A 136,516-nucleotide genomic window follows, 5' to 3' on the forward strand; every position below is an offset into this window, starting at 1 on the left:
AAATGCACCTTATTTCTATCCTGCATTTACTCCATATTCCAATCACTACATGAAGTAATGGAATGATTTAGAAGCTCTGGTGTTGCTGCACACTTACAGCTGTGGCTGCAGCTCCAGAAGACAGGATGCACTCAGGAACACTTGGGAAGACAGGTAACACTTCTCTTATCAGTCAGAGACCAATGGAAGAGGGACTCTATACCACTCTCATCTTTTTATGCTTCCCATTCCTTTATATTTTTTATATTCATGAATTCTCCATAATCCAAGACTGCATTTTATGAATGCTTATAAATGACACAAATATTTCCCAGTAATGTGAAGAATCTGGACAGGCTAACAGGAAGTAGAAGATATCCATCTTCCAGAGGATGAAATGGAGTTTCCATCTCCAGATGGTTCAGTGGCACTTGGATACCTGCCAGCTCCTTTTTGGCAATAAGAGGAGCAGAAAGAATCAAGGAAGCTTTAGGAGCACTAGTGTACATCTCCTTACTCCATTATCTTTGGCAAGGACAGGTCCAAAACTCTCAAGAAATGCCCTTTCAGATCTCAGTTCACTAACACAGAGCACTTCAGCCATCATTTCCACAACACAGGCATGGTCAGGTCTTGAACATCACACTGACACATTCACTGGTGACCAGGGAAGGATGTTCCCTTTGGCTCAAAACCCACCCTGGACCCATTGAAACAGATCCAGGATATGCATCTACTGAACCATTTCAGCCAATGCTGGCTAAAAGACAATGCATGTTTGGTCAGCTGGAACAGACTGTCACCACCTCCTTACAGCCTCCTGCTGCACTGCACAGCCCCCCAGCCCTCCCACAGGGCAGCAGAGTCACCAGGGATCCCACCCAGCTCCCACTGTCCAGGGTTATCCAACTGCATCCCTGTGGAGTTTGGTGTTAGCACACATGGGAGATGGAAGGAAAAAATGAAGCATATTTTGCTTTGCACCCCATTCTGTCTGGGGGGTCCTGGCAAACCTCTACACACGTGGCAGAGTTGGACTTGTCCATGGTTAAACCACGGCAGCTCCGTGACAAGGGCTGTCACAACGATACAGGGCATGGAAACCAACACCACAACAGACAGGAAAAGGGGAAAGTGCTCTCAAAGATTTTGCTCTGAAAGCAATTTCCCACTGATTACTCAACAGCAACATTTGAATTGACTGATTTGGTTTTAGCCAGGCTCCTTTTCTGGCAGGGTATGTTACCTTGTTTTCTCCTCTAGTTCTCTCATAGCACTGTGAGATACCAGCTGCAGGTTCTGTATCACCTCGTGCAAGAGATCTGTATCTCCTACAGTTAGTCCTGTTGTCAAGGGACACACAGTTCTAGGAGACCATTCATTTTAGGATAAAACTCATGCCCTTTCAGACTCATGCCTAGACACTTCTCCCCGCTGACTGTACAGATACTGAGGTGACCAGCTCTGCAGGGCACAGAGCCACAGTAGATGTCAACACTCACTCCCTCTCAGGGACTTCTCACCCCCCTTAATCCAAAAATATAGTGCCAGGTCGCACTCCAGGCAGTGGGAAGAGATGCAGGACTCAGGGCACCACTGAACTCACCAGGGAGGCCCATAAGCACTGAAGTTCTCCTGGACGGGAACACCCAGGAGAGGGGTCATTCAAAACAGGACCCAAAAGAGATTAAAAAACCAACGAAACACCACAGCACACACACAGCACAACAGCAGGAGGCTAATAATGAAATATGTGAATGTTGTCTGGGCACACCACTAGTTGATCCCAAGCTATTTTCCAGTCTAGAAAAGGCATAAATCATTACAGACCAGACTTACAGAACCCCAACAACAGCACTGTAATGTCCTTGTAATTTGAAATTGCTCATAATTTTAAAAAGCTTTATCTGGATGGATATTTCCTTGATGGAAATTGCAGACTAAATTACTTGAGAAAATTCCTTCATAAGCATTTCCTCCATTTCTGAAACACGTATGTTTTCCGCACCCAGATGTAGCTTTGCCATTCTCATTAAAATCTCTGCAAATCAGGCCACGTTGAGAGCCCAGAAAAACCTTCATTTGCAAATGCTCAGTGAAGAACAGCTAGAAGGACAAACTTAAAATTCTTTAAGAGTCCTAAATTTCTCTTGCAGCCATGACTATTGCTGTCACAAGGTACTACTGACCAGGAGATTTCCTTCCTCTCAGTTCTGCAGTGTATGCCAAAATGCCCAAATGCAGCATCAAATATTGACCATGGGGTGACATTTGAAGGTCATTCCTGTCCTCAGCAGCTACCACAGAACACTGCTGCACTCATCATAAAACCTGAACATAGGTCAGGGCAGAGAATCTAAATCCTTGCTCCTTCTGCCACCCTGCTCTCTTTGGTGATTGAGCACCAGGTTCTCAGTCTCCAGCTGAGACCTCAGCCAAGGGGTGGCAGATCACATGTGACCCAACTCCCTCCCTCTGTTGCACAAAGCAGAACTGCACCAGCACCTCCTCTGCAGAGCCTGGCACACTAACGTGGCCAGTCTTCTCCTCCCATTACTAATAAACCGTGCTTTTAGTAATATTTCCTTTGAGGAGATGCTTCCAAGTAACCCAGATTCCCTTGCTCCTGAGCATCTCTGATTCTGTTGGGCACTCTGTGCAGCTACCCATGAAGGAAGTGCCAAAAATAATCTCCAAAACCAACTCGAATTCTCGTCCAAGTTCTTTCTCATTTTGATGACCATCTTCTGGTTTCACCTCTGAGTTCAACCTAAACAAAGTCACGTGTGCCCCTGACACACTGTCATCCAGCATCACCAAAACCCACAAGATCCTTCTGGAGCATCCCCTTGCCTCAATGTTACAACCCATAGAATTGTTAAGGTGGGAAAAGAACCTTTGAGCCTGTTCCAATGCTTGACAATCCTTCCCATGAAAAACTTTTTCCTAATACCCAATGTAAATCTCCCCTGGCACAACTTGAGTTTCCCCTTGTCCTGTCACTTGTTACCTGGGAGAAGAGACTGACCCCCACCTGGCTCCACCCTCTTTGCAAGGAGTTGTAGAGAGCAGTAAGAGACAAGCAAAGCCTTGTCTCCATCCTGTTTTCAGCACTTCACACAGTCACGCTAAGGAGATGATGGCCAACTTTAGCCAGGAATGATCAGCCTTCTGGAGCATCTGAAGTTTCTTCCCACACTCTGCAGGATTCTAGAATTTCTTGTGGTACATAAAGGCCACAGACTTTGCCTCAATAATGGGCTCCTCTAACCTCATCCCACTGTTCCTGTTTCATTCAGTTCTACCAGTGATGGAAAAGCTGGGAACTAGAAAGCAGACAAAATTAGACCCACCCCAATTTTCATTCCCACATAAGCATGTTTTCACACAGAAGACAAGGAGCGAATATGCTCCATGTCAGAACTCCCATTAACTTCTTCCTGCTGTGATAAATGGTTCAATTCCACAGACAGAATCAAAACAGAAGGCAGAATTTTACCTGCTCCATGCAAAAAGGTGGGGGCCACTGGCTGACTCAGGAGACAGAGGTGGCTACTCCTTCATGCCACTTACCCCTTCGCCAACACTTTTATCTATCTCAAGTTTACAAGTGACTAAATCAACAGATAACACATGTCCTCAAACCTGACTGCTTCAGCTTCAAGTGTGAAATGAAAACCACCCGTGAGCAGGCCATCTGTGCAAGGCAGCCTATAAGAAATGGAGCTGACACAGATGGGACATATCACACGCTCCCTCATGTCATATCAGCACACCAGCTCTGCAAATCTGCCCTAAATAAACCAAAATTGACAACGCATTCTGTCTGAGGCCAGCAGGGCTGCGTAAGCCTAGCATGTACTTGGCAGGGTCTGGATTGTTCTCTCCACTTTTAACAAGCAACTCACTCATAAATGGAAAACTTGCGAGCGTTCAAGTCTTGTGCTGTGTTCAAATGTCTGGAGGACTGTATTCAGTGAAGTCTCCTTCAGAAGGGATCAACTAATTGGCCTTCAAATTCATAGACATGAAGTTGTAGGTTACTTAAAAACTAGCAGGACACAACGCAGCTTTACAATCCACAGTGGGGACAAACACTGGTCTGAAACATTTTCTAGTTCCATTAACTCTTCACCAACACATAAAAATAACACTTTAAAGATGTTTATTTTTACAAGTTACATTAGGTGAAGAATATAGCTGAACAATATGGCTGAACACATATGGAAATGCTTAAGCAGCAGCTCTGTTTTCCATCCAAGAAGTCTACAGAGAAACACAATAAACTGAAGTTACACACATGACAACTCAATGTACTACACAAAAAAAAAAAAAAATACAAAAAAAGTGTGTTTTGAGAAGAAACAAACTTTGGGGTTTTTTTGTAGGAGAAGCATCTGATAGAGGAGGGAGTAGCTGGAACAGGCAAGCACAGAAATAGCAAAATACAATTCAAGGGAATAAGGCCCCAAAGACGAGCATTGCCAAGTCCGATCACACCTTGTCCTGGCCAGTGCCCAGCAGTCAGGGGCCAGTGCCCAGAACTGAGCAGCTCTATCCCCAACAGTTCCCTGACTCTACAACAACCTGCAGTTTAAGATTTCCAAATGCCAGGTCTCCTGTATAGGTAAGAAATAGACTTTGTTATCTTTCTTCCAAGAATGCATCCAACCACTTTCCTGAAAACTCTCAGCCCGAGTCTTGTTGCACCAGCTGCCACATTGTAATCCGCAGGCAAAGTAGTGTTTCCTTTTTACTGAACATCCTATGTCCTTTTGACATCCCTACTTTTTGTAAAGGGAAATGGGGAATGACTGCTTATCTTCTATCCCACTCCTTTCTTCAGGCCCAGATGTTCTACATTTGCAAACGGTTCCAGAATCTGTTACTGGGGGAGGCAGTACCTGCTTCAGCCCACGTTACTGCGCATTTACTAATATAAAGTTTAACCTGCTGGTTTATTTTCCACTCACACAGGACCAAAAAGTAGGTACTTTTGCAGCCTTAGAGTTGACTATGCCAAAGTGCTTTGAATTCTCTTGGACTTTGTTATTTCTCCATCCATTGCCTCCCTCAGGTCACCGGTCTCCTAAGGCTCCCGTGTCACTCTCATGGTAACCACTTTCTGTTATAACAACCATCACTGTTACACATATTCTCACCCTTTAACCTGTCCCTGGTTTACTAGAGAACATTCTCTTATCCTCAGGAAGATCAGCCCCTCTAAGATGCTGCAACAAAGGACCATGTCAGAAGCTGTTTGAAAATCTGAGGATACCACACACACCAGAACACCTGAACCCAGATGCTCGTCCTTGAAGACTCCTCAAGTGCAAGTCCTTTCACAAAAGACATGCAGACTGCTCCACACTCACATAAAATCATGTGCCAACTAATTCTAATCTATATTATTCTTTTGATGATGCTGCACAACACAAAGTCAGATTTCTGTCTGCTGCTCCCCAGGCTCCTGGAATTCTCTTGCAAGTTGGCATCGTATCAGCCCCATCTGTTCTCTAATAGGAGTGAGGAGGTTTTAATTGAAAGGTGATACAAGTGTTAATTATTCAACAGTTTCTCTCTTGAATCAGAATCATAGAATGTTAAGGGTTGGAAGGGACTTTAAAGATCATCTAGTCTCAACCTGCCCTGCCATGGGCAAAGACAACTTCCAACTGACCAAGCTGCTCAAGGTCTTATCCAATCTGGCCTCGAACACTGCCAGCGTTGGGGCATCCACAACCTCCTTGTGCCAGTGTCTGACCATCCTCACAGTAAAGAATTCTTCCTAATACCTAACCTAAATTTCCCCTCTTTCAGTTTGTACCCATTACTCCTTGTCCTACCACTACAGTTCCTGATGAAGAGCCCCTCCCTGGCTTCCCTGTAAGCCACTTCAGATACCAGAAGGTTGCTAATCCCTCCTGGGCTCCAACGTCCTGGTCCCTGCAGGCAGGTATTGCTCCCTGCATTCTTAAATTCTTCAGTTAACAGTTGGGTTTGACATGGGTTCTGGTAAGGAAACCAGGAGGAGTGTAGATGCCTCAGAAATTCAATGTTTCTTTCTGCTTCACCTTCTGCAAGTGATTTTTCACACCCTGGTATTTCAAGGGCTTTTGCAAACTTTTACACAAGCTTCTTAATCCCAACCTATTTGGAAAAGAAGTGTTACTTTTTATACTTTCTGAAAGCTGTTCCTCTAAGTTTTTTGCCTTTGACAGTGTTTGTTCTTTTCTATCTTCCTGGCTTGGTCATGACTTCAGCTTTTGGAAGGATGCCCCTGCCTCTCCAGCCTTCCTTCCCTATTGCTTCACATCAGAACTCTGCTCTCTCAACACTGCCTTTGATAGAGTCGGGGCACCTCCTCTGCAGCACAGTGCCTTTAAATCCGCTTCAACTACCTACAAACCCCTGTCACTGCTCCTTTCAGTTTCTTTTTAACCTGCTGCCTCATTCTGATGTACTTGCCCTTTGGAAACCAAGGGATCTGGCTTCACTGAAGCTTTTGGCTTGGCTTCCTTCTGTGGGATCTGTAAGTGCACTTGTGGTCACACTGACAGAGCAATTCCCAGGAGCAAGCCAAAAGTATCTTCCCCTCTCTGGATTCCTTCACCAGATGTTTCCCAAGGATGTCATTCTTGGACTGGGGTGCCAGTTTTCTCCCACAGTGTTTCCTACATTACAGCTCCATACCCAGCATTATTCTATACTTTTCCTATCTACAAGTCCCAAGAATTTCTAATCTGAAGGATTCTGTTACTAATACAGTTATTTTCCTGATATGATGTTCAGCTTTACCACACCACACTACTCCCCTGTGGGTACGAACCACTCTCTCATTTTTATGTAACCTTTAACTCAGTACATGGGTTTTCCAATTGAAGTTTACTTTCCACCAACTTTCTTACAGCCCTATTCAAGTGTCACAAACTCCCCAGGTCATCTACCTTAAGATTTCAGAGTCTGTCTAGAAATAGACACGATTGGTCCAATTTGCTTCCTTTTTTCATGTTCTGTCAGTGCCAATCCAAGGGGAAAACCTGTGTGTTGTACAATGAAAATTCTCAATGACAAAGTGAACATGGTGGGTTTAAGTCTCAGAGACAGACCAAAACATCTCTGTTATCTAATAAATTCTTGCATTGAGCATTTCAGTGTCTCCTGGATTTCTACAGTTTTTCTGCTATTATTTGCCAAAAATAGAAGAAAAAGAACCAGCAAGAGTATTTTCCACTAGTCACTAGAGATGGGAGACTAAACCTCTACTAATCAAGCCAGCAACCCCCGTGGGAGGAGGGAAATCTTCTAGTGTCTTGATTTTGGGGTTAAACAATGTACTCTGAACTTTTTCCATATTTATTATAATTTCAATGTGCACAAGAACAGGCCTGACTGTCAGTGCTTCTTAAGTCTCTTAGAAGGAAAAGAAACCAAGAAGATCCAATTTATGCTACAGAGTTGGATGGAAAACTCAGGGGGCAAACAGCCAGAGAAATCACTAGAGAGAGGCTGCATCTGTTGAACTGAACAACTTATTTGGATACTGAGAAAGAGAGGAGCCAATGTAGTTACAAATTGCTGTTGCATTTTGTTTCCTATCACCCAAAATCTGCCATTGAAAAGCAGGTATTTCAGCTTATTCCTTGGTTTATCATGTTGAGTTTTCTCTGTTTGTTCTACAGAAAATGTGAAAGTTAATTATGCTTCAAGAAAGGTAATTCGTATTTAGCTATTATTCATCATGTAAGTACAGAATAATTGCATTGCTTCTGTTATGTTCGCATTAATACATGCATAAACATCCAGGAAGATGAATCCATAGGACAGATACAGTTCTGCTCATACCAAGAAATTGAAAATAATTGCTCTCTTTGGAAGTTCAGAATCAAATACATCACCGAACCAAACATTTTCTTTAGAACCTCAAAGAAAACCAAGAAATGACAGGACCTTGCAAGTGGTTTATTTTCATTGCTCACTGAAAAATAACTATGACAGTTTTTTAACCCTCGCTCAGCTCTTCCTGTTGGTATTGATGCTGATCATGTTTGACACCTCGAACTAGCATGTCACTAAGAAAATAAGCTATAGCTGAAAGCTTCTCATTAAGTACAATTTTGCTTTTCAAACACCTGTTATCTGAATAACACTGTCTTTTACTGAAGTGTGAAATGAGCAAGGGAAAGAAATTGCTGAGGAATTGAATGCTGGCCAGAATGGTACCGCCCACATTTTTAGGTCAAAGGCTAAAGCCTCACAGAAGGAAAGACAAAGTTACTGGAGAGAGAATAAAAAGCATCAGCCCTAATATTGCACACACTGATTTAACATGTCAGATGACTGTAGAGAGAGGTATGAAATGGCATTCAGGCATCAATCAGTATTTCAGTGCTCCTTCAGCTGAGCTCCATTTCTCAGCCTCTGTTCCTGAAGCTGCTGAGGCAAAGACCCCATTATCAAACTGTATTTTTAAATTGTCGTGAGTCAGAACTACTACCTGCTCCTCTAAATCACCACCAGAGAAGCCACAGAACCTGCCAGGCAGTTGTTCAGCATTGACTCAGCACCAGGAGGAAAACTCTGGGGCCTGCAGTTACACATTTTTCAGGGTTTGAGAGTACAATATGCAGCCATGAGAACACAGAAAGGCAGGATCCCAGCAACCCAGACCCACCACTTTCTATGGCCTCTGTTCCTCAGAGGAGTAACAGTAATTCCACAGACTTTCCATCACAGCTCTGAGCCGGGGCTGCAGGGACAGGGCAGGACCCACCCCACACACTCCCAACAGAGCTGTCCTGCTCAGGAGGGAGCTGCATGTTTGGGCTCACACTGTCACTCAGCAGGGATCATCAGACCTACCAGGAGGATAACAAATACCCAAGGCAGCAAATGAACATCAAAATAGAACAACATCCGAGACACCGTGAGAACAGGTTTGAGGGGGAGGGGAAACGTTTTACATCATCTTCCAGAGCAAGCTGAAGGAATTCCCGATGCTTGGGACAACATGGCCCAAGGGAGATGGTAACGGGAGAGAAATAAATTCTTTCACCTCTGAGTTGAAATCCAAGTCAGGCTGGTAGTAGCCAAGAACCATTAGCTGAACATCTGCGAGCTGTTTGGCAGCCCATGTGAAGTGAGTTATATTCCTCCGTGTCCGCAGCCCAGTCCCACTAATTGGCACCACGTTGGCAATCCAAACACAGGGGTTAAGGTCTGAGCACACAGCAGGCACCAACTACGAGATTAGGCAGCTTCAGTTTTGAGGACATATGTGATAAATTAAGCATTTGGTATATGTAACTCTATTTAATTGCCCCGCCATCCTTTCCCGCCCTCAGAATAAAACCATAAATCCAAGCAAGCCAGCACACTGCCAGCATTCCCTTGTCCAGCACACAGTTCCTGAAGCAGTAAGACACATTATTAAGTCCATTACTAGTCAAAGCGACTTAAACAACTGCTTACATTTTAAGTTTATGCTGTACAGTATTTTGCTTAAGTATGAGCTAAAGTGTTTGGTTAATAGGTACCAATATGCATAAAAACAGTATCTTCCTCTTAACTCCAGTTTTTAACTCAAAAATGCAACACTCCCCCAAAAGGCAGTAATGATATAGTCTTATAAACCCCAAATAACTAGGCTCTTTTCTCTTTGTGTTTCCTTCTTCTGCAGCTTCCCAACAAAGAGTACACAGGACCAAAGCTGACCCAGGAACAAGACCCATTACTTTTAGAGAATTATCCTTTGTGTTGCCTCATGGTAAAATGTTTCTGTCTGAGGACAAAAAAAAAAGTTGTTAGCTCTCAATATATATCAATAAAGGAAAATTGATTTTTCATATCATCTGAATATGGCAGAATAAAAAAAGTCTAAACTATGAAGGAAGGAAACTTACGTCACAGTTTAGAAACTGTTTACACATCATTTCAGTTTAAAGAACTGCTTATGATGGGAACATGATGAAAGCTGTTGAGCACAAGGGGAGATAGAAATGAAGCCAAAAGAAGCATCTTTGCCATAAGTCTACCAGAAAACAGAATCACAGAGTCAGTTAGTTTGGGAGGTACCACTGGAGGTTTCCAATCCAATCAGCTGCTCAAAGAATGGCCAACTTCAAAGTGGGATGAGGTTGCCCGAGGATATTTTAGATGAAAGAGCAACATAGTGCAGTGCCCTACAAAATCCACCTATAAAGAAATTGTTCCTGCAAGCCAAATCCCCCCTTCATTTACCACTGCTCTGGAAATGATTCAGTTCCAAGCTGTTTTGAGAAGCAATATGGCCAGCTGCCACCAAGAACAGTGAGACTGAAAAGGAAACAAACCTAATCTAAGTATGCATTAGGACCAGGGTTTGGAGAACTTCAACTGGTAGAATTCAGACCTGAGCACAGGAGACTGCCTGGGAGAGCTTGGAAAGTCCAATCCTCCCAAGATCCATGTTTTATCTCCCATTGGAAAGGTATGCTCAGCCCGTGAGAAAAAGGCAGCACTGACATGAGGCCAGTCTGCATGAAAACAAACCCAACCCACAGCACGTCTGCATTCCACAGCTGTGCTCAAAGGGCTGCGTTCTTCCTCCTTGTGCAAGGAACATTTGCAGAGTTATCATCCAGGGGGGTTGATGCCTCCACATGAACAGCCTGCACACACTGGCAGCACTGCCTGGCCTGCCCTCTGCCAGCCCTGCCTTGCCTCACCTGGCCACTGACAAAGCCAGGCCAGTTTGACTTCTGCAAAAAGGTGCTGCCAGTTCCCAGGGCCTGCACACACCATTGAGGATTCTTGTCTCCTTTTTGCCTTTTTTTTTTCCCCCTTCTGTTCTGCCCTTGTGAGATCTCACCTGCAGTGCTGTGTCCAGCTTTGAGAGCCCCAGCATAGGAAAGATGTGGAGCTGTTGGAGCGAGTCCAGAGGCCACGGAGATACTCCAAGGGCTGGAGCCCCTCTGCTCTGGAGCCAGGCTGGGAGAGCTGGGGAGGTTCACCTGGAGAAGAGAAGGCTCCAGGGAGACCTGAGAGACCCTGGCAGTGCCTAAAGGGGCTTGTAAAAGGAGGGAGAGGGACTTTTTATACAGGCAGAGATGGACGAGGGAATGGCTTCCCACTGACAGAGGACAGGGTTAAATACTGGGAAGAAATCATTTCTTGTGAGGGGGGTGAGACACTGACACAGGTTGCCCAGAGAAGCTGTGGCTGCCCCATCCCTGGAAGTGTTCAAGACCAGGTTGGAGCAATTTGGTCTGGTGGAAGGTGTCCCTGCCCATGGCAGGGGGTGGGACAGGATGAACTTTAAGGTCCCTTCCAACTCAAGCCAGTCTGGGATTCTGTGATTCAAGAGCTTGGTGGATCAAGGGATAGAGGAAGATCCCTCCTTCCCCAGAGCTCCAATATCCCTGCCAGGCTATCCCTGCACCTGCCTCAGGCAGCAAGGACACAACCTTCTTTTTCCCACCACTATTTAAGCCTTTAAGGTGAATCTTTTCTTACTCTCTTCTGTAACTTTGAGAAGTAGAATAGGATCATGCCCATTTTTTAAATGTCAGACAAATTCCTGCTGCTTGAAGACAGGTTATTAGCAGCTTCTTTTAATATCACACCACTGAAAATAATTATATTGACACTTGAGGTGGGAACTGCTGTGCTGACATCTGAAAGAGAATTACAGGAGGCTGTGATGAGTGGCCAGGAGTCCAGCAAAAGCTGCAAGAAACCAGGCTGGCACCAAAGACATCAACAGGGCAACTGTTCTGCCCTTGGCTGCATTCAGCCCCCTGAGCTGCCCGTTCAGGAGGTGCTGAGGTAACTCTTGAGCACTAATTCTTGATGCTGCAGGAGTCAGTGGGGTCATAAGGGCCAAGAAAAGGTTATAATCCAATGATGTAGTGAGTTGCTTTATTGAGCAGCTCTCACATGCGCTTCTGAACCCTCATGCAGGTATCAAGTAAGCATTTATACTCAAAATAAATGTTTTCTCACAAAACCAAGTGTAGAAATAATACCACACTCATGAGTTTCCTGAGAGTAATTCCTCTCCATTTAGAAAACAGGAGGGGTCCAAGAAAGAACTCCTTCTCTGCAGGGGAGGAAGGCAGGAAGGAAGGAAATGTGAATTACATACACCTCTGGATAAGTTCTCCTTAAAAAAAACAAAAAAGGAAGGAAATTAGAGTTAACTAAAAAGAGCACGTTTAGCATCACTGCACAAGCTGGGGGGAAAAAAACTCGGAAATCCTGGCTAAAGAAAATGCTGCCTCCTCTTTTCACTGCTGGGCTTCCACAGTCCCTGCCCAGGGAGAAGGGAGAGGGCCATTTTTCACCCTTTTATAAGCAGCATCACTTTGAAGTTACTTACAAATCAGAGTCACCAGTTGATGGTCTCCTCTCCCTATGTCATCCCATGTTTCTTTGTAATACAGCTGTAAAAAACATGTGTTTTCACTTTTTTTTAATATTATTATTAAAAAAGGATAACTCATAACTGAGCAGAGACAAAGGCTCTGTTGATACAACAACATGTGGATTAAATCTGAAAGGAGAAAGAAGGCTGTTCTAGTAAACTGACAATCCTGCTCAGAGGGCTTATATCTATATTAGTGTAATAAATCACGAGGAAAGATTTCTCTTTGGCTGAAATCACCATTTATTTAGGCATGGCAAAAGAGCATTTTAAAATCACTCCGGACACTGTACACCAAAGACTTTCTTTGGTTTTGTTCTTTTGTTTTTGTTTTCTTTTGTGTTTTAAGCATATCCCCAAAGTTTTGCCTTTGCACTACATAAAAATATATACTTTCTGATGCTTAAACCTATGACAAGTCAGCCAGACAGCACCACTGGGCTCTTAGCTAAACTGCTCCTGCTGAAACAAGAGAAAAAAAGGAAGGAAAAAATGGTGCTTGTTCCATTACATCATCACATCAGGCAGAAGACTGCCCTCAATTTAAGCTTTCCCCATTATGCTCCTCTCCTGTGTTTTTATAAACACAGTTGTACTTCTTCCCTTAACCTCTGTTAGCAGTGGCTTTTTCACTGTTTTTTTTAAGCAGGAAACACTCTGCAGCTCTTGCTGCCTACTGCCATCACACAGCAATTTGTGCCAGCACAAGAACCTGCCCCGTGAGAACGTCAGTCTGAGGGTAAGTGAACAGCAGGAACGGGCTCAAGAAAGCTCAGTCACATCACCAGCCTCAAAACAACTGCCCAGAACCAGCACTGGGCCCCCAGATCCCCACAGACACTGTGCTGCTGAGGGGGAAAATCAGCACTGGGCAGAAACCTTTAAAGTGCAACACTGATTGTAACCAGAGATGGGACCAAGAACTGCAACCAGCTTCTTTAATAAAGATTAGATTGTACCTGGGACCGATTTCAGAGCTAAAGCAGAGATGACACCAGCACATCACTTATTACACCCTTCAGTACACTGTGCTGGGGAGATGGCGTTGGCTAACCCAGGCAAACTCGTCCCCACAGAACACCAGCTGCTCTTCAAACAATGACAAAGACCGAAACATCATCAAATGAAACTTTCAGTTCCACAGAAATGTTCTGTGAGAAAATATTTCTAGGAGATGTTACTCAAAACTGAAGGAAAGTGTTTTATACAAGCAGGCTGGAGCTCCTCTTAAGTATGTTCTGTAATGTCACTAGCTCCTGGATTTCCAGCCTTTTTTAGAACACCCAGACTGTGGTAAAACATGAGAGGGATCTGAATATGGGATGGAGAACAACACCAAGGGGGTGAAGACTTTGGCTTGAAGCCTCTGTCATTCACAGTGTGAATCCCAGTGTCATTAACTTAAATCACAAGAGTACAAGAAACACTCTTGAAAACCATGAAAAACACAATCCCCAGTCCCACAGACGAAATGCTTTAAGCTCAGTAACTGTTTTTTCTCTGCCAGAGGAGTCCCTGTATATTCCATTCCACCTTAAAATCCATTTGCCAGGCAGACAAATAAAAGGTTCCTCAGAAACTCCAGATGATGCAGTCACTGGGAAGCCATCCCAGCCTGCCTTGTTCGCTGCCGTATTCCCAACTCCCTGAAACAATCCAGGGGCCACACAACAGCCCCGGGTCAGGTCTGGGCTGCTCCCTCTCCCTGGCCCGCTCCCTTTGCCCAGAGAAGCTGTTGCCACCCTCCCAGGAGAGTGGTGGGAGCTGGGAATCACACAAGTGCCTGCATTTATCCCAAGGGCTGGTTTGCCAGGATACCTCCCCCAGATGTGACTGTAAGGGCTGTTCCCCCTGTGCCATCAGGTGCCTCCTAGACTGCAGGAGCGTCTCCACAGCGCTGCTTCCCACACACCTGCAGCCACCCACATGGCTCCACTCAGCTCAGCTGCTGCTGCCTCCTCCTGCCTCTCCAGCTGGGACAGACGCTGGAGAACCTCGGAGCGGGAACATCTCAGCTTTCCTTCTACTGCAGGCAACCCCTCTTTGCCAAAAAGCTAAGGAGCTGTTCTAGTGGGACAGAAAGGGAAGGTGCAAGAGGAGATTAAAAACTAGGAGAGGAAAAAGATGGCCTGACCAGTACTTTTTCTTATTATTCTGCTTTGATTGTGGAGAATGGAGTCTCGTGGCCAACAGAGTTCATGGAAGCCCTACAGAGTGATTCAGAAATCCAAGCAAAGTGCTGTCTCCTGGCTGGAGCACAGAACCTCCTATTATCAGTGTTTATTGTCCTTACCCCATGGATAACAAAGCTGCATCTTGGAGTAAAGCTCCCTGGCAAGGCAGATGTGCCAGTCCCAGCTGGAAGGAATCCTTCCCAGGAAGGAGCTGGTCAGTCAGCTGGCCCTGGCTGGCCCTGCCACACCATGGCCCCTCGTTGTGCCTCCTCTCCCACCTTAGAGAGCCACACGAGCACCCCAAGGAGCGGTGACGCAGAACCCAGCTCATACCTGAACTGCTCTCACAGAGGGGGAATTCACAGGCTGAATAAAGCCGTACCTTAAAGCTGAGGTTTATGCTCTGTAGGGATGGCTCCAGCCTAGGAAACATGCCCTGGGGTTTGCCAAGCCTCCCCAGTGTGGCTATGAGTCAGTGCTAATTGCTCAGAAATTGTTTCGGGTCCCACCAGTTTGGTTTGGTTTTGTGAAAGCAAAACAAGGTATGTTTGGACAAAGGTAAGATTGTGTTTATGTTTACAGACAATCTGACTCCTCCATATGAAAAATGCTTCTGCTTGGACAAAAAACTAAAAACATCAAGAAATCAAAAGTAATGCAAATGATCTGGCTCTATAATCTTGCCAGAACAGAAGCACCACCAAAGCAGTTGAGCAATAATCATGGTCTTAAATTTGACTTCTCTGACTCCTGCTTTGTTCAATATTTTAATTATATTTTTAAAAAATTCTAAAACACTTCAGATTTCAAAGCACATTTATAAACTCGATTAATTATTCCAACTTAAAAATCATTATCCTCTTTTTTCAGAAGGAAAGTGAAAGGAGACATGACAAAGGCACAGACGGAACTGATATAAGGGCTGGTATTAAAAACCAAGAGTTTCTGAAGCAACTTATTTTTTATAACAGACTGACTTTTTTGAACTTGATAGCAACCCAAAGAAATTCCAAAATGGATATACATTTAAGATCAGGGCAGTTTATGGGTAAAGGCGACAAGAAAAGCAAGTTACTCTAATTAATTCACCTTTGGAAAACTACAGTGAATTCTCTAATAGATTGTTGCCAGGTTCCACACAGAGCACAAGCATGAAATCAGCCCACAGCACAGGTAATCTTGCCTTGGATCATTAGTACCCAGGGCAATCCAGCTCGGGCTTCTCTCACTGCTCTGGGGGGTAAAGAACATTTGCATCAGGATTTTTCCCCAGAGAGCTGGTTTGGGAATGTGGCTGCTCAGCCTCCCCGTGGGTGAGGCCAGAGTGCCCTCTAACGAGGCTGTGGCTGCATTTCACACACACAGGACAGCAGAAAAACCCAAAATGAGCCTTTCCAGAAATTTCTCGTTAAACACCAAGCTTTGTTTCCATTTGAAAAGGGAAAAGCAGATGATACACAGTAACTGGAGACTGCTCCTGCACAGACATTTCATAGTGCCCTGTATTATGTAAATCATCACCAAGGAATATCAGTACTAAAGATAGGAAAATTCACAGTTCTCCCACTCCATGAGAAGAAATGACACTGAATCAGACAACAGTTAACCCACTACAACTTTTTAAATTAAACTGAGCTCTACACAATCCGCTTTATCTGTAAGGAACTTCTGGGTAACTTTTCAACATAGAATGTAGTTAAATCAATCTTTACAAAAATAAGTGAATATCACGAATGAAGTTCACAAATCAAAATGGAATCCTCATAAATCTATTCCCTAATACACCACTGTACCATAAAATATTGATTATTTGAAGGATGTCTGCACCTAAGAGTGGTCACACAAGCTACAGTGATGAAACAGGACTAGTTATGTTTGTATGACAGGCACTTGGTTTATTGTCCACTCCTTGGTTTATAGTCCAGTTCCCTTTCACCCATCTATGTGAACCATCGTGCAAACCAAGGAAGTTCATAGTACTTTGAGAAACAAACTCCACATTGATCCTCAGAATAGACATTCATTTTAATAATCTCAACATCACACTGTCAGAATAGGACCATTCCTTCCCCCTAAAGATCTACCCATTGATATGCCATGAGAGCACAGCAGCTCAGTGTGGGTTCAGAACAGCCAGAGCAGTCTGTGCAGCTCCTGCCCCCTCCCTCCTGCTCTGTCCTGCACCAAGGACACTCTCAGCTGTCCCCAACACCCAAGCTGGGAGCACAAGGTGAAAACGATCCTTTCCCAAGCTCCTGCAAGACAGACTGGAAAGGGGCAGGAGTTCCTGAAGCTGTGCTGCCCCAATCCCACCAGATGTGGGGTGTGCCCCCAGACCAGCAAGCTCACCCCAAAGGACGGTGAAGGCATTAACTGCTGAGGGATGCCTGGGGGGTCCCACTGCCACCACGGAGCTGCAGGGAAGCAAAGAGGCCTCTGAGCACATTGTTTGTGCACCTGACCACACAACCCCTCAGCCCCATGGCCCCAACCAGCACCTGGGTCAGTGTAAACTTGAGAAGGCAGACTGGTAGGCAGCAAATGCTTCCTTGAACCTGTCTTACACACTTGAAAACTTTTTACATCTTGCTAAACACCTTTACAGTAAAGTTAAGATCATGAGGTGCTTTGAAGGGAGACCCCAGAGCAGTTTACAACTCTCTGCTCTCTGTGAGCAGGGACAGGACCCAAAGGAACGGCTGGAGCTGTGTCAGGGCAGGCTCAGGTTGGATCTCAGGAAAAGGTTCCTCCCCCAGAGGGTGGTTGGGCACTGACCAGGCTCCCCAGGGCAGTGGGCACGGCCCCAAGGCTGCCAGAGCTCCAGGAGGGTTTGGACAACACTCTGAGGGATAGGGTGGGATTGCTGGGGTGTCTGTGCAGGGCCAGGAGTTGGACTGGATGGTCTCTGTGGGTCTCTTCCAACTCAAGTTGTTCTGTGATTTTATGTGGGTAAGAGTCACTAAAGACTAGGCAGAACACTGTGCTGATGTGATGAACCATTCACAGAACCAGTTGTCCTGAGCCACACAGGTTCTCCACCTCTACAAACACAGCCCCACCAGGACACCTCCCCTCCCTCCATCCACTGACCCAGTGGCCACCACTGCTCACAAAGAAGCCCCAGACAGTGACACTCTTGGCTGACAAAACCTGCCCTGCCCCGGCTGACACAGAAGCTTTGGCCTGTCCAGCACAGCTGCACTGCCCTCCTCAAACACCCAAACCCATCTCCCTTAAGTTTGTAACAGTGGGAGATTTTAGTTCCCAAGGAGTATTTTCCAAAAATGTACAGGCAATTGTATAACCCAAGAAAAGCCACGTGGAGCAGTTTGGTATAGCCAGGATTTCCCAGCAGTGCAGATCCCCTCCTGTGCTCACGTGTTCAAACACTCCTCACAGCACTGCCACGTTCCAGCCAACTCTTTTCCTGACACAACAGCTTATTCCTTGAGGAGGTTCAGGCAGAGTTTAACATTACAAAGATTAGCAGTGGACAGACAGTGTCCTGGCCATTTTGAAAATGAGACTTTTCCTCCATGAACATGTAACCCAAACAAGGCTCAATGAATTCCTGTGAAAATCAAAAATTACCAGAAAGTGTCTTTTGAACCATAGAACAGGAAGTTTCAGCGCAGATTAAAAAGTGCAGAAAAATGCAAGAGCAAACTAACTTCTGAAATGAGTAACTGAAGTGCAGTTATGTGCAGAGCTTTAAGGGTGAGCCCTTGCAAGTTATTCTGCTTTTGAAGGCAAGATAAGCAACGGCCAAGAATAAATCACATTGTGTGGGTACCAATAGCCATGGAATGAGGAAAAAAAAGTTTTATATTAATCAAAGGAGTCTAAAATGACAGCAGCCACACGTTTAGACCTAACAAGAAGTGTGACTGTATCCTTGGCAGAGCTGGAGATGTAATAAAGAGGAAATTATTGAAATGCATGAAATCCATGTAGAGCCCGAGTCTCTCCTGTTCTCACAGACAGACTTGGAGGGATGAAGCACTGGGCAGACAATCTGACTGCTCCACTACAACAGAAAAAACAGGCTTTGATGCACTTTTTATGTCAGTACCACCAGGAGTAAGGGCAGGTAAGGCTGCAGGAACAGCAGCTCCTGCCCAGGACACCAACACCAACCACTCCTGATAGGGCAGTTTAAGACTGGTTCCAGTGCTGTTACTGTTCAAATGTTTATACAATATAAATCAGAACTTTATTCCTTTGCTTAATTCTTCCATTATTTATATATACTTTTTCTTTATTGGCAACTTCCTTCTTCAAGATCCACAATGTGGTAAGTACAGGGAATACACAACCTTGTCCAGTGGGATATTGGTCAGTGAAGGAACAGGACTCTCAGCTTTTACAGGTGATCAGACAGAAGTTGAAGAATTTTTAACTGTTCCTGGTCTGATCAGATTCCAAAACACTTCATCTTTCTTTAGCTTCATCAGGCCACCTACTCCTTGGAGAAGACACTGCAAGGAGGATTATTCTGTAAAAATTAGCAACACGAGTTTTTTCTGCCATAGAAATGTCTTTGGCAGTAGCAATTGCCTCAACCCTCAAACAGGCCTATCCCTCCTTAGAGCCAGCACCACGGGCTGTGCCCAGAGCAACAGCCCAAGTGAGTGGCAACGCTGAGACTAAATAAGCTGTAAATGACAGAAGCAGGGTTTATTGCTTGATTTTGACCTGCAGTCCACCAAGCACTATTTGCCATGAATCACCCAGCAGGCAGTGAGAACAGCTGGAAAAGGACTCCCTACTCCTGAGCTAAAACACCTGGACAAGACTCTCACCTTCCAGGCCCAAGTTAAGCCATTTGGTCACAGTGCAACTAAACCTCCACATGGATTCCAAAAGAATGAATACTTTTATCCTCTGGGAAAACAGCCTTCCAGAGTTCTGACATCCCACATATACAGACTCCCCTGTTTCATTTTTCTGCAAGATTTTTTCAGACTTTTATCACTGACATCTACCATAGTTCCTCCAACACTCTATCAATTGATTACACATTCATTCAATTAAGAGGTGAAAATGTGGACCAGCAGGATGTTCAGCCCCCAGCACATGCCCTGTTTCTGTTCATGTATTTCTGTTCCTCACACACTGCTCAGTTCCTCTGTGGCCAGCCAGTGTCCCTGGTTACCAAGGGAGCTGCTGAGGAGGCTGCCAAAGCACCATGAATCCTCAGAGAGCTACAAAAAAATTTTTACCTAGAGGTATATTATACATACAAACCCAGTAATTAGCTTTTCAATCAAATTATTAAAACTTGGTTCAGAAGGACACCCTCAATTCCAACAAAATGTCTCTGTCATTAGACCAGAGGTGGCTGTGCCCCTTCATTCCCTCTCCTCCCAGGCTATATCACACATCAGCAAGTTATTTAGTGCATGTTTGGATAAATTATTTATTCACAGGAGCAACTACTTTGGTTGTCTGAGTGCACAGACCTGACCCTCTGTGAACTGGGATCTCCCTGTGCATGAGGACCCCAGCTGTCCCACCACGGGGCTGAGAACTCACAACACAGGGCCCACTCCCTGCTGGCCCTCACCTCTCTCCAAGCTGCCTTTGGAGAACAACAGGAATTACCCTTGTTCCAGCTCTGCCAATTCGTGTTTGCCATGGAAAGGAGCAATTTGTAGTGTTCAGTTGAGCCCCGACCCTTTGCACGTGCCCCAGGCACTGATCTGATGTGGTTTCAGATGAGCAGCATGTTCAACACTACAAAGAAAGATGAGAAGTTTCATGCAACTGCTGAACTGTCACCACCCCAAAACTGTGCAGGGGAGTGTCAGGATTTCTCCCAGAGAGCACTTCTGCCTTAAAAACTCCAGACAGCTTTTCTGAAGGAGCATTTACATTCCAGAAGATGCATTTTGCTGGCTCTGCTCCACATGCTAAAATTTGATTATTGCTGCTCTATTGCTTGCAGATACCATGAGAAAAACCATGATATCAGAAGTCCTGGCTATCAGTGATGGCTGTGCCAAAAGGCTGCCCCCAGCCACGGGCAGGTGCCTGTTTCCATGTAAAACCAGGGAGGCAGCAAGCCCTCAGAGAGCACCAAAGTGCACAGTGCTGTGTAACAGGCAGTTTCACTGCCCATGGGAGCACAGGGAGATTTATTGATTTATTTTAACCAAAAAGTAATAATTTCAGAGTGAGTCAGTGGATCCTCTACCTGACCCTGTCATCCAACACCTTTTATAAATCCTCCTGCCCTCAAAGCACCCTTGTCCTACTGAAGTACATGGAGCCTGATCCAGCTGAAGATGTCCTTGCTCACTGCAGAGGGTTAGAACAGATGGGCTTTAAAGGTCCTTCCCACTCAAACCATTCCAAGTTTGAGACAAACTCCCAAAATCCCTTTACAAGAACCTGATGAGGTAAACAATAACAGCAGAATGTCCCATCAGGAAAACTCTGCTTTTGCTAAGCATGAAACACTTGTATGTGACTTAAAAAGCAGCCATTGCTGGGAATCCCTTCCTGATCTCCCACCTGGATCAACTGCAAACAGATGGGGAAAAGAGAATAAATGTGGGAGGGGATTCCCTGCACTGGGGTAGCACAGCTCTCTGCTGTGCCCAACCTCTGATTTAAACAGTGGAGAAGAAACACTCCTTAATCTCACTTTCCTCTGGAAGAACAGCCTGTGGAATTCCCCCCTGAAGAGCTTCATCCAAAAGCCTGAGATTGCTTAAACCTGTCTTTAGACCACCAGCCCTTCAGCAACATCAAAAATACCCCCCTGCTATTCCTGCAGCCCAGCAGCCCGAGCAGAGCCCAGGAGGTGCCTCAGTGAGGATCCCCCCGAGTTCCCCAGAGCCCTGGCCCAGCCTGGCCCCAGGGACTTGCCCAAGGTTCTGCTTTAAACATCCTCAACACTGTTATGGTTGAGCTGAAGAGCCCCAGACACTGACAGGCCTTTAACCTCCCCCTGAACTATTCCTGTAATGAACCACCAGCACTGCTGGGAAATTGGGTCACATTTAAAAGAATTTGTGCAGCTTTGCCTCTCAGTTACTGGATCCCACTGTTGGAAAGGCTGACAGGACCCAGCTCTGGGATAACTTTCCCATAGGCATAGATTTCCAGAGTGGCTGAGTCACTCCTGAACTCCCTTCTCTTGGATGTGCCTGAATAAACTGAGCTCATTAAGGGTTTGTTTTCCAGAACTGGAGCATTTTTGTGGCCTCCTCTGAGCTCTCCAGTATTTTCCTATCTCACTGGAGAGCTCCTGTAACTGGAGATGCTCTGGCAGCCTGATCTAACAACCACATGCACACACATGATCACTGTAGCTCCATTTTCTCTAGAAAAAGAAAAAAACACACAACAGTGAACTTCCAACTGTGTCACTGGTGCACGTCCACCCTGCCAGTCCCCTCTGTCTGTGGTGGAAGCTGTTGCGGGCTGGAGACTTTATGTGGCACCAAGACCCCTCTGCCACTTGGAACCACCCAGGCACAGCATGAACATCTCTCACTGCCCACCTGCCTCTGTGTCAGCAGAGGTGACAAACCTGCTCTGGGCTCAGGCCCCACCTGAACATGGATCTGGGAAGTGAAGGAGCTGAATCCCACTCATTTATGGCTCACAATTAACAAATGATGTGGGATTTGCTCTTAAGGTAATATTTAACTTCGCCTTGCCACACCACCTTTATTTAATTAAACTGTCAGGTCACATTAGAGTACAATTCCTCAGAAAATTCCAAGTATGTGACACTAAGTGTGTCATCAGCTGACTCAGCCAGATGCTGCAAACCCCTCTCAAGAAGGAACACTGGGGGAATCTCTTTGCCAAGCACATGTTGTTCAGCTTTTAATCTCTACATTTGTTGTATTTGAAGCATCTAATTATTTGCAAGGCTTCACCTGCTCATTTTATTTTATTCCTGCTACTGACATAAGGTCAACAAACTGTATTTTCCTAAAACACGTTATCTTTCCAGGTGTGGATTTCCAGCCCCTCAAGGACAAGAGGGCACAGTCTTGAGCTGCACCAGGGGAGGTTTAGGTTGGACTTTCCAGAGAGAGTGATGAGACATTGGAATGGGCTGCCCAGGGAGGTGGTGGAGTCCCCGTCCCTGGAGGTGTTTAAGGACAGACTGGAGGTGGCATCAGTGCCATGGTCTGGGTGACAAGGTGGTGCTGGGTCACAGATTGGACTCGATGGCCTCAGAGGTCTTTTCCAACCTTGCCGATTCTGTGATTCTGACTTTACTTTCCCGTTTTCCACAACATTTAAAAATTGCCGACGGGGAGCTCAACCCATTTGTCTAAATCTGAGCTGTCTGAAAGCCCCCACTCACAGGACAGCGGGGATTCCTTTGGCTCCCCTGACATCTGTCACTAACTCACTGTGACCTGCCAGGCCGCTCTGGGGCTGCAAGGTGTGTAATTAACTACTGTAACTGTGATTCTGCACACACGGGCTCCCTGCTCCCTCCCAGCCCCCTCCGACCCCGGCACGGCCCCGGGAGGACCAGGGACACTTGGAGGCTTTTGTCGAGCGAACCCCCCGGCGTGACCCCGTGCGAGGCTCCCCGTGCGGGGCCGCTCCCCCGCTCCCCCGCTCCCAGCGCGGTGCCCGGCCCGGCCCTGCCCGGGCCCTGCCGAGGCCGCCCCGGGACTCACCTGCGCCGCCCGGAAGCGCCCTCAGCCAACGGGCCGCCGCTCAAACCCTTCCCCCTGTCCCCCCCTCCGCGCGGGAAACCCGAGCGGCCCCGGAACTCCCCGTGCGCAGCCCTCGCGTCCCCACCGGTCTCCTTTTCCGGCGGCGCCGATGTGCAGCGCCGGCAGGGGGCGCTGTAGCCCGCGGCAGCGCGAGGGCGAGGGGCGGGGCAGGGGAGCTACCGTATTTACCTGAGCGCCTACCGTGCTTACTGTAGTTGACGCGCACAGCTACGTGGCCGTAACATTTAGTCTAAACAGCCCCAAACCGGCGCTCTGGCCGCGGCAGGGCGGGGACACGGGCCAGGATCGCTTCTGCTGGCTCTTCAGGTGCCCTCCGCTGCCCTCAGCGAGCAGCATCCCACCGCTGCCCGCTCAGGTGTAGCCGCCGCCCTCGCCGCTCTACCCCGACGGCTCGCGGGGTCCGTGTCCCATCCCTGTGTCCGCGTCCCCTACTGGAGTCCGTGTCCCATCCCTGTGTCCGTGTCCTCTCCCGGGGTCCGTGTGTCCCTCCCAGAGTCGGTGTCCCTTCCCGGGGTTCTGTGTCCGCTCCTGGAGTCCATGACTCATTCCGGGGGCCGTTGTCCTTCACGAGGTCCTGTGTCCCCTCCCGGGGTCCGTGTCCCATCCCTGGGTCCGTTTCCCTTCCCAGGGTCCGTGACCACTCCCCGGGTCCCTGTGCCCCCACGCGATCCGTGTCCCCCCAAGGGGTCCGTGTCCCATCCCCGTGTCCTTTTCCCCTCCGTGTCCGTGTCCCCGGGCACGGGCGGGCTCCGCCGCCCGGGGGAGGAGCGGAGGGGGCGGAGGGGCCGCCCGTCCCCGCCCCGCCCGGCAGGTGAGCCCCAGGTGGGGTTCAGGTGAGGGAGGCTCAGGTGAGCCCCGTCCATGGCGTACCGGGAGCTGGTGCGGCGCTGGCACGAGGGGGTGCGGGCGGCGGACCGCGGGCACTGGGACGCGGCCCTGGAGAGCTTCGGCGCCATCCCCGACCCTCCGGCGCGGATCTGCTTCAACATGGGCTGCGTACAGCTGCTTGCCCGGCGGCCAGAGGCGGCTCTGAGGGTGAGGGACCGGGACGAGGGATCCCAGGGGTCGGAGGGCACGGGCAGGGGGACAGGCGGTCACAGCGATGTGCAGCGCGGCTCCCCCAGGTCCATCTTTGAGGGGACGATGCTGCAACTCGAGTTAATCCAGCATTCCATGTCCTGCGTGCCCGGCAGGAATGTGGACAGCGAGGGTTTAAGGTTTGAGACGAGTGATTTAAGGAAAAGATTTTGCAGAGTGAATCGTAGAAAACTTAGAAAGATTGAAGTTAAAGAGGTTGTGGTACTTTGGGATGTGGATTAGTTGTGAGTCCATGGTGCTGGGTTAATGGTTGGACTTGATGAGCTTTGAGGTCTTTTCCAGCCTTAATGATTCTGTGATTCCATGGTTCTATAGATATTATGAAAACCCAGGTAAATGGGAAATTTCAAGGTGTTGCAGAATAGTTTTGGAAGTGAAGAGATAATAGGAACACAGAAACCTTAAATTAGATACTAGAAACCACATTTGGCAATGTACCTAAAGTTTTACTAAAGCTAAATCAGCTTTAGATGAGCTTAGCTCATTATAATGTGAAAACCACACCTCTACTGCATTGTAGCTTTAAATCAAAGCAGGCAGAAGGTGTCCAATAGCTGTTACATAGGCACGGATTTAGAAATGAGATAGGTGTATTTTGAAAAAATAAGTGTGCTGCTTTGCAGTGGAGACTGACAAAATGAAGCTGCTGTGCTGGAAAACTGCTACCTTTGGGAAGCAAGAGCAGCTGCCCTGAGGAAAAGCCTTTTTGTGACAGCACCTGGCATGTCTGCACATCCATCTGTCTGTGTGTCTGTCTGTCAGGGCCCAGTAAGGAGGTACAGATAAGCCTTTCCTTAAACAGCAGAAAGAGGAGCTAAGTCTGTGCTGTAGGAGCTGGGGCAGAGCCGTGGGGCCCCGGGCAGGGCAGTTGCTACTGGGGACACACTGAGCATGTCATAGGAATGCCCAAGAGAGACTTTTCAGCCCCAATCAATGGGCACTGCCTGGGAAAAAGCTCAGCTCTACTTCCGTGTAGCTCAATGGTTGGTTGTTGGTTATTTCATTTATAGCACAGTCAGGCAGACAGTGCCAGTAAGGTGTGCTCTGGAGTCACGGAAACCAGGCACCACCTCATCAGGAGACACGGTCACTCTCTGACCTCCTGCTGCATATCTTCATCCTGCAGTGCTATCCCTGTCCAGGCAGTGTCAGGGAAGTCTGGGTTTCAGGAGCTGTTATCTCCATGCAGTCTCTGCAGTGATAAGGGAAGGAGGACACCTCCTCAGTGTCTCAGGATGACACACAGCTTTCCCAGCTCAGAGTTACTCTGAACCAGCAGCCACGAGCTGCTGCCAGCTCTGCTAGTGCTTGCCTGTATTTAGACATGGAACTGAACCAGAAATACTGACTTAGAGGCCATTGTGTGCAGCCCTGCAGCTCCGTCCCTTTCGTGTGCTCCCATCGTGTGCTTCACGCAGCCTTCCCCAGCCTGACCCATCCCACTGCTCCCCCTGTCCCAGCAAACTGCTCCGGGCTACACAGTCTTCCCATTACAAGATGCCAAGTGGCCAGTGTAGCTCATGAATGTCCAGTCCATCGTAGCAAGGAGGGATAAAAACCTGAGGCTCAGCTCGTAGGGAGCCAAGACCTGAAAGATGGCCGTGTGCGGCCCCTGGGAGCTGGACACAGGGACTGCCTCTGCCAGGGCAGCCGGGGCAGGGCTGGCTGAGTGTGTGTGCCCAGGCACGGACAGGGGAGATCCCAGCTGAGCCTGGGGATGTGCCTGTGTTTTCCTCCTTAGGCCTTCGATCAGACCGTGGCGAAGGACAATTCCCTGGCTGTGGGCTACTTCCAGAGAGGGTTGGTCCACCTGCAGCTGGAAATGTGAGTGAGGTGCACAGCCAGGGCAGTCTTTGGTTCTCTCCTTCCAGCCGTGCTTTATTACTAAACCTAAATGATCTATGATTCTAAAATTCACTTCTTCCAGCAATCTTAAATAGTTCACAGGGTCTGCTTTGGCCTTGCAAACCGTGTCACAGCAAGTCCTATCTCTGGTAAGAGCTGCACAACTCTGGGGCCCCAGGGGTGGCTAACACATGACGTTGCTGTCCTGTACACACAGAGACTCCTGGGGCTGCCAGGTTGTTATGTTGCCATTCAGATTTTCTTTAGGAATTAAAAAAATATAATTGGGCTGCTTGGTGTGTCTTCACATGACACACATGAGTCTGGCCTTCCTAAAAATGTAGTCTGCCCACAGTGTCTGATTGCCACTCTCTGCTGACAGCTGATAAAAGATTGAGATTGCTCCAGTAGTGTCATGGGATTGATTACTCATTGTTTCCGTGGTTAAATCACAGTGGCATCCTGCTCAGAGAAGTGGGTGAAGTATTTTCTTCAGGTTTGAAGATCTCTTCTTACCTTTGAGCTTCAGTTATTCTCTTTCCTGCTATTTCCCCTGTATTTTCCAGACCTTAATTTCTGGGAGGGAGTTAAAGTGAGCAGTTCTGCACTCACAGCTGTGCTGTCAGGCAGCTCCAGGCTCTGTGCCTCTGCCCACAGAGCCCCAGTCCAGGCTGGTGGAGCCCTGTCTGGCTCACTGGAGCTGCTCTACAGCCAGAAGAAGCAGAGCATTGTGCCCCAAGGACACACACACTGCAGGGGCAGCACAGCTGGCAGACCTGCCTCCTGCCCAAAGAGCTGGTGGCCACCAGCACCCCGTGGCTCCTTCCCTCACCAGATGCTGCTCCCACCCCCCCACTCACCTGGGCACCTTCTCCTGTCTGTGCTCCCTGGCCCTTGGTCAGGTACCCACTGCACAGCCCTTCCTGGACCCTTCCTTTCCCCACCTGCAGCCTCAGTGGGAACCTGTTTGGATTTCAGACGTGTGGCTGGTGTAAATGCAGACTAATTCCCTCCTTATCCTTGGAGTTGTTCTAAATTTCTGCTCTTACTTCTCTGGCCATGCCCTCACTGCTCACCATCAGTGGGGTTCCCACAGCATTCCCACAGCCCTCACTCCTCCCAGACACGTGCTGGGACAGCACTGCCTGGGCAAGGAGCTCACAGCAGTGGTTAGTCTTTGTTCTTTACATTTTCTCCTCCTTGGAATTGTGACTGTTCCAGGGATCGAAGCCTCCTGTTCATCCCAGTGAGTAAAGCAGTGCAGGTAATCCCAGAGGAGAGACACACCATGTTCATTGTGTGCTGTCTACCAACAGGGAGAGGACTGGTCACAAGATGATACAGCTCTGGTGCAGCTCTCCCCACCCAGGCTTACAGAGCAGAAGACGTTATCTGCTTTATTTTTGAACTCCTTAAACAGTCTTCAGCTTTTTTAGCCTCAGTTTCTTCTGTCACCTCTGCGCTGCAGGTTTGAAGATGCTCTCTCTGATTATCACATGGCCTTCGGTCACTTAAGACAGAATCCCTTCATCGATTACAAGCAGCTGGGGCTGAGGCACATCCTCTATGCCTGGGAGGTAAGAGTCAGCCTGTCTCAGCAATCCTGCCCTTCTGCTGGAGGATTCAGCAGTAGGCATTACTAACCCAAGAGTTTTTTAAGACCATACCTAAGAACAGTAAAAAATTTCTGCTTGCACTTTTTGTTTAAGTAACTTAATCATAAAAGTCATAAAACAATGTCATCTTTGGAGATTTTGGCAAAATTACACAGTTTGGAAAATGAAATTGTTCAGAGCAAGTGCACAAGAATTTGTATACTGAGGGTTTTTATCTTCTCTACACATGGAAAAAAGTAGTGGCTGCCCCATCCCCAGAAGTGTCCAAGGCCAGGTTGGACAGGGTTTGGAGCATCCTGGGATAGTGGAAGGTGTCCCTGCCCATGGCAGGGGGATGGGAGCTGGATGAGCTTTAAGGTCCCTCCCAAGCCAAACCAGTCTGGATTCTGTGTAATATTTACAGTCAGTTTGGTGAACTCCTCAACCCTAAGAGCTGAAATAGGTTAAAATACAGACAGATGAGAACAAAACTTGTCATAATGCAGAGTCTAGGAAATCCAGGTGCATGAAAGCCTGACTTTCCAACTGCAGCAACTGATCTTAATATTCCATCTGTGCCTGGACTTACCCCCTGGGCTGCAGGCTGAGTTTGCTTCTGTGACACTTCACCCTGCAGCTCTTACTGTTACACAGAGTCAACCTGCCCCATCCTGTTTCAGAGAGCTCTAAGTCTGAATTGATTGTAAATATTTGTAATATTTGGAAAGTAAAAGACTCCTAGAAAGTGTCCTTTACTGCGAGAGCTCATTCTGTCTTCTTCTGTCCTGAGTCCACACACAGAGGTTGAAAAGCAGATACAGGAAAGAGTATTTAACTCCTTAATTCCGTGGGAGTGAGGAGTTATTGTGTAACTCCAGTCAAGCATATCAGCAATTTTCATGCACCTTATACCTGGCAGGAAGAAGCTCTCCTTGGCATCTGTGAGATTACCCAAACCCCCCTGGTTTTAACAGTTTCAATGCCAGCGCTGCCTTCTCCGAGCTAACTTAGAGGTGACAGGTTGCCTTTGAAAGGGCCAGGGCTGCAGGAGTGCCCTGAGGCCATCCAGGGCAGGCTTGTGCCCTTCATGATGTGAACACACAGTCCCTCACTCCAGACATCACCAGGACATGTGCTGGCCCTCCAGACTCAGGATTAGCGTCCTGATTTAACTGTATCTGGCTCCTACATCTACCTGCAGCTCATTTTTCAAACTACACAAACATAATCCTCCAGCAGAACTGTGCCATCAACTTTCCCCGTGCCTGGCCTCTCACGCTGCAGCCGCTCTTCTCGTGGGAGATACATGTATGCTGTGAAAATCCAGAAATATTTGCCTCTTGCAAGGCTGTGACACTTCTGACTGAGTGAGAACTGCTGCCTTGCCTCTCCAAGAGGGAGCACCTCTGCAGTTCTTGTGCATGCTCAGGATTGTCATTCCCCACACCCCCAAACAGTGCCTGCTGTCATGATTAAGGAGTGAAGAAAAGCATCCCGTTGGCTGCAGCTCTGTCCCGAGCAGGGCTTGCAGCCAGACACACAGAGCAGCTCACAGGCTGATAACCTTATCTCAGACAATAACGAGCTGTGGCTCCTGGGCCTCTCTTCTGCCTGTAGCCCAGCAAGTTTCCCACACACTGACTGCTGGCCAGTGACAAGGAGAGATCTCCCACTCCTAATTCAGCACACAGACCAAGGCCCCCAACACCTTGTCTGCAAGACTCCCACACCCTGCACTTCAGCACTGAACAGACTGACATGCTGCTGAAGGGTAACGAGTGACAATTTGCACATTCACAGCCCACTACAACATGAAATAGTGTCAGTTAAGTTATTTTGCAATGACAGGCAGTCAGAATTACAAAAAAATATCACCTAGTTGCATGCAGAAGGAAACACAAGAAAAGCTTTCTGACCTTTCAGATGCAGGAAGGATCATATTTAAACTGTGTGGCACCAGACTCTTTACCTGGTGCCCCCGTGTCTCTCCTTGCTTTGGCCAGAGCCAGCAGCTCCAGCACACCCACACCTCTATCTTTTTCCACTCTGATTATGACGTTTTTTCAGCTGTGCTGCTCAGAGTGCCTTTCTCGTTGCTGTTTTTGTGGTGTTTCAGTGCCTGGTCCCTATTTCTTGGCTGAGTTCAGTAGGTCATGTTGGGGGTGTCGTGCTCCCAGCCCTCTGAGCCCTCCCCCTGTGCCCACTCCAGGTGCTGTACAGCACTGCAGCAGTGCAGTGCTGCCTGCAGCAGTGGCAGGAGGCCAGAGTCACCCTAGAGAAGGCTGTTGTGTGGAGACCTGAGAGAAGAACAGCAATCTTGGACCTGGCCCTTGAGCGGGTGCAGGTAAGACCACTTCTGAGTTCCTGGGTATGTGCTTTGGGCTTCAGCAAAGAACTGTGAGATGGGAGTGTGCTGATCCTTGTACATTTGGATGTTCTTGTCTATCCACCTGCTAACCCAGTCCCAGCCTTTTGCTGGTGATGCTCTGCCAGACCAGTGCTAATCGAAGAACTCCATCACCCCCAGGTGCTTCATGGCCCAGAAACACCACAGTGGAGACTTCTAGGGTGACTTGTCAGGCTGTGGAAGTTTCTTCCTGGTCTCTCCTGTTCAGGCACTTAGTTGCCTTGTGCAGTGTTTTAAGTGCAGAACCCCTACAAGTGCAGATCTGGAGAGTCTCCCTTCAGGTGACAGTGGCTGACTCCTTTCAGTCCCTTTGGCCTCAGGAACAGCTGCCTCAGGTGGCAGCTCAGATATTAATGCCAATCTCATGTAGAGCTTAAGGAGGGTGTGAAAGGGTTTCTAGGGCTGCTTCTAAGTAATAGTTTCCTGTTAGACTCCTTTATGATCAGGAAACATTTGCAGATCTCTGATTTAACTCTTCCTGGGCAGTTCATTAGTTTGCTACCTTCATACTTCCTTATTTGCATACTTTTCAAGAGATGATCACTTTGTTTTTAATCTAGTCATCTCTTTAGCATCATATTTGTACTTTACAACAGCGTATTATTTATATTTGCTATTAGCATGCTACTCAGTGGCTGAACAGAGAAAACATTTGAAGTCAAATAAAAAAACTGTCTAGAAAATTGTTCAATAAACCTTCCTGCACTGCCTCCCTTCCCACCCATCCCATGGACATGTTAGCCCTTGACTCCACACTGGGGAGTGGCTGCTGAGCTCTCAGTTTGCATGTGCTTGTTGACCCTGAGTGCCTTTGGCAAGTTCATAGCCGTAATTTTTGCCCCAATGTCTTCCTGGAGCTGCTCTTGCACACCTGGGGAAGCTGGATTTGCTTTTCACTGCTCTGAAGTTTCATTTAATATCAATTGATGATGGCTTTTCCCTTATCTGCTTTCCCTGCCCTAGGACCGCCTGTTTTTAGAGCCCATGCAGGTTCCTCTTGGGGAACTTTTCAGACCACGGAAGAAGGAAGTTGAACAGTTGGATTCCAAAGATTTCCTGGGTAAACCCAAGGTAACAGGCACATAATCATTAAGATTAACAGCAGCAGATTAAAATCCCACCTCTGCCAACTCCAGAGCGCAGTGCTACTGGCCACTGTGCTGGGGGTGACCCCGGAGCAGGGTGGTCAGTGCTTGCAGCCAGTCCAGGCACCTGGGACACAGAAGCCAAAATTCGTTAGAATTGCCACCTCTTCTATCAAAAATGCATTTTGGGACTAAAAACCCTTCCCAATTTTGGTCACTTTAAAGTCTGAAAGGGCCAAGCAGGTACTCAGGGAACCCATGGTTCCCTTCTTGCTGACAATGACGTTTTGAAGACGAGCACATTTTTCCAGCTCAGTCCTGCATTCCCAGTGTGACAGGTGGGCACTTAGGAGACAAATGCTTTGTCACATCCCTTAACACAAGCCAGCAGAGAATTTCTCTGATCCCTTCTGTGACCAGTGCAGTCAGCAGAAGTGTCACAGGCCAAGGAGCTCTAACAGGAATCAAGAAAAGGGAAAGTAATTCATTCAATGTGCTTTTAAAGAAAGCTTGAAAAGACTTTAAAAAAATGTGGTCTGATTTGGGAATCCAGCTCTGCCTTTTCCACTGTGTACATTGCTCTATTAACCTTTGGATGCCAGAAGGAAATGAGTCTGAGTAGATAATCTTGGATGAAGTTTGAGAGTCTCTTCATCCAGCCTCGACTCACTCGTTACTTTGTCCTCCAACAGGTGATCTCGTCCATCATTCCCAATGATGAGTACATTGGCTTTGAGCCTCTCAGGCCTCAGGTGAGCAGGACATAGCTGTGAAAGGAGGAATGGAGCTTGTCATGGAGCTCCAGGCAGGGGCTCAGTCCCTAACACATCAGGGGAAGAGTGTATTGTTGAAAGAACCAGCGCACTGTCAGCCTGGCTCCATGGGGATGTTCAGAGCCAAGCAGTGGGCTCAGTACTAGCTGGAAGGGACTCAGTGATGGGAGTCTCCAGCCCCATGAAGATACATTTTTGACTCTTCACCAGCAGTGGAGACTTTGCTGGGCTCAACATGCCTTTGCCCAGCACTTCATTAAATCTGTGAGCATGAGCTCAGAGAGGCTGCTTTGCACTGTGACAGGAGTTCCTCGAACCAAGGGAGGGGGAGGAGATTTTGTTACTTGCTTCCTGATGAGGTAAAGAGGGAGGGGAAGAAACAGAAGGTACATCCTGCTAAGGTGTGGAGCAGCAGACTTCTGGGTCTGGGTGGTGTGGAGTGACAAAAGGGGTCAAGAGTAAAGACAAAATACCTCAGTGTGGTGTTCAGAGGGACAGGAGATAAGGTGGCACTGCTGCTGGACGAGGCACTGTTATAAACAGGTACTGTTGTTTCTCCCACAGAAACAGGGCTTTTATGAACCCAGTGCTGATGCTCTGCGGTGAGTGTTGTCCACCTTGGTCTAACTCTTCTCTCACTATTTCTGTTCAGAAAGTCATGCTTTGTTCTCTGGTGTCTTTGGGTGAAGACTGAGAGATCCACACCCACTTCTCACCAAGGGTGGGGTGAATGACAAGCATGCAAAGACTTGTGTGGATGTAAAGGACACTGTGGGTCCCTGGAATCCTTCATGCAAGAATCTCTGGGCAATTTGCAGGGGTTGATTCAGCAGTCTTGGGAGGCAGGCATGGATCATGCTATGGCTGAGGAATGAAAGAGCAGGTTGTGGGACATGCCCAGGTCTGTGACAGAGGATGCTCAGCTGTCCCATCCTGGTTCCCAGGACAAGGCTTCCAAATACTCCCAGCCCTGCTGTGCTGTGCCAAAATCAGGTTCAAAACCCATGAAAGTAATTTGTTTTGGTGATATTGTACCAGCAGTACTTCGGGCCTGAGTTTAATAATTGTTTTGATCTGGAGAATGTTTATCAGTACAATGAAAATGCAGCTACATTTGGGAAATCAGTGTTTTCCAAGCTCCTTTTGTTCACAGTTGGACCAAAGCGTAGCAATGGAAATCATGATTTCCCAACCCCTGAAACTTCTGGCACATGGCAGTTGGGATTGGTGCAGTGTTCTGGACCAGCACTCTGGGGTTAGTAAGGGTGCTCCCACTCTTTCTCCACAGGGACAGTGAGGCAGGATACCATCGAGTCCTGTCCCAGTATTGCCCCGAGCAGTCGGAGGAGCCGGTGGTGAAGGGCGGCAGTTTGGTGTTTGTGCTGAGCAGGGGAGCAGAGGGCTGGGCCACAGCCATCCACGATGGACAGGTGAGAGAAAGGGGGCTGCACAGCCCAGCCCCCAGCAGAGCCCACGGCCCTCTGAGCACAGCCCTCGGGGTCACCTGCAGCCCTGCAGAGCAGGAGGTGAGTTCAGGAGCTCATTTCCACATACCAGAGATTTCCTGACACTTGGCTCCCACCAGCCTCTGCCATTCACCTCTGCAGTTCCATGTGGGCACCTTTTGGGCTCTCGTGCTCTCCGTCATCCAGGATCCTACTGCTGAATCATGTGGGACATCAGACCTCACCAAGGACCACCAACTAGAGCAGTTTTTGTCACCTGAGAGCTCTAAGGGAGCTGAGGAGATGGGTCATTCTTTACCCTGATGCCTCTGTTAAATTAACTTTGGGGAGGTTTGGGGAGGGTTTCAGCTATGCAGGCAGGTTTTATAAAGGGCTCTAGAAAAGAACTAAGGAATTAAAGCCCAGAAAATCTGACATCTTCCTGCAGACTGGGGAACTGTAGGGTAAACAGACTGAATAGAAGTAGATAAACACAGCAACATGAAAAATCTTTTGTTGGCAGAAGCCTTTTCTCACATGTCTACTTCAGTTCTTTGAAAGAGCCATTGCATACCTGGATTAGGTTCAGCCAGTGAATGTATTACCTGCCTGTCTTTCCAAAACAGTCAAAAGATTCTTCACAAGACTACTGTAAATCAGTGAGGTGCCTGAGCAAGGGACGCAGCGTTCTGAGGACTGGTAACAGGTTAAAATACAGAATAAATAGTGGGTATAAATGAACAGGGTTGGTTTTTTTCTTTTTTTTTTTTCAAAGTAATTATGTACCCACAGTGAATCTGCTGTGACATAAACTTTTAGCAAATTCCTAAGTGCTACAGTAACAGGTGTGGTAATATGGTGCTTCTTAAGCTGGCCATGTTCCATGACAGACAATCAAACCATTCAGCAGAGCCTGAGGCATCTGCAGCTAAGAGTGAAGAGTCATACAAGTATTTGGATGTGCTGGTTGACCACTCAGTGAAGTGTCAGGTGAAATTCAAAGTCAAGAAAAGTAAAATAATAGACTCTGGACCAAAAAAAAAAGCATTGTAAGCAAACAATTACTCACAATGATCAGTTGAAATCAATAGCAGCGATTGTCAGAAGACACAGATATGCTGCTGGACTGGTGTCCCTGGGTGTCCTTGGCTCCAGGACAGATGCTCTGCCTAAGCATCTGTCCTGGGAGCAGGGGCTGTGGATTGGTGAGTGTCTGATGTGTTACAGGCACTCCATCAGCAGTGGGAAAGGTGCAAAAGGACCCTTGGATTTTGTTCAGCAGTGTCTGAGCACAAGGCACATGGGGGGCTGTGTGTCACCCCAGGCCCCCCAGGCACATTTGTGTGGCTGTAGGGGGACAGGCAGTGACAGGGACTGGAGGGGTTGGGGCTGTGGCTGCCACAGCAGCAGCTCCTGTTTCACTTTGCTCTGCTCTGTGTCCCACAGAAGCTGCACATCCCAAGCTCTCTCCTGGAGCCTGTCTCAAGGATGGATAAATGGGTGAGCTGGCAACCTTGCAGTAGGGGTGAGGGGGGGGACCAAGAGATGCATTTGGGACATTTATTTGTAAGATAATCACAGGATGGAACAACTGTGTAAGAGAAACGTAGGGTGTGAAGCACTGAGACCCTTGACTGAAGACCAAGTTTTCTTAAACAAGAAAAACAGAACAGTCAAGAGCAAGGGACTTTTTTTTTTTTTTTTAGTGCACTGGATCTCTTTACAGCAAAATCTGTGGGCTTGGACATGTAGCCAAGCTTGTATCACAACCTGGTCTAGGTGTTGTTCTCCCTTACCTGCCATGGGCTGACAGAACACACAAAAGGAGCTGCCCCAGCTCTCCTGCCCCACTGTAATTAGTTGAGCCACTGGAATAGGCTGAGGAATTTGAGGGCCTGAGGCACAGGTTTATCCAGCCTGCTCCCAAGATGGCTACAGCCACCAGAGGCAGCAGGGAAGAGGGTGGTGAGTGCTCACATGTTCCAGTTCACCAGCACAGTGGGAGCAGGTGAATCTCCTGCAGTGGGACAGGAATGCCTTAAGCAAGCCCTGCTTTCTGCCCTGAGATCATGCACCTCACCTTTGACTTTGGAAAACTTCATCTCCCATCTCCACCACAGGCACATCCACACATTATCCCAATCGTTTTCCGTCTGAACCCAGGGTGGAAAGGTGCGATTCAGACCCCTGTTTCCTGTGAGGGATTTTTGAAGCACGTTGTTGTTCAGATGTTGCTATGGGTTTTTTTACTATTATTTTTTCCCCTCCAAGTGAATCCCTGAGCATAGCACACTCTTGGGCATTTGCTCCATGGATGACTCACTGTGAACCAGCCCAAGCTGGGGAGAGCCCTCAGCACAGTGTGAGCAGCCTCCCCACGCTCCAGCACCAACCCAGGCAGGGCCAGGGGGCCAAGGAAGTGTCCCACAAACCTCTCCTCACTCCTGCTGCCCACAAGAGCCTGAGTGATCCACATCATCCAACCATTTAGTGAACTGGTCTCCCTGGGGTTACACCCACAAATTGTAACTGGCTGCAGCCGTCACGCATCAACCTTGTCCAGGCTCCAGTGTCTTCTCACTCCTCTCTGGTGTTGTTCTGTTGCAGAAGATCAGCAATGGGATCCCCCTTCCTCCTGCCCAGGTGCCTCCCAGCCGCCTGCATGTGAAGCAGAAGCCAGGTAGTCCCTGGGCCACCTTAGTGGGTGAAACTGTGCCCAAACCCACCCTTCAGGGGGTCGTGGGGAGGCTGAGGATCCCCTGTCTGTGTGCTGAAGCTTCCAGCAGCCTCTGCTGACTGCAGGGCTGTTCCTCTGCTCTTGTTCTGTTCTGCAGAGCCTCCTGGGGGAGAAAATGCCTTTGCCAGTGATGCTGGTGCCCAGATGGACTCCAAGGTGAGTTGTTCCACCAGCTTGCAGCCTCAAGACACTACGGCTGCAAAAAGGGCAAGATTCCTGCCCAGACCCTCCAAAATTCCTGAGCTGCTCCAAAATCATGGAAAAAATGTCCTTCCTCTGACCTCTTTCTCATTCGAAAAAGAGGCTCCCATGTGGTCTTTGCTCCTCCACTCCCAAGTTTGTGACCATCCTACTTTGTGAGGCAGTCCAGGGCTGAGGTTTACAAGGCACTGACCTGTTGCCACCCTCCAAGGTGCCAAGAGCCCCAGACACATTGCTGTTGTCATACACACTCTTTGCAAGGGAGAGCTGTCTTTGAACTCCCTGCTGTCTCTTCCCCTTCTGCCGTGTGCCATTCTCTGTCCCTGTCAGTCTGGGTACCACAGTTCATTCATATTTGCATTCTGGGATGATGTTCTCTGAGGCACCTCCATGTCATTGCCAACTTCTGTGTGTGATGGCCCTGGAATCGCTCCTCTGTCTACCTGGGGGCAGAACCTCTGTCCCCCAGCTGCAGGTCAGCTCTGCCACCCCTCTTTGAAGGGCATTTGGAGTAGCTTTGTCAGCTGTACTTCAGCCAGAAGGCAGCACAAAGTGGGAATGTGGCTGCTTCTCTCCAGCTGACTGGAGGAATTTGGATCCTACTCATATAATTTTTGGGTTGGGAGATACCTGTGCAATCAGACCCAGAAACAGGTTTCCTGAGTCATTGGAGGAACATTTGATTCCAGGCTTTGAATCCATAGTTACCTCTCTGAAATTCAGATCTGCCTTTTAATGATGCTCTACCATGACATGGCAGCACAGAGACGAGAGGTTGTGTCTGTGTCACCTCTTGGATATGAGAGCCGACACAGTCAGTCGAGGTTCTTGGTCCATGGACTTCAGTCAGTCCAGGCTCTTCCAGAGGGTGGTTGGGCACTGAACAGGCTCCCCAGGGCAGTGGGCACGGCCCCAAGGCTTCCAGAGCTCCAGGAGCATTTGGACAACGCTCTGAGGGACAGGGTGGGATTGTTGGGGTGTCTGTGCAGGGCCAGGGGTTGGACTGGATGGTCCTTGTGGGTCCCTTCCAGCTCAGGACATTCTGTGATTCTGCAGTCTGACTGACCAGCCTGACTACAGTGCCACATCTCTCAGCAGATCCCCCAGAGCCACGGAGAGGCCTCCCCGGGCTCAGCCAGGCCGGTGGTGCTGCGGGCGCGCTGCGAGTGCTCGGTGGTGCTGCAGGCGGGCGAGGCACCGGCCCTGCCGGCCCTGCGGGCACTGCTGTGGGAGCGCTTCGGGCAGCAGGCACAGCGGGGCACCCTGAGGTATGGGGGGGTGAGAGGTGGGGCAGCAGGCACAGCGGGGCACCCTGAGGTATGGGGGGGTGAGAGGTGGGGCAGCAGGCACAGCGGGGCACCCTGAGGTACGGGGGGGTGTGAGAGATGGGGCAGCAGGCACAGCGGGGCACCCCGAGGTACAGGGGGTGTGAGACAGAGATGGGGCAGCAGGCACCCATCCCCCTGAGGACACAGCCACGCTGTGTCTGGCCTCCCGGGGACATTTATCCAGGGCTGAGGCATTCCAGCAGGGATCCAGGAAAGGCGTGAGCACAGTCTGCCTTGCACGCAAACCTTACCATGGCTCTTGCTCCATGGAGGATAACACACTGTTCCTACTGTAAGCCACCTTCCAGGACATAAAGGGGCTCCAAGAGAGCTGGAAAGGGACTTTGGACAAGGGCCTCGATGGACAGGACAGGGGGGGAATGGCCTTAAGATGAAGGAGGGCAGGGTTAGATTAGATATTAGGAATAAATTCTTTACTATAAGGGTGGTGAGGTCCTGGCACAGGTTGCCCAGAAAAGCTGTGAACTCCTCAGCCCTGGAAGTGTCCAAGGCCAGGTTGGATGGGGCTTGGAGCAACCTGGGATAGTGAAAGATTCCCTGCCCATGGCAGGGGGGTTGGAAGTGAATGGTCTTTAAGGTCCCTTCCAACCCAAACCATTCTATGACTCTGTGATATATGGGCTTTGTACGCCCAAAAGGATCTTTCCCAGAAAACAGTACATGTCAAGAGAAAGGGGGGACAGAAGGAAAAACTGTGTAGATGCAGTTACTGTATATCGGATTTTCTCCTGCTCGGCTCAGCCTTTGCAGTAACTGGGATCAGTGCAGAGCAATCTGGGAGTCAGGTCCTGGAGTGAAATCTCCCTGACTGTGACACCCCTGGGACACAGTCAGTGGAGCCAGGAGAGTTTAGGATCTTTCCCTCAAGTCAGTGTGTGAGGAGGTGACAGTGTCACTCCCCACAGTGCCATTTCTGCTGAGCATGTGGGGTGGCCCCATGTCACTGTGCAAGGTGATAAGCTCTGAGCTGGCCTGCAAAGGGGACTGTGAAGGCTGAGGGTGGCAGAGGGCTGGGCTTTTCTCAAAGGCTGGATTTAAGTGAGATGATTTGTGCCACATTAACAAACGCTTGCAGCTACAGGCACCCGGATGGCACGGAGCTGGGGACAGTCTTGGGAGAGGAGGATCTGGGGAGGATGTGGCAGCAGCTGACAGATGGCAGGGTGACACTCTACTGCCAGGTACAGGGACTGTGACAAGTGTCTCTGCTGTGCTGGGCTCCAGTCTCTGCTTTGCCTTGCAATCTCCATGCTGGCTTTTCCTGCAGGACTCAGACTCCCACTCAGGCAGACCTGTTCTGTACCGGATGCTGGCTCAACACTCTTACCTGGCACAGGGACCAGGAGACCTGGAGTTCAGCAAGGGAGATGTGCTGGATATCCTCTCTGAAGGTAGCTCTCCAGTCCTGCTGCAGGTTGTCCTGGGACGGGCTTTTGGAGTCTGCTGCAGGGAGGGACTGGGAGCACAGGGCCTCTCCCATATTGTCTCAGGTTCATACTCTCAGGAGTGACAGGCTTGCACCGAGTTTTGTCCAGAGTTAAATTCCAGCCATGAAAACTCAGTAACCCCACTTGTATGGGCCAGGACTCATCCTGCTCCTTTGTGTTTTCCCAGTGAACGAGGACTGGCTGGAAGGATGCTGCAATGGCAAGACTGGCATCTTCCCCAAATGCTTTGCCACCCAGACCAGCTGTGGTTCTGCCTTCCTATAGCAGACAGGAGCCTTTTCCTGCTCAACTGCACTCCCAGGAATGGGAAACACCAATCCCAGCTCATTCAGGCCCCAGCCAGCCAGGGGCTCTGCTGAACCTGGACAAGGGATATCTCCCACTCCCAGATCCCATGGGGTCAGTTCCAGCAGTCTGACAGCATTTCCTACAGCCTGTCCCCAGACCTTGTGCTTACACTGCCAAAGATGTGTCTGTGCAGAGCAGAGAGAGGGATCTGCTGTTTGGCTGTGGGAGTTGTCCATGTGGCAGCTCAGACCTCTGGGCTGGGAAGATATTCCTCTGGGTGGGAAGAGGTTCCTCTGGGTGAAGGTCTTCATCCCCTCTCCCCTGTTGCTCACATTCGGGCTGGGAAAGCTGAGCCTCACTCTAACAAAGCCAAGGATGGCTGCCTGGGAGCAGGAGGCAGAGCCCTGTTCCCCGGGCTCTCAGGTCACACAACCTTATCTCCACCAGCAGAGATGCAGCAGAGACGCTGCTCCTTCAGAAGGCTTTTGGGACCAGTTTGCAGAGGGGTTAATGGGATAACACCGTGGGTTAGGATCACCATGCTTCCACCTTATGATCTGACCATTCTTCAGCCCAGATGCCTTTGATTCTTTCCTTAAGCCCCAAGTCCAAGGTGGGGTGTTGCAGCACAGAGGAGAGGGAATTGCAGAAGCCTGCACTGCTCAGAGCAGTTCCAGGCTATGGGAGAGCCCTGGAGGCACTGGGGAGAGGGCTGGGAAGTGCAGCACTGACTGGTGCTGCAGGGACTGAAAGGGCTGCCGAGTTCCTGCAGCTGAGCTGGGCTGGGCTTTGCTGATCTAAATAAAACACTCAAGTGTCTGGAGCTGGGACCCGTTCTGGATTTGGAGTTTGACAAAGCTGGGCTGTGTAACTTGAATATAAAATAAACCCTGAGCCAGAGTTGGCAACTCTTAAATCAACTTCCACTTGTGATTTTCTGCTGGGATAGGCCAGTAAATACTTTTAAAGACAGCTGACAGTGTCTTTGGAGATGATCATCTGTCACATACTACAAAAATATTGCACATCTTGCACAGGGCAGGATACAGATGATGTCATCCCTCTCCTCAGAGTTAGATGCCCACCATGGCTCTCCATCTCTTGCCTCCCAGGGCTGTTGAGAGAGCAGCCCAGCAGGACTGGCAGTGCCAAGGAAACTGTGCTAGGCTGGGCAATGACATTCATATTTGAAAAACAAAACAGATTTTATTTCTAGTTTGAATTTATCTGGCTTCATCCAGCCACCAAGTCTCAGTCAGCTTTTGGCAGTCAGATTAAAGGAGTCTTTTCCTCTTGGAGGTTCAGAGAGATCAAGACAACTTTGTAATCTTAGACATTCACAGAGATGACCCAGTCAGATCTCCGGAGCAATGGAGATGGGTCTAATGCCCTCATTCTTCTCCCCCTTCCACCTCTTCTGCACCACTTCCTTGCCTGGGTTAGTGGGCAGGATGCCTGGAGTCAGGAGGCTGGGAGCTACTTGGTTTTCCAGAAACACAGGAGGAAAGCAGCCACCAGGCCTGTCACAAGGGCCAGCACGATGAAGGAGACAGCCCCTGCCCACAGCCCGGGCTGGTGGCCCTTGACAAGTTCCAGAGGCTCCGCGGGGATCATGTTGGTGAAGTTCAGCATGAAGCCCAGTGTCCAGCCGATGTCTGTGTGTGCTGCCTGCAGGGACAGAGCAGAGGGGACCACCCTAAAGTACCTGTCCCAGGCACCAGTAGCTTTGGTGCAGGGGACTGGCAGGCATCTCTCCCAGGGGCTGCCCCAGCTGCCATTGCACGGGTGGCCCTGCCCATGGTGAACCTGATCCTGCCAGCAGCTTTCCTGTCCCCCCTTCCCCAGTGATAAGGGACAGTTGAACATGGATGATGGCTCTGATTCAGCTGTGCCTCTGTGACCTGCACAGGATTTTGGATCTGAGCTATCCTCCTTCCCCATAATCCTCCTGATCTGGCCATAGTATTGTTAAGGTTGGAAAAGACCTTTAAGGTCATCGAGTCCAACCATCGACCCAGCACCACCACCACGTTCACCACTAAGCCATGACCCCAAGAGCTACATCACAAATTTTTTTAACACTTCCAGGGATGGTGACTCCACCACTGCCCTGGGCAGCTGTGCTAATGCCTGACCACACTTTCTGTGAAAAAAAATTCCCAATATCTAACATAAGCCTCCCCTGGCACAACCTGAGGCTGTTTTCTCTCATCCTGGAAATATCGTGGCCTGGCCATACTCTGGTTCAAATGGGTCATCGGCCACCATCACCTCTGTGATGAGAGCATCAGAGACCAAAGTGGGCAAATCCTACTCTACACTTCCCTGACCCCCTTAAAATGGGGGTTAAGTTCACACCAGAGAAAGTGAGAAAGGAATGGGGTCAGAGATTTGGAAGCAGTAAGAAAGAATGAAGCTCTGCTGGGATCGCTGGGGAGGGGCCATGAAACGGACACATTTCTGGCACAGGAGACTCCAGAGATGCTGCTCTTGGACATGCCCAGGGCAAGGCTGAGGCTGCAGCTGCCCACAGGTGTGTTTACCTGCTGGCTGAAGTGGATGTTGCTCCAGGTGTGCTCATTGAACTTGAAGCCATCGAGCAGCAGCGTCAGGATGTAAATGGCTGCGGAGCAGTACGTGTGCAGGTACTTCTTGTCCTGCGGGAAGGTCCGCTCCAGCTGTGGGGCACAGGGCAACAGGGAACGAAACACATGCTCAGAAACACTCCCTAGCCCTGGGAACAGCGGGACATGTGTTCCCTGGGGACAGATTTGGGACAGGACAAGCACAGGGCTCCTGGCTGCCCTGCACAGGGCTCTCACCTCTGACCAGTTCCTCTTGCAGAAGGCCAGGATTGTGGTGTTGACATCATTCAGAGACTGCTGGCTGGTCAGGTTCAGGAAGTGGAAGGTGTAGTAGAACCCAGCAAAGGCCTGGGGGATAAGGGAAGCTGGTAAAAACCACATCTCCTTCATCACCTGAGAAAAGACCCAGGGGCCCCTCTTGCCTATGGACAGAGTTCCATGTAATTCCCAGGTTTCTGCATCCAGCACCCACTTGATGGTTGACCAGAAAGTCTTGGAGCTGGCTGACAAGCCGTGGAGCTGGTGCTTGCATTCTGAGCTAGCTGAGTTTTCTTCCCTTGGACAAGGCCTTCCCATTTCCCTCAGGAGGCAAAAGCCATCTCCTGGTATAGGAGCAGAGGTTTGCAGATGGGACCAGCTCTGGGGTCACCTCTGTCCCCACCCATTCCCACAACCGGTGGCAGAGGAGGCTCCCACCCTCTCTCTTCCCCCTTCCCCTGCAAACACAGGGACGGAGGCTCCTTACAAAGAACTGTCCCCGCACGGGGGGCTGGTACACCCCGTTGAACCCGCACGGCCTCTGGGCCCCGCAGCTGAAGTTGAAGAGTTTCTGCACGGCCATGATGCACCTGGCTGGGTCCCCTGTGCCCGTCACCGTCAGCACCTGGGCAGGGCTGGCTGTGCTGGGGGCACGCACACACGGGCTGTCGTAGAGCTCTGCCACGGTGACATTCTCCTGGTACCCCATGGGGTAGCAGGGGTGTGAGATCTGGGCAGTCACGCTGTCCTGGAGAGAGAGGGAGCCATCAGTGGGGCTTGGCGTGGGATGCCAGGGAGACCCCACCCGCAGCCCAGCCCAAAAAGCAGCACCTAGACCCCAGGAGGATCTGAGGAGAAGCAGGATCCCTCCTGTGCACGACTAACCTGCCCACGGCTCTCCCTGTCCCCCCACCACTGAGCCGTGCCGGGGGGACGATGGCACTGCCACCCCCAGCAGTGGCACCTGCTCCCCAGGGCAGTGCTGGTGCTCTGCCCGCACGGAGAGCTTGGTGCTCTGGGCACTCGCTCCGTCCCCACTGCACCCTGCAGGCCCTGGCCCAGCGAGGACCAAGGATGGATCCTGACTCTGTGCTTCCCGAGCATCCCTGCATCCCAGGGCACTGAGCGCTCGGGCCCAGGGCAGGCAGGAGGACACTGCACAGTGCTGGAGCAGCGTGGGAACTGTGTTGGGAATCCTCTCTCGGGCACAAACTGAGCAAGGGGGAGAGAATATGGACAGGGAAAACCTACGGATACAGCTGGGCTTGGGAAATGACAAAAAATGCTATTACACATCAAGATCTGGGGAGAAGGGAGCCCTGGCAGGGAACCACCCCATCTTCCACCCAAAGGAGGGAATTCTTTGGTTCCATAGATAAAATCTCAAGCTCTCCCAGTTCCCTAACACTTTATCCACAGGCATGCCCAACGTTCCTGGGAGACACCTTTCGTGGCAGTGGGGGATGGCTGAGCACATCCTGAGGCCCCAGGCTGTGGTACCTGGTGCAGAGCTGCCAGCAGCATCTTCAGGGCCTGTGTCTTCCCGTAGCACAGGTAGCTGTGGCTGTAGAGAGAGTAGTTGGTGCCGTACAGGCGGAAGAAGACCGAGGTGTTCCTGTCCTCCACGGGCACTCCGGGCTGGAAGGTTATTTGTGTCGAGGCACCTCCAAGGTCCAGAGCTCCCAGAACCTCGGTGTCCTCTGGATGCTCCCATTTCTCTGCAAAGGAAAACTGGCCCAAGAGACAGCACGTGTTAGTCTGAACGGGAGGGACTCCCAGTCCCTGGGAAAACCCTCATGGCTTTTGGGCTCAGAAGCCCCAGAGGGACCTTCCATGTCCTGTCTCCCTGTTTTACCCCCCCTGCCCACATCCTCCTCAGCCCACAGAAACTTCCAGGGAGCTCTGAGGTCTGGCCCCTTGTTTCTGGGAACCAGAGACTTCGAGGAGGGAAAAAGGAACACTTTCATCTGGAACCTGGTACCGCTGCACCCCTGTGGTACCAAAATCCACCCCTGTGTCAGCGGAGAGCACAGGGCTGGGCTGAGCTGGACACAAACATTCTGTTCATCACGTCACTGGGGTTGGATCTGCAGCCCATGACCACAGGTGAGATTTATGGGGGGACCAGTGCCCTAAAACTACATCCTTCTCTCCTCTGGAACAAAGAACCCTGGCTGTCGCTGGGACAGGGGTATTTTCAGCGCTCAGCCCTCCCCTCCCTCTCCCCCAGCTCACACCTTGACGAGTGTCTCCAGCAGGTAGTTGACGGTGATCCAGCCGAAGGAGCCCTCCTCTGTGCCCGTCAGGATCCGAGCTCCACGGAAGTCCACAGGATACTCCCCAATCACCTTGGCCACCTCGGCAAAGACCTGCTCGGCCTTGGTGCCGTTCTGCTCCCTGACAGGGAAGGGATGAACACGGCTGGGGCAGGAGGCCTCAGCTGGGAGCTGTGGGAGCTGGGCTAGCAGCGAGAGGCTGCCGTGCCCTGCCAGGGAGCGGGGCTGCCCAGAGGCAGGCACATCCCCCAGCACTGCCCTGTCTGTGCTGGCTCCTGTGAGCCCCAAATCCCTCACCCGGGCCATCGGGAATCTCCCTACCAACGCTGCCTGCGGGCTCTGCCGCAGCACTGGGAAGGTCAGTGCCCGTCTGGCAGAGGGGCTTCATCCCCCTCTGGGGCTGCAGTGGGCCGGGGGTATCCCCTGGGCACGGCCAGCGGCTGTCCTGGACACCCCGTGGCACCGCAGACAGGGCTGCTCTGCCCACCCGCACGGCCTGCCCGGGCTGCACCCCCTGCCCCCAGCCCGGCCCTGCCCCGGCTGCGATGCAGATGCAGGAGCGCGGGGAGAAGGGGCGGGGGCGGCCCCGGCCCGGCGGTACCTCAGCAGCCGCATGCCGGCCGTGGCCCCCAGGTAGGTGGGGGTCTCCCGCTGCTGCTCCGCCGGCACGATCTTCAAGGCCTGGTCCAGGCAGGGCCTCAGGCTGGCACCAGCCCCCGCGGGGTCGTCTGCGTAGCTGGAGATGCCGGGTCCTGCCAGAGGGCACCAGTGATGGAGAGAGCCCAGCGCACCCCGGAGGGACAGCACAGCAGGGGATATGTCCACCCAGAAAGCTCCCAGGGGTTTTTGGCTGCATAGCCGGGCTAGTCCCACCCTTGCCAGGGGTGTCCCTGAAGTGGGTGCTCCGAGCTGGCCTGCCAGGAGGCAGGACCTGTGTTACAGCCCCACATCCCACGGGAGCCACTGCGAGCGAGCTGCAGCTCTGGATGCTGAGCACACGCTTAACCCCGGGTAGGCTGAACTGCTCGGACATGGCCAGCCAGTCCTGCGACAAACAGAGCCGTTCCGTTCCCCATGTCCCTGAGGAAGGGGCGGGCTCTCCTGCCTCCTGCTGCAATGGCATGCTGGACTGATACGAACACAGAGATGCCCTCTGTGTGCCTGAATTCCTATTTTCAGAGGCTGGCACTGGATCTGAGCATTCGGCATGGTCCTGCCGTGGGCAATGACAGGCTCCGGGGTGCAAATATCACTATTTACCTTCCCGGGAGCTTTGCTCGCAACTACTGCCATTAGCCCATGCACCCCTCTGTTACACTTTGCCCTCGGCCAGACCTTTGCAGTTAACCAGTAACTGCCACCACCACTGAGAGGGACAGGAGGTTGGGGTGAGCCCTGAACCCTCTCATCCCCTGTCCAGACACCTCTGCCCTGGCCTGGTGGCCTTTGCCAGCCCCAGCCCAGCTTCATCTACCATTTATCTGACCCCCACATCCCCCCTCTATCCTGGTCCTTTCCTCCGGAGACATTTGTCCTTGTGCCAAAGCCTGACAGCACCTTTGCAATAGGAATAAACACCCTTGTGGGTGTTTAAAAATGCCCAGTAAATAAATATACCATTTACCACACCTGATGTGAACCAGTTTTGGCATGTGGAACAGCCACCCTGGAGCTGGGCAGCCACAACGTCCCCCAGGTGAGCTGGGCAGGGAGAGGGACAGGCACATCCCAGCACGCTCACCTTCCACGGTGCAAACATCCACCTGGGACACGATGCCGGTGCCGTTCTCCTTGTCCGCGGGCCACCGGTAGGTGTAGAGGGACGTGTGTGTGGAGCCGGCGTCAAACACCAGCCCGTACTGGGGGGACAGAGGGGACACGGGTGTCAAGGGGTGCAGACCAGCATCACAATCAGCATCACCCGCGTAGAGAGAGTGAAGCTCCAGGAGAGCCAGCAGAGCTGCTGGTGAGCAGGGGGACCTCGAGTGGCCAAGCCAAGACTGTCACCAGGACAGAGAAATTCTGGTGATATTGCAGTCATCAGCTGTGCTGGGGACTGTCACCAGGACAGAGAAATTCTGGTGATATTGCAGTCATCAGCTGTGCTGGGGACAAGGATCCACCCCAAGCCCTTGGAGCAGGCAGTGCTTTGTGATGAAAAGGCTTTATGTGCTGTAGGGCCGCTCACAGTGATCAAACTCAGCCAGACCCTCCCAGCCTGTGTGGGGCTTTGCCCCACCCTAGTGACAAATAGCACAGTCTGCCTGAAACCTGGGCAAAGTCTGATACCCAATGGGAGCCAGCACCCAAGAGAGAGCGGGTGGCTGGGCTCCTCCCAAGGACCCACCTTGGTGCTGGGGGGAAGAAACACATCCTTCACGTTCACGACGCTCAGAATGAGGGCGATGATGCTGCAGACACAGGTGGCTGCCAGGAGACCTGCAACAGCCTTGGCTTTGGTGTCCATTCCTCCTCCAACCTGCAAGGACAGCCCCAGCCCCCAGCTCACACCTCAGCATTTGCAAAGACAGTTTTGAAATGCAAATCCCATGGACGGATATGGGACCTGTCAAGATGGGCCTTTCCACTTCCCCAACAATGAAGCCATTCTGTGGTGCACAGCTGCTCTTATCATAGAATCATAAAATACATGTGTCAGAAGGAACCTTTAAAACCCATCTAGTCCAAACCCCCTGCCATGGACACCTTCCACTAGCCCAGGTTGCTCCAAGCCCCGTCCAACCTGGCCTTGGACACTTCCAGGGATGGAGCAGCCACAGCTTCTTTGGGCAACCTGTGCCAGGGCCTCCCCACCCTTATTGCAAATAAATCTTTTAGATAAAAACCATCACCCCTTGTCCTATCACTAGAGGCTTCTCTAAAAGGTTTATCCCTGTCTTTCTTATAAATACCCTTTAAGCACTGAAAAGCCACAATAAGCTCTCCCTGGAGCCTTCTCTTCTCCAGGCTGAACACCCCCAGCTCTCTCAGCCTGTCTCCACAGCAGAGGTGCTCCAGCCCTCAGAGCATCTCCGTGGTCTCCTCTGGACCTGCTCCAACAGGGCTCTTGGCAGTCTCAGGGCTGGAACTCCCTGTGCTTCTGAGCACTCCTTCCTCAGAGGATTTTCAGCACGTTTTTTTCAGCCCTTCCTTCTCACTTGTAGCCCCTCAGATCCCTCTGTGCCTGGACCCAGCCCTCTGTCCTGCTCAAACTGCTGGCTGAGTGGCAGGTCAGCATCTTCCTTCCCAGCAGGAGCAGTGTGGGAAGCATGGCTGTGTCTGGCTGGAGTCCCAGTCTGGAAGGAGGACCATGCCCTTCCAGGTTCCCAGTGTGGCCAGAGCTGCACATCTCCAACACCCACACACTTGGGCCATCAGGTCACATCCACTGTCCAACAGGCCCAGCCTGTCCCTGAGAGGGTCCTCTCTGCTCTAGGCAGGAGAACAGTACCTCCAGCGATGTGTCTCCTGCCTGGTCCAGCTTTTCTCCACTCCTGCTGATGCTACAGCAGGTAAGACACACAGGGACAGCGCTGTGGTGATCCCCAAGCCTCTGCTGGGGGAGCCCCAAGGGCAGGCAGGAGGGCAGAGGCAGGCAGCTCCTGCCAATATGGGCACACAGCCCACAGCCAGGCTGGCACGGCCGCAGCAACGGCCCCTGGGAACAGGAGCAGGGCCTGCACCTCCCACTGGTCTGGCCAGAGCTCAGCTCCAGCAGAACCAGCCCCAAGACACCCATAAGAAGTTGCAGCAGAGAAGCAAAGCCAAAGTGGTTCTCCGTGACAGGCTCAGCACAGGGACAATGACACGTCCACATGCTCAGCACCCCACAGCTGGTCCGGATGGGCTTTTCTAAATGCACAGCTCTCCTTCCTGCCCTGCCCTGCCCCATGCCATGAGCTGCACAGGCAGGATGCCTGCAGGGAGCCAGGCTTTCCTCTCTTCACACTCTGGCTGAACGGTGGATGTCCTGAGAGCCCTGGGCACAATCACACCAGTGCTTTGGGTGGAACCTGGAGCTCTCAGTTGGCTACACAATTCTCCTGTGAGCGTATAAAACCTCTGATAAATATCCCTGTCTTTTCCCCAGGTCAGCAGAAAGGTAAGCTCAAAGGAGATGCTGATTCCTGTTTTGGAGTCAGTATCTCCAGTGATGAACAAGAGTGACCAATCTCCTGTGTGGCATGAGATGTACAACGATGAACAGCAGCCTCATGGGACATGGGACTACTGAAATCCCTTTTTGGACCTTATCCTACAGCCAGGAGCCCTTCCCTCAACAATAGCAATGGCCAGAAGAGATTATATGGAAGCAGCTGATGAACCCCTATCATAGAAACAGGGAAACATTACGGTTGGAAAAGAACTCTTTGAGTCATCGAAGTTGTTATTGATTCGAAGTCATAGAGTCCAATCATTAACTCAGCCCCACCATGATCACCACTAAACCATCTGTCACATCTCCAGTCCTATCAGCCCTGCTAGAGTGTGCCCAGATATAACTGTGCTGTTGGGATGTGATTCATCTGCTCCAGGTAACAAACAAAGCAATAGCAAAAGTCCCCAGCCCAGCCCATATCCTGGAAAATTCTGTCCCAGGCACTGTACGATGGAATTGGTGATAAACTGCATCATCTTGCACACGGGAGTGGTGGGAAATGGACTACCCCTGCTCTGGTAGGGACTAATTCCCATTTTGACTGGGCAGCAGGCAACATCCAAAAGCAGCACAGAGCCAGCTCTCCCAGGGACGAGAGCAGGGCATAGAGAAGGAGCCCAGCGAGAGGCGTATGAGAAGCTGATTGATCTGCCCAGCCTTTCCGTGGCACCCCGGGGCTGGCCAGCTCTGACACCTGCTCCCACCCCTGCAGGCTCAGTGAGCAGCAGGGATGGGAAGGTGGTGGCGACGCCTCCAGAGCTGCAGACGAGACACGATGCTGTGCAGTGCCTGTCTACTTCCACGTGGGGAAAGCTCCCAGCTGTGCCCAGCACCTGGGCCAGGGCTGCACTTGTTTATGTACGACAGAGGGCTTGACAAACACCCGTGGGACATCCCTCGTCTGCAGCGCCCCTCGTGCACAGGGAACAGGGCCTCAGCATTTGGGAGGGAAGGCTCAGAGTCGCTGCTGGATCTAAACCTCCTGTTGCTCAGGAAAACGAGGAGCTGACTTCTCCACCGGGCACGTTTCAGATTTGAAAGGCAAGAGGGCTCTGAAGGTTCTAAGAGGGTGGATGTGGATGCCGGGAGCATCTTTGCCAGGCAGAGCGGTCCCCTGCCTCCCGCCTCCCACCAGCGCTGGGGCTCGGCAGTGCCCTTCGTGCCCTGCCCGTGTCCTCTCCGTGCCCCTCTGCCCTCCGCACCTGGGCACCACGAGTGGCCTCCCCAGCCCTCTCCTCCTGTCCCTCCAGCCCACGGAGCATGTTTCCCCTCGTACCGGCCCCGCTGCTGCCCAGGGCCCACTCCCAGCCCAGCTCCATCGCGGGGCACCAGCCCTCGGTCCCCGCTCCCCCCGGCGCCTGCCCCCGCTCACCCCTCCGGCTCCGGCCGCCGCTCCGGCCCCGCCGCGCTCGTCCCGGAGTCCGCGCGCACCTGGAGCCGGGAGCCCGCTCCTGGGACAAAGGCTGCCCCGCCGGCGTGGCCCTCCCCTTGGCCTCGGACCAGCAACCTGCCCAGGAGAGCGCTTGTCCGGGAGGCAGCGGGGCTGGGGCTGGAGAGCCGGGGTGGAAATCGCATCCGGGGTTAACCACTTCGCTGCCGGAGGAACGGGACAGCCCGGAGCGCTCAGCCCGGGCGGGGCTGTGCTGCCCGAGGGGGATCAGATCCCCAGGGAGCCCCTGGCCCCGGAGAGTCTGTCCCCTGGCCCCGTGACGGGGCAGAGTCTGAGCTCCGGGAGCCCCACAGACATCCCTGCCCAGCCCTGCTGCACACACTGCGAGGGGCAGAGCCTGTCCTGTCACCCTGCTGTCACCTGGCTCTGCTGGACTTCCACTGCCCCGCTGCAGGCAGAGCCAGGCTGACAGTGGAGCCCGGGACAAAAATAGTAGGGACCTGTCAAGTGAAGAGCTGTCCCCAGAGCCATCCACGTGGCATCCATCCCCACAGGCAGGGGCCAAACCGTCTCCACGGCCAGGGGGCCACCCCCACGGCCAGGGTCCTGTCTGTCCCCATGGCTTTGGTGCAGTGCAGGCAGAGGGCAGGCAGGGTACAGGCATAGGTGCAGGCAGAGGTACAGGAGCATGGTGTAAGCACGGAGCAGGCAAGGAACAGGAAGAGGTCCAGGCAGGGTGCATGCAGAGGTACAGGCAGGGTGTAGGCAGAAGTCTAGGTAGGGTGCAGGCAGAGATCCAGGCAGGGTGCAGGCAGAGGTCCAGGCAGGGTGTAGGGAAAGGTCCAGGCAGGGCGTAGGCAGAGGTCCAGGCAGGATGCAGGCAGAAGTACAGGCAGGGTGCAGGCAGGCCGGGTGCCCGGTGCAGGCAGAAGTACAGGCAGGGTGCAGGCAGGCCGGGTGCCCGGTTCAGGCAGCCGCAGCCCCGAACTCGCCGCTCTCTCCGCCCGCGGCAGCGCCCAGAGCCCGCCCCGGCCGGGGCCGGACCCGGACATCCGAGAGCGGCTCAGCTCCACTTTCGCTTCCCCGCAGGGCCCGGGAGCCGGCGGGCAACGGGCTGTGACCCCATCGTCCCCCACGCCCGCGGACCGAGGGGGCTCCCGGAACAGGTACAGGGGCGGCCGAGACCACGGCAGGAGAGAACTTCGCCCCTGCCCCTGCCCGGCGGGTCGGGGCCAGACGAGTTCACGGTCTCCCCACCCGTCCGCCTCGTGTCCCAGGGGGTCACTCAGGTCACTCAGGGGGTGGGGGATCCCGAGCTGCTGGCAGAACGGGACCCCAGGAAGGGTTCGAGGTTCGGGGCAGGGGCAAGCGGGTTTGGACTGCCCTGGCAAAGTCCCTCCCTCTCCGCACACCCTCCCAAAGACCATCCCTCCCGCAGACTCTCCCAAAGACCAAAGACCACAGACCATCCATTCCCACAGACCCTTCCAAAGATCCTCCCTCCCGCAGACCCTCCCAGAGACGAACCCGGCCCACAGACCCTCCTCCCAAAGACCATTCCACCCTGCAAACCCTCCGCCTAAAGACCCTCCCTCCCCGCAGACCCTCCCAAAGACCATCCCTCCCCACAGATCCTACTCCTAAAGACCCTCCCTCCCCGCAGACCCTCCTCCCAAAGCCATCCCTGCCCGCTGTCCCTCCCTGTAGACCCTCCTCCTAAAGACTCCGCCTCCTCGCAAACCGTCCCCCCAAAGGCCATCCCCCCAAATGATCCCTCCCAGATCCAGCTCTCCCCAACGACCCCCCGAAATCCATCGCTTCCCACAGACCCTCCCAAAGACCATCCCTCCCCAATGAGCCTCCTAAAGATCATCCCTCCCCAGAGACCCTCCCAAAGGCCGTCCCTCCCCCCAGATCCTCCCGAAGACCCTCCCAAAGACCCTCCTTCCCCACAGACCATCGATGCCGACGCGCCTGCTCAGGGCGGTGGGCTGGAGCTCGGCGGCCCTGCTGGGAGTGCTGGGGGTGGCCGTCTTCCTCCTCGTCCTGACCCCGGCAAAGGATGCTGCCCTTCCTATGAGGAACAAAGTAGGTGCCCAATGGGACCTGGGGAAGGCTGGGAGTGACTACAAGCCCCTTTCCACCTCTCATTCTTCCATCAGCTGTGCCTTCCTCTCCACTTGCAAGTGTAACTAGCTGTAACTAGCCCAGCTTTTCAGAGCTTAACCTCATCAAGGTGGGCACTGGGCTGATCAATCACCCCCGAACTGTGGTGCTGCCTCCTTGCTAAGGATGGGAAAGAGAAGCACAGCCCTCTCCCCGTGACTGCACTCTTTTCCCTGCTTTCAGACGTTCAGTTCACCTGTTGGGTTTACACCTCTCTCCCCTGCTACTTTCTGCTGCCAGTCTGCTAAAAAATGTCAGGTTTTGTGAGATTTGCCAAAGGCCTGGGAGCAGCCTGAGCCTTTTGGGACATGCCCGGATGCCTCCCTGCCCTGCAAATCCCCCAGCTGACCTGCGTGTCCTTCCTTCCTGAGCCGTAACTCGCTGGAATGGCGAAACCGGGGCTGTTAGAGGTGGAGCAGGGCTGCTGTAGGGAGGTTGGACGTGCAGACCTCCGCTGCTCACATTCAGCTCTCAGAAACCCCCATGACACTTGGTGCAGCCCCGGCAGAGATGTGACCCCGTGTCCCCTCTGTCCCCCCAGTACGGGCTGGTGTTTGACGCCGGCTCCACACACACGTCCCTCTACACCTACCGGTGGCCCGCGGACAAGGAGAACGGCACCGGCATCGTGTCCCAGGTGGATGTTTGCACCGTGGAAGGTGAGCGTGCTGGGATGTGCCTGTCCCTCTCCCTGCCCAGCTCACCTGGGGGACGTTGTGGCTGCCCAGCTCCAGGGTGGCTGTTCCACATGCCAAAACTGGTTCACATCAGGTGTGGTAAATGGTATATTTATTTACTGGGCATTTTTAAACACCCACAAGGGTGTTTATTCCTATTGCAAAGGTGCTGTCAGGCTTTGGCACAAGGACAAATGTCTCCAGAGGAAAGGACCAGGGTAGAGGGGGGATGTGGGGGTCAGATAAATGGTAGATGAAGCTGGGCTGGGGCTGGCAAAGGCCACCAGGCCAGGGCAGAGGTGTCTGGACAGGGGATGAGAGGGTTCAGGGCTCACCCCAACCTCCTGTCCCTCTCAGTGGTGGTGGCAGTTACTGGTTAACTGCAAAGGTCTGGCCGAGGGCAAAGTGTAACAGAGGGGTGCATGGGCTAATGGCAGTAGTTGCGAGCAAAGCTCCCGGGAAGGTAAATAGTGATATTTGCACCCCGGAGCCTGTCATTGCCCACGGCAGGACCATGCCGAATGCTCAGATCCAGTGCCAGCCTCTGAAAATAGGAATTCAGGCACACAGAGGGCATCTCTGTGTTCGTATCAGTCCAGCATGCCATTGCAGCAGGAGGCAGGAGAGCCCGCCCCTTCCTCAGGGACATGGGGAACGGAACGGCTCTGTTTGTCGCAGGACTGGCTGGCCATGTCCGAGCAGTTCAGCCTACCCGGGGTTAAGCGTGTGCTCAGCATCCAGAGCTGCAGCTCGCTCGCAGTGGCTCCCGTGGGATGTGGGGCTGTAACACAGGTCCTGCCTCCTGGCAGGCCAGCTCGGAGCACCCACTTCAGGGACACCCCTGGCAAGGGTGGGACTAGCCCGGCTATGCAGCCAAAAACCCCTGGGAGCTTTCTGGGTGGACATATCCCCTGCTGTGCTGTCCCTCCGGGGTGCGCTGGGCTCTCTCCATCACTGGTGCCCTCTGGCAGGACCCGGCATCTCCAGCTACGCAGACGACCCCGCGGGGGCTGGTGCCAGCCTGAGGCCCTGCCTGGACCAGGCCTTGAAGATCGTGCCGGCGGAGCAGCAGCGGGAGACCCCCACCTACCTGGGGGCCACGGCCGGCATGCGGCTGCTGAGGTACCGCCGGGCCGGGGCCGCCCCCGCCCCTTCCCCCCGCGCTCCTGCATCTGCATCGCAGCCGGGGCAGGGCCGGGCTGGGGGCAGGGGGTGCAGCCCGGGCAGGCCGTGCGGGTGGGCAGAGCAGCCCTGTCTGCGGTGCCACGGGGTGTCCAGGACAGCCGCTGGCCGTGCCCAGGGGATACCCCCGGCCCACTGCAGCCCCAGAGGGGGATGAAGCCCCTCTGCCAGACGGGCACTGACCTTCCCAGTGCTGCGGCAGAGCCCGCAGGCAGCGTTGGTAGGGAGATTCCCGATGGCCCGGGTGAGGGATTTGGGGCTCACAGGAGCCAGCACAGACAGGGCAGTGCTGGGGGATGTGCCTGCCTCTGGGCAGCCCCGCTCCCTGGCAGGGCACGGCAGCCTCTCGCTGCTAGCCCAGCTCCCACAGCTCCCAGCTGAGGCCTCCTGCCCCAGCCGTGTTCATCCCTTCCCTGTCAGGGAGCAGAACGGCACCAAGGCCGAGCAGGTCTTTGCCGAGGTGGCCAAGGTGATTGGGGAGTATCCTGTGGACTTCCGTGGAGCTCGGATCCTGACGGGCACAGAGGAGGGCTCCTTCGGCTGGATCACCGTCAACTACCTGCTGGAGACACTCGTCAAGGTGTGAGCTGGGGGAGAGGGAGGGGAGGGCTGAGCGCTGAAAATACCCCTGTCCCAGCGACAGCCAGGGTTCTTTGTTCCAGAGGAGAGAAGGATGTAGTTTTAGGGCACTGGTCCCCCCATAAATCTCACCTGTGGTCATGGGCTGCAGATCCAACCCCAGTGACGTGATGAACAGAATGTTTGTGTCCAGCTCAGCCCAGCCCTGTGCTCTCCGCTGACACAGGGGTGGATTTTGGTACCACAGGGGTGCAGCGGTACCAGGTTCCAGATGAAAGTGTTCCTTTTTCCCTCCTCGAAGTCTCTGGTTCCCAGAAACAAGGGGCCAGACCTCAGAGCTCCCTGGAAGTTTCTGTGGGCTGAGGAGGATGTGGGCAGGGGGGGTAAAACAGGGAGACAGGACATGGAAGGTCCCTCTGGGGCTTCTGAGCCCAAAAGCCATGAGGGTTTTCCCAGGGACTGGGAGTCCCTCCCGTTCAGACTAACACGTGCTGTCTCTTGGGCCAGTTTTCCTTTGCAGAGAAATGGGAGCATCCAGAGGACACCGAGGTTCTGGGAGCTCTGGACCTTGGAGGTGCCTCGACACAAATAACCTTCCAGCCCGGAGTGCCCGTGGAGGACAGGAACACCTCGGTCTTCTTCCGCCTGTACGGCACCAACTACTCTCTCTACAGCCACAGCTACCTGTGCTACGGGAAGACACAGGCCCTGAAGATGCTGCTGGCAGCTCTGCACCAGGTACCACAGCCTGGGGCCTCAGGATGTGCTCAGCCATCCCCCACTGCCACGAAAGGTGTCTCCCAGGAACGTTGGGCATGCCTGTGGATAAAGTGTTAGGGAACTGGGAGAGCTTGAGATTTTATCTATGGAACCAAAGAATTCCCTCCTTTGGGTGGAAGATGGGGTGGTTCCCTGCCAGGGCTCCCTTCTCCCCAGATCTTGATGTGTAATAGCATTTTTTGTCATTTCCCAAGCCCAGCTGTATCCGTAGGTTTTCCCTGTCCATATTCTCTCCCCCTTGCTCAGTTTGTGCCCGAGAGAGGATTCCCAACACAGTTCCCACGCTGCTCCAGCACTGTGCAGTGTCCTCCTGCCTGCCCTGGGCCCGAGCGCTCAGTGCCCTGGGATGCAGGGATGCTCGGGAAGCACAGAGTCAGGATCCATCCTTGGTCCTCGCTGGGCCAGGGCCTGCAGGGTGCAGTGGGGACGGAGCGAGTGCCCAGAGCACCAAGCTCTCCGTGCGGGCAGAGCACCAGCACTGCCCTGGGGAGCAGGTGCCACTGCTGGGGGTGGCAGTGCCATCGTCCCCCCGGCACGGCTCAGTGGTGGGGGGACAGGGAGAGCCGTGGGCAGGTTAGTCGTGCACAGGAGGGATCCTGCTTCTCCTCAGATCCTCCTGGGGTCTAGGTGCTGCTTTTTGGGCTGGGCTGCGGGTGGGGTCTCCCTGGCATCCCACGCCAAGCCCCACTGATGGCTCCCTCTCTCTCCAGGACAGCGTGACTGCCCAGATCTCACACCCCTGCTACCCCATGGGGTACCAGGAGAATGTCACCGTGGCAGAGCTCTACGACAGCCCGTGTGTGCGTGCCCCCAGCACAGCCAGCCCTGCCCAGGTGCTGACGGTGACGGGCACAGGGGACCCAGCCAGGTGCATCACGGCCGTGCAGAAACTCTTCAACTTCAGCTGCGGGGCCCAGAGGCCGTGCGGGTTCAACGGGGTGTACCAGCCCCCCGTGCGGGGACAGTTCTTTGTAAGGAGCCTCTGTCCCTGTGTTTGGAGGGGGAGTTGGGTTTTGGGCCACAACCCCAGGAAAACCTCTGTAGGAAAGTCTGGATGATGCCAGTCCTGGGAGCTGGGATGTCCCTGACACATGGAGACACGCAGGGTGCTCACCCATGTGCCAGGGAGCTCCAGAGCTCTGTGGTCCCAGCTGTAATCCTTGTTGTTGTGGGGAACATTCCCAGCTCCCTCCGAGCCACTCAGCTGCCTTATAGGGACCCTCCTGGAGGGGGCCGAGGAGTGTCAGTGGCTCAGGTGCTTCACCAGCCTGTCACCTTTGGTCTCAAACACCTACAGGCCTTTTCCGGGTTTTATCGCGCCTTTCTCTTGCTGAACCTGACAAGAGGGCAGTCCCTGGCCTCGGTCAATGCCACCATCAGGCAGTTCTGCGCCAGGACCTGGGACAAGGTGAGATCATGCCCAGGAAGTGCCACCCCCTGCCCACATTTCTTCTGGGTGCTGGGCAGCCTGAAAGCTCATCCACAGTCCATCCTCTGCTGGGGACAGCTGTGAGGAGCACAAAGGTCTCTGAACCTGGAGAGAGATGGGAGAGCAGCCTGTAGCCTCCCACGTCCTCCTTGCTCTCCCAGTCTTTGCTCCCAGCTGCACTGAGGGGCTGTTCCCCAGCGTGGGCACACCGAGCACTGCTCCCTGCTGGCAGCCCACCCCTGTTCTCCCACCTCTGCAGGTGCAGAAATTGTTCCCCACAACAAGCAGGACCCACCTCCGTGACGCCTGCGCAGTCAACTCCTACATCCTCACCCTTCTCTTGCAAGGCTACAAATTCAACCAGAAAACATGGCTTAACATCCACTTCATCCGACAGGTAGGAGAGTGCCTGGCAGCCCCCAGCTTCCACACTTTGGGCCATGAAATGGCTCATGCCTACCCTGCTGCTGCCCCTGCCCTGACTGGGGACAAGGGATGCCAGGTCAGCACAGCCCCACTGCCCATACCCAGAGCTACATCAGGCACCTGCTGGTACATCTGGCCTGGCCCCTTATGCTCTCCCCCAGTTTATCTCACTAATGGGGCCTCTGCAGCCCAAAGGTGGGCACAGATACGGTGGCTGTGGAGCAGGACCTGGGGGTACAGCAGCAGAGGTCTTCTCTACATCTCCAGCTTGCCTGGTACTTTACAGCCTTTCACATTCCTCTTCCTCCTCTGTCTGCACAGGTTGCTGATGTAGACGTGGGCTGGACTCTGGGCTACATGCTCAATCTCACCAACATGATTCCCTCGGAGCCTCCTCCAGGAGTCATAGTGCTCCAGAGAAAGAGCTGGATAGCAGTCACAGTTTTACTGGCCATCATGCTCATCCTCACCTTCTGCCTGCTCACAGTCATGTGCCTCCAGAGGAATTCTTCTGGCTATGAGCGTCTCTAGCGCTGGCTCCGGAGGCTGCTGAGGCCACCAAGTTCCACTGCCACACCTGTGCAAGGAGCTGCTGACCAGGGAATCACTCCTGTGTGCCCTGGGGCCATGGATATGTTGTGGGGGGCCCCGAGCCCTGTCCTGGAAAGCTGGAACTGGCACATGCTGTAAGACATCCTCCCCGTAGCTGTGTGCTCTCTGGTTTTCCTTTCCCCGCCTGCTGGTTGGAGATGCTCCGGGAGGGAGGGTATGGCCATGCAGAGCAGGGGCTCAGCACTGTGGCATGGGGACCACAGTGATGTGGGGTGGCTCGAGATTGGGGGTCAGGGAGGAGAGAAGGAGGGTCTGGCAGCAGTGGGGCCATCACAGGGCTGGTTACAGCCCGCAGGAGATACCCCGTGTGGGGCAGACGTGTCCTGCCCCATCCCAGGGCGAGGGTCTGCCTGTGGCCAGTGCCAGCCCGAGGGGCCGTGGCTCTGGGGGGGACACCGGCCTGGACTCTGCCAGGACTGGGAAGCCGTGTGAGGTGGGGGATGGCACAACCTTCTGCTCTCCTGTGCCAGGTTCCTCACCGGTCCAGCTGCACCCTGTGCCCTGTGCCTGGCACACAGCCACACTCATCCTCCCTTTCCAGCACAGGGTGATTTGGGAAGGCTGCTGGGACATGTCAGGGGCAGCTACCAGGGTCCCCCTTACATTTCTGGGGAGTCCCACTGACAGCCAGTGATGAGTGAGGTGACACACCCTCCTCTCAGAAGAAAAAGGCCTGTCCTTGTGCCCTGCTGGTCCTCTCTGAGGTCCAGCAGACACCTCAGTGTCTCCAGGGTTGTCTCCCACAGACTAGAGCAGTGTTGCCTCTCCCCTGAGTTTCCAGCATCATCACCTGCCTTTACCTGGAAGACAGAAGCAATAAAATCATAACAGTTTGGGAGCAAAGGAACAGACATTTTCCCATGTGCTGCCTTTTATGATCTTTATGTGGGTCACAAGAGCTGTGAGGTGTCCGACACTCCACAGGGACACCAAAGGTCAGCGCCTTGCTGTGGGAATGCAAACAACAACATGAGTCATCCACGGGGCAGATAAAAACAAGCAGAACCAAAGGCAGGGGCACAGAATGCTGGTTTAAAGGTAAATCAGCAGGAGAAATGAACCCAACTCAAAAGAGATTATAAGTCAGAATAACAAGTTAATAAAAATAATACAATAAATACAATTATACAGACGAACAATTGGTTTAACCCACAAAACCCAGATGTATAACCCAGCACCCTGGGGCATGAACAGAATGATGTTCATTGGGTCCCCCTGAGTCCAAAGTAAAAGGAGAGGGAAAAACCTGTTGGTGAGAGTGGTGGTCGCAGTCTGGTCGAGAGGGGTGATCTCAGTCTGGTTCAAAGTGGTGCTCGCAGTCCGGTCAAGGTTCTGGTCCTCCTTTGGATCCAACAAATGGTACCAGAAGTCCCAAGACCCCAAGATTATATACCCTCAGGTTCAGGCAGGAATGCCTAGTACCTCCCCCAGGGTGGGGAGTTCCACAATGGGTGAGATATTTTTGGAATCCTTGGTGGCCCAGTAGCAGACATGACCCCTCAGGCTGGGTGTGGAGGTGCTAATGACTCCCTGGAGGGGAGTTAACATCACCCATAACTACAGGCTGAGGGGTCAGGTGTGCTCTGGGCAGCTGCTGCAGATGGTCTATTGTTAACAGTTCCTGGGAAATGGCATGGAGGGTGTAGAATACACAGTTTGTGTAACACCCACACAGTGATGAACTGGTCCCAGCTGTTCTAACTAGGACACAGCCGTGGGCAGGGCCCAGCTGAGCCATGTGCAGGTCAGGACCCACAGCCTGCTGGAGTCTCAGCCTGACACTCACAGAGCCCAGGCCTTCTGCTGGTGGGACAGTGTTGCCTCCACTAAGGCACTCAGGAACATCAATCCCTTTATCCCACACAAAGGAAGATGATGAGATGAGATGGTGAGATATGATGACATGACATGACATGACATGACATGACATGACATGACATCATGACATGACATGACATGACATGACATGACGACGAGATGAGATGGACCCTCTGGAGGGGCACAGACCACGCTTCTGACTTTGGATGCTCAGTTTTCCTTTTCTCTCCAAGACCATCTCCACATAAGCCCAAGTGACAGACCCTGAGCAGATGGGGTCCTTCAGAGCCCTGCATGCCTGCACACCTGGAGACAAGTGCCATGCCTGGCACTCCTGGCAGGGACCGAGGTCATACCCAGAATGGCTCGGAGCACCCCAACACCAGGTGCCTGCAGCCGAGCACCAACAGTCTGACACTGGGGAGCTCTTCCAGAGCCAGGTTGGCTCTCATGGGCCCACATTCCAGGGGGATGGAGCTGTATCTGCAACAGGCAGCAATGTGAGAAGGCATGGCTGAGGCTTCTGTAGGCTGATCCCATCAGGTGTCCACGGGAGCAGAACTCCTCTGGAAAGCTCACATAGTGCCTGTCTGCATGTTGGGGGCCAGTCCCATGAGAGGCCAGACCCCAGTTCTTTGGTGCCAGTCCTGTAGGCAGGAGCACAGGGGCCCCAGCACAATTTATACCTCCTGGGCTCCGAAGCACAGTCGGGCTTCTACATCCACAGGAGCAGCAGCAGGGCAGTGAGCCCCAAGACAAGGGTGAGGATGATGAAGGTGATGGCTGCAGCCCACAGAGAAGGCATGTGCCCCTTCACCCTGGTTGGAGCCTCCGCCGGGATCATGTTGGTGAGGTTCAGCATGTACCCCAGTGTCCAGCCAACGTCAGCACTCCCTGCCTGCCCAGGGAGAGAGGGAACAGTGTTAGCCCTGCAGGAAAGCCACTGATATCACAGGGCCACTATTTCTGCTCAGCCCAAGCAGGGTGCAGTAGCTGCCCCCACACCACTGCCACACCAGGACAGAGACAGGCAGGGTTCTCTGGACCATGGCTCCCCCTGAATCACAACACAGGGGCTGGATCTCCCCCTCACAGGCTGAGAGTGCTGCCCACCTTCATCTGGAAGAAGATGTTTTTCCAGCTGGTCTCATTGAACTTGTAGGCATCGAGGAGGAGTGTGAGGATGTAGTTGGCATTGGCACAGTATTTAGGCAGTCGCTTGGGATCCTCTTTAGGGTAGCTGGAAGATAGCTGGGATGGGGAACATTTGGGGATGAAGGGAAGTTGTCCACAGGCAATTTCTGTGCAGGGACAATGCCCTGACAAGTGCTGCATGAGCGGCGGTGGCTCCACAGTCACCAGCATCCAGAAAAAGACTTCTGGACCAGGCAGTGATTTTGGACCTCTCTACACAGGGCAACTCCTTTGGGGAGGATTTACGTTCCACATGGAAACAGAGAGACATATTGGAGCTCCTCCTGCCTCAGATTCTCCCATCTCTCTGCCCCATGGTGGTGCCACACCTCTGGGTCCTATCCATCCCCATTTTTTGCCCAGAGATGTTGTGGCTGCCCCATCCCTGGAAGTGTTCAAGGCCTGGTTGGATGGGGCTTGGAGCAACCTGGGCTAGTGGAAGGTGTCCCTGCTCATGTCAGAGGGATGGAACAAGATGAGATTGAAGGTCCTTCCAACCAAACCAGTCTGGGATTATACGATTCTATGGTTTGACTTGTCTCCAGAGTGGTGCCAGCAGCCGTCTCTGCCCTCACCATCCTCCCGTGCCACAGATCCACCTCCATCCCCATTCCCACCTCCAGTCCCAGCTCCTGTGCTGCCCTTGCCTGCCCTGGTGCATGAACATCCTTGAGTGGATGCAGGACAGTCCCGGTTCCACACAGCGCAGGGATGGCTCAGCTGTGTAGGGCACAGCTCAGAACTGGGGAGCCTTTCCCTGGATGGGTCCCTGCTCCTCTCCCCCCACCCCAGAACCCCTTTGCTTGTGAAATTCCCCCACAGCCTCCGTCATGGGGAGCTTACATCTTCCCAGCTCCTTGTGCAGAGCTGCTCGATGGCCTCCCTGGCTGTGGCCAGCGGCTGCCCCTCCGTCAGGTTGAGGAACTTGAAGTTGTAGTAAAAGGCAGAGAAGGCCTGAAAGGAAGAGGCAGAAATGCTGGTGAGCTACAGTGGGGAACCCCCAGCATCTGCACCTGTCTCCCCTGGATCAGGAGGTCGGGTTGGTCCTTCAGAGGGTTTGCCCCACCCAGGGTAGTCCCAGGGCAGTGCTGTCCCTGTCCCAGCAGAGGATGGGCTGGGAGGTCAGTGCCTGCTGGTGACAGCAAAGCGACAGCCAGCAAGGCAGAGCCTTGCCTGAAGGCTGCTGGCTAAACTCCTGGGTTTTTACCAAAAACTTGGGTTTTGACAAACACCTATTTTATTAACACATCCTTGGAAGTGTTTGAGGCCAAGTTGGATGGGGTCCTGAGCAACCTGATACAACGGGTTGGGGCGTGGAATGAGACGATCCCTTCCAACCCAAACCGTTTTGAGGCTCTGTGATTATTAACACGGTCCCTTTTGGAGATTTGGCTGAAAAACCAGGCAGTGGCAATCTTTGGCATGTCCAGGGACAGTGTTAACTTGAGAGCTCCTTGCCCCAGTTCACTGCAGGGAGGCGACAGTGCCCTGGGGCAGGCGGGGACACCACAGCGCTCAGGGACATGCCCTGCCCTGGGGCGGGAGGGCGGATCTGCCTTACAATGAACTGCCCTCGGAGCGGGGGCTGGTAGACGCCGTCGAAGGTGCAGTCCCGGCTCTGGCCGCACGCCGAGAAGTTGAACAGCTCCCTGACGGCTGCCAGGCACCCGCTGGCATTGCCCCTGCCCTCCAGGGTCACCGTGCTGTCACCGGCAGGCAGGCGGGCGTCGCTCCGGTCGGTGCAGGGGCTGGCGCGGAAGGCAGACAGACGGACCGTTTCATTGTAGCCCTTTGGGTAGCAGGGGTGACAGACCCGTGTGCTGGGGGCCGATGCCTGGGGACAGCAAAACACAGGCTGCAGCCTCCTCCAGACCCTCCTGGCAGGCAGGCCGGGGCCAGGACTCACCCAGAATCCCCCCAGGGCCACGGGCACCGGCATCTCCCACCTCCTCAGCAGGAAAGATCCTCCTGCTGTCCAATCCTGGTCTTGTTTGGCTGTCTTTGTCCCAGCCTGGGCCCAGCACTAATTCTTACTCTGCTTTGTCTCATCCCCTCTTCCACTGAGGGAGACCTGTTTCAGAGTCCCAGAGTGTGTCTCCCCTGGCCAGCACGATCATTTTCGGGGCATGCAAAGCCCTCTACACCCAGCTCTAGCTCTGGCTCTAGCTCCAGTCCCAGCCAGAGGCAGCACCTGGGACCTTCCTGGCTGTACAGCAGGAGCAAACCCCTCTGGATCACCAAGGCTGCTCTCCTGGCAAAGTGCAGCTCCATGAAGACATGTTTCACCTCTGACCTTCGAAAAAATGATCCAATAAAGGTCTTTAGTTCACTTTTCTCATGTTCTTGCAGTCACAGAGTAGTAGCTGAGTTTCAGGGGGACCTATAGGGTCCCTGTGCCAATCCCCTCCTTAAAGCATGACCAACTAGAGCAGGTCACTCAGAGCCTTGTCCCACCAAGTTCTGAGTAGAGTATTTGAGTATCTCCAAGGATGGCAACTCCACACACTTCTGGGTTCTATTCTGATATATGAACATTCTTATTGGGGTAAACTTTTCTCTTCCATCTGGTTTGAAACTCAGATGTTCCAACTTGTGCCTGTTGCCTCTTGTCCTGGAACTTTGCACCCCTGAGAAGAGCCTGGTCCCACATTTTTGTGCACCCTGTGTACAGCCAGAAGATCTCTCCCGAAGTGCCCTTTTGACTTCCCTCATCCCTGCAAGTGTTCAAGGCCAGGTTGGATGGGACTTGGAATAACCTGGGCTAGTGGAAAGTGTCCCTGCCAATGGCAGGGGGGTTGGAACAAAATGGTCTTTAAGATCCATTCCAGGGATGTGATTCTATGATTCCCGTGCTCCTCTCCACATTTGCCCTGCCATGCTCCAAGGAGCATGTACTTGCTCTCAGTCCTTGCTGATACCTCTCTGAAAGAGCCTTGCCAGGTCTTATTTTATGCATTAACAAGTCTGTGGTTGGCATCATGAGACCAGAGGCCAATTACCCCTCAGTTCCTTCTCACCACAATTAATTCCTTTGCCAGCCGCTTCAGCATCTCGTTCTGCCCGTAGCAGAGGTAGCTGTGGGTGTAGATGTTGTAGTTGTACCCATACAGGGTGAACTTGGAAGCTTCATTCTGGTTTAGCACTGAACCTTCGGGCACAAAGCTGATTTGAGTGGATGCTCCTCCAAGATCCAGTGCCCCAAAAATGTTGGCCACCTCTGGACGGAGCCACGTGTGTGCTTTGGGAGAGAACTGCCAAGGAGAGACAGGAAAGGAAGAGGAGTAGTACATGGCTGGGCTTACTTGCTCTCAGCAGAATTCTCATCCCATTGAACTCAACAGGATTCTGTTGCTAAATTCAATGGGCATTTGGTTATTCCTGTATGTGAGGCCCCACCAGCTCCCTGCCCAGCCAGCCTGGTCCTTTACCAGAGAGATGGAACTGTCTGATGGTCAGGATGTGCCCACATTCTGTGGGCTCACCTGGCTCTGAGTCACCAGTCCCCAGACCAAAGTGCTGGTGGGCACCTGGGGCCCTGCCCTTCCCAAGGACCAGGCTGCAGAGGGCTGGTGCAAGGGGAAGGATGTTCTGTCTCCGACAGCTCGCACAGGAGCCCAACGGTGTCAGCACCGCACTGTGCTGTGGCAGGGCTGGGATAGAGGGTGGCAGGACAGAGTTTTGGTCCAAGCTGCCTTCGGACTGGCACATTGAACCAAAGCTGGTGTCTTTCAGTGCCACAGGGAGATGGAGCTTCCCAGGGCAGTGAGACAAAGCCCAGCAGGAGCAAATGGTCCCCACTGGGCTGTGCAGCCAACCTCGCTGTCCCCGAGAGACCCTCTGTCCACACGGTGTGGGATTGCCCTGAGCTCTTAACAGACACCTCCATTCCTGAGTTCTCCCCCATTCACTGTGGGCAACCAGAGGATAAGTCCCTCCTTCCCCTGGGATATCCCCCAAAGCCTCTAACCCTGACATCTCCTGCGCTAAGCAAGCTTCAGGAAAATCAGAAAAGCTTTATTAGCAGAGGAGTGGGTGTTCGAGCCTTCTCCCACCTCAGTGAAGGAGTCCAGCAGGTAGTTGATGGTGATCCAGCCATAAGCCCCCTCTTCCTCTCCCGTAAGGATTCGGGCCCCTTTGAAATCCACAGGGTACTCTTGCATGGTTTTAGTGACTTCGGCCAGGACTTGATCTGCTACTGAACTGTTCTGTTCCCTAGGAAAGACTTAAAGGTCAAGACACGTACCCAGCTAAAACCAATACTACAGAGGAAATCTCAAAGTTCCACATACTCCCAGCCCTTGCAACAAGCAGTCTTTATGAAAGGAAATTTCCTGCTGCGTGAAGCTGCTCGTAGGGTGTAAATCCCAACTGTCTAGGCTTGGCATCACACATCTAGCAGCAAGAGCAACCTCATCTCTCCAGTGCAACTTGATCCCAGTGACACAGAGGTTTCCCAGGACACCCTTCCCTGCCTAAGTATCATCACAGTGCTGGGGGACAGAGGGAGTTGTGCTGCAAGACCAAGATTTGAATGTCACCCACTGACTGCACCCAAGGCAGGGCTGGTTGCTGAGCTCCAGGGGGTGTTTTGGGAAGGTTCCAGCCTGGTTTCAGACCTCTGAGTGGGGAAGATATCTCAGGGCTCGCTCTCTGAAGCGAGTAACCCTCAGGCTATGGCCCAGCTCCTTCCCAGGGACAGGGTATGACTGCCAAGGCACAGGAATAACGTGGGATATCTGCAGCCATAAAATCAAGAGCCATGAAATGAAGGTTGATATTTGAAGAGAGCTAATACAGGCTGGTGAAAGGTAACAGCAGGTCCTGCATCACCTCATTGCCTCTGACCCCTGCTCCCCCACCAGCACCCATCCACCTGGGCAGGTGGCACATCCCCTGGTGGTATCTCAGCTCCCTTGTGCTCAAGGAATCATGAAGAGCAAACAGAGCTCTGAGAAGCGTTTCTTGCTTGGAACTGGGCATGCAGCACCATCCCAGGATGTGGGCCCCTCTGAGCAGTCTCTCTGTCCCAGAGGCAATGGCTCAGGACAGCTCAGTCACACCCCTGTCCCCACAGGGCTGCCTTCTCCCCTTATCCCCATTCACCCATCCCTTGCTCATGGTAGAGTGGGATCTGGGATCCTGGCCTCACACAGGACACTGTGTCCTGGCAGTGGTTGTTTGCAGCTCTGTCACTGCTGTCACCCTCGTGCCCCACAGCAGTACCTCAGTAGCCTCATGCCAGCTGTTGCTCCGAGATAAGCTGGGACATCCCTCTGTTTCGCAGCAGGAACAACCTTCAGGGCTTTATCCAGGCATTCCCTTAGGGAATCACCGGCTCTAGGGGGATCGTAGGCATAGCTTGATATGCCGGGCCCTGGAAGAGAGTCAGGCTGGGACAGGCTGGTCGGAACAGCTCGGGAAGGGGATGAGGGAGGGCTCAAGGCAGTGAGGTCTGTCACCTCTTAGCAACAGAGGTGCTTTTCCAGGGTCCCCTGGAGACCTGATTGACCCACATTTATTTCCTCTCCTATGTATTCCCAACATCTCCCATGCTTTCAGTGTCCCCAGCTCTATGGGTGACACCTTTCTCAGCCAGGACAGCAAGTGGGGGCATTCCAAGGTAGAGGAATGAAAATTCATTCACCACCCAGGTATTTCAGTCCCACCCAATGTGCGGGTACCAGGCCCAGGGGTCAGGGACACCCTGCCTGCAGCCAGGGCTCCACACCGTGCCTGCAGTGCCAGCCCGATGGACAGAGCTGCCTTAGAGGGAGGGCCAGGTCATCCCACCCACCACTCGAACACACAGGGCAGCACAGAGCCCAGGGCAGGGGGATACTGACCCTGGACATCACAGGACAAGGTCTGGCTGACCACACCAGTGTCGTTCTCCTTGTCTGAATCCCACTCGTAGACAAACAGAGAGGTGTGGGACGAGCCCGCGTCAAACACCATCCCATACTGCAGGGGAAAATCAAGACATCATGGTAGTGGAGGAGCAGCAGCAGCCTGCCCCTGACCCCACCATGGCCCTGCCAGGGTGGTGGGGTCAGAATATGCCCCAAAACCCACCTCTCTGAGGCACAGCTGTGGCAGAGCAGAGCGGTGACCTCAGCCCAGGCATTTCTCACGGCAGCTGAGGGACTTTGTCATTCCCTCTCCTGAGGTCTGTGCAGCAATGCCAGCTCACACAAACATTTCCTTCATTGTTTCCTCATGCTTTTGCATTTTCCTTCATGGTCACATACCTTTTGTGTCTACACTGGCCCCACCTTGGGGCCAGCAATTCACCAACTCCAGTGCTCTCTGCAACCCCACAGCTGCACCCCGCCTGGGCAGGGACTGGCAGGACCATACCAGCTCAGTCCAGGAGCCCCTGCCTGTCCCCCATAAAGCCCTCCACCTCACCCTAAAACCCTGCCATCCCTCTTCCAGCAGCTGGGGTGGGATGCCAAGCTGCAGGGGATGACAGAGGAGAGGCACAATCCTTGTGCCATAGTGTGAGCAGGTCGGGACAGGCTGGTGGGAGCTGGCAGGAACAAAGGGCCTATGGATCTCTATCACCCTGCCCTGGGAGAGCAGAGGGAGCAGGTCAGGGCTCTGCCCTACCTATCTGCCCGAAGGTAATCTCCAAACACAGCCTCTGGTGGCTCGTTCCAGAGGAGGCTTCTCCCTTTGACTTTGAGGTGGCCAGGCTGTGTTTCTTCTGCCTGCACTCTGAGGTGGGAACAAAACATCCACCCTGCTACTGTAAGGCAGTTCCTAGCGGCCCCCCTTCCCCTGGAGATGAGCTGTTGTCTCTGAGCACCTGCCCAAGGTGACAGGTCTCTCCAGTGGTGCTCAGGGACCTTCTTTTGGGCTCACCTTGACCGTGGGTGGCAGTGTCACATCTTCAACCTTCACCAGGCTGAGAACAAGGGCGATGATGGAGAGTGCCACCAGTGTCCCAATGATGGCACTGGTGAAGGGCTTCTTGTTAGCCATCATTCAGGTGAAGGCTCCTGTGAACCCAAACACAGGAGAAAGGACACCTGGGAACATGCTGTCAGTGAGACACACCCCAAAAGGTGACACTGTCTCAAGCTGTGCCACTCAGAAATCCTGGTGGATAGTCAGATCTTTTCCTGGGAAAAGCAATATTAGGGTAAAATAGGAGGAGCAAAGGAGAGAGGGATTGGTTGCCCAGCAGCCTGGGACAGCTGTGACGGGATCACGACAATCTTCCACATCCAGCACCCACTCCTGCTCAGCTCCCTCCTACTGGGAAGGATCAGGTCTGGGAGGAACAAGAGAAACACTGCAAGGAACAGAGGAGAGCATGGGGAAACTGCGAAAACCCTCAGTGGGAGGAGAGGGGAGAGTGGCTGGTTGCATTTTACAAGCTGTCAGTAAGGTCAGCTCACCTGTGGCACTCCTGGCCCCACACCCAGATGTGTGTCTCAGGGCTGGCTCAGAGTCCTTACCGTGGCTCTGTGCTCCTTCGAGGGCAGCAAACCCACTTGGACTTGCCTTTTATATCCTTTGGAAGTGGATACTGTTGGAAAATCTTTCCCCCTTTATTTTCTCCCACAGATCATCAGCCTTAGGCAAAACTCTCTAATATCTGTTCTCCCGTTTGTCTTAGAGTTGTATTCATGGCCCAGCTCAGCATCTTCCTTATCTTCAGCCTGTTAGTCCCTCCTCCTCATTTGAATGGAATCACATGAAGGACACATCTCTCCTTTTAACCCTTGTCCCTCTGCCTCTCTGTGCTGTCACAACCCGCCCCCATTTCTGTTCTCTCTGCTTTCACCAGCCTTAACCTTCCCATTATGAATCTCTGTGAGGTCTGTAAGAGGTGGCAGTGATTTTTCCAGTATCCAATGCCCCGGAATCTCACATAGAGTGGTAGGTGCCTTGATAATAAGTTTTATTAGAATGAGATCACATCAGATGGGGAGGATGACCCTATGAGAGTGGTCTCGGCAATGCTGGCTGGGCTTTGCCAGGGGACACAGGAGAGGCCCAAATGACACTTTCATAGGCCAGCTGGGACTGTGGTCACCCCTTCCCTGTGTGTGACCCAGCCTTGTGCTGCTCCTGGGCTGGGGGTCCCTACAGGCCCCAAGGGGAGCTGAGGGAGTGGGGACATCCCCAGCTCTGTCAGGAGCCTCCCATTGCTCTGGGCAGGTTGGAGGCTCAGCAGGGCAGGCAGGGTGTCCCTTGGGCAGGGTGTCCCATGGGCAGGGTGTCCCATGGGCAGGGTATCCCACAGGCAGGATGTCCCATGGGCAGGGAATCCTGTGGGGAGGGAATCCCACAGGCGGGGAATCCCTCAGGCAGGGAATGCCACCCCAGCCCAGATCCCGCCCTGGGAGCGGAAGGGCTGGGGAGCACAGATCTGCCCTCTCTGGGCCACACAGCCAAGCTGCTTCCTGCTGATTGAGCCCCTGATAAGAGGCTGGCGGGGCTGTCACAAGGGCAATCTCCTGGAAAGACCCAGTTCCAGCTGCCTGGGCTGAGCTGAGTCACACAGGGCAATGCCTGGGGCGAAACTGGGGCTGTGCTGGGGAACCCTCACTGTGTCTGACCTTCCCAACTGTGCCTGACCTTCCCAACTGTGCCTGACCTTCCCAGGCACCTTCCCGGTGCTTTCAGAGGGCTGGCCATGTGCTCTGACAGTGCCACGCTGTGCCATTGGGGTGCAGCAGTCCCGGGGTGCTCCCCGTCCCTCACCGAGCTGGGGGCTGTGCTGGACCCTGCTGTTGGCCAGTCCCAGACCTCCAGGTCAGTCCCTCTTCCTTTTGCCCCAAATCTGGGCTCTTTCACCCTGTGTGCGAGAAGCTGATCCACGCATAGAGTTAGTTTTATTTCATACCTACGCAAAGATGGGTGCTGGGTGGTGACTCCACAAAGCTGGCACACCTTCAGCATGCCAGGTGCCCAGTTTTATACACTCAGGTCAATAGAAACCAGCATTTCCCTCTAGGTCATGACCTAAAGCTGCAGCCATTGGCTTTGCATTCTCTCCTTTCCATTTAAGGATACCTTGCACACTTATTTTACTACTCATGCTCTGTGGGGAAGGGGCTTATGTGAGTAAGGGGTGATCACAGCCTGTGGGCGGGGATTTTACAATGCTAATGAGCACAAAGGTCATACAAAGTTGGTCTTTGACTTTGTCATTTGATTCGTAGTGTCCTCCTGTTCTGTGCTTCTCAGGTCATGGCTCTCAGTTCCTGCAGGTTTGGTTATTCCCTCGTCTTTCATAAGTTCTTTTGTTTGTCCTGTCCTGTACTTTAGTGAATTTTTAACCTTCTCATTGTACTTCATTTCAAGAAATCCCCACTTTGAGACATAGGGATATGTCCACAGTACATTTCCCATAAGTCTCACCCTAGTTTTGGAAAAGCATAGTTGACTCTTACCTGAAAGAACAAAATCAACATATACTCTTTCATTTTGTGATGTGATGGTGCGTCAGTACAGTGTTTACAGGCTCATGGCACTTCGTTTCAACATCCCCATGGCAATCTCCTTTGGGGTGGCTCCTGGACTGGTGGCATGGATGTCTGGAGCCCAGAAGGTGCTACCACTCCTGCATTCCTATCTCCAAACAACACATAACCTTTGGATTCACATGGATTCAGTGGAAGGGGGTGATGAGTGTCCACTACCTTCCCTGCTCTGGAAAAGCCCCGTTGACTGCACAGGGCTGTTCTGAGCATGGGGGTCTCATCTCCACCCAGGACAGAGAGGCACCAAACAGCCCCAGTGCTTGTGTGACATTGCCAGTGCACCCAGAGCTGACCAAACCCTCCAGCTCCAAATCCAAACATGGGATGAACAACTCTTCACTTGACTTTTCCTGATCTTTCTTATAGTAAAGAAACAGACCCAGAGGTTTTGTTGGGGGGCTGTTCCCCCTCTTGCCCATGCTGGCCCCACGTGCAGCCCTGCACCTCTGCCAGATAATGCTGCCGTGGCTGGCCTCTGGCAGGGTGAGGACACCCTGGCTCTGTGATACACCCAGCCCTCAATTTTCTTCAGGTAATCCCACCCAAAGGGTTTTCTCTGCTGAAACACCAACTTTCAGGGTGATGTGGTGTCTGAGCACTGCAGGACCTGGAAGGGCCTGGGTGCCTGGCCCCCAGGGGCACCTGTTCTCACGTGGCTCCCCTTGGGTCCTTGGGGCCCATCAGCCCCAGCCCTGTTTGCCTTCAGGGCTGTGCTCTGCTGAGAGTGAAATGTGATATTTGCTCGTCATTGAAAAAGGGACCAAATGTCTCATTCTGACTTCAGATAGACAAATCTGCTGTGGAGAAGGGTGGCTAGAGTACACACACACCCCTGTTTGATCTGCTTTTGACATGTATTTGTTTGTCTGTGGCCTTTGAAGTGACTCTGAGACTCAGAAGGGAGTTGCCAGGCTGGTGCAGGGACTCAGTGGGGCTCGAGCCCAGCCATCACTGCCAGTCACTGGGATGACTGGTGTTTGTGAAATGAGATCACCCCCATCACTGACATCTTCCTGGTGCCTTCTGAAAGGAAACCACCCTGACTCAGGTCAAAAGGGAGTCTCTCATTTCCCCACCACTCAATTTCTGCACCATGAGGTCACCCCATTCCCGGGGGTGGGAGGTGCAGGCAGTGGCTTAATGCATGTCCCATGTCTGCAAGTGAGCTGCACCACTTGCTTCTGCCCCACATCCCCCTTCCAGACATACCCTTGGTCTTGCTGTGACTTGTCTCAGCAGGGACCAGCTCCAGCCCTACCATCCAGTCTGATTCCAGCAAAACTGGTGGAGTTGGGATCATCCCTTTTGGATGCCCTCACCTGCTGTTCCTGGCTGGCAAATAGCACACCAAACCTTCCCTCCTTCCAGCTGCCTTTTCCAGTGTGCATCCTGATTAAACATGGCCTGACTGTCCTGACTGTGACTGTCCTGGTGCCACCTCCCAGCTGGGGGTGCTCTGGGTCAGGGACCTGTGCCTGGAGCCAGCCCTTGTGCCACCCATGGGGCACCCCAGTCCATTCCCCTTCCCTGTGCGCAGCTACAACACAGCAGGGCCGGGTCTGGGAGTAGGTCCATCCCCCACAGTGCTCAGATGGGACTCAGGCAGGCACAGCACCTGCCTCCTTGTGAGAGCCCCAAAATTAATGATATCAATGACAGTATTTGGACACTGGCAGGGCAGGGTGCCTGGGCAGGGCCCCAGCTCCCTGCTGGGGGGATGTGCTGCCCAGCGCTGCCATGATGGGCTCCACGTCTGCTGGGATACACAGGGATGCTCCAGGAGGTTGAGGCTCTTACTCCCTCACCAGCTGTGTTGCCTGGGGGTGAGAGCATCAAGGTCAGGGTGTCTGGGATCTGGCTCACAAGAGCCCCAGGTGAGGGCTCTCCTCTGGCTCTGGACATCCTGAAGGGTTTTTCTTCCTAAGCACAGGGAAAACAGGATGAAGCACCCTCAGGGCATGATTTGCCTTTCCACTAATGTCACAGTGAATGCTTGGGGACAGCATGGGAGGGAGACTGAGGTGAGCAGTAGCTCTGGAGATGATTGATTGCCTCCAACACAATCAGTGGGGCCCCAAGAAAACAAGGCAGAAGGTGAAAGGACGATGTGATGGAGGTGTCTGTCCCTTAGCAAACACTGGAGAGTATTTGCAGGAGGCCATGAAACCTCTGGATATGAGAGGTCTGCTTTGAACTTCCAAACTGGTCTGGAGAAGGGCAGCTTGGGCCATGGTGGAGGCAGCTGCCCTGCCACGGTGCTGGGTGTGGATAGCAGATGTCCCATATCACCTCACTCCCTGTATCTCATGTCATCAGGCTGTGCCCCTCTCTAACACCTTTCTCCTCAAAGTCTCAGTAAAGCTTCTGGGAAGCTGCTCCAGGGAGTCTCCCTTCCTTCAACCTTTTCTCCTCCTACTCCTCGTGTCCCTGCTGCCCTGGTTGCTCCCCTCTGGGCTTTCAGCACTCGCTCCACACTTCTCACATCTTTCCAAGAGCTGTGACTGAACATGGACCTGCACTTTCATCTGCAGCCTTGCCATCATGGATGAAATCCTGGGAACAGCTACCCCGAAACTGGGGGCTGCAGCAGCTCAGGGCACCCCGGTGACATTTGCTGTGGCACACATGGGCCATTAGCCAAGGACACCCAAAGGCCCCTCTGGGGGCTCAGCTGCTGGTCACACCACTCCTTCCTCTCCAGCAAGGCTGTCACACACTGGTGAGGGGTGTCAGACTGTGGGAGCCTGGTTTTTTGGCAAACCTAGGTGAAACGCTCATCTCTCCATTTCCTAGGTGCTCTCCAAGAACTCTCTGACTGCTTGGCCCAATGTTCCCAGCAGCCAGAAGCTGAGATGATGTTAGACACATAGGTGAGACACAGCCCCTACACAAAAGACCAAAACAAAACAAAGCTAAAATAGGAGGATTCAGGAAGAGCTGGAAAGGTGGCTTGCAGGCAGGTCCACGGCTCTGAGGGGAACACATGTGGGGCACCCCTGGCAGGGGTGACCTACAGCTCCTCTCTCCACTGGCAGGGCAGAGTGATTCTTGGCAGGGCTGCCAGGCTCCCTCTGTTTTCCCAGCAGGACTGATCCAGCGCAGGCAGCCAAGGCCCTCACCTTGGTGAAGGGAACTGGTTTGTGTGTGAGATGACCAGACCACCCTGGTACCACCTCCCAGACCATGATTTGGTGTCAGCACACAGAGCTCAGGTAATGCTGGGGCAGAAACTTACCAAGGACCTGCTCTGCTGCAAATGTTGCTTTTGCCACCTCAAGATGCCATCCAGGCTCTCTCTGAACATTGAGACAGCCCAGCTTTGGGAACCAGGTGGGGGTTGGGTTCCCACTGCTGTTTGGGAGTGCTGAATAACAAAGCAGCAAGGGGCTGAGAGCACCAGCTGGCACATGAGGTTTGCAGGGGCTTGTAAGACTTGGTTTTACTTTTGGAACAGTTCCAGCTCTCTCCACATAACAGAACTGTGCCAGAGACACAGTCCAGCTCCCGGGGCTCAGCCACCAAGCCACAGCCAACTGTGTCACCCAGCCTGGTATCTGCACATCCCCCAGCACCAGTTCATCTGTGCTGGACACACATCACCCCCCAGCCATGGCCTTTGCTTGTTCAACCACACCACCCTCCTCTCCTCTCAGCCACCCTCGTGGGTGGGCAACTGCTCTGCTCAGAGCCCTGCCCTCGCACAGAGTCACAGAATCACTGAGCTTGGGAAAGATCTCTGAGATCATCAAATCCAAGCTGTGACCAATTCCCACCTTGTCCTCCAGCCCAGAGCACTGAGTGCCACGTCCAGGTGTTCCTTGGACACCTCCAGGGATGGAGACTCCACTGCCTCCCTGGGCAGCCCCTGCCAATGTTTAATCACCCTTTCTGTGAAGAAATTCCTCCTGATGCCCAAACTAAATCTCCCGTGGCACAGTTTGAGGTTGTCCTGTCCCTTGTTCCCTGGGAGCAAAGCCTGACACACTCCCCCCCTCAGCTGCACCTTTCTGTCAGGGAAGTCCTCATGGGACTTACCCTCCAGACCCTTCATCAGCTTCATTGCCCTTCTCTGGACTCGCTCCTGCACCTCAATGTCAGGAAGAATTGAGGGGCCCAGAACTGGACACAGAACACGAGGTGTGGTGTGGCCTCTCTTCCCACAAGCTTGGGAAAGGCTGGACACTGCTCAAAGGACAACCTCAGGGTCCTTCCAGGAAACAGCTCTGGCTCCTGACCAGAGCCACCCACCACACCGGGAGGTTAAAGCCACCACTGCACTGAGGAGGTCACACAGTCCCCAGGTGCTTCCCATGTCTAAATGCAGGGAGGGATGGAGGTCCCTTGGACCACCCATTCCCAGGTGTGTCCTTTGGGAGCCCTCTGGATGCTCAGGTCATGCTGGACCTCTGTTCTCTTAGTGCATGGAGCCCATCTGTGCTGTCCCAGGCAAGCTCTGCTCTGGAGATGCCACAGGGACACGGCAGCACTGGCTTTTCTCCTGCCAGTGTTCCCATCCCATATTTCGGATGTCTCTCCAAGAGCTGCTCCTGTCCCCGCAGGAGCTGGGACACACAGAGCAGGGTGGTACTGCTGGTACTGCCCCTCTGCCAGGGGGTGCTTGTTTGGCACCCAGGCTGGGCTGTGCAGAGGTTTCTTCCCCACCGGCCCGGGGGTTTGGAGGGGCTCAGGGCTGGGGTCCACAGCACCAGCCTAGGGAAGCTGTGCTGCTCCCCAGCGTGTCCACATGGCCAGAGCTCCGGGCTGGGAGCTGAGGCACTGATATGTGCTCTTGGGTTTGGGAAAGGCTCAGCTGGCAGCAATACCCAACACACCCACCTCAGCACAAGAATAAATCTAGAGGGGAGATTTTCATCTTTGCTAGAGCATGTTCCAGCATGGAAGAGTGTTGGTTTGAGACTTGAGGAGCCTCTGGCCTCATGCCAGGGAATGGCAGGGATCCCATGGCATGCACCGGGCAGGGCACGGGTGTCAGGGTCTGTCCCCTCCAGCTGTGCCAGCGGGTGGAGGATCCAGCGGGATTTCTCCAAGGCAGATGCTCCCAGAAGGAGTTCTGTGTGGCCACAGGCAGGTGTGTCAGAACTGCATGCTGCTGGCTGCCAGGGCAACGGCCCCTGGAAGGTTTGTTTCAGGACTTGGTGGCCCTGGGCACCGTGGGTGAGTCCTGGTAGGGGACACAGCTGGTCCCGGCTGACAGCAATCCCCCCCTCCCCTGGCACCCCCATCAAGGCAGCACCCCAAGTGCCATTGTGTCACTCTTATGTCCCCAGATGCCCTGGTAGGGTAATGCCTTACCTCAGAGGAGCAGAGCTGGGACACGTCGACCGCTGGCTCTTCCCCAAGGCAGCTGCAAAATGCTGTAAGAGCTGCTTGCAGGGGAGCTGGGCAGCACAGGGGGGATGTGGCACTGTGCCCCCATGTCAAACACCACGCCCTGCTGACAGGGCTGGTGTTAGTTTGGGGCTGATGGTCCTGCCGGGGTTGGGCAGCAGGAAACATCCCCGTTCCTGGGCAGCGTCGCAGCGAGGCTGAGGGATGTGTTCATCTGTTTGATCTTCTTTGGTTTTGATGAGCCCCTTCCTTAGTTTATTAATTAACTGGTGGTTGGGAGCTGTGGGAGTGTCCAAAGGCACCGCTGGTCCCCAGGGCCACTCAGTGAGTGTCCCCTCCTGACTCAGAGCTTTGCTGCTCATCTTGCTCCTCTTGGTGTCCCCCACCAGCTGCAGCTCCTGTTCCTCAGCCCTGGCAGCAGACACTGTACCCCGCCAGCCCCAGCTGTGCTCTCCTCCCACCTCCATGGCCCCCACACGGCCCTCCCCCTCCCCAGCGCCACAGCAGTGCCCCTGTGGCTGCTCTGACACAGCTCTTGTGATGGCAGGGGATGGGACACCCGTGGCCTGTGCACTCGGCTGACTGGGCGCATTGTGGGCACAACCACGTCACAGGGACACTGAGTGTGGGTGAACTCACACTGGTGTGAGGTGGAGGTGACAAGGAGCAGTTGGGCACCTCCTCCCAGGTGACATGTCCTTGGCCCAGGTAAGCAAATGGCTCCCAGTGGAGTGACCTGAGCACTTGGGGCCATTACAGCTCAGCCTTGGTGACACTGAGCCCTGGGAAACCACATCACAAGGGGAAGGAGGAGGAGCTCCTATGAGGCAGGTCCCTAAACCTAGGGCCCAGGTTGCACACCACCTCAGGGTGTGCAAGTATCACAGAATCACAGAGTATTCTGAGTTGGAAGGGACCACGAGGATCACCCAGTCCAGCTCCTGGCCCTGCACAGACACCCCAACAATCCCACCCTGTCCCTCAGAGTGTTTTCCAAACCCTCCTGGAGCTCTGGCAGCCTTGGGGCTGTGCCCACTGCCCTGGGGAGCCTGGTCAGTGCCAACCACCCTCTGGGGGAAGAACCTTTTCCTGAGATCCAACCTAACCCTGCCCTGACACAGCTCCAGGCCATTCCCTGGATCCTATCCCCTGGTCACAGAGAGCAGAGATCGGAGCTGCCCCTGCACTGCCCCTCGTGAGGAAGCTGCAAACCCCAATGAGTTTCCCCTCAGTCTGAAGTTCAGCCCCTTCTTGAGGCTGAACAAGCCAAGTGATCTCAGATGCTCCTTGTAAGGCCCCTCAAGGCCCTTCCCCATCCTCGTGTCCCTCCTTTGGACACTAACAGCTTCACATCTTTCTCATATTACAGCGCCCAAACTGCCCCCCAGCACTCGAGGTGAGGCTGCCCCAGACCAGAGCAGAGCAGGACAATCCCCTCCCTCAACGAAGGGAGGACTGAGCAAAGGGGGGATGGTGCTCCTGTCCTGTACTCACCCATGCCCTGGAGCCAGCCCAGGATGGGCCACCTGGAGTCACCGGGGACATGGAGCCAGGTGCTACCTGAATAGAGGCTAGTGGGAGCAGGTCACACTGAGCTTCTAATCCCCAGTATGGACCAGTCTGGGCTAAATATGTGTCAGTTTATGGATCCTGCTGGCCCGGGCTGCTGGTTGTCCCACTGCCATTCCACAACAGCCAGGATGAGCCGGCAGCGGCACCAAGGGACAGCCTCTGTCACTGATGGGAACCTCCTCAGTTCCCACCCCCTTTCCAGAGAGAAGAGCAGCAGCCACTGGTCCCGTTGTCATCAGAGGATCTCTTGGGGAGATCAGCCCGACCAATACATCCCTGGTGCCCCCTGGGTCTCTGAGCTGACAGAGCAGTGACACAGCTGTCTATAGGGCAGTTCCTGTCCCTGACCCCACCTGCACAGACCCCAGGGCAGAGGGGAGACTGGGGGGGCAGAGCCAGAGCTGGGCCAGGGAGGCTTCCCCTCCAGCCCTGGCTGCCAGGAGATGTTCTGTCAGAGGGAACATCAGCAGAACACACAGGTCTGTGACACACGAGGTGGGAAGGAGCACAGGCTGCTGGGCTGAGGGTGAGGGGCTCATCAGCCGTTCCCGACACCTTTGTGGTGGGAGCTGGACACCAGGGGTGCCAGGGTGTCCCTGGCACCGGGACCTCCCTGTGACACTGGTATCTTGACACCTTGGTCCACACTTCCACATGGAATACTGAACTCCTGCTCTCTGGGGTCTGAGCACAGTGTTTCACAGCAAAGTCAGGGTTCAGTGACACCCCCCTTCACAACTGGCATCAGCAGTGCATGGTCCTGCCCTTTGCCCTGCCCTCCCCGGCCTCCTACTTCCAGACGTAGGGAACGGAAGTGAAATCCAAAAAACATCTGCTAAAAACCACACGTATCAGTGTTCTCCGGCTCACAGCACAGCCCCACAAAACTCTGAGAGAGCTCTGATGGGATGAAGTGCTCAGGGAAGTGAGAGGACAGATGGGAATCAATGAGCTTTGCTGTAGGGCAGGGCAGAGGTCTGGGGGGTATGAAGGGATCTACAGCACGCACCCACCCACCCTCCAGGCAATTCCTGCTCTCAAAGCGGCAGTTTTAGGCACAACTGCTTTCTATGGAAAAAGTTTTAAATGAACCCCAATCCTTCAACGCACTTTTATTTTACAATAAAATAACTGGCACACCCAGCAGCGCTCGCAGGGCAGGACAACACGGGGGCTGGGAGGGCTGAAACAGGAACGCGGCACAACGGGAGTTTTTGGGGGAATGTGGTGCTCTGTGGCACGGCAGCGAGCTGGGGCAGCGACCAGCCTGTCACCAGCCTGTCACAGCCTGTCGCCGCCCTCTGCACAGGGATAACGCCGAGGGGAGCCGGAGGCCCGGGCCCGTCCCCCCGTCCCCGCGGGGACCCTCAGTTCACACGGCAGGCCCGGATCATGAGCAGTTGGAGCAGGATGAAGACGGGCGACATGATGAGCCCGTACCAGAGCTCCCGCGTGTGCTCCACCAGCTTCTGGCACAGCAGCATCTCGAACACGAACTTGAGGCTGAGGATGGTGAGGATCCAGAAGAGCCGCAGCACCGCCAGGCGCTTCTCGCCGTCCTGGAACAGCCGCACGGACACGATGGTGGTGAAGTAGGTGCTGAGCCCGTCGGCGGCGAAGAAGGGCACGAACACGACCCACCAGGAGAGCGCGGCGGCCGCGCCGTCCACCTTGAGCACGAGCAGCACCGTAAAGGCGAGCAGGGCCAGCGCGTGCAGCAGCAGCTCGAACGTGGCGAAGCCCAACCACTGCACGAGCTCCCGCAGGGAGAACAGCATGGTCCGGGGGCGCGGGGCAGAGCCGGGGAGCGGCACCGGCCCTGTCCGGGGCACCGGGCCCGACCCGCCCGGGGCTCGGCCCGCCCGGCGCGGGCGGCGCGCGGCGATGACGTCAAAGGGGCGCGGTGGTTGATGACGTCACAAGGAGTGCGGAACGGGCGGGGGAGCCCCCTCAGCCGCCGTGTGACGTCACGGGAGCGGTCGCACTGTGGTGACGTCACGGCGGGATGGGGCCTGTCCATGGTGAGTCCGAAGAGCCGGGAGATCCCCCAGGGATCCCGATCCCTGCGGCCCCTCTGCCCTGGGGACGGGCTTGGAAAACCGGGGGGGTTCACCTGGAGAAGGGAAGGATCCAGGAGAGCTCAGAGCCCCTTCCAGTGCCTAAAGGGGCTCCAGGAGAGCTGGAGAGGGACTGGGGACAGGACGAGGGGGAATGTATTTCCACTGCCAGAGGGCAGGGCTAGATGGGATATTGGGAAGGAATTGTTCGCTGTGAGGGTGGGGAGGCCCTGGCCCAGGCTGCCCAGAGAAGCTGTGGCTGCCCCTGGTTCCCTGGAAGTGTCCAAGGGCAGGTTGGACAGGACTTGGAGCATCCTGTTCTAGTGGAAGGTGTCCCTGCCCATGGCAGGATGTGGAATGGGATGAATGTGAAGATCCCTCCCAACCCAGATCAGTCTGTGATTCTGTGATTTTGTTTTTTATTATTATCATGTAATTTATTGTTAGTATTTTATGGGCACATGGTGACAGCAGCCGTTTGCAGCTCAGACATCCCTCTGGGCTGGATTCCCTGCAGGATTCCCTGTCACACACAGGGCCTTGCTCTTTGGCAGTGTGGCTGAGAGCAGTGTGTGTCTGATCACACCTTTCTCTGTCTCTGAGCTCCAGGCTCTTCCCCAGGCCTCTTCAAGTGAGGGGAATTCATAGGGCAGACAGGAAAGTTAAAACCAGCAATGGGGAACAGCCGATCCCAGGACTGCACTTACCCTGTGGGGATGAGGGCAGTTAAACGAGCCGGGATGTGCATTTTAGTCCCTCCATGCCCGGGCAGTGGGGACAAGGAGCATAGTGTGTCCCTGCTGCTCCTGCAGGCAAGGACACGGCGGTAATCCCTCAGCGCTGTGCAGGGGTGGGAAGAGAGCCCACGAGCCTTGTATCTCAGTGCTGGATCCCAGCTATTCACACCCCTGGGCTGTTTGCTGTGTCAGCCCCACACATGTCACCTTGACCCCCAGTCCCTGGTGCTCCTTTGGGTGGGGTTGGTGCTGCTGGGCCCAGGGCAGGCCCAGCTCTGCCCCCCCAGCTCCTTTCCCCTCTGGGTGGTGGCTCTGGTTTGTCTTTGCAGATGGCAGAACGGAAGCTCCTCGTTCTCTTTGGCAGCCAGACGGGGACGGCCCAAGACATGGCCGAGAGGATCGGGAGAGAGGCCGCGCGCCGGCACCTGCGGTGCAGGGTGGAGGCCCTGGACAGCTGTGACCTGGTGAGATGGGACACATGGGGGACTCTGGGCACTGCTGCTCCTGCTCCATCCCCACCAGCCCCATTTCTGCCACTTGGGCATCCTCCACCCTTGCTGTGATCTGCTGTGTGTCACCAGGGTCTGGCTCTGTGCCCTCCCTGGGGGCAGCTTGTGCTTAACTCAGCTCCCTTAACTCAGGTGGGTAAAGGGAGCAGGGACTCCTGGGATGGAGTCACAGACACTCAGCCTTTCCCTGCCAGGTGAGGGGCTGGTGCTGCAGGGAGTGGGTGGGCAGCAGATGCTGCTGCAGGGCCTATGGAGGAGCTTGTGCCGCGCAGGGCTGTGGGTTTTATTCCAAGCGTGGTCAGTCTGGGAGCTCACTGTGGTGTGGGCAGCCATGTGGGGACAGTCAGGACACGTATTTCGTAAATGACACAAGGGTTTGGGTTGGGAGGGACCTTAAAGATCATCCAATTCCACCCCTGGCCATGGGCACGGACACCTTCCACTAGAACAGGATGCTCCAAGCCCCGTCCAACCTGGCCTTGGACACTTCCAGGGATTCAGAGGCAGCCACAGCTTCTCTGGGCAACCTGTGCCAGGGCCTCCCCACCCTCACAGCCAACAATTCCTTCCCAATATCCCATCTAGCCCTGCCCTCTGGCAGTGGGAAGCCATTCCCCCTTGTCCTGTCCCTCCATCCCTTGTCCCAAGTCCCTTTCCAGCTCTCCTGGAGCCCCTTTATGCGCTGGAAGGGGCTCTCAGGTCTCCCTGGAGCCTTCTCTTCTCCAGGTGAACACCCTCAGCTCTCCCAGAGCAGTTTGTAGGCTGCTGACCTGGACATGCCTCTCCATGTCTGTGCCCACAGGCCAACCTCATCCATGAGCCACTGGTGGTGTTTGTGTGTGCAACCACTGGCCAGGGAGACCCACCTGATAACATGAAGGTAGGACATATTCCTGTCCATCTTGCTTTTATGTTCCTGATCCATGGAATTCTCTCTAGAAGCAGCTTGAGCAGTGGTTGTTTTTGGAGGGGGGAGCACCAGTCACTTCTCATGGGACATGAGCAGGGAGCTGGTGAGGGGGCTTTCAGAGGCCACCTCTGCAGGAGTGCTCCCCCCTGTGTTGGGGTTCAGGATGGGCCCGATGGGGGCAGAGCAGGGATCTGGGGGCTGGCAGGCAGGGCAGGCTGCCTGGGCAGCAGCAGGACTCCCCGGCCGTGTCCTCCGTAGATGTTCTGGCGGTTTCTGTTCCGGAAGAACCTGCCGCCCGGGTCCCTGTGCCAGCTGGACTACGCCGTGCTGGGCCTTGGCGACTCATCCTACCCCAAGTAAGCAGTTCTGCAGCTCCTGAATGGCTGCTCCTCACAGCGCTGGCTGCAGGAGGGACCAGAGGGGCTGGAGAACGGAGGGGGTGGGGGGAGACAGAGCCTGACTCTGGATGAAATGAAATGAAATGAAATTCCCACCAGCCTTAAAAATCCTTGCTCTACCAGCCTGTGTCCCTCCCAAATCTCAGGAATTAGGCTTCTGCCCATTTCTTCCCCCCCAGCCTCTCCAAGCAGGTCGTTTGCTGCAGTGGGTCTGACATCAGGTGTCAGTCATTTGTTGCAGCCGTTCAGTTTTCCATCTGAACTGCAGGGAAGCAACTTTGAGCCACAGCACAGGCTGTGCCACTTGCCAGTGGGCCATCAGGAGACATCAAACACAAATGGCAGCCAGCCCTGTTGGTACCAGTTCTATCCCAAAAGATTGTTCCCGTGTGCCTGAAAGAGCTGTGGTGGGAGGGGTAGGCGTGCCAGAGCTCCATGGGGCAGTGAGGGGCTGGAGTGAAGGAAGTGTTCTGAGTCCCTGAAGGGAAGCAGGACCTCCGTAAGTCCCTTCTGGGAGCTAGGCACAGCCCGTGAGGCCCAGCAAGTGGCAGGCAACTGCTCCTGTGAGTTGCCCTAGGTTGGGGCACAGACTGGGCAAGGCACAGGCCAGGTTGTGTTGCTGCCTCTGTGCTGCTCCTGTGGCCCTGGCAGCAGGTGCTGGCTTCTGTGGGCACTGCCTGCTGTGCTGCTGGAGCAGCCCTGCCTTCACAGCTGTGTTATTTTCTGCTTAGGTTTAATTTTGTTGCAAAGAAGCTGCACAAACGGGTGCTACAGCTTGGGGGCAACCCGCTGCTGCCAGTGGCCTTGGGAGATGACCAGCATGATCTGGGGTAAGAGCCATGGGGAGGTGTGGCAGGGGGAGCCCTGGGGTGCACTACAGCTCTGTCCTTGGGCTGCTGGCAGGGCTCTGTGTGCTTTACACACAGCCCTGCTGTGCCTGGGGAACAGCAGTGTGCTGCTCCCACCACGGGGCTGCTCCAGCAGCTCTGTGAACGTGCTGATCTCTGCTCATAACGCTTCTGTGCCAGGACCTGGGTCACCTGCTTCTCTGGGGTGTCCCACGACCCCCAGGATGTGCCAGCATCTCCTGGCTCAGCTCCAGTCCTGTTCAGAGCGGGGAATGGCTGTGTCACACAGCCACGTGCCTGCAGCAGCCTGACCTGTGCTCACCTGGCATGGGGCAGAGGCTCTGTGTGGCTCATGGAATTGGTGATGGCCACAGGTGGTGCTCAGGGGGCTTGTGCTTCTGTTCAGGTGTCAGTGGTTGGGCCCCATAGAGCAAGTGAGTGCTTAGAGTGTCTGAGACAAGTTTCCTCCCAGACCTGAAGCTGTAAGGGAACAGCCTGGGGTGACTGTGCAGTGCAAGGGGAGCAGGGCTGCCCCAGCATTGGGCAGGTGCAGGGGTAGCAGGGCTTGGGCCCTAAGGGATGATGATGTTCTGCTGCAGCCTGACTTTCCCTCTTGCAGGCCGGATGCAGTGGTTGATCCATGGCTTGTGGCCTTATGGGACAAGATCCTCACTTTGTATCCTCTCCCTCCTGGCCTTGAGATCATCAGCCTAGACACATGGTGGGTGCAGAGGGTGGGCAGGGTGGGCCCCAGCAGGGACTGGCTGCTGTGCAATGCCACACTTCCTTGGCTGTTCTCCAGAGTGGAGATGTGCTCTGCTTTGACCAGGAACCCTTCCCACACAGCTACTGGTGTCCCAAGTGTTCCTTGTTCTTCTCTCTGGATGGTGTGTCCCTTTGTCCCCCGCGGGTGTGTGTCAGCTGCCCCAGCCAGGTTGTGCCCATCTTGCCATCCTGATGTGCCTCTGCCCCTGGCAGAGTGTGTGTGCCCAGCCAGCCTCCCTCTGCCTGTTCTGGAGACTTTGGAATCTCCTGGCAGTCTGCATTGCATTCCCTTACAAAGCCAGCTCTGGGGAACAGGGATGATGGGTGGTGGATGCAGTGGGAAACTCCAGGCCTCGCCCTGGAGCAGCAGAGGAGCTGTGGCATGGAGTAACCACTGCATTGCTCTCCTCTCCACAGCCTGCCCCCAAAATACACCCTGCACTACCTGCCTGAGGACTCCCCACCCCCCGAGGGTGCCCTTCTCCAGCCGACAGCACTCAGGGCTGTTCCCTCCGAGCTCCGTCCCTTCGCTGCCCCCGTGGTGTCCAACCAGCGGGTCACGGCACAGTCCCACTTCCAGGACGTCCGGCTCATCGAGTTCGACATCACGGGCTCGGCGATCACGTGAGCATTTCCCTGACTCCCGCAAGCTTTGTCCTGTGGGACTGGGTCTCCTATAGCCTGCCTTCCTCTACCACTCCCTGTCTCCACTAATATGTGATGTTGCAGCCCTGAGGACGTGGTCCCCCTCCATGACAAAGTCAGGGGTGTGTGGCAGTGGGGGTCCTGCCCATGGACCAGTTCTCCTTGCCTGTCAATAAGAGAGCACGCTGGTGACACTGGGAATTAGCCTCCCCTGATGTGGTTGCTGGTCGGGGTGGACATGCCATGGCTGTGGCTTTGCCCCGTGGCTCTTCCCTGTGGCTCTGCCCCAGGGCTGTGCTCAGCAGCTCCTGCTGCATCCACAGGTTCAGTGCAGGGGACGTGGTGATGATCCAGCCCCAGAACTGCCCCGAGGACGTGCAGCAGTTTTGCCAGCTCCTGCGCCTGGACCCAGACAGACACTTTGTGCTGAAGCCCACGGAGCCTGGTAGGTCCTGCCCACTGCTCCTTTCCCTCCCTGCTGGGACAGGGCAGCCCCTGAGCACTGGCCCAGCCTGCAGCTTTGCTCTTCCTTTGCTGTAGACCTGGTTCATGGAGTTGGGAGTGTCAGATGGATACAGGACACCTGCCTGTCTGGCAGTATGGGGACTGTCCTTCTCTCCCAGTGCTGTGATCGTGTGCATCCTGCACAGGGTCAGGGTGACTGTGGGAGGAATCCAGCAGTGCCAGGTTCCACCTGGGCCTTGTGCCTTGGCAGCGCCTTGCACAGGGTGGTGAGGATCCTGCAGCCTCCTCAGACCCAGGTCATGAAACCTGTGCTTCCTTGTAAGGGGAGTGCAGGTCTCCCCACTCTAACCCCACGGACCTCCTGCAGGTGTTTCTGCAGCCACAAATGAGCTCTAAAACCAGAGAAACCCCTTGGAGGCCCCTCAGAGCCCTTGGTGGCTCTGCAGTCTCAATGGAATTGGGACAGTTTTCTCTCCTGTCTCCTGAGCACCTATTCCCCTTCCACCTTTCCTGTGTCTGTCCGTGCTGGAATTTTTGCCTGGCAGGCAAACCCAAGAAAAATTCAGGCTGCTCCTCACACCCCTTGGGACATACAAAGGAAACAAGGACAGGCTGACACATGACACTACTGGTTATTTCCACTGCATTGTGTGCAGAATGGGTGGGAGCCATATGGATAAGGCATTATCCCAAAGCACTTCCCAAAAGCAAGGGACAGCTGAACACCACTGACTTCCTCTGTTGCCAAATCTGTGGGCTTGAAAAGCAAACTGGGGAGAGTGGGAGGGAGTGAGGCCCCATGGTGGGAGCAGTGGGAGCTGAAGTTGGCTCCACTGGGGCATTGGTGCAGTGTGTGGGTGCCCACAGGCAGCAGGGCTGCCCTGGCGTGGGGACAGGCAGTGCCAGGCATCCGGCCCCAGGGCTGGCCCTGAGCTCTCCCTGCTGCCTTGCCTTGCAGGCACATCCCTCCCTCCCCTCTTGCCACAGCCCTGCACCATCCGGCACCTGGTCACCCACTACCTGGACATCTCCTGCGTGCCACGGCGCTCCTTCTTCGAGCTCCTCTCCTACTTCTCCACCAACGAGCTGGAGCGGGAGAAGCTGCAGGAGTTCAGCTCTGCTCAGGGCCAGGAGGAGCTGTACAGCTACTGCAACCGGCCCCGCAGGACCACGCTGGAGGTGAGGCTGGGCAGCAGGACACACCTGCTCCATTGGGGCTGTGCCAGGCCAGAAAGCACCCAGGCAGATGATCAGCCATAATTTCTTGGCTGGGGAATTTAATCTACTTCACCCTCTTTATGAAGTGTCTGTGAATTTCCACTGGCAGTTAAGACCAGCTGTAGATCCTTCTCGCTCTGAGGTGGGCTCTCTGCTGCAGCCTGGGAGGCAGAGGGCAATGAACACAGTCGGGTGGTTGGTGCTCAGAGGTGCCCCGTGGGGTGCCTCTGGTTGAGGGCAGCGTGGCACAGCCATGTGGGACAGCCTCTGGCACACTGAGAGCAGGCAGGCTGCCTTCTAGGGGGATGCAGGTTGTCTTCTGGGGTGCAGCAGGCCTCACCCCTCTTGGCTTTGCAGGCCCTGTGGGATTTCCCTCACACCACGTGTGCCATTCCAGCTGATTACCTGCTGGACCTCATCCCTCGCATCAGACCCCGTGCCTTCTCCATCGCCTCCTCCCTGCTGGTAAGAGCTCAGCCCCTTAGGCCTCGTGTCAGGCTCTAAGCTGGGGGTATGGCAGGGCCTGGGCTGGCTGTGCATGCCTTGGGTGTCCAAGCACTACTCCCAGGCCCCTGAACACCCACAGCCCACCCAAACCCCTGCTCTGCAGTGAGTCTGCAGCAGCCTGACCTGCTGGTGCCAACCTCAGGGCTGTGCCAGCCTCCAGATTAGGGCGCTTGCTCTCCTGCAGCCCAATAAGTGCTGTCCCACTGCTCCTCAGAGGTCTGGTGTCCTTGTCACCAGAAGCAGTGGGATGTGGTGCCGTGAAGGCTGAGAGTGCCCCGGGTGGCCCTGGCAAGCAGGAGTGCTGCTCCCTGTGCTGCCGGGAGGTGGCAGTGGGACCTGGCCCCGGTGCTGGCAGACATCAGCCCAATGCACGGCTGGATTTGTCCTCCATGGGGGCCTCTTGGCTTGGACGGTCACTGTCACTGTTGACAACTGTGCAGAGCATTCCTGCAGCAGTGCTGCTCTGGGAAAAAACATTGGAAAGGTTTTGGGCAAGGGCGTGCTCCATTCTAAGTGGCTGTTTTGGGCTAGGATGATGTGTAGGCACCCTGGCAGGAGCTGGGCACAGGTTTTGTCCCTGGAGGAGGTGCTGGGCCCTTCCTGTGAAACTGTGCTGGGTATCTCCTCATTTCTCGTGGCTCTTGTCTGGACACAGGCTCACCCTGACAGGATCCAGATCCTCATGGCAGTGGTGCAGTACAAGACACGGCTCAGCAAACCCCGCCGTGGGCTCTGCTCTACCTGGCTGGCTTCTCTCAATCCAGAGCAAGGTAATTGCTTGGACTCTGTGTGCTTGTCACAGCACCCAGCAGTGACCCCTTGGGACCTTGGTGGAGCTGTGTGTGTGCTGGCCACGTGCTGGAGCTGCCTGGGTCCTGGCTGGAGCACCACCTCCGTGGGGGCTGGAGCACACTTGCTTGGCAGGATAAGCTGAACTCACAGGTAGCTGTTCTTCCTTGCTGCTCCCATCTTCTTCAGAGCATGGTGTGCTCCTCTAGCGTCCTCTGAGCTCCTGGTTTTCTCCCAGCTGCTTGACCCTCCTGCTCCCGAGTGTACCCTGCTGTCCCCCTGATGGCTGCTCCTGGTGTCCTGGAGCTGGTAATATTCTGACTGCTGGACACCTCCAGCCCCACAGCCCCAGCTCTGGGAAGGCTGGTCCTTCCTTTGAGCGCATCCACCCTGTCCTGCAAAGCCTGTGTGTGCTGCTCATCTGCTCCAACCACAAACCACCTCCAGTGGGTCCCCACGCAAATGTGACAACCTCATGGGGTCTCCCAACTGCAGAGTGGTAGAGAATTCCTCTGTATGGGTCCAGGGCAAGACAGGGGCTTCTCAGAGTACCTCCATGGGGCTCTTCACCCAGATGAGTTAAGTGTGGCCTCCCTTCCATCCAGCCAGGTTGGGATCTCTGCCTGCCTTCCCTGCTGTCCTCCCTGGCACGGGCTGTGTGAGGAGAAGGCTGTCCCACAGCCCGGGTGCTGAGGGGCTCTTGCCTTGCCCTGGGGTTCACTCAGGTTCTTGCAGAGGAGATGCTGAGACAGCTGAAGCACTTTTCACACGCACAGGGTGTGCCCTTGGTGCTTGGGGTGGTGAGCCAGGTGCTGTTCATGTCTTTGGAGCATCCTGGAAGAGCTGGATGCCTGGCTCCCCCTCTGCAGGCTGTGCCAGGGACAGGGATGGTGGAGTGATGCTATTCAGTCTGTTTGTTTGCAGGTGATGTCCGGGTGCCTCTTTGGGTGAAGAAAGGAGGAATGAAGTTCCCAGCTGACCCTGCCACCCCCGTGATCATGATTGGCCCTGGCACAGGGGTGGCACCTTTCCGAGCAGCGATACAGGAGCGGGTGGCACAGGGACGTAGAGGTGAGGGGTGGTCCTGGGAGGGATTTGGGGTGCCCCTCGCTGCAGACAGGTCTGTGTCAGCAGACAGCAAGGAGGGACTGGGGGCTTGTGAGGGTGTGGACGGGTGCAGGGTTTGCTGTGTTTGAGTGGGAGCAAGCTGGGCTCAGGGGCAGGTGAGGACCAGAGCCTGTGTGTGCAACCTGTGCTGCAGGGCAGCTCCTTGGGTCAGCATAGGGCTCTGCAGAGGCTTCCTTGGCTCTCTGAGAGTGAAGATGGGTTACTGAGCTCATCTGCTCCTGCACAAGGAGTTGTGCCTCTGCCCTTGTCCCGTTCTCATTCCCCTGACTCAGCCATGAGTCTCAGCAGGAAGCTGAGGCTGGTGGAGGGGAACAGGCAGCCTTTGGGGACAATTTTTGCTCTACCTGCTCCCCACCTCCTGCTTTTCCAGTACACAGGGGCCTCTGGTTGCCGCAGGTCACTTGGCTTCATGCTCACGTGGCTCCTGGCTCTTCCAGGCCTGGGCTGCCAGGCAGGTGCAGCAGAGAGGTGGAAGCCTCTGCTCTCAGCCCCAGGTCCCGTGGGCAGCAGCAGTGCCCAGCACTCACAGGGCATTCGGTCCTCCCAGCACAGCCCCTGTGCTCTGCTCTCTGCAGGGAACTGCCTCTTCTTTGGCTGTCGACAGAAATCCAAGGACTTCTACTGCCAGGCAGAGTGGGAAGAGCTGGTGGCAAAGGGCTTCCTGACACTCTTCACAGCCTTCTCCAGGGACCAGGTTAGTTCCCAGAGGAGGAGGGTGGATACAGAAGTGTCTCAGCCAGCACTGATGAGACTCTGTCAGTGTGTCTGTCCTCTGTAGCTGTTGGCATGGCCTGTGAGGAATCTAGTGGGGTGGCACAGTGTCACCTCTCTGCCCCACACACCTCGGTGCTGGCTGGGATTTGCACCCCAGCTCTGCAGTGCCGGGGCCCTGCCGGGACATGTGTGACTGGAAAGGCTGCTGGTGCGGGGCTGGAGAGCACTGGAGCAGATAAGGCATTAGCCAGCTTTGCTTGGCTGGACCACGTGAGTGATAAAAGGCTCACAAGCCTCTCGGAGGGTTACCAGGCAATAATTTTCCTTGGTTAAGTACCACCCTTCTCACTGTGTCCCTCTGAGCAGTGGCTGAGCCCAGGGAGCTTGGCCTCTGTGCCAGCTCTCCCCAGGTCTCAGCCATACAGGAGAAAGTTCCCTGTAGGTACAAGCATCCCCACAACTCAGCCCCTCACTTTGCTCCCTGGTTTCCTAGACAGTGTCTGTGGTGAGCAGCTCTCATTCTCAGGGCTGCAGGGCTTTTTATGCTGCCAGAGAGGCTCCCTGAGCTGGGGTTCTGTTTCACTGCCTTGCCCTGTCCCTTGATGGCACTGAAAGCTCAGCCTGGCTTTGGAACAGAGATCTGATAAAAAGGGAATGGGGATCTTACAGTAGCTCAGCTGCACCAGCCCTTTCTCCTGACTGTGTGCATGTGTTGACATGAGTCCAGCATCTTTTATGCACTCACTTGTAAGGCATGAGCTGGATGCTTCTGTGAAGGCTTTCCAAGTCTGTGATGAACAGGAGCAGCACTGCAGAGGGTTCTTGGTTGACCAGTGAAGGGGGGACCTGCTGCTCCCGGAGTCTAGAGAGCGGCCAGAGCCACCTCCTGCCCTCACAGACTCTGGAGGGATGGGACTCCCATGGGAGTCCCTTCCTGCTCCACAGGCCAAAGCACTTTGTCCTGAGAGTCTCCTGCCCCTGAGCCGTGCCGGGAGGTGAGCAGGAGCACAGCCAGGTGGGATGAGCTGCATTGGGCCGTTGTACCTTGGGCTTCAGGAGATACCACAGCCCTTAACTCATCAAAAATTTTGTTGTCAAAGAGCCAGGCAGGGGCTGAGATGCTCCATAGCTGAACAGGATTTCCGTCTTCTCTCTTAAGGTGCCCTTTGCAGTGACCTCCTGTCACGTCACGGTGCAGACTGATCCCAGCCTAACGTGGCTGCCTCTAACTCTGAGCAGGATGCCCCAGGGTTTAGCTGAGACACTGTGACCCCAGTTTGTCACTGGAGTGCTCCGGTTTCTGGGCAGTTGCAGGTCCTTAAATGACCCCCTGAGAGCCCCAGCCTGGCTGGCAGGGCCTCTGGCAGCACTCAGCTCATTACTGTTAACGATGTGAGGCAAAGCTGAGAGCTGAGGTGCTCGTGATGGGCATCACCACTCAGAGCTGTGGAGCCGTGCCCAGGTCGACCTGGCACTCCAGTACAATCAGCCAGTGGGGCTGTGGGACCTGCTGCCCACGTGGGGACCAGCTCCTGTGACAGCCAGGGCTGGTGCTGCTCGGGGTTGTTCCCACACACACCTCCAGCCTGCAGCACACAGGGCCCTGAGCCACAGCGAGAGCCGTGCTGGTGTTGGGGCTGGACGTGGGGAGGGGGTGTGGGGAGGGGGCTGTGCCTGTGGCTCAGCTCACTGCTGTGCAAAACCGGGTGTAGTGGGATGCCCAGCACGGGACCTGGCCTTCATCACAGTGTCCCCCTTGTCACAGGAGCCTTCTGGGCCAGCAGTGAGTTCAGGCACGTTAGCAATGGTGTTCTCTTGGGCAGGAGCCAGGGCTGTAGGCAGTTGCTTGGATTCTTGAAGTCTTGAGGATTAACCCTTTGGGAACTCTCCTTAGTTGGGCTGTACTGTGCCAAAAGCCAGTCCCTGAGCACAGTGGAGAGGCAGGGAATGGGACCAAGACCATCCCTCCAAGTTTTCTGCCCTTCCAAGATGTTTCAGGTCTGCAGCAGCCAGGGGTGTGGGGAAGGGTCCCTATCCTGCAGGAAATTTGGCACAGGGAGGCCACAGAGCCTCCTCTGCCTGTGCTGGGAGAAAAGGGGAGAGGGCAGGAAGGAAATCCTCATGGGGCCTCCCCACCTCATGGTCTTAGCCAGTGGACACCTAAAGAGTTGGGAGGGCTACTTTGTCCTCACTGAAGCTCCTGCTGCTGCACCAATTTCCCTCCAGCCCATCTCAGTGCACTGACATCAGATGTGGGGTTCCCCTTCCCTGTGTGGTCATTGATCCAACTGCTTTCCCAGTGCCCCTGCTCTGGGGGGCTGTGCTGTCCTGAGCCCTTGCAAACAGCCCCTGAGAAGAGTCCTGAGAGCAGGAGCTGTGGCTGCTGCCAGGGCTGGCAGGCTCAGTGCCCTGTTTACCCGCAGGAGGAGAAGGTTTATGTTCAGCACCGCATCCAGGAGAACCGGAGGCTGGTGTGGGAGCTGCTGAGCACTGGGAATGCTCATGTCTACCTGGCTGGGTGAGTGAGGGGTCTCTGCGCAGGGACTGGGGGAGTGGGGCTGCGTGTTGCTGCTTCTCCACCTGCTTGGAGACATTCCCTCGGCTCAGCCCCTGGAGTGAGCACACTCCGTACCCCGACAGGTCCCTGCGGGCTGCAGTGGCTGTTGCAGAGGGACAGCTCGTTCCTCCTCTCCCTGTGTCCTGCTCTGTAAGCCCTGGGCTCAGAGGGTTGTTTCTCACTTGAAATCAGAGAAAAGGGTTGTGTGGTGCCCATGGCCACTCATGTGGGCAGAAGGTTTTGAAAGCATAATATACCAGGGCTCCAGAGCAACAGCTTTGGGACCCCTGGCATGTTCTGTCTGGCTCTTCACACGCAAAACTGCCTCCCGGGGCAGGGACAAGACTGGCACCACAGCCAGTCTCCTTTGACAGCACAGTCATTCTCCAGGTGGTTGTCTTGGACTAGTTGGACATCTTGAACTGCTGGCCAAAGGTGGAGTGTGGTCTTTGGAGGCAGAGCATTGGCAGCTCTGCTCTGAGCTCTGTGCCTCTTTTCCTGGGCAGAGCCCTTGACCTGCCTGCCCTCGTGACTCCCTGCACAACAGGGAGGAGAGGGGACTGCTCCCCATTGCCCAGGGTGAGGGTTGTGAAATGCTCTGGGCTCTTGAGCTGGCAAGAGGCTGGTGATGGTGTTTGTGGTGCACCCCGTGACCTGGAAAGGGCTGTGCAAACCTGGGCCTTGCTGTCGACACGAGCAGCAATTGCAGGAGGCTCCTTCCTGCCTGTCCTGTGCAACAGCCGGAACTTCCCCGGCGCCTCGTGGGGCCAGACTGGCCTTGCTGCATTCCTGGGAGAGGGAGATTCTTGTTTACTGCCCAGGAAGTGGAGGCCAGGTCTCCCGCCACACTGTCTGTCACTGCTGCCTGCACTGCTGCCTGTGCTGCCGGGCCTCGCTGCACTGCAGGGCTTCCTGGGCCCTTACCCCAAACTGGGCCCTCCTACCCTTGGATCTGGGCTTCAGGTTTGGTGCACTTGGGACGTGAGTTGTGCCACCATCCACAGCCCAAATGCTGAGACTATTGGGCAGCTGTTGGGTCCTTCTTCCATCCCCTTTCCTACTGTTCTTCTTTGATCCTATTCCCTACTTTCTGGTGCTGACAGAGATACCCTGGGGACTCCCAAAAGAGGATCAATGTCTTGGAAAGAACAGGGCTTGCACAACTGTCCCTATGGCAGGATTTTGGGTGGCCGTGAGGATGGTGTTTTGGGTGTCGGGGTTGCTCTGAGGCTGAGGGCCTTGTCCCTAGCACAGGGTGTCCCTCAGCCCCCATCAGGCAGGTGGGATCCTTGTCCTCCCTGTACAAGTGTCCACTTGCAGAGGGCACTGTCCCTCCCCTACTGAACAGCCCACACTATGTGGAAAGACTCCCAGGATCACCCTTCTCTTTCCTGGCCCACAGATTCTGAACTGCCTGTGGGGTGCCAGACAGGAAGGTGCAGGTGGGCAAGCCCGAAAATGGCCTTTTCCCCCCTAAAAACAGTATTCAGAGTTTCAGCCAGACTAAGATAAAGTGAGTCCTGAGCTGTGTGTCCCTGAGCAGTGTCCCTGGGTCATGTCTGCCTTCAGCCAGGCCAGCTCTGGGGAGCCAGGGCTGTATCTGCTACAGAATTGTTCCCAGCTTGTCTTGCCCAGGGGCAAAAAGGTTGAAAATGTCTCTCTTTTTCTGAAAAAAATAGCTATTTGACATGTTTTCCATCACAAAGCTCGGCTCCATTATCTTGTACTTGCATATCACTGCCTGACTCAGAAACAATAGACTCTTCCAAAAAAAGAAGACCTCCTTTCTGGGTATTTTGGGATGTTAATCAGCTTCAAACAGCAAGTCAGAATTCTGCCTTGTTCTTGGGAAACAGCAAGGACGTTGCCAGATGCTCGTGCCAATTGGAGCAACCTGGGGAATTTTTTATTAGATTTTTTTTTTGTCGCACAGGCAGTTCATCAAATGAAACTCTATCCAGGAAAAAAAGTCTGAATTTCTGATTTCCCCTAAGAAATAATTGTGCTTGAAAGCACTGAATTCTATTTGGGTATTTTTTGCACGGGGGCTCGTGTCTTCTCTATTTCTCTTATTTTGAAGTTTGAACTGGCTTCAGTTCCAAATGTCACCATCAAACCAATCATCTTGGATTTCCTGAGAGCTGGCAGCAGCAGGACGGGAGCGGCTGCTCCTTCCCAGCAGTCTCTTACCCAGCTCAGGATCAGACATGTTTGACTTTGAGTGATTCCTGAGATGAAAGGACAGTTTCCTGCCCTCCTGCCAATAAATTCCAACTCTATGCATATTCCTTGTGTCCCTCTAATGAGGATGCTGGCAAATGGAGCCATGTGGGGCTGCAGTTCAGGCTGCCGAGCTGTGATGCTCCTTCCCCGAGGTCTGGGTACTGCAAATGCCTGCACTGGGAAACCCTGTGGATAATGGGGCTGCTCTCGAGGGAGGGGTAGGATGACAAGCCTGTCATTTATCCCGTGCCAGGCAGCCCATGTGGCAGGGTGAGACAGATTCTCACTGCCCTGCTGCCCCCTGGTCCCAGAGCACTGGGGTGCTGCCCCTGGTTTTCCTTTCTCGCTGCATTGTGCCCCTGCTCTGTCCCCCAGGAATGCCAAGCAGATGCCGGTGGCGGTGGCCGAGGCCCTGCAGTCAGTGCTGCAGCTGGAGGGTGGCCTGTCGCCCTCGGAAGCAGAGGAGCATTTAACAGCCCTGGAACGGTCCCAGCGCTTCCAGTCTGAAACCTGGTCCTAAGCCTGGCTCCCTGCCTCCCCCTTCCCCACAAACTGTCTGAATAAAGGAGCCAGCACAGTGATCTGCCTCTGGCATCTTCCTTGAGCTGGGGTTACCCCAGCCTGGGCAGAGGCCTGTCCGAGGGGGTGGATTTACCCAACCAGCCCTTCCCTGATGGCAGCAGGGTGGGAGGGTGGGTAGGAGGGGGCTGTCTCCTGGGGGGCTGTGTTTGGCTCCCCATGCCCAATCTCCACTGGAGCAGAGGTCAGGGGTCTCTGGGGGGATGCTGCTGGCTGATCTGCTGTCCCAGGGGCTCCAGCCCCGGGGGTCTCCATGAAGGGTGGGCAGCACTGCTGGGCATTGCTGGAGCCAGCAATGGCAGTGGCCACTGTTTGAGGTAGGGCCCAGAGGAAGTGAAGTGTTGCATGGGAGTCTCTCCACCCTGGCATTAGTCAGCAGCGTTTGCTGCAGGAGGAGGTTGCCTGGACAGACCTGTTCCCCCTGTCTCCAGTGGCCAAGGCCAGCAGGGACAGGCACAGGAGGAAGCCTCGATCCCTCTGTCTCTGCCGCCGGTTCATCATCCTGAGCCTGCCTAATGCTGAGGTCTGAGCTCTGTGTGCCAGCTCCTGCTGAGTTATTGCCTTCCCTGCTCTGCTGCATCTGTCCTCCACCCCATCCTGGGAGCTGCTTCCAGCCCTTTCCCTGCAGCCTTGGGGTTGTGCACCCTCCTGGCCCTGCCAATGTCCCAGTGGGACCAGTGCCACCACCTTCCTCCCCCAGTTCAGCAAACTGGGTGCCACCATGTAAATAGCAATTAGGACCCAGGGCATGAATCAGCCAGGGACAGTCCCTGGGAGCAGGCTGGGACAGGAAGAGACAGCAATGCCACACCACACCTGTGACCCAGCCACCCTCCCACGCTCCGAGTCATGGGGTCTTGCAGGGGAGAGCAGAGCCCCAGGGCATCGCTCGAGCTGTGGCACCACAGGGAGGGGGAACAGGGTGGTTTTGGGGCTCCCCACCCCTCTATTTTGCCCTGAGGAGCTCCTGCACTTGCAGCCCCTGGCTGGACTGAGTGTCCCCATGGCCCAGGGACAGCCCCGGGGGACAGTGCAGAGCTCCTGCATGGCAGTCATCATGCTGGTGACACCATCCCCTCATCCAGGCAGGATACTTCCTTCCAAGCCCTGCAAACTGCTTGTGGGATATGGCAGGGAGAGATGGCCCAGCACAGGGACTGACCTGGGGGATAGGGAGCTGGACTGGAGCAGCACAGGGCCCGTGCTGGGCGGCTGTACTGTCTCTGAGCGGGGAGACAGCGCTGGGGGAACACAGGGCTTGTGCTGGGGGGCTGTGCTGGCTGAGCACAGGAGCAGTGCTGGGAGGCTGTGCTGGTCTCTGAGCTGGGGGCTGTACTGGAGGGGCCCATGCTGCCATGCCCAGGGGCAGGGGTGTGGGGAGCACTGGCCGCAGAGGTGGCTCCGTTTGTGCTGGGCAAGGCGAAGAGGCGGCCGTGGGCCCGGCTCCTCCCCGGCTCCGGCGGGAGCTGATTGGCGCGGGCATGGCTTCCTGCCCCGGGCTGCTGCATTTGAGCCGCTTCCAGAAGCTGACAAACCAGACTGGTTAGAGCCAGGCTCGGCCCCAGCCCTGCCTGGCCCGCAGCAGGAGGCAGCTGCCTGTGCGGGTGCCCGCCACGCCTGCACCCCTCCTGGCAGAGCAGGCAGCGCCCAGTGCGTCCTCCCCGCCGGACCGTGGCGGGTCAGGACTGCGTTGGTGCTGGGGAGGAGGAAGAGGAGGAGGAGGAGGAGGAAGAAGAGGCTGTTGGATGCTCATGGTGATGCCCCTCTTGGGGTGTTCTGTCGGTGAGGATGATGGGGGTACACTCTGCTTTGATGGCTCCTGACCCTTTGGTCTGGGAGGGTGCCCCAAACTGTGCCAGAGGGATGGTGGGACTCTGTGCACATGCTGCTGCCTCCAAACCCTTCTGGCAGCCGTGCTGAAGGCTGCCTGCTGCCCTGGAGCAGCACCCACGTCCTGCGCCCAGCCCCAAGGGGTCTCGGGAGGTGGTGGGTGAGGGGGGTGGCCTTGGAGCTGCTGTCCTCATGGAGGCAGCAGCAGGCGAGGAGGCAGAGCCTGGGACCCAGTCTGTGCAGACGGCTAGTGGGGAAGGCTGTGCCAGGCAGTGGGGTGAGAGTGAGACTGTGGGGCCAGGGGACCCTGGGGAGCTACCCCAACTCTGTGGAGAGGCGTCTGCTGCTGCCTGGGGACACTGGAACCCACCGCCAGCGGAGGATGCAACGGAGCCGCTCCTGCCTGGGCATGATGAACCACCTGCAGGGCAGGACCCTCCTGCTGCCACCGCCACCAGCCCCATCCCGCCCTGCAGGGAGAGCCCAGCGCTGTGGGGGGTGTCTCCCAGCATGGAAAGTGCCTCCAGCTCTATCCTGAGCCTCTTTGGCAAGGAAGAGGCGATGTCGAGCGATGAGATGGCGGCGGCAGCGGAGCCGTGCCGCGTGCTGGCGGGCAGTGAGGACGAGTGCCCCATCTGCACGGAGCCCTACGATGACCAGCGGCACAAACCGGCCCTGCTGAACTGCAGCCACGGGCTGTGCCGCGCCTGCCTGCGCGCCATCATGGACACGGCCGCCGGCGCCGAGTTCGGCCGCGTGCGCTGCCCCATCTGCCGCCAGAAGACACCCATGCTGGAGTGGGAGATCTGCAAGCTGCAAGAGGAGCTGCTCCTGCTGCACGCCCAGCCCGGCTCCCCCGGCACCCTGGCCACCCCCCGGCCCCCCGTCCTGCCGCCCCGGCGCCCCGGCCTGGCCGGTGCCCTCGAGCATCGCTTCCAGGTGCGCTTCCACACCAGCCGCATGTTCGGGTGCCTGCCCTGTGTCCGGTACCCGCCCTGCCTCATCCACGGGCTGGCGCAGCTGGAACGCCGCTGCCGCTGCTGCTACCTCCTGCTCCTGGTGCTGCTGCTGGCGGCAGAGATGCTCAGCTTGCTCCTCATCTTCCTCCCCATCGTCCTCATGGTGATTCTCTTCCTCATCCTCGATAAATAGTGCTGGGTTGGTGCCCCCAGGCTGAGCTGTGTGTGGGGAGAGGAGCCCTGCTCCTGCTCTGCCCCGGGGCTGCAGTTGGGTTGTGGTGCCAGCTGGAAGCAGGCCTGTGACCCTGACCTGGCGCTGCCGGTGAGCCCGGAGTGGTTGAGGCAGCGGAGGAGCTGGAGCAGACAGCCAAGGGAGGCAACCCCGAAGCTGGGCAGCACCTGTGCCCCACGGGGCACCAGGAGACACAGCACTGGAGCAGCAAAGGGCGGATGGAGTGGGACCCCTTCCTGCACTGGGAACATCCCTGACACAGGGCTTGGAACCAGAGGGGCTCTGCAGGCAGAGCAGGACTGTGCCATGGGCTGTGCCGTGGGCTGTGCCACCCACGCCCATGACAGACAGCCTGGGATTCCCCAGCATGGATTGGAAATACAACCTGCATTTGTACCACAGCCATGTCCAGCTGAGTTCAGTGCTTGGTCCAGGCTGAGCATTGTCCCCTTGGGACCCAGTGGTGACACAAGGAGGGGACAGGCACAGCCAGTGATCCCCAACCACCCTGAGAGGGGTGCCCACCCCACCCAGCACCTCCCAGCCCCTGCCGTGCCGTGCCAGCCCGTGCTCAGGCCGTGCCCTTCAGGCAGATAAGAGAGCAAACACGGCTCTGTCCCTGCAGCACACGGGTGGAGGAGCCTGTGGTGAGTGGCACTGGGGCCATGCCCACGTGGGACCTGCCCATGGCTGCCGTGGAGCAGGAGTGTCCCAGGGCTGAGCAGGGTCTGGGCTCTGCCTCTGGCTGGGCAGCCAGGCTCAGATGGGGGCCCTGTCCCAACCAGGCAATGCCCGAGTCACAGTGCAGCTCCTCTGCACCCTTGCTCCTTGACACTCCTTGGGGGCACCTGTACCCTGAGGGGACAGGGATGGGGATGCCTCCAGGCTTTCAGCCACCTTTGGGCTGGTAGAGGGTGGCAGGGAGTTGTCAGACCCTCGAGATCCCCCCAGGATACCATTTGGGGGGTGCTGGCACCCGTGGTCACAGCCTGGGATGTACTGCTCTGCATTTATCACTGCTGGGCTCCTCTGGGTGCCGTGCCAAGGCTCTGCACAGACCCTGTGCAAATCACCCCCCTGGGCTGTCACCCCTCCCCATCCCCGCCTGCCCATCCCTGCTGAGGGACTGGTGATATTGCTGTTCCCTGTCCTCCTGCCCAGCCATGCCAGGCTTGTGCAACCATCCACATGTCCCAGCTTTGCCCTTCTCCCCTGGAAACACACCGTGGGCACCTCCCCAGGCCTGTGGCTGTGGGGGACCACACAGCACCCCCCACCCCCTTCCCCTTCCTCCTGCACAGGGAACCAGGTCAGTGAGCACTGCCCTGCCCACACAGCCCTGCAGGAAACACATGTCCTTGTGCCCGTGGGCCACATGTCCTTGTGCCTGTGGGGGCAGAGATTTGGGCTTGGGCTTTGCAAGGGCACTCGTGCCACTCCCGGTGTCAGCGCTGCCATGCGTTGCCCTGGCAAAGTACCGAGGCACGGGATAGGAGCAGGGCACACCAAAACAGGTCAGGCCAGGAGGCAGAGGCAGGTGGGTCACCCCCAACCCCTGTGGCACCAAGGAATATTTATTTATACCAAGTGGAGCAGCTCCATCAGGAGAAGCGCCAGCTCAGCCCTGGCTGGGGGCATTTTTGACTGGATGGAGCCTGCAGGGAGGGGAGGCTCAAACACCCGGGGGGGCCCTGTCACCACGTGGGACCCTGCACGTGTCCCTGCTGTACATTGCATGGGGGGTGTGATGGGTGTGTGGGTGAACCAGGCCAGAGCTGCCCCACGGGGACGCGCGGAGCACGACATATGCTCCCCTCACCACTGCCCGCACCTTGGGGTGCTGAGCACTGAAGGGCACCTCCATTGCCCCGGAGAGGGGTCCCTGGGGGGCTGTGGTGCAGGATGGACCCCGAGGGCGATGCTGCAGTGTCTGCTCCCAGGGACTGGGTTATATTTAGCACTCTGAGATGGCAGCATGCGGGTGCTGCACCACAGGGAGCAGGGCTGGGGCCCACAGGGCTGACCCAGGGCACAGCCCCCCCCAGTGCCCCCCACACAGCCCCACACGGGCATCGTCTGATGCCCTGCTGTCCCCTGGCACCCCATGAAACACTGTGCCTCCCCCAGCACCCTGCGTCCCTGTGCACACCCCCTGCAGCCCCCAGCCCCCATCTCACCACGTGCAGCCCCGTGCAGCCCTCACCCACCTCCTCGCCTGCCCCCCAGCTCTTCACTGCTGCCTCCCGTTGCCTCACTGCAGCTCCCCAACCCCTCTGCCCCCTCACCATTGACTCCAGCACCGTCCCCCAGATCCACCCCATCTCTCCAGTTGCAGCCCTCACTGTCCCCTCCCGCAATCCCCTGACACCCCACTGCACCCCAATCACATCCCCCAGGTGCTGGCACCAGGGTGACAGGATGTCCCTAGACCAGCGACGAGGCTGTCCCCATCCCTGCGGGGACCTGCCAACTCTCTGGGGCCAGAGCTCTATCCTGGCTTCTCCCACTGGAGCCCGGCATGTCCCGCCCCGGGTCCTGGCTGTGCGGGGTGGCCTTGGGGACGTTGGCAGTGCTCCCAGCCTCGTGCATGCCCTGAGTGTACCCGATCTGACCTGCCTGGGCAGCCAAGGGCTGGGGGTCAGGGGTCAGAAGGTTGGGGATCAGGGGGTTGGGATGTCAGGGGCCCCACCCAACGCAGGCCAGAGGCATCCCCATCCCTATTGCACCACAACCAGCAGCAGCATCTCCCCCTTTTCACTCAGCCCCCCACACTGGGGATATGTCCCCATCCCATACCTGTGAGAGCATGGCCAGAGGGCCAGCAGCCACAGGGCTGGCATGGTGAGTCTCTGAGGGCAAGTCCTGTGCCAGAATCCGACCTTGGACGTGGAACTGGGCAGTGAGCAGGAGTGTGTGCCTGTGACTGTGGGCAGACCTCGCCTGGATTTGACCCCAAGAAACCCTGAGCTCAGCAGTCCTTCCCCATCCACAGGGCCAGCACTGCCCTGGGGATCTGTCACAGCCTCTCGGGCTCTGTGCCACCGCCCATTATCCTCTCACTGTGGGGTTGCACCCCGTTGTGAAAGCTGGGTGCTGGCACATGCCGTTGCAGGCAGCTTCCTCTCTGCTGAAACAGTGTTTTTGGGTGTGTGACTGCCCTGAGTTGGGGTTTGAGGCTGCACGTCCCCAAAGAAAGCACAGCCCTGGTGCTCCAACCACCTCCTTCCAGCCTGGCCTGTTGGTGCTGCATTGCCCGGCACAGCTCTGGCCCCACGCTGGGGCCGGATCCTCCCGCTGCCCGTGTCCGTGGGGAACTGCTCCTGTTGTGCAACCTCTGGGGCAGGATGGGGCTGGTGGGACCATGTGCCTGGGGACTGGCCTCAGCAGTGCCCAGGGTTGCCACCACCATCACCTGCAGGAGCAGAGCTGCCCCAGCCCTGTGACTGCCGGCACCAACCAGGCAGGCTGCAGGAGCTGGTTTTCATAAAATCACAGAATATGTTGAGTTGGAAGGGACCCATCAGGGTCATCGAGTCCCAACTCCTGGCCCTGTGCAGAGCACCCCAAGAATCACACCAGGTGCCTGAGAGCATTGTCCAGACACTTCTTGAACTTTGGGGAGAATGGTTGCGAAACGTCATCCCCTGAACCCATGCCAGAGCATGAGCCTGGCCCTTCCCACATCTGAGGACATTTGGGAAAGGGTCATCCCCAGGAGCAGTGTAACCCCCCAAGTCCCCTCTCCCGTTACGGGCCAAACTGGACACTGGGAGAGCCCAGAGCTTCATCGCAGCCTGGGACAGATGTTACAACGATGAGGAGATTTTGTAACTAGTTCATCTGGGAACATTTTGGGGGCATCTTTGCTCACACATGGCCAAACCTGCTCCTGGAGTGATGTCCTGGCCATGCTTAAGCAGCTGGAGGGCCTTGGAGCTCTATGAAAACCCTTTTTGGAGGCACGAAGCTCAGTGTGGTCATGGAAGCATTCAAAGGCTTGGGATGTGACTTTGAAAGCCTTTTAATTCACCTGCAGCTGTGACCCGAGGGCTGGCACTGCCCCATGTCCTTATCCCTCACAGCACACACGGCCTCTGCTCCACTGAGTGCTTATTTGAGGTTAATAGGGCTGGAGAAATGGGCTCTCAGTCAGCACTTGCTCCAGAAAAGCCCCATTTCTTCCTTAATTGCAACTCAAAATTAAATTAGCAGTTTTAAATTTACTCTGTGCCCAAGAGGTGCCACGAGGGTGGGGAAGGACATGCTGTACCCTTCATCCTTATGTAATAGAAAGGGCAAATTCCAGCTTTGAGGGCAAAATTGCTGCCACCTCTGCCCTGGCTGGCCCACTGCTTCTGTGTCTTTGGGGACAGAGATGCTCAGCCTGGATTTGATATGAGCCTTTGGGGTGTTGGAGACATTTATCCTGGGTTCGGGATGAGCCTTTGGGGTGAGGCAGATGCATATTCCAGATGTGGGGCTACCCCAGCTTCCCCAAGCAGCCACATCAGACTCACTGGGATGTTGCTGTGACCACCAGGAGACACCTGCACTGTGCCAGGGCTGCATATACCCCCCACATCCATAAAGGATGGCAGGAATGTGGGTGCAGGATGGGCATGTGGTTGCAGGGACAGAGAGACAGGTAGCAGTGTGCTCGGGGAGGGGGGTGGCATCAGCTGCATTACTGATGCTGTAATTCAGCAACTGTGGACTGGGATGTGGTTTTGTTTTCCAGGCATAGAAACCCCCCTGGGATGGGAATCATCAGCCAAGGACAAGGGGTCTGCAGCCACCCCATACCCTCTGCACCCACCGGGGTGGGGGCTGTGGGACGTGCTGGTGCTTTGGAAGCAGCTGCTCCACCGTGGCCCACAGCAAGAGTTGCTGCTCCTGGAGAAGGGAAATACGGGGCCCAGTACTGGGCTAGTGGGGCTGTGCCTGCACAGAGACCCTCGCTGTGCACACACACACAGCCTCCAGCGTGCACGTGCACATGCACACACCAGCCCGTGTGCTCAGCTCACACCTCGGGGAACCGCTGTGTCCTGGGAGTGTCCTCCCAGCAGCTCCTGCTGCAAATTCCTGCCTCTTCCAGAGGGGGAGCTGCCATCCTGGTGACCCCTGGGTCCACTAGGGGCAGGCAGCAGGTGTTCCCCACCGATGCCATTGGCCAGTGTTGCTGGGTGCACAGCAGCCCCCAGGGCAGTCCCTGTGTGCCCCCAGAGAGCGGCTGAGACAGCCCAGCACTGCCCGTGTCCCTGCCCGGCTCCCTCCGACACCATGTGCCACCTGGCATACCCTCGCCTCGGTATCCCACATCACTCAGGGAGAAAGGGGCATCCAGCAGGTGTTCGAGAGCCCTTGGTGTGGCTGGGGACCACTCGCCAAGCTGGGCAGGGTCCCCCACGGTGCCCATCCACGTGCGGTGGGACCAGGAACTGGGCAGGGAGGGGACACGACTGCACCAGAGCCGAGAGCCAGGTTTGAGGAAGAGGTGTCGGCCCAGGGGAAAGCCCCAACCCTGGGTATCTCCCCCAGCTTGCCCGAGATGGAACAGGGCCAGGGTGCAGCATCCTGGCGTGTCCCCCACTGCTGCCCGCAGCGACGCTGCCCCAAGACTCCGGCTCGCTGTTCGTTCCAATATAATCTTTATTGGGGAGACTGATGGGGGTCAGAACAAGGCCGGGTATAAAACATGATCATAGTCACAACCAGCAGCGGGAGGCATTGGCAGAGCAACACAGAGACAGTACCGGCCCCGTTCTGCACCAGGGGGTGGTCCCGGGGCTGTGCCGGCAGCAAGGCCTGCTCCCTCGGGGCGGGCAGGGGGATGGTCTGGCCCCTCTCCCTGGGTGGATGCTGAGCTTTGGCCAGTGCCAGGGGCTGCTCTTTCCTCCAGGATGCAGGGTTCTGGGACCCCTCTGGCTCGCTCATCCCCCGTGCTCCAGGGCTGGCTGGCATGTGCCCCTGGTGTGCTGGGTTGTGGTGCTCAGCCCCGTGGGAGCACCCACAAATTATGGCTTTTTCTTTATTTTTTTTGCTTTTTTGGCAGCAAACTTACTCCTCTAGATGCTCTGGAGAAAGCAAGACTGTGCACAGGGGGCTGCTGCCCTGCCAGCCCCTCCGCACAGGGGTCACATCAGAGATGCTGCTCCAGGGAAGGGACTGTGGGCAGGAGCCAGACCTCAGTCCCCCTGCCTAGCCAAATCCCCTCACCGGACCAAGCAATTTGGGATACCGGACCCCATGCCACCCCCAGGAGCCATCCCACAGGGCATCGGTGTGGGTCTCAGGTGGAGCAGCAGAGAACGGGCACAGCTCAATGCCTTTGTGAACACATAATGGGCTGGGATGGGGCACCTGGGGACGGATGGGGAAAAAACAAGAATCCTCCAAAACGAGGACAAAGTGGAGCTTTCCTCAAGGGCCTGTGGAGGAAACGGGCCGCGTGTCTGCTGGCATCCGAGGGGCCGGTGCGGCGGCTTGGCGTGGCTACTGAGACTCGGCGCTTGGCGGCGTGGCCACTGAGATGAAAGCTTTGGCAAATAACTTACAGAGACGGGGGGAGGAGGGGGCAGCTGGGGACCTGTCCTCGCTTCCTGTGCTGGGAGGGTGGCCCAGTGTGGCATCGTGCACCTCCAGGGCTCCTTGTGCTGCTGCTGCCGGCCGTGGGGCGATTGGGAGGGTGTCACCCCAGATGGGACCCAGCGTTCACTCTCGGGAGAGCCGGGGAGAGAGGAGGGAGAGGTGCCTGGGGAAGGAACACGGCGAGGTGCTCGATGCACAGCAGGGGCACCCACTGCAGAGCCAGGGGGAGCTGGAGCCCCTGGATGTGCTGGTAGATGTGCTCCCCATCCCAGTGTCCCTCGCCCTGGGCACCACCAGTGTGTTGGGGGCTGCTGCCAGGTCCCAGCATCCCCATCACCTCCCAACAGTGCTAGCGAGGACGCTGGTCCCATGTCCTTGGCTGTGACGAGTGTCAGAGCTTTCCCTGGCTGTGCCACTGGCAAAGAGGGGACTGGGGACCAGTCGTGGTGCTGCGCCGAGCTCTCCCACCCGCTGTGTGCCAGGAGGTGCGGGCAGGGGCGCAGGGCTCACATGATGGTGCAGGAGGACAGCGGGTTCCGGATGTGGCAGGTGCAGGCGGCCCCACAGTACTGGCGGAAGGTCTGGTAGCAGCTGCGGTCGGTGTCGCTGCTCCACTGGACGGGGTTGGCGGCCAGAGCCTCGGCCGGCAGTCTGTTCAGGATACTGGTGTTGACAGCCAGCGCTGCCAGCCCGTAGTCGGTGAAGAGGACGGTCTCCCTCTTGCAGGTGGGGCAGGAGATGAACTTGTACTTGGGGCAGGACTCGTAGAGGATCTGCAGGCACTCCTCGCACACCGAGTGCAGGCAGGAGAGGATGCGGGGCCGCTTGTTGGTGAAGTTGTACATGTGGCCGCAGGTGGGGCACTCCAGGGGCTCGCAGGGCGTCGAGGGGTGCAGCACGTACTGGTTGACGATCACCTCGTCCGACGGGGGCTGCCGGTGGTAGCAGACCTCGGAGCTGCCCTTCCGCTGGCTCTGGTACCCGCGCTCTCGCCGCGGCAGGGGGGGAGTCCGGGGCAGCGGCAGGGGGCCGGGGGTGGCATCCAGGGCGGGGATGTCCCCGCACGCCTGGTTGACGATGATCTCGGACTCGGAGGGCCACGCACGCTTGGCCACAAGGGGCGGCTCGCGGCGCGGGGCCGGCGCGTAGCGTGGCTGCGACGCCTGCAGCTCCGAAAACTTCTCCGGGTGGATGATTTTCATCGCCTCCATTTTAATGATGACCTGTTGCCCTTTCAGACACGACATGAGTATCGTTTTCACATTACTGTCCACTGCTCTGGGGTCTCCGAGGGACGCCTGCATGAGGCTAAAACATGCTGGCAGCCTGCTGAGCTTTCAATCTCGGTCTGGCAGCTGAGCAGAAGCACGGGGAGCAGCTGCTGGCACGGGAGAGCATCCTGGGGACACGGGGCAGCACCAGAGGGCCCCACGCCCCTCTTCTCCAGCTAGCCCTGAGGGTGCCAGGTGTGAGGCCGGGGCAGGCAGGGGAAGGTAGGGCTCAGAGTGGCATCCTGCCTGCCTTGCAGGATGCTCTTGGGCGGGCGATCAAAGTGTCAGCTCCCTGCAGCCTCTCTGGGATGTTATGGTGACATTGGCAGTCACTCAGCAGCCCTCCTCAGTCACACAGCAGCCCTCCTCTTCGCCTTCGCTGCCACTTCCCGCCAGATCAGTTGCAGTCAGGAACAGTAATCTGGGGATGGTGATGCTGGACACTGCCCGGGGCAGGTGAATCCAGGGAGGGTCTCACAGGAACCAGAGGCAACTCTCAGTTTGCCCCAGCCCAGCCTTTATTCCTGTTTACTCGCGGTGGGATCCTCGTGGCGCTGAGGAATGTGTTTGCAAATTCCTTTGCTCTGACTTCCCGGCTCTCCCACTTAACGTCACCGGCAGCTCCCACAGGGCAGGGTCTCAGGGTGCATCCCCTGCCGGAGGGCAGCTCACCTTGGCTGCTGCGAGGCCACCAGGCACCTTGTCCCCTCCGTCCCTGGTACCTCTGTCCCCAGCTCAGCTTCTTGCTTGCTGGAAATGAAAAGCAAGAGAGGGTTGGATCCAAGGCTCTTCAGGGATCTACTGGCTGCCAACACTCCCTCGGGATGCCTGCCTGCCTGCCTGCATCCCGGCAATTTGGCAACTGAGCCCTGCAGGTCCTGTCCATCCGCCCGCGTGCTTGGGCTGCGGAAATGGGAGCAGGCAGGTATTTCCCCACAGGCATCCCCTCAGTGGCCCTGAGTGTGGGGTCCTGGAACCCCCCTCTGCCCTGGGGATGGGAGGGCAGGTCCCCCCGTGTCCCACTGGGACACAGGGCCCCTCCTGAAGGGGCTCCTCCACCGACCTGCCTCTGCTCAGGATTTTCTCTCACGTTTAGCCCCTCCTCTGCTCAGTGGATCTATTTTTACCTCCATTGCTTGCTCCCGATCTGTCCCTGCTATTATCCCTTCCTCCAGCTTCCTCTCCCCCTTCCCATCTCCCTGCCCTTGTACCAGGGCTTCTGGAGAGGACAGTCCAAATTTGGGGGCAGGAGATGGGGAGCAGGCACCCAGCCTGTGGCCATTTTCTCCCTCAGCAGCCCCTGTGCCAGCCCAGCTCTCCTCTGAGAAGGGCGAAGGCGCTTTCCTCCATCACACAGCAAATCCTGTTAGAGGGATGCCTGCTCCTGCTGAGCGCTGCCAGGCCTGGCAGAGGGGGCCCGAGGGGGCCATCTGGTTGCAGCAGGAGCCTTTGGGGATGAAGAGAGGCCATGGGGGTTCAACCCCAAGTGCCTGAGAGCTGGGGAGGGGCTGGATCCCTGCCGAACCCCAGTCGAGGTGTCCCAGGGGCCATGCCCTGGCAGCACCGGGGTCCTGCAAGCATCTGGCCCTGAGGAGAGAGGCCTCATGTCCTGCATCCCCCATCATGGGCCCACATACTGCACCCCTCACCCTGCACTCCACAAGTGCCATATATTCCTCCCCCCTGCCCCGCAGACAGCAGCAGCCCCGGGGGCTCTGCCTGCAGCTCTCACAGAGACACTCACCCACAGCACCCACGGGCACAGTGATCCGGGTGGTCAGAAGTGCCACGCACTGTCACCACGTTCCCAAGCTCCTGCTGTCACACCCCTCCACACACAGCCCTGGTGCAGCACTTTGCACCCCATCACCCCGGGGTGAAATACAGCCCCCCACTGTACCCCACACCCCCATCACCCTGTGGCAACACAACCCCCCCCCCCCATACCCTGCACCCCATCACCGGTGGGGCAACACAGCCCCCCCAACATAGCCTGCACCCCATCACCCATGGGGCAACACAGCCTCCCTGACATAGCCTGCACCCTCATCATCCCTGGGGCAACACAGCCCCCTGATGTACTCTGCATTCCCGTCACCCATGGGGTGACACAGCCCCCTGCTGTACCCCACACCCCATCACCCTTGGGGTGACATCCTCAGCACTTCTGGGGTGACTCAGCCCCCCAGTGTACCCCATAGCCCCGTCACTTCTACGGTGACACAGCTCTCCCCAACACCCCCCCACACGACACGCAGCAGCCCCCTCCTCCCCCGACCTCCCACCGCAGTCCCCAGCCCCACACGCGCAACCCTGCGGTGCACATGCATGTGCACACACAAGTGCACCATGCACACACTCTCAAACACACACACACACACACGTGCAGCCCCGCACATGCACACTCACCCACACACACACATATGTGCTGCCTCGCACACACACACACATGTGCAGCCCCGCGCGCGCACACACACACACACACACACACACACACACGTGCAGTCCCGCACGCCCGCACGGTGACCCCCCCGGTCTCTGCCCGCCGTTACCTGCGCTGGCCCAGGGCGGGGGGTCCCCGTTCAGCCGCCAGCCCCCGCTCGGTGCCCGGTGCGGGTCCGCAGGCCCGAGCGGCGGAGGTTATCTGAAAGGCAGAGGGATGCGGCGCTGCCCCGGCCAGGCGCGGCTCCCCGGGGATGCCGGCGGGTCCGAGGCTCTGCCCCACACGGACGGTCCCCGCCGGCCGGGCCGCCCCCCGCCCCGCTCCCCCCGGCCCCGCCGCCCGCTCCGGCCGCGGCCGCGGCGGCGCGGGGAGGGCACCGGGCACAGAGGCCGGGCTGGCGGCGCCGGGCTCCTCCGGATGCTCCGCGGGGACCGGAGGCCGGGGGAGGCGGCAGTAGCGCCGCTGCCGCTCCGGGGGGGCCCTTCGCCCCCTCCCCCGGCTCCCCCCGCCGCCCCCGGCCGTGGATCCCGGCTCGGCGCGGGGCTGATGCAACACCCCCGTCGGGCAGCGCAGGCTGCGGGGGGCTGACCCCGGTCCCCTCGGTGCCCCTCGGCAGGTGCAGGCAGCGGCGGGCAGCAGCGGGCAGGCAGCGGCGGCTCCGTGCCCACCGTCCCCGGGGCCCGGCGGCGCGGGCGCTGCTGCGCGCTCCCGCCGCCGCCCGCAGTGCCGCCGCAGTGGTGCAGCCGCCTCACATTTCTCTCGCTCAGCAGCGCCGGGGCCCGCCGGCCGCAGCGCCTGACGCCCCGCACACCCCCCTCCCCGCCCCGCACCCCCACCTCCCCGCACCCCCCTCCCCGCCCCGCACTCCCCTTTGCCCCGCACTCTCCCCTCCCCACAACACCTCATCTGCCCCACACGCCCCCCTCCCCGCACATCCCCCCTTGTCCCGCACATCCCCCCTTGTCCCGCACACCCCCATCTTTCCCCGCACCACTCCCTTCCCCGCGCCCACCCCCCTGCCGCGGCCCCGCTCCTTCCCCCGCCGCCGCCGGCCGGGCCCCCGCGAGTCGCTCCGAGGGGCCCGCGGTGACTCAGCATCCAGCGCCGCTGGAAGCTGCTCCGCGGCGATGGGAGCGGGCGATGCTGCTCCGGGGCCGCGGCTCTGGGACAACACCGGGGAGTGGGTCCCCCCAGCAGCCTCTGCAGCCCTCGGGCTGGGGAGAGGCCGGACCGCCAGGAATGCCCCCACCACCGCTTTTTCCCCACTGTCGAATCAGCCGTGCACCCCACCGTGTCCCAGGGGACCCGCGGCCACCCCCACAGGACCAGAGCAGAGGAGCTCCCCTGACAGCCCTCCAGGCCTGGCTGAGCTCCAGGGCAGCCAGGCACAGGGTCTCGCTGGTCCCTGGGGAGTTGGTGGGCTCAGAGTGGTGGGTGGGGGGTCACACCAGCCCTGCATCCCAGCAGCGGTGCCAGGTCCATCAGAGCACTGGGGAGCATTGCTCACTGCCATGGTGAGCTGGCTTGGTCAAACCTTGCTGGTTTGACCCGCATCAGTGGCACAGGCAGACCTGAGCCTGTAGGCTGGGGACAGGTGCCCTGGGAGAGGGACTCCTGGTCTATGTTTCCTGTCTCCTGCCATGCCCTGGCAGATATTAGAGGCCAGGCTGCCCTCTCCCCCCACTGTGATTGCCTCCAGCACGGGGAGTCCCCAGGCAGGCAGCCCCACATAGAGCCCCCCATGTCCCATCCCCAGACCCAAAGCTCACAACCAAACCCCCCAGTGACAGCAACCCAGGCACATGGGCACCAGAATCCAAACCTGCTCCATCCCTCCACATCCCACCCTGGCTGGGGCAGGATGCTGGTGGGCACTCACTGGGCTTGTCTGGGTGCTGCTGGAGTTTCCCTGCTCATGTCACCCATTGCCATTTTCAAGCTTTTTATACTCCTTCAGGATTTTACCTGGATTTTGAGGCCTGAAGGTTACCCTGCCCAGACCTGCTTGCTGACCCTCCATCCCTACTGCAGCGACGACCCAGCCAACAAGGGGTCTGTGTCATCCTGGGGCTGTGCCCTGACCTCACACCCACACTGTGCTCACACCATCGCTGTCCTCTGGCCCCTCCATCAGTGGGATGAACACAAAAACTGGACTTCACATATTTCACAGCTCCATTGGGCCTTATGCAGCCCTGAGATGATCTGCTCACCCAGGCAAGGATGCTAAAAGTCTCACCCACGTGCCTGGCCTGGCAGAGATGACCAAAGCCACCCGGGCAGAGCAGTGCCCCGGTGTCCTGAGGGCTCAGCTGTACTTCATCCTCAGGCTGGACCGACCCCAGAGTGTGGTACCCCTGAGACCATGCAGTGTCACCCACCAGCTGCCTCTGCCTGGAAATCCATGTTTGCTTGTTGATAGTGTTTACTGGTTGTGTTTTTAATCCTCAAGTTTCTCTCCCTGGATAAGGGATTTTCTAATGACTTTGCCTCTAGTCCCTCTAAGTGCCATTCTTTGATCTGCTCACCTGCCAAAATCTGTGAGGCTGCTGCTGTCTCGCACCCTAACACTGCTAAACAGGGATTCCCTTAATCTTCCCTATCCTCCCTGTGTCACTTTTTCCTGACTTCCCTGCTAATGTGCCTGGATGCAGACAGCAAGAGCCAATATATTACGCTTGAGCTCACTGAGCAAAGGAAATTGCAGGAAGTGAGTGAGCACGAGCCATTTTCTGTTATTAATTCATATGGCATCCCCGTGCTGACCCAGCTACACGGTGTTATTATGCTGCTACTCCATGAGTTAAGTAACAGTTCTATTTAAAAATAATCATAAATTACATTGGGCATCTTTTCTGCTGAATAAGAGTGTGTTTGTGCCAAGGTGCTGGGATCCTCCTGTTGCCCCAATGACTCTGCCTCTGCTTTGTATGCTCGATGCAGAGCTTTCCCTTTTCTCTGCTGAGTTCATTCACCAATATATCTGCTTTCTACCCAAACTGAAAATAATCTCATCCTTTAAACCCCAGACCCTTCATCTCTGTCTGGGCCTGGATGGCTGTGGACTTGAGTGATATCCCTACCAAATCTCAGCCTCTGTGGCCAAGCTCTAACATTTGTCTTTGGGTCTTGTCTCTTGTTCTTGGATTTAACACCTAACTTTGTCATGTACACATATATACAGCATTATCTTATATAAAAATCTATTGTATTGTGTGTTATCATAAATATACATATTTTTGTTGCATGTGAATATCCTCAGGATGCCTTCTGAGCTGTGCTGATGTGATATGGCATCCTCTCTGGGCTTTTACAAGTGGCAGTGATGTATTTTACCGTTGGGCAGGCACACAGGAGCAGCTTTGCCTGTGGGTTCACTTCATGCGTCCCAAATGATTGTTTTGTTGTTTATAATCAAGAGGTTATTATTGTAATTATGTTGGTCTTGGGACCACCCCGGATAAAATCACAGTTTCTTTCTGCCAAACTCATACGTTACCAGTGTCACAAATGGATCAGTTCTGAACCTTTGCTTTAGAGGTGTGCTGGGAACTGTAACACCACTGGCCAGTCCCTGCTGAGATGAACGATGACGCCAGAAAGCCATTTGACCCTAAATTTCTTCCTCACCATCTGCATCAGTCATCATCTACTCAGTCATCCAGCTGTATGCTCAGGATTTTATTGCCCTTTGGATTTATAATGCCTGCAGGGAAGGACCTCTTCTGACAGGACGGCCCTGTCCTTGGCCAGTGTTGACCCTGTGCTGTGATGACACCTGTGTCTTTGTTTTCCACTCAACCCCAGTGAGCTGACAGCCCCGTGTGTGCCCAACCTTTCTGCCCCCCATCCCAGATCCCATCCACGCTGTCTGTCCTCCTGGCAGCTCCTGGAGTGCCCTTTGCAGTGACTCACATCACCTTTATTTACTCCTTGCTGCTCTCCTTACTGAGTTCCTTTGTCCAGGTCCTGCGCACATAAACAGCTCTTTCCAAAATCCAGCCTGTTTCTCACACCAATCTTGTTTTGCACTGGTGAATCACTCATCACATAGATAATTCACCCACAAAAAAATGAGCTCATCCTCAGCTTTCCAGAGAGCAGCTTTACCAGCAGGCCCTTGCGGGGCAGCACCGGCGCCGGAGGGACAGCCCAGCCTGGGGCGGCTGGGAGAGGTGGCTGCAATGCCTATGCTCCACATTTTCATCCTTTGTGCTCCATCCCCTCAGAACTCTCTCCTTCCCAGGGAAGAGCATCAGGAGAAGGAACCCCAAGTGCCACAATCCTCTCTGTCCCAGGCTGAGGCCCTCCAGGCCTGTGTGAGGTGGTATCAGCAGCCCAGCGCAGACCCCAGCAGAAGAGGAAAGCATGGCAGCTCTCATCTGCCCAGCTGCTCCACCAAAACCAACACAGGAGCTGTCTGTGCAGCTTGCCCAGGCAAAGCAAACACCAATTTGAGGGAAGGATGCTATTAAAATATCTGCCAAGAAACCAGTAGAGTCGCTTGTTGTCAGCTGGATTGTGGAAGATGCCACAGCTGCTGCAGAGCTGGTTCTCTGGTTGCTGTTTGAAGCAGTGTGTGGGCTGCTGGTGGTCAGGACCTGGCCATTGATGCTCTTGCAGCACAGTCCTAACACACTGGTGGGGGGTTGGATGTGGTAGTTTCTAGGCTTACAGCTGTCTATGGAGACTCCACCACGAGAAAAATGGTGCTCAGGAGATCCCCAAAGTGTCTATAGCCTACCACACACAAACCTCCAGATTCTGGGAATTATGAACACCCTGACACACCATGGTACTCTGGCCAGCTTGAAGGTTACAGATGTTCATAAAGCCCCAATAGATTGCAAGGGGTATAATCATTATTTTTACCATTAGTGGCTCCATTAGTTTAGTGATTAATACTGTGGCCACTTCTGTGAGCCCTTGGTGTGAAGTGGGTGCCCACCTTGCTGGTGCTGCACCGAGCAGGAGAGCAGGGGGGAGGAGGAGGAGGGTGATCAAGGCAGCAGGGTCAGAGGGACCACCTCCCCTCTCCTTGGATGTGGTGACCTTCATTCCCCTCCCCAGCAGCTCCCTGCCTGCAGACCTGGGGTTTCTCAACTGCCAGGAAAAAACACTCATGGAAAATTTATTGCTTTCCACAGTTATCTCCTGAGAGGAGTGAGAGAATGAGGTTCTAAAGCCACAAGCCAGGATATGGGAAATTCCAGCTGTATTTCCATATAGCTAAACAGTAAAAAGCTTTTTCACTGTGAGGGTTGAAGAGTAGACTAGGGCACAGAGAGGTGGTGACATCTCCATCCTTGGAGATGTTCAGAGGTCCAGAGCCACATGCTGGCCACGCTCTGACCAGGGGCTTGGACTGTTGGAGTGGGACCAGCCACAGTCCTCATAGGGCAAGTGGGGTCCCCTGTGCCCATCAGAACCCCCTTCTTCATCTGGGGCTGCATCTTACCCAGCCCTGTGTATGCACAGTCCCATGGACTCCTCGGGAAAGGAGGATTTCATGCCTTGTTGGTGATCCCACAGCAGCAGAGTCACATCAGAAACTCCCTCCCTGTCCTGCAGTGCCACCGAGGGCTGACAGGGAGATCTGGAGCCTCCCAGGAGCTGCTGGCCCAGGCAGGAGTGACCACAAAGCCCCAGAGCCACATTTCAGGGGTGAGAGGGTGCAAGGAAGACCAACTTCCTTTAGAAAACACTTTGTGCCCAAGCAAAACAGGACAGAGCTGGCCCAGAAATAAAAATGGCAGCTTTGCAGAAACCTTCCCCCTGCCCATGCAGCCCAACCGACACTGGGTTTAACAGAGCCCGAGGGATTTGAGGCTCAGAAGAAACCAGAGCATGTGCCAGAGCCAGGTAGGGCCGCTCTCCCATCCCTCCTGCGCGGGTGCAGGGCTGGTGGAGCAGCTCCTGTGCCGGCGACGCTGGGGCTGCGGGAGCGCCTCGTAATTGTGGTGACATTTAGCGTTTGCTTTGCTGGCTCCCTGGCAGAGCCCGGCGCTGCCTGTGCGTGTTCGCTGACAGCGCTGCTCGCCTGGAAGCCGCGCCAGGGCACGAAGTGGGTCGGGGAGGAGGCGACGGCACAGCAGCCCCGTGCCGGTGGGGCGGGGTGGTCCTGGCACGGGGCACGAGGGGCACAAGGTCCTGCTCCTCCCTCCCGGCTGCTGCCTCGGCCGGGACACTGCTCCGGAGAGCAGCCCAGACTGAAGTAGCAATTTGTTTTTGCAGCGTAATTTCAGCTTTTACAGGAAAACTTCCCTCAAGGCAGTGGATGGGACCCACTGAGTCCTGCATGGCTCCTGTCCCCCTTGCTCTGGACGCAGCCCCACACACGAGGCTGTGGCCATGCTTGCAGATTGTGGGATCCTACTGTCCCGGGGCTCCCGGCAGGACCTGGGGGCACGATGTGCTCCCCCATCCCTGCTCCCAGCAGCTGGCAACACTCCCTGGGTCTCCTGCCACCCCTTCTGCTCAGCTTGGGCAACCAATGCTCTTGTCTGGAGCACCACAGTTGCATTTCTGGGTCAGTTGGGTGAATTTGAGCGTTGAGCTGAGGATTTTGTTTTCCCTGCATGCCTGTAACCCTCCCTGGGGAGCTGTGTGGGTGCAGGGTTGGGAACTGTCCTGGCACGGCTCCTGATCAGTGGTTGTGGGGCACAGTGGGGCTGCCAGAACAGGCACTGATGCTGTGCTTTGAGCTCAGGAAACTGAGACAACACTTGCTCTGAGCAGCTAGGGAAGAGGGGTGGCTGGTGGACCTGGGGATGGGATGTATCGGGGGGCAGATGTGGAGCAGGCATGAGGAATTGCAGGAGCTGGTGAACTCCCCAGCACTGCCCTGGGAGGAAGTTGGGGGCCGTGTAGAGCCTGTGGCAGAGGGTCCCTGGGAGGGGCTACCTCCCATGGTCTGACAACATCATCTGGCCTTGGGGTTTCCATCACCTTTCTTCTCCCTGATTTCTTCAGTTTTCCAAGGGCCTGGGCCAATATGTTTGGTGCCAGGAGCCATCTGGGTCACTACTGAGGACCTTGTGATCTGTCTTTCCACTCTGGTCTCTCCAGAGATGACCCCCTGCCCAGTGCCTTGGCTGGAAGGGGACCCTTGGGAACAAAGGCGTTGCAGCAGCCTGGTGCTACTGTGCAGTCTGTGGGGAAGCAAGTGGTCACACCAGCTCCATCCCCAGTGAGACAGGGGGAGGTGAGGTTGTTCCATGTAACAGAAACCAGGGCTCCAGCCTGGGAGGGGACCCAGCATGCCTGGACTGCTGTGGGAGCTGTCAGGGTGCCATCAGGGACTGTACTGTGTCCCCAGGACAGGGAGGGGTAACCAGAGAAACCTGGGCCAATGTGAGCCATGTCCCTCTCTGCTGGGGGCACGTGTGTGTTTGGGGGGGAAGGGGAAACTGTGCATGGCAGTAAGTACCCACACAGCCCCCCAGACGCTCTGGAGCCCTCATGGTCCTATGGGTGGGGAAGAAGGTGCAGTTTTGGGTGCAGGCTCGAGACTGACGGCTGTCCCCCAGCAAGGTAGATGGGGTCTCTGGGGGGCCCCCACCTGCCAGGGCTCACCCAGCCCTGGCTTTCTGCAGGACCCTGCTCTACATGCGAGGTTTGGGGCCGGCAGAGCTGCGGAGGAGGCTCTGTACCAGCGCAGGGGCTGCCTGCCCGGCGGCTGCCTGCGTGCCAGCACAGAGCTGCCAGCCTGCGCCAGCCCTGCGCCCGCATCCCTCCCTCAGCAGACACAAATGGGAGCAGACAGGCCGGCTCGAGCGGTAAAGATCAAACCCCCAGAGCCCGGGGCTGCTGTCAGCATGGGCAGGGTGCTTGGAGCCATCCCAGGAGTGGCAACCCCAGTGCTGGCCCTGCCTGATGGTGCCCCTGCCAAAGCGCTGTGTCCCCACATGGCTGCAGCATGGGAATGCTGGCAGGAGCTGCAAGGGTGCTGCCCATGTTGCTGCCATGCTGCTGTGACCACAGCAAGGGCTGGCTGTGGCCAGGGCAGAGGATACAGGGGTTTGCCTGCCCTGGATTTCTGGTCTGGGGGGATGTACAAGCCCCTGCCAGGATGCAGGAATAATGCAGCTCCTCTTGCTGGGCTCTGCTGACAGGGATGCCCAGGCCCTTCTCAGGGATTCTGCCCTGGCTTCTCCATGGGCTCAGGAGGGCAGGGGGAAGGTGGCTCTGAAACACAGCACAGCCGGGAACCACTGTGGGAAGGCCCCTGCGCTGTCCCAGCCTGTGTTGGTGGGTGCAAAGTTCAGCCTCTCACCCCAGGCTCCTGCTGAGCCGGTGGCTGTGGGACAATGAGGATGGTGCAGTCACGGTGGGTCACAGCTCCCAGGAAGCCGTATGGCTGCACCCACGTGCTTGAGGAGTGAGGCAGGATGGGCGAGCACGCTGCGTGTCTGGGGCAGGACAGGCAGCACCCACCAGGGCGATGCAGAGGAACAGAGGCAGATGCCAGTGGCACAGGGCTAGCACCTCGGGAGCTGCAGGGCTGGGCATAGCTTTCTCATTCTCCTCCAGCACCAAAGAGTTTTGAAGAGAGCCCTGAGACACAGCATGGGCCACAAACACCTGGATTCTGCACAGCCAGACTCTTTCCCATCAGGGAAGCTGGAAGGCACTGCCCCAGTGCCCACACCCCCCAGCCAGAGGTGGCCCCTTCTGGACAGCAGTGCTGCTGCCCGGTGGAGCAGGAGGGCCGAGGGTCCATGGTGCAGCTGGGGAGCAAGGAGAGGGCACAGCTAATTGGGATAATTGCTAAAGCAGGCAAGGAGCGAGTGGGGAGGGAGGAGGTGAACAAGGAGCCGTTGTGCACAGGCGGCCCAGGCACGCGGCCTCGGCACCAGCCGGCAGCGAGAGCCAAACAAACGGGGACTGTTCGGAGCGAGGGAGGGCAAGCAGACGGCAGGACAGAAACCAGACCTCCACTGGGAGAGAGCCGGAGCCAAGGGCTTAGCTGGGAGCTGGGTGCTGCACAGGGTCTGCCTGCTCCCCCTGTGGAGAGCATTGCCAGACTGCCACGGCAAAGCCTTTACTGGGGCAGGATGGTGCCATCATCAATCCATCCCTGGGGCACAGGACAAGAGAGAGGATGGCAAAGTGCTGGGGATGCTCCAGGCCAGGAGACGAGTGACAGCTCTTCTGCTACAGCCATCCCCTGGACTGGAAATTTTGAATCACAGAAATATGGCAGGAAGTCAGCTCCTTGTCCTAAAAAAGCCATCGGCAGGTGAAGTTGCTGCAAAAGTCTCCATGTGGTTGGGGCACAGCGGAAGCTGCGGCATCGCCCGCACTGCTGTTCACAGAGGAAGAGAAGCAGAGACTGCAGGAACTGCCGAGGGTGGGAACCAGCAGCTGCCCCCGCCTCGGCACGGCTGCTCCCTCCGCAGGAAGGAGGTGACATTTGAGGAGGAAAAACCGTGGCCGTGTACGTGAGCTGCCCAACCCCGTGTCCCCAGCTGGAGCTCTCCAGGTGTCTGCGAGTGAGTGTTTAGCTTTGGAAGACATCCCGGGCTGTTTGCTGCTGCCTGGCTCTGTGTGGGGAGCTGCAGGTTATGGTCCAGGGACGCAAATCCCACAGCATCGACCTGCCGTGGCACTTGTCTGAGGATGGCAATGGATGAATTGCCCTTCCTAAAATCCCTGTGAGGCAGCACAAGGCCACCCCACTGCCCTGTGGCACACTGTGGGTGAGGATGCACAAGCACCCAGAGGGATATCTCCATGCTGGTCAGAGGCTCTGCTGGAGCTGGGATTTTGCATATGGGTAGGACAGAGCTGGGGAGAAGGTTTTGGCACTCGAGGATGGTGCCAACCAAAGTGCCTGGCTCAGCGCTTGCCTGCTGCTTCCTTGCATACTGAGCAGCAGCTCCGTGCAGGGGCAGCAACTGGCTCCTAATCCAAAGCCCATTGGGAACAGCCCACCCTCAGCCCCAAAGCACTCGGCAGCTGGGAGGAGACGGGAAGGACTTGCTCCAGGCCAGGAAATCCTTGCTTTCTCCTCCAGTCGGGCCGCAGTGGGCAGCCACAATGCACGTTTCCCTCGCGCTGCTGCCAAGCCCTGGTGTGACCCGGGGGTGGCTGAGCCGGGAGCCGCAGGGGAGAGCAACGGAGCGTGACTGCGGGAGGGCGATAAGGAAACCGGCTCCTCTGCCGGTTCCTGCGGCTGCAGAGCCCGGGGAGAGGCAGGCAGCAGGCCAGGCACCGACTGACTCCTGAAATGCTGGTATGGCCATGGCAGCCCGGACACTGGGTTATGTATCCAACTCCTTATCCTCGGGGCACACAGCATTTCCCTGCCAGGGGGTGGGCATGAAGCTAGAAAGGCTTTGGGCTCCACAGCTCGAGCATCCCCGTGTGGGTGCCTGACACTGTGCTTGGAGCAGCCTCGACACACCGAGTACTCTGAAGGTGCCTCTGCACCGTCCTCACCCCCCGCGGGCACCAGGCAGGCGGTGGGTGCCCAACACCCATACGTGCCACATGTGCACGTGTGCCCCTGCACAGCACACCCCGTGTCCTCACGGTGCTCCTGGTGTCCCTGTCCCCACTCAGAGCCTGCAGGGTGGCTGAGATGTCACATCGGGAGAGCACAGCATGAGCAGGATGGAGTGGGCAGCGGATCCTGTTGGATCTGGGTTGCTGGCAGCCCTTTCAGGGTTGTGCTCTGTCTGCAGGGTGAACACCAGAGCCTCGGGAGGGTTTTGCAGAGAAGCCTGCGCTGCCCCTCAATACTGAGCTGAACCCCAGGAGTTGGTACTGAGAGCAGGATCGGGCCTGCTGCAGGATGGGTGCAGGCTCCAGGGCCCCGGTGTGTGCGCCCATGTGCTGACACAAGTGACGGGGCACATCCTGGTCCTGCAGGCAATCCCTCCTATGAGCAGCTTTGGCAGGTCGCTTCCAGACTCCATTTTGGCTTTAAAAGCTGCTGCCCTCCTTTGGGACACATGGCTTTCCCTGAGAGGAAACCAAGCTATGAAAACTCATTGCATACCATGGGTAGACATGGAGACAGCAGGGTAGGGACTCTGAGCATGGGATGCTGAGCACAGGCCTGGGGACACCAGCTGAATTCTGTGCTGGGGTTTCCCACCCTGGGGTGCTGGTGAGGGGCTGTGCTGCTGAGGGGCACAGAGCACCAACGCCTGCAGCTTCCATGAGCCCTCAGCCCCTGGCAGATCTGTCCCTGGGTGCTGCTCTCTGCTCCCTACATCACTCCTCAGATGTACACCAGCAAGGTCCCCTCCATGGCAGCCTCGTGCCCACAGCCCCCAGAGCCTTCTCCCCACTTGCTGGGTGTCCAGCTGAGCCCTTGTGCTGGTGACACCCATCCTTGAGATTCCCCTTAGGGATGCTCACCCCACTGATGTCTCCTGCCCCCTGGGCCACCCCATGGTCCTTCCTTCTATACTCCCTGGCCTTGCTCTGCTCCTTAATGAAGAGGCAGTCAAGAATTAAAACAAATGCCTTGAAGAAAACCTCTCACAGCTGCTTTCCACTGAGAGAGACTTGTGGTGTCCCAGAGGTGATCATCCTACATGTGTTCCACACAGCCCAAATTTGGGGTTTGCCTTCCCATCACTGCACTGTCCCAACCCACCCCCGTGTCCTTTCCACACACCGGCCACCCCCAGGATCTCCTGAGCTTCAGCGAAGTCTTCAGCCCCCCAGGGTTTGCTGAGCAGCCTCCATCTGCGTGGAGGGCTCACCGAGCTGCCCCCCAGCTGGCGACAAATCCTTTCCCTCCAGGAAGCGTCATCCTGCATCATCCCCCGTTACTGACGGGCTGCAAAGAGCATCACCACCCTCATGTGCCGGCGCCACGGCACTGCAGCTCCCACGAGCCCCTGGGAAATATTTACCAAACGCGACCTGTCCGTGAGTTTTTTATTCCTGGTGACTGCGAGAGCCCTGGGAGGAGCTGGAACTGGGGAAACTCCACCGCCGGGATGCCACACATACCTGTCCCCAGCAGAAGAATGCCCGGGAGCAGAATGCACTTTGTGGTTTGTTTGGTTTTGAGGTTTTTTTTTTAACAAAGAAATGTCCCTTTTGCTGTGCGTGAAACACCAGTGAGCTGAGACATCCTGCTGATCCCTGCACTTACTGGTATCCTGGAAAAACTCCCAACAGCTTGTGCTGGGTCACACAGGGTCGGGGGCTGTGGGTCCCCTGCTGTGGCACAGCTGAAGGATCTGTGACTTTAATGGATGGCTATTGAGGAATTGCTGAGGCAGCCTTTCCTCCTGGCTGCACATCCCATGGTTGGGGGTGCTTCTGCCCCTGAATACCTGCGGCCCACACTGGGAATCCAGGTCCTGGCCCCCTCCACAGGGCTGCCCCTTCATTTTTGGGCTTCAAGTGAGCTCATGGGCCAGTCAGAAAAAAAAAAAGGAAAACAAAGGTTGACTTTTTTCCTCTTTCTCCTGGTTTTCCCAGGCTCCTCCTCAAATCACCAGGATTGCCACCTGGGCTGCATGGAGCCCAAGCACATTCCTCTGGAAGCGGCATCTCTGAGAACATCCCTCTCCATCATATCTCTGGGGTGGGCATTGAGCTTTTGGTTGTTTTTTTCTCTGTAGTTTCCTTTCCCCCCACAAACTATTGCAGGAAATCAGGCTGATTTTAGGCAACAAAGAGCCTCACAATAGTTCAGCTCCTCCATTTACTCAAGGAGAGCACAACTCTGAAGCACCTGCCAGCTCCCAGCTTGGTGAATCCCATATGGGACAACTCCAAACCAGCAGCCTGAGCCTCAGTGCAACCACTTTTCTGACCTGAGGATCCTCCATCATCTCCAAACCCTCCAAGGATCCACATGAGACTGCTGGATGTCGTTCTTGGAGATCCATTTGGAGAATTTCTTGCCAAGAAATGAAATGTTTGAACTTCAGGCTCCAGATTAGGGGTTGCTGCTCCTGTCTGGTGATAACTCTGCTCTGCTGGGGCTGCACTGCTGCAGATCTGCCCCATCACCAGCACTGGACAGACACCGAACAACTCTGCTGTGCCTGATCTTCTCTACATGGTTCTCTCAGTATGGAGAGACAAGGAGCAAGGAATGATGCTTTTCAGTGCTGAAAAGGACAGGGTTTGGCTTTCACCACTGAATCGCCCTCCTGGGGAATAACATTATATTTAAAGGACTTATTTACCTCAACTTGGGGGACTGGAGCACTCCTGGAGAGGGGGCTGAGGCACATCATCCCCCACCAGTGGGGACGTGAGCTCTGAGCCACCTCCCGCCCGCAGGACTGTCCATCCTGTCCACCCAGGGGACAATGAGGTGATCTCGAGAGCCCTGGAGCCCAGAGTTGTATGGATTCAGGTCTGCCTGATGCTGCAATGCTCTACAAATGCAAGGGATGGTGATGGCCACAGCTCTTGGGGCATTGGCAGAAAAGCCAGGACATCCAGTCCCAGCATCTCAACCTCCCTGAGTGTGTTTGCTGGCCACAACCACCTCCTCTCTCCAGCTCCTGTTACAGACAAACCCACACTCATTTGTGGAGGAGGAACCCCAGTGGGGCCTCCTGCCCCACACATGAGAGAGGCTGGGCTGGATGTGTCCCCTGTCTGACAGCAGCACCTAAATGACTGGTGCCAATGACCCAAGTGGCCAGGGTCCCTTCTCCAGGTGCCATGGTGGCCACTTTGGCCTGGCAGGGACCTTATAGGGTCCACAGATGATGCAGCCACTCCTGTTCCCTTTCCTTGCCAGAGGTCTGGGGTTAACCCATCCCCACCAGCGGGGTGTCAGGAGCATTCCAGGAATGGCACCACTGCGCCCACGGTCAAGAGGAAAGGAGCTGTTAAAGACACTGTTGGCACAGGAACATGTTTTCCATCAGGAAATTGAGGCTTGAAATGAGAAGATGGTCAAATCCAGACCAGGAGAGCAGCAATAGAGACTGGAAGGGCTTTCCCAAGACAAGACTGAGCCAGCCCAGCTGCTGCTGAGCCTGTGAGGAATGAGAGTATCCAGGAGGTGTCTGTGAGATGGGAGCTACCACGGCTGGATGCCGAGAGACACATCACCTGGAGGCAGGCACTTCAGATTACAGCTGACACTCTGCTCCGAGGGGCTGTGTGGGGTCTGCAGCCCCGGGCAGCGCGTGTGGGATGTCCCCACCCCAAAACGCTCCGAGGTTCTAATGTGGTGAGCTTCTCTTTGGAACCTCTTCGGGAGAGGGAAGGCGCTGAGGACACCGGGTTGCAGGGTCTCAGGGTCCCCCCCAGACCTGAGCTGTGCCTGATGTGCAGCCTTGCAGCTCCCTGCAAGCAGAGCCGCTTAGGAACAGAGCTGCGCACGGAAATCTGGGGATGAAAGCCAGAATGAGCAAGTCCTGAGCACTGAGAGGACAGGAAATGTGCTGCTGGAGAGCGCCACAGCGACATCCCCCGAGCGAGCAGGGACACGCCGGGCACGGACAGGCAGGGCGGGCTGGGGTTACGGCAGGACGCCTGGGTGGAGGATATCTCTTTTTCTACGCCTGCTTAGCCAAACAGACGAGTTTTTCTCTGGAGACAGCAGTGAGATCCAGCAAAGGGATAGAGGCTGCTGGTGGATCTCCTCCAGGGGACCCTGTGGGGGCAGAGAAGCCCTGAGGTGTCTGTGCAGAAGTTCTGCAGCTTTCAAACTCAAGAGCTGTGTGCTGTGATGATGATTTTCCCTTTGCAAAGTGCTGTGGGAAGCGTAATTCAATCCCAGGAGGATTCAGCTGCAATTTGGGGCATCCTCTGCCCAGCACCCATCCCCAGGCTGTCCAGGAGGATGCTGTCCTGGCATCCCTGATGCTCCTGGAAGGGACAGGGTTCTGCACAGAACTGCCTGTGGGAAGATGTTGGGGTTCTGCACAAGCCAGTTTGGGGGGTGTGGTGGTGGGAAGAGTGACAGTGCAGAGTCAGACAGAAGTGTCACATGGCAGGGATAGGGTGGAGTAGGGTGGAGGGTGCTGAAACTTTGCATCTTTTCTCATGCAGCACTTGTGGTCCCAGAAACTGGTACATGTGCCAACATCCCCTTCTTTGCCCCAGCACCAGCTGTGTCCCTCCCTCCATCCAGCTCCGTGTGCGTCACCTTGCAATGGCGCCCTGGGGGCAGGCACAGGGTGATCCCCAAAACCTATCCTGGAAAAGGCTGTGTTGGTGGGCACATGGTCACACCACAGCCAAGATCCACTGGAGGGATGAGGACCCCAGTGGAGACCTGGCATTGGGGAGCTCAGGGCTGGAGAGGTCAGACACAACCAGGAAGGGTGTGTGGGACCACTGGGCTGCAGGGACCTGGATGCCCATGGGGACAAGCAGAGCCTGACAGGGAGTCTGGGGGCTTCAGAGGGTGCAGTAGGTGCAGGTGCCTGGTGTCCCCTGCCCAGTGCTCAGGACCTGTGTGTGCATGGTGCTCAGTGCCCTCTGCCCAGTGCCTGGTGTTTGGGGTTTGCTGGTTCCTACAGACCCCTGATGTGCAGTGCCTCCCCTTCCATCCCTGCCTGCTGCCCAGCACCAGTGTGGTACCAGTGCTGGAGCTCAGTGCCCAGCGCATGGCACACAGTGCTGGTGCCAGGGGATGGTCCTGGTGCCTGTTCTGGTGTCAGTGCCCAGTCCTGGCAGTGGTGATGGTGCATGATGGCACTGCCTGCTGTGTGGTGTTCATTGCACACTGCGTGGTGCTGGTGCAAGTGCCCCAAACCAGTTCTATGCTGGTGCTGGTATTCACTGCCTGGTGCCAGTGCCCAGTGCCTGGTACCAGTGACTAGTGCTGGTGCTTGGTGCACAATGTTCAGTACTGGTGGCCTTGTCTGGTGCCCAGTGCCTCTATCCAGTGTCCAACTCCCATTATCCAGTGCCCAGTGCCCCCTGACCAATGTCCCTGTCCAGTACCCAGTGTCCAGTGCCTGGTACTGGTGCCCAGATCCTTGTGGCCCTTGCCCAGTGTGTAGTTTCGGTGTGGGCCGGGCTGGTGGGTGGGTGCTGGGGCGGGGGATGCCAGTGGGTGGGTGTCGGTCGCTCGGCGCTGGGTGTTGGGTGACGGTCGCTCGGGGCCGCTCTGTCTGTCTGTCTGTCTGTCGGTCGGGGCGGCGCCGCTCGGGGCGGTCCGTGCAGGAGGAAGCGCAGCCGGGGCAGAGCGGCCCCGCAGTGGCCGGAGCCGCGCGGTCGGTGAGTGCCGGGGGCGAGCGCTGCCCTCACCCTGCCTGTTCCCCCTTCCCCTGCCTGCCCCCCTTCTTCCCCTGCCCCCGTCCCGCCCCAGTTCCCCATCTCCCCCCGCCTGTCGCGTCCCCAGCTCCACTCTCTACTCCCCCTGTCCTGTCCCCTCTTTCTTCCCTCTCTGTCTCTCCACCCTCCTGCACCCCCTTTCTCCTCTCTCCTCGCTCCACCTCTGAGACCTGTCTCCGCCCCCCCGCCCCAATTTCGTACCCCACCCCACTGCCCTACCTGCACACTGTCTCCCACCCAGCACCCCCTTCTGCCCCCCAGCACCCTGCTCACCCCCTTGGCTCCCTGCTCCACCCTCTCCTGCCTCCTCTCTCAGCTTTTCCAACAGGGCCACTTGGCCCAAGTGCTGCATGTCAGGGTACTCTGGGGCTGGGGAGGAGGGGGGAGCAGGGTCTGCACCCCAACCATTGAGGTCTGCTAGGGGTCCCTTCTGCGTGATGTGAGAACAACCCCAGCAGTGACGCCCCACACCCTGGGTTAACAGAGTCTCTGCCTCGCAGGAGGTGGGCAGTGCCAGACAGGCCGCGTGTGCTGATGAGGAGCAGGGAGATGGATCGAGCCATCAGCCTGGAGAACCCCTATGCCAGTGTCAACATTCCACGGGAGCAGTTCCAGCAAAGCTTTATCACTCGTTACCTGAAGGATGAGCCCACCATCATTGCCAACCCCGCAGCAGTGCCCGCCTATGGCATGGAGGAGAAGGTAGACTCTGCTAATGGCTGGAACAGCCCAACCATCTCCACAGATAAGTCCTGGTCCCGTCCCTACAACCCCTATGCCAGCCTGAGGATGCCCAATGGTGAATCGTCTGCCTCCTTCTACACCGTCACCCTGGACAAGCCCCCCAGGGCTCAGGAGCAGGGGGCTGGCAGGCGGTGTGGCTGCTGCAGGTGGTGCCCCTGCTGCCCAAAGTGCTGCTGCGTCATCTCCTAAGGGCCTTCCCTGCACCCGTGGGTCATGCCGACCATGGGATGAGGCCTGGTGATCCCACGGGGACAAGGCTGCTGGCCTGGGCACCCCAGGGAGCTGCCCCTGGCACCTGGCAGAGCTGGCAGCTGGGACCTGGCACTGGTTGGACTCTGACATTGCTTTTCACCTGTGAGCTTTTCAGCCAGATAATCTGGTGATGGGCACCTGCCAGGTCCCGAGAGCCCAGTGTGGGGCCCAGGAGCCCTGGGGATGATGTGTGCCAGGGCAGACGCCACCAAGAAGTGCCTGCACTGGGGACGGGGCAGAACTTTGAGCCTGTAATCCTGTACGCTGCCCCTGCCAGTCTCCCCAGGCTGGGAAATCTCCACGTCTGGGAAGGTGCAGGCACTGCCTGCATGCCAATGGATAGGTTTGGATAATGGCAGTCCTGTGTGCATGGCAGAGGAGGACATCATGACTACCTTGGAGCAGTGGAAAGAAGCCAGGGACATGCCTCCAGCTGCTATGGGGACCCACCTCCCCAGAACTGAGTCATTCCCTGAACACCCAGAATCATGGGGATGCTACAGCGCCCTGTGCCAAGCTCCAGCTCCAGCTCCAGCTGGGTCCTGCTCCTCCTCGTCACACTACCCCGGGACAGAGGGAAGAAGGCAGGAAGGACAGGCAGCCAAAGCATGGCAGAGTGCCAGGCCATGTCCCAGGGCAGCACCGGGTAGCACAGCATGGATGTGAGCATTAACATCCCAGTGCTGGGAAACCCCCAGCCCCATTCGGTTCCTCCTGCCAGGCTTAAGGGCACTGGACACAACTGCCCATACCATCTCCATCCCAGAGCACTGGGACTGGCTCCAGTGCAGAGGGCTAGCCCAGATCCAGCAGCAGGGTGGCACTGGGGGGCACCTTGCTGGTGGTGCAGATCCCCAGCTTTTGCCTTCTGCAGCCCCCTGGACACGGCGAAAGGCGAGCGAGAAACCATCTGGCTCTTCACAACATCCTGGGGCGGCTCCAGGCTGGGAGTCATCTGGGTCTGGCACCATCGACCTGGAACAAGCCTGCCATTGTGCTGACGTCCCGCCATGGTGTTGACGTCCCTCCGTGGTGCTGGAATCCCTCCGTGGTGTTGGCATCCCAGGGGGAGTGGCACTGCCAGGCAGCAGCAGCACAAGCACCGCAGCTGCTGCAGAACTGCCTGGTCTGCGGGAGCAGGGGCTTGGGAAGGGTGCCTGTGTTAGCAGATGACTTCAGGGTGCTGCAAATAAAGTTACAGTCATCTCCTCCCCTGACAAAGTGTGCCTCTTCCCTCCACCCTGCGTTTTCCGGGATTCCCGTGTTACTTCTTGCTTATCCTGGCAGGCTGTGTCAGGGCAGTGCAAAAGCCTCCAAACCAGGCTTAACTGTTGCACTGCTGACTCGTGGCAATGGCAGTGTCAGGCTGAGCTCTTTGGCTGGCTGCCACCCTGCTACCAGCTGGGATCCAACACTGCTCAGGTACAGCCTGCTCCTGCCCACCTAGAGACACTGGCTGGTGCTCAGTCCAGCCCTGCTAAGCTGGATGGTTGTCCTGTATTTTGGAAAGAGTGCAGGAGTCTGGGAGGGACTGGGGAAGGGGTAAGTTCCTGGCTGGGGCAGCTAGGTGAGCTTTGGGGCACTGCTCTGGCTGGTTGTGACCCCGTGGGAGTCCATTAACACTGGGAGCCCCCCACTGCTTGGAACTCACCACTACTTGGAGTCCACCTCCACTGAGATCCCACTAGCACTGGGATCCCACCAGCACTGGGAGCCCAGCACAAGCAGGAGCACACCACTGCCTGGAAGCCCACTAACCCTGAAATCCCACTGCCGTGGGATATGCTGGGCTGGGGTGGCAGTGGCTTGACAGAGGTTTGGCCCTGCCAGTTTGCCCCCTGCCCTGGCAGCCCTGCTTGGCCCAGGTCCCACTCCGGCGTGTGGCCGGGGGGGTTGTGGTTCGCAGGTGGAGGCTGGCAGGGACACGGCCCCGCGGTGCCAGCCCTGCACAAGGAGCTCTCTTGTTCACCCTGCCCAGAGCGCGGCAGTGCTGGCTCGGGGACGAGCAGATCCACCCCTTGTTTGCTTTCGTGTCCCCGCCGCCAGCCCTGCCCGGCTCTGGAGCCCACCCGGGCGTGGCTGGGCAGGGGCCACGTCACCGCCGTGGCTCGGCTGAGCCCGCAGAGGCTGCCCGGGGTCCCGGGTCTCTGACGTGCTCAACACGCACGGTCTGGGGAGCGAAAACTGTCCCCGAGGGGTGCCGGGCTCCTTGGGCAGAGCCCCGGGGCTGAGGGGCTGCTGTGGGCAGGGGGGCAGAGGGGTGAGGGCCCGGGCAGGGCACTGGCAGGGTGCAGCATCTGCAGTGTGTCATCGCTGCCCTTCGCTCTGCCTAACCCCGGGGCGATGGCAAACACGCCGGGAGAGGCCGGGCAGAGCCTGCCAGACAGCCGGGCAATGATTAAACTGGAGGCAGCAGGAAAGCCGGGGGGGGTGAGCAGGGGAGGGGCTGCTGCCCCAGACCTCGGCAGGGCTCTGGGTGACCCGGGCAGCTGCGTGCAGAGTCCCGGGGTGTTCCCTGGGTGCGTTTTTTCTTTGAAAGGTGCTCAGGGGTGCGGAGGGTTTAGCTGGGCGATCGCCACCTTCTGCCTCTGGAGCGTGGGTGGTGGTGCAGGGCTCTGGCTCACCTGGATCTCACCTTTGCTCTCCCTCAGGGTGCCGCTCCCCACCCCGCGGTGCCGAAGGTCCCTGCAGCGCTCGGGGTTGAGGTCTGGGAACAGGAAAAGACCTTTCCCACCCGTGGGTGTCGCTGCTGATTGCAGATCTGCCTTCCCCGAGGGGAGACCTTATCGCTCCCTACAGCTCCCTGAAAAGAGGTTGTACTGGGGTGGGGGTCGGTCTCTTCCCTCGGGTAACAAGTGACAAGAGCGAGCAAAAATAACCTCAAGTTTTGCCAGGGGAGGTTTAGATTGGATATTAGGAAAAAAATAAATCATGGAAGGAGTTGTAAAGCATTGGAACAGGCTGCCCAGGGAAGTGGTGGAGTCACCATCCCTGGAAATGTTCAAAAAATGTGTGGATGTGGTACATGGGGACATGGTTCAATGGTTAACATGGTGGTGGTGTAGGGTTGATGGTTGGATTCAATGATCTTAAAGGTCTTTTCCAACCTTAATGATTCCATGATTGCCTGTGCCTGGATCCAGGTGCTTTGGCAGGGCTCATGGTGCCCTCAGTGCCAGCATGGCAGATGCACAGCCCATGTCACCAAGGGCTCCCTGTGGGGTGCAGCAATGGGCAGGAATGGCCAAGGGCAGCTGGGCACAGCCCCTCGGTGGGACACAGCTCTGCTGGCACCGGGGAGGGGACAAGAGGGCTGATGGCCAGGGGACAGGCAGAGGCTGGAGAGGGGCAGGAGGGCAGGCAAGATGTGTATGTGTGTGTGTGTGAGAGAGAGAGAGAGGCAGCCAGAGGGGTCACTACCTCTGAGCAGTGCCAGGGGTACTCCCACTTGTGCACTGAGCCAAACCCACCCCTCTCACCCTTTTTGGGCAGGGTTTCCTGTGGCCTAAGGGACTGACACATGCCTGTGCCATCCCTGTCCCTGCAGCAGGTGAGCCACCCCCTCACTGTGCTTCAGGTGGGTCGGAGACTGCCTGCCAGCTTTGGGACATGCCTGGACGTACCCAGCATGTCCCCGGGCCCATGGCCATGGAGGCAGCATGCTGTGGCCATTGGGAGCCAGCTCTGTCCTGGTTGTTAGCACCAAGGGGCTGCCAACCCCTGCAGGCAGGCAGGGGGGTACCCTGAGATGCCAGGGCACAGTGGCAATCCCACACAGATGGTTCCTGACCCGCCCAGGGCAGATGGCTCTTGCCCCCACCTCGGCCCGTGGGTTTGGCCAAAACTGAGGTCCCTGGCACAGCCCTGTCCCAAGCTGGCCCTGCTGTCCTGTGCCTGCCACCAACCTGGCAAGGGGAGGGCAAAGTCTTGCTATGGGATGCCACCCTCATTCCTGGGGATCTGTGGGCACATGCACACCATGTGCGCTGCCTGGGGAAGCCTGTGACAGAGGATGGATCAGGATCAGGACATGTGCCCCAAAAGGTGCTGTGCTGCCAGTGCTGGTGCTTTGCTCCCAGGCACTGGGGACAGTCTTTCTGCAGAGCCCAGCGATCCTGTGGGGCTCTCAGTTTCCAAAACCCCCAATTCTTTCTCCAGGGAGTGCTGGAAATGTGGCCCGAGGGCTGCTGAGATGTCTGGTGAGGAGGCAGCACGGGAGAGGGCTGCCTGTCTCCCTGCCTGCACCGCTGCCTGTTTGTGCCTGCAGTGGGAGCTGCTGCCCTCTCCTGCTCCCATGCAGGAATGCTGTCAGGTGTCCTGGCAGTCCTGCTCTGCCTCCAGGATAGGCTTTTCTCCTCCAGGATCCTGTGCCTAGGATCTGCCTCACTACCACCCTCTCTATTTCCAATCTGGAGCACCCTCTGTGCTGAGGCTGGAGCCGCTGGACCCCCGGGCAGGGGAGCTGGCAGTTGTGGGGACAGCCTGCCACCTCCCTGGTGCTGCTGCCTCCCCTGGGTCATGCAGGTGTCCCAGGGGGGTGCTGGGCTCCCCCAGCCTGGTGATGACCATCAGTAACTCACCCCCAGCGCCAGACCCTGCAGCTCCAGTTGGGACAGCAGAGGCAGGTCATGGACATGTCACCCCCAGGCACCGGAGGAGGAGCACCACCCCATGTGTGGGCACTGCCAGCTCAGAGCAGGCTGGAGCCTCAGTGTCCCTGTGCCAGCCCCAGCCCTGCCACCCCTGCCAGCCTGGAGCCTTGCCATGCCCTCCCAGCCCGGTCACTGCTGTCCCCACAGTCCTCATCACCTGGGCACGTGTGGGCTGGAGTGCGATGGGGTGTCTCTACTGGCCAACATCTGCCAACATCTGTTCCTGGCCAGGAGGGGTGGCCCAGGATGTGGAAGGCTCCGTTGCTGCTGCCCAAATCCAGCCGACGCCCAAGCCCTCTGCCCACGGTGAAACCCAGAGCTCCTTGGCCTCACAGGGATGGTTCCCTCTGCTAGTGAAGCACAGATGGACAGTTAACGCCCACTCCTGGGGCTTATGTTTCAGAGGTCTTTGTTATCCAGTGTTTGTAACCCAATCTCCCAGGCTTGGCTTCCTGGCAGCAGATCCGATAGCGCCTGTCCCTGAAAGGTGAGCCCCTTCCCACTACTGGCCACCAGCAGCCACGGGGACGTGGCTGGGGAGCTCCTGCAGCTCAGCCCCCTGATGCTCCCCACGGGACTGTCACAGCCCCCGGGGACAGCACAGCCCTTCTGCAACCAACTCTGAGGCCCTGGGGAAGCATCTCAATACAGGTAGGGATGGGGAAATTGGGAGAAGGGGAGGACGTGCACCAAAATGGTTGAGGTTGCCCAAAGAGAGGGAACAGGGTCTTGGAGGCCTCTGGGAGAAGTTCATTAATATGCTGGTGGTACCAGACCCCACCTGGATGCTGAGATGAGCTGGAGCCCTCATCTCCTCCCCACCAGCCCGCATGCCCATCCCCTGCTGCTGACAGCCATGCTGTGGTGGCCTGGCACAGCTCAGGGATGAGGAGGAGCAGGGCTGTGGCACTGCCTGGTCCCCTGAGTGTTGCCCTCCGACCCACTCAGCCACCCCACTCCTGCTCCCCCCATGTCTCCTCTGGACGCAGGGTCCAGGCAGGCTGCTGGGGTCTGCCTAGACCATATTCCCCGTGGGCTGGCAGATCTCCCACTGAGGGTGGGAAAACATCCTCCATGGATGCAAGGACAACCCACTGCAGTGACAGGGTCCTGCTCTTCCAGGCAGGGCTGGCCATGGGACAGGCAGGCAGCAGGCAGGGATGATGGGCAGGGAGTATGGTGCCTCCCAGGGAACTCCCCCATCTCTCCCACAAGGCGGGTGCACGCAGAGGTTATATCCCACCCCTTGACCCCCTCCCCAGTCACGGACGGGTCTGGTGACTCCTCTAAACCCCACCTCCCCCGCCCAGCATGTCCCAGGCCGGCGGCAGCCCCCGGGCAGAGGACGCGGGGCCGTGTGTCGGGACGCACTCGCGCACGCCGAGCCGGGGCAGCCAGCGAGTCGAGTGCATCATCTGCTACTCCTCCTACGACCTGTGTGCGCGGCTTCCGCGGCGGCTCTACTGCGGCCACACCTTCTGCCAGGCCTGCCTGAAGCGCCTCGACGCCGTCACCAACGAGCAGCGCTGGATCCCCTGCCCGCAGTGCCGCCAAAACACGCCCACGCCGCGCGGCGGGGTCACCATGCTCGACCTCGACCTGGCCACATTCCTCGCCGTCAAGGCTGACAAAGAGCATCCCCGCGCGGCCGGCAGGTCCCAGCCCGACTCGCCCACCAAGGGCTCGTGCAAGGAGAAGGCGGTGACCCAGCAGCCGGCGGGGCTGTGCCAAGACGCGGTGCCTCCGGCGCTGTTCCCCCGCCGCGGCTGCTGCCGGCTGTGCCTGTGCTGCGGGGTGACCGCAGCCTTCGACAGCTGAGCCCCAGGAGGGGACTGCCAGCGGTGCGTGGGCAGCTGAGCTCCCGGGGTGCAGCCCGGGACCATTTCTGGGCACCCTACGCCATGCCTCAGACCCCCGTGTGGACATAGCAGTGGGGCTGTGCTGGCTCCCTTCAGCCCGTCCTGTCAGGATTTGGAGTGCATCAGGGGGGACGAGGATGCTTCCATCCCCTCATCCTGACCACCTGACAACTCAGAAATCTGGTCCAGTCATGGACATTCCCTGGTCCCTGAGCGAGGACTGGCTCGTGCTCCATTTCTCCGTGCACGTGGCTCTGCAGCAGGGACAGCAGCGCTGGGCATCCCCCAGGCAGGCACATGGAGCCTGGCACAGCGATGCTGTGGGGAGCACGTCCAGCACCCTGAAAGCTCCACACCTATTAAAGACACTCTGTTGGCCCTGCTGGGCTGCATGTCTTGGCCATATTTGTCAGTAAGCCTGGGGTTAGGCTGGGGCAAACCCTGCCTGTGGTGGGTGTGGGGAGAAGTGCCCTGCTCTGCCGGATTTCTGTCCTGTAAGTGTTTGCTCTGCTGGCAATTTGCATAAGAAATTTTGGCATTACGGTAGCTGAAAGGTTGAAATTGAGGATGACAGAGTTGTTAGGAAGCCGCAACACGTTGCTTCAGCTACTTTACTCTGGTGTAGGAGTAGAGCTGAGCTCACAGGAACTCCTGCTTGGCCTCATGCTCTGTGGCCAGATTTGGTTTTTCCTGCCTGACCCTCTCCCCACAAACAGGCACATACAAACCCCACTGTTTTTCCAGCTGTGCCTTGCTGCCTGCATGGCTTTCCCTGCCTCACCTGCCTGATCCCACACCAGGGTGCAAGGACAGGAGTCCAAGCAGCTGATCTGGGTTAACAGAGGCCAAACAAGGAGCACTAGGGTGACACTAAAACAGCTCTTGGGCAGGGTTTGGTGTTGCTTGGGCAGCTCTTGTGATCCTTCCTCAGAGCCCATTTTCTGCATCTGTTTTCCATGTTGTTTATAAGCTCTTGAAATAAATATCTCAGCACGGGGATCCACTGACTGCCCCTGGGGGCTCAGCAGAGGACCCCAGCCTGTGCCTCCCTGGGGATGGCTGGGATCTCCATGCCCCCTGGGCAGTCCTGGTGCTTGGCTGTTGCCTGCACTGGGTGCCAGGGCTGCAGCTGGAGGAGTCCATCAGTCATCCCATGCACAGTACCCACACTGGTCACAGCACCCACCCTGTGCACAGCACCCAGCTGTGAATGACACCCACACCGTTCAGGGCACCCGCACTGTGCACTGTACCATGCACAACTCTGCCACTTGGTGTCACCTGCCATAAAAAAGTCACAGCTGAGATGTTCCCAGCAGAGCTCAGCCTGGGGAGCTCCAGGGGAGACAGAAGTGTGTGTGGTGTGGTTCAGAGACTCCATGGGAGTCCTGCCTTGGACCTTTAATTACATGGGGACACACAAGAAATTAAAGCCTTCAAGGAATGGATAAGAGCCATCACTGAGTCTTAATGCACCTTCTCCTCTATCTTCATTTTGCCCCAAATACACAATGGTGGGTGGTGGGAAGAGTGTGGGAAGGGCCCACCCCTACCCCAGGCACTGCTCTGTACAAAGGTACCAGCAGGGCTCTGTGCTCAGCCCAGCACCTTGGGTCCCAACTTTCCAGCAGTGATGGGTGACCAAGCCCACGACTTCCTGTCCCACGCCCCCTGTTCTTACCTCTGCACTCCCACTCCTGCTCCCCTTCATCCCCCCAGCACCAGAACCACTCTGTGGGGCTTGACCCTTGCCATGTGCCTCTGTGCACGTTCCCCTGCTCCCAGCCAGTGACTGGTCACTGAAGGAGTTGATCGTCCTCTCCATCATTTCACTCTGGGAATGGTTTTGGCACCCTGGCTGGGCACCCTGGTTTGGCACTTTGGGCAGAGCAGGGCCAGAATTGAGCCCTGTGCCCTGGAGGACTCCTCTATCAGCACAGGCCACCCGAGCTGTCCTTGCAGAGCAGGTGCTCCGGGCAGCCTGTCCTGGTGCTGGCCCCAGGACCAGGCTGTGCTGTTCCATTTGGAGCCCAAAACCTCAGGAAGAGGCATCATGGAGGGGGAGCAGGACACCAGTGAATGCTGCCCTGGCTGGGAACAGGGATCTGGGCTCTTTTTGCAGGTGCTGAGTCCCCCTGTTCCAGAGAAGGGACAGGGACAGACCCATGCTCTGCCAAGCACTGGCAGCATATGTGAAGGGACAGTGGTGGCACTGCTGGGGCACAGGACCCCAACCTGCTATTGCAGTGGGGTGCAGCCAACATATGGAGAACAGGAGTGAGACTAGGCAGAAGCAAAGGATGATGTCTGGACATGGCTCTGGCAGGGACATCTCCCCTGCCATGTGCCATCACGGTGACAGCAAGGGGCTGGCAGAGGAGCTGAGATGGGTTTTCGGCCTCCTGGACTCTCTGAGCACAAAAGCTAGAAATGATTTTGCTTTTAATGGTGGTTTGGGTTATTTTTTCAATGATTTTTACACTTCTCATCTGATTCCAGGTGGATGTAGGCAGTGGGCAATGCAGTCCCTGGGGAGTAAGAATGTTTTGGGATGGGGCTCCCTAAAAATTCAGGTCTCCATACAGCCCATAGCTGCAGGTGGGATGAGCTGGGCCTGCAGCTCCACGTGGCAGTGGGTTGGTGCCCTTGCTCCAGGGCTGGGCTGGGCAGGAGGATTCCTCTGAATTATTTCCAGATGGGGATTAATGCAGCAAACTGAGTTTGCTGCAGGATAGATAAACAAACCAAAGCTCCTCGGGAAGCTATTAATAAACCATCTGCCTGCTGCTTCTGCCCCAGATCTGGGAACATCCTGGTCCTGACCTGGGGTGCAGCTGTGCCCTGCCCTGATGCCCTTCCAGCCCCTTGGCCATGGGGCAGAGGTGACAGGGATTCCTCCAGGTCTGTGACCACCAGGGTCCGAACGGGACAGGGGGTGTGAGGGTGTGAGTGGGGGCTGTGGCCCTGCTACAGGCCCCTACTCCAGACTGTAAGTGGGATAAGCTGCTGCCAGCCATGTCTCCTGGTCTCCCCATCCCTGCTGAGCTCTGCCAGGGACAGTGGCACTGGGAAGTGGCACCTCTCCTCTTCAGCCTTCTGCTGCAGGGCTTCAGGCAGCTTTGAACTGGAGCAGGTGTAAACAGGGTGGGGGCAGACTTTGAGCCCTCTCAAACTGGCACTGCCGTGCCAGGGTGAGGGTAAACTGGTTTTGGGTGGCTACAGCCCAGCAAGCTCACCTTTCCCATGCATTGTCATCAGGGGGCTCCTGGGTGACCCTCCACGTGCACACAGACATGTGACCCTGTGGGGGAGGAGAAGAGTGGCCCATGGGACCCTCATCCCAGCCCTCCTCATTTTGACATGGCTGGTGATGTCCTGCCAGGGGCAAACAGAGCCTGGACAAGGGCTGGGCTCACTGGGGTAGCCCATGTCTCCCAGCAGAGCTCCCCACTGAGGACCCCTGGGCATGGTGGGACAGCACAGAAGGTTAGACCTGTGGATGGTATGATTCTGTCCCGCTCAGCCAGTTACAGGGGTCCTGGGCCCACACACCCCTCTGTACATGGCTGGTGAGGCAGCACACCCACGGGGGATGCCCCTGGAGAGGATGGAGGCCAAAAGATGGATCTGGCTTTGCTTATTTTCAGCTCTCCAGCTTGCAGCACACACAAGCAGTTAATCCCAGGCTACGCAGAACTGGCTGCTTACCTGGCTGGAGCAGTGCCTGGCAGAGGGAGGGACGAGGGCACGGCTCCACACCTTGCCAGGGCAAGCATCACTGCAAAAATATTTGCTGAAAAAAGTTCAGCTCCACCCCGAGGAAAACCGGGTCCGGGAACAGAGCCTGATCCAGGTTTGCGGCCGGGCGAGCGGGGAACGCGTGTGGCTGCAGGAGCTGAGCGCGGCACTGCCGAGCAGCTCCCCCGGCACCGCCGCGCTCAGCCGAGGGACAGGGGGCTGGGCAGGGCATCGGGCACTGGGGAACCTGTCCTTGGGTAACCGCAGGTCGAGGAGCCCTCTCTGCTCTCTACCATGGGCTGCTGGAGAGTCCTCGGCCCCGTGCTGCCCCTCCTGCTGCTCCTGCACCCGCCGCCCTCGCCCGCCTGCCCGGCCGCCTGCCGCTGCTCCCCGGGCGAGGTGGACTGCAGCGAGCGGGGCCTCCGCGAGGTGCCGTGGAGCCTGTCGACCAACACCAGCACCCTGTGGCTCGGCTACAACTTCATCACCGTGCTGGGGCCGCGCTCCTTCCCTCCGCTGCCCGGGCTGCGGCTGCTCAGCCTGCCCCACAACCGCCTGGAGCTGATCCACGGCCGGGCGCTGCTGGGGCTCGGGGCGCTGCAGGACCTGGACCTGAGCCACAACCACCTGAGCGTGCTGAGCCCCGAGACCTTCCTGCCCCTCGCCAGCCTGGCCACGCTCAACCTGGGCAGCAACAGGCTGGGGGAGCTGGAGCCTGCGTTGCTGAGCGCCCTGCCCCAGCTCCGAGCCCTTCTCCTGCAGGACAACCCCTGGGTGTGCAGCTGTGGCATCCTGCCCCTCTGGCGCTGGCTCAGCCTCAACAGGGAGAAAGTACGAGGTGAGTGCCCGGAGTGTCCCCAAGCCCCCACCTGCTCCAGGCTGGCTGATCACCCCGGAGGAGCTGAGGCAGGACCTCACCTGGCTCCCGAGGGCTTGGGTGGTCAGTGCCCTTGGGGTACAGTAACCTTCCCCAGAACCTGTCCTCAGGCCATGGCAGCTCCTGTGTCTGCTTAGGTGGACACATCCTTGGGTCTTGTACCTGGTGCCCACCCTTTGACCTTGGTCACCAGCAGGGATTGCCTGGAGGGGAGGGCTGGGCAATGTCCCAGTGACAGGCACCCAGTGCTGTCCCCAGCAGTGGCACCAGTCCTGTCACGGGGAGAGCAATGGGCACCT

The 136,516-nt window shown here is 56.2% G+C and overlaps 10 protein-coding genes across 12 annotated transcripts in view; 6 read left to right on the forward strand and 4 right to left on the reverse strand.

The window, feature by feature from the left end:
- The first annotated feature begins 24,134 nt into the window (after positions 1–24,134).
- NOXA1 (NADPH oxidase activator 1) lies at positions 24,135–40,427 on the forward strand. Its single transcript, XM_027727106.2, has 15 exons — positions 24,135–24,308; positions 26,113–26,195; positions 27,685–27,793; positions 30,021–30,155; positions 31,182–31,289; positions 31,996–32,055; positions 32,641–32,678; positions 33,365–33,506; positions 34,968–35,021; positions 36,129–36,201; positions 36,356–36,414; positions 37,558–37,727; positions 38,884–38,989; positions 39,076–39,199; positions 39,423–40,427. The coding sequence occupies exons 1-15, from the start codon at positions 24,135–24,137 to the stop codon at positions 39,518–39,520; spliced, it is 1,533 nt and encodes a 510-aa protein (XP_027582907.2). The 3' UTR covers positions 39,521–40,427.
- A 303-nt stretch (positions 40,428–40,730) lies between these two features.
- On the reverse strand, positions 40,731–52,251 carry ENTPD8 (ectonucleoside triphosphate diphosphohydrolase 8). The gene is made up of 10 exons (XM_027727111.2): positions 52,170–52,251; positions 47,011–47,142; positions 46,405–46,522; positions 45,265–45,415; positions 44,625–44,784; positions 43,888–44,118; positions 42,875–43,135; positions 42,367–42,477; positions 42,088–42,222; positions 40,731–41,212 (listed from the first exon to the last, which is right to left on the reverse strand). The coding sequence occupies exons 1-10, from the start codon at positions 52,170–52,172 to the stop codon at positions 41,021–41,023; spliced, it is 1,494 nt and encodes a 497-aa protein (XP_027582912.2). The 5' UTR covers positions 52,173–52,251; the 3' UTR covers positions 40,731–41,020.
- LOC113991070 (ectonucleoside triphosphate diphosphohydrolase 8-like) lies at positions 51,288–59,072 on the forward strand. The gene is made up of 10 exons (XM_027727109.2): positions 51,288–51,378; positions 52,168–52,300; positions 52,920–53,037; positions 54,027–54,177; positions 54,658–54,817; positions 55,324–55,554; positions 56,307–56,567; positions 56,894–57,004; positions 57,285–57,422; positions 57,773–59,072. The coding sequence occupies exons 2-10, from the start codon at positions 52,175–52,177 to the stop codon at positions 57,980–57,982; spliced, it is 1,506 nt and encodes a 501-aa protein (XP_027582910.1). The 5' UTR covers positions 51,288–51,378; positions 52,168–52,174; the 3' UTR covers positions 57,983–59,072.
- Positions 59,073–60,596: 1,524 nt separating this feature from the next.
- Positions 60,597–68,062, reverse strand: LOC113991068 (ectonucleoside triphosphate diphosphohydrolase 8-like). The gene is made up of 9 exons (XM_027727104.2): positions 67,940–68,062; positions 66,919–67,036; positions 66,299–66,449; positions 65,128–65,287; positions 64,093–64,326; positions 62,637–62,909; positions 61,919–62,029; positions 60,995–61,132; positions 60,597–60,779 (listed from the first exon to the last, which is right to left on the reverse strand). Exons 1-9 carry the CDS (start codon positions 68,060–68,062, stop codon positions 60,597–60,599), a joined length of 1,491 nt encoding a protein of 496 aa, XP_027582905.2.
- A 10,527-nt stretch (positions 68,063–78,589) lies between these two features.
- Positions 78,590–79,376, reverse strand: TMEM203 (transmembrane protein 203). The gene has a single exon (XM_027727120.2). The coding sequence runs from the start codon at positions 79,269–79,271 to the stop codon at positions 78,861–78,863; it is 411 nt and encodes a 136-aa protein (XP_027582921.1). The 5' UTR covers positions 79,272–79,376; the 3' UTR covers positions 78,590–78,860.
- On the forward strand, positions 79,290–94,544 carry NDOR1 (NADPH dependent diflavin oxidoreductase 1). 3 transcript variants are annotated; one of them, XM_039383968.1, is made up of 15 exons: positions 79,290–79,514; positions 80,617–80,751; positions 81,599–81,676; positions 81,965–82,062; positions 82,836–82,934; positions 83,572–83,673; positions 84,135–84,341; positions 84,686–84,807; positions 85,786–86,006; positions 86,403–86,510; positions 87,208–87,322; positions 88,266–88,412; positions 89,045–89,163; positions 91,607–91,701; positions 93,786–94,332. In XM_039383968.1, the coding sequence occupies exons 1-15, from the start codon at positions 79,404–79,406 to the stop codon at positions 93,823–93,825; spliced, it is 1,797 nt and encodes a 598-aa protein (XP_039239902.1). In that variant the 5' UTR covers positions 79,290–79,403; the 3' UTR covers positions 93,826–94,332. The 3 variants fall into 3 exon arrangements, with proteins under 3 accessions (XP_039239902.1, XP_027582920.1, XP_039239903.1); XM_027727119.2 differs by lacking the exon at positions 93,786–94,332 and adding an exon at positions 94,339–94,544 and having other exon boundaries at positions 79,291–79,514; XM_039383969.1 differs by lacking the exons at positions 79,290–79,514; positions 93,786–94,332 and adding exons at positions 79,890–80,362; positions 94,339–94,544.
- Positions 94,545–103,197: 8,653 nt separating this feature from the next.
- On the reverse strand, positions 103,198–108,604 carry LOC113991076 (RING finger protein 208). Its single transcript, XM_027727122.2, has 2 exons — positions 107,978–108,604; positions 103,198–106,175 (listed from the first exon to the last, which is right to left on the reverse strand). Exon 2 carries the CDS (start codon positions 105,456–105,458, stop codon positions 104,661–104,663), a length of 798 nt encoding a protein of 265 aa, XP_027582923.1. The 5' UTR covers positions 105,459–106,175; positions 107,978–108,604; the 3' UTR covers positions 103,198–104,660.
- Positions 108,605–124,543: 15,939 nt separating this feature from the next.
- On the forward strand, positions 124,544–126,308 carry CYSRT1 (cysteine rich tail 1). Its single transcript, XM_027727114.2, has one exon. The coding sequence runs from the start codon at positions 124,630–124,632 to the stop codon at positions 125,026–125,028; it is 399 nt and encodes a 132-aa protein (XP_027582915.2). The 5' UTR covers positions 124,544–124,629; the 3' UTR covers positions 125,029–126,308.
- A 4,746-nt stretch (positions 126,309–131,054) lies between these two features.
- Positions 131,055–131,561, forward strand: LOC113991063 (RING finger protein 224). The gene has a single exon (XM_027727067.1). The coding sequence runs from the start codon at positions 131,055–131,057 to the stop codon at positions 131,559–131,561; it is 507 nt and encodes a 168-aa protein (XP_027582868.1).
- A 4,073-nt stretch (positions 131,562–135,634) lies between these two features.
- Positions 135,635–136,516, forward strand: part of LRRC26 (leucine rich repeat containing 26) — a 1,698-nt gene continuing 816 nt past the window's right edge. Inside the window, exon 1 of the mRNA XM_027727068.2 lies at positions 135,635–136,178. Within this exon, the coding sequence (XP_027582869.1) occupies positions 135,635–136,178 (544 nt within the window). The remainder of the gene's footprint in view (positions 136,179–136,516) is intronic.

This window comes from Pipra filicauda, unplaced genomic scaffold (assembly GCF_003945595.2).
Source record: "Pipra filicauda isolate LSUMZ 115617 unplaced genomic scaffold, ASM394559v2 scaffold333_size800053_pilon, whole genome shotgun sequence".
In the NCBI taxonomy this organism is placed as follows: domain Eukaryota; kingdom Metazoa; phylum Chordata; class Aves; order Passeriformes; family Pipridae; genus Pipra; species Pipra filicauda.

Coding starts and splice junctions, on each gene's coding strand:
- NOXA1 (XM_027727106.2), top strand. CDS start 24,135: ATGGCGTACCGGGAGCTGGTGCGGCGCTGGCACGAGGGGGTGCGGGCG. Junction 30,156..31,181: donor TGGCCCTTGAGCGGGTGCAG/GTAAGACCACTT, acceptor TCCCTGCCCTAG/GACCGCCTGTTTTTAGAGCC. Junction 32,679..33,364: donor CCCAGTGCTGATGCTCTGCG/GTGAGTGTTGTC, acceptor CTTTCTCCACAG/GGACAGTGAGGCAGGATACC.
- ENTPD8 (XM_027727111.2), bottom strand. Junction 43,136..43,887: donor TGCTGGCAGCTCTGCACCAG/GTACCACAGCCT, acceptor CTCTCTCTCCAG/GACAGCGTGACTGCCCAGAT. Junction 42,478..42,874: donor CCGTGCGGGGACAGTTCTTT/GTAAGGAGCCTC, acceptor CTTATCCCCCAG/GCCTTTGCTGGGTTCTACTA.
- LOC113991070 (XM_027727109.2), top strand. CDS start 52,175: ATGCCGACGCGCCTGCTCAGGGCGGTGGGCTGGAGCTCGGCGGCCCTG. Junction 55,555..56,306: donor TGCTGGCAGCTCTGCACCAG/GTACCACAGCCT, acceptor CTCTCTCTCCAG/GACAGCGTGACTGCCCAGAT. Junction 57,423..57,772: donor ACATCCACTTCATCCGACAG/GTAGGAGAGTGC, acceptor CTGTCTGCACAG/GTTGCTGATGTAGACGTGGG.
- LOC113991068 (XM_027727104.2), bottom strand. CDS start 68,062: ATGATGGCTAACAAGAAGCCCTTCACCAGTGCCATCATTGGGACACTG. Junction 66,450..66,918: donor CTTGTCCTGTGATGTCCAGG/GTCAGTATCCCC, acceptor ACTCTCTTCCAG/GGCCCGGCATATCAAGCTAT. Junction 65,288..66,298: donor GCTGGCATGAGGCTACTGAG/GTACTGCTGTGG, acceptor AGTCTTTCCTAG/GGAACAGAACAGTTCAGTAG.
- TMEM203 (XM_027727120.2), bottom strand. CDS start 79,271: ATGCTGTTCTCCCTGCGGGAGCTCGTGCAGTGGTTGGGCTTCGCCACG.
- NDOR1 (XM_039383969.1), top strand. CDS start 80,225: ATGGGGAACAGCCGATCCCAGGACTGCACTTACCCTGTGGGGATGAGG. Junction 82,935..83,571: donor GATGACCAGCATGATCTGGG/GTAAGAGCCATG, acceptor TCCCTCTTGCAG/GCCGGATGCAGTGGTTGATC. Junction 83,674..84,134: donor ATCATCAGCCTAGACACATG/GTGGGTGCAGAG, acceptor TCCTCTCCACAG/CCTGCCCCCAAAATACACCC.
- LOC113991076 (XM_027727122.2), bottom strand. CDS start 105,458: ATGCAGGCGTCCCTCGGAGACCCCAGAGCAGTGGACAGTAATGTGAAA.
- CYSRT1 (XM_027727114.2), top strand. CDS start 124,630: ATGAGGAGCAGGGAGATGGATCGAGCCATCAGCCTGGAGAACCCCTAT.
- LOC113991063 (XM_027727067.1), top strand. CDS start 131,055: ATGTCCCAGGCCGGCGGCAGCCCCCGGGCAGAGGACGCGGGGCCGTGT.